At 42.5% G+C, this 144,179-nt stretch overlaps 2 long non-coding RNA genes across 2 annotated transcripts; one reads left to right on the forward strand and one right to left on the reverse strand.

Moving 5' to 3' along the window:
• Nucleotides 1–7,715: 7,715 nt before the first annotated feature.
• LOC142243107 (uncharacterized) lies at nt 7,716–87,078 on the reverse strand. The gene is made up of 3 exons (XR_012724301.1): nt 86,877–87,078; nt 86,753–86,800; nt 7,716–8,155 (listed from the first exon to the last, which is right to left on the reverse strand). It is a non-coding gene; the product is annotated as an uncharacterized LOC142243107 (long non-coding RNA).
• LOC142243106 (uncharacterized) lies at nt 84,206–118,260 on the forward strand. Its single transcript, XR_012724300.1, has 2 exons — nt 84,206–86,524; nt 116,563–118,260. It is a non-coding gene; the product is annotated as an uncharacterized LOC142243106 (long non-coding RNA).
• Nucleotides 118,261–144,179: the final 25,919 nt, after the last annotated feature.

A 144,179-nucleotide genomic window follows, 5' to 3' on the forward strand; every position in this document is an offset into this window, starting at 1 on the left:
AAAATGAAAAAGATATAAAAAAATTCTAAAAGTTCAACTCACCCCCCTTGTGCTACATTAAGAATAAAACAATAAAAAAATACACCGATTTGCTATCACCACTTTTAGAAATGCCCGATCTATCAGACTATAAAATCAATTAATCTGATAGGTAAAGGGCGTAATGAGAAAAAAATTGCATACTATAAAATTACTTTTTTTTTGGTTGCTGCATTTGTGGCGCCACTGAGGCTTCAGTTGCCACAGGGTACTGCTTCAGTCGCCACAGGTTACTGCATCTCCCTTATGATGTAGTACTCATCCCGGGTAAGGGGAGGTTAATTGCTGGTGTTTCTCACTTTCACACACCACAAACAGTTAGGTGCTTTCCCACTGGGGGGATGGCCTGGGGTAGATAGGGGGTGGCTATCATGAAGCATGGGACTTTCCCGGTCACTGGGACAACCACCTGGGGGACGGGCACTACTTGGGGAAAAGGGAATGAGCATCTTCACACATAGCGAGTTGGCCCCGAGCACAGCTTGGGTGAGGGACACACCTGGCACCTCAGTCCAATCTTTTTTTGCCTCACACTTCTGGGAGCACCATGGGACCCGTGGCTTGGAGCGGATAGCTTGGTTGGGTGTTCCACAGCTACGCGGGATTCCAGGGTCTGCGGAGAGTGCGGGAGACGCCCGCAGTCCGTTCTGTATTCCACCTACACTGGGATTAGAAGGACCACAATCAGAAAGGACTCACAGTGGGAACACCGGCGGTGACCTCGAATTGCTCGGGATCTACTAGGGTCCATCACGGCGGTGGACGGCATCTCCCAGGTAAACCAGGACTGTGAGTGGGGAGACCTTGAACCCTCAGAGACAGTGTCTGCCTGTCCTTGCTGGTGCCTGCGCTTCAGCGCCCGCCATTACTACTTCACTCATCATCCTCCCTGGTGTCCGCTCCACCTGTGGGGAGCAGAAACATCTTAGCTACTATTACTATCTGCCCCGGAGGACAGCGACAGCAGTGGCGGCTATTCCCTGGCTGAATACTGCAGGTGGCATCACGAAACAAATCATCCTTCATCATCTCCCCCTCCTTTATTGTACACCTCGGGGCCACGAAGCCGGGCAGGGCCACCCATGTCATCCCCAGACCCAACATCACCAGGCCCGGTGACGAGTAAAGTTAATCCCTTGCCCCGTAGATGCTACAACTTGGCATCACAAACAGGATAACATGCCCAGGCTAATTGGGTACTGTGTGCCTTACAGAACTGTGTTAAACTGTATCCCTGAAAAAGGACAGTCGCCATTACTGGCGCAGAATGGGAAACAAGAATGCGCGCTTTTGTGGGTGGAGCCCAGAAAGAGCACGAAAGAGAGCCCCGCTACCCGAAACCAGAAGGACACCCTGTGATTGCAAGGACATGTCCACTGAGGAGAATCGCATACCTGAGTGACTTCAAAGATAGACTGTACAGCTTGTTTCGACTGTGGCCCCAGGTCCTGGAACTGATTCAAGGCATAGCCACTTTGATCAAAGCGGTGCAAACCAGGCCGGGAGCTCAGCAACCTGCAACCATGGAACTGGCTTCCAGTGCTGACGACCTGCCTTGGTGGCGATGCGGGAGGAACCCACTTTCCCAGGCTCCTGATCGTTACGATGCTGATGGGCAGCCGATCTGCCGACGCTGCAGCAGTGTTGGACACTTTGCCCGGAGATGTCCTTTGAGTGCCCAGAGCCAGGGCGCTGGGACCAGCCCTCTAGCATCACCACCAGCCAAGCAAGAATAACTTTTTCTATGTGAATGTTGATGTTTGTTTTACTTGTTGCACTTGATAATCTTGCAAACCAGTATATGGTTGAAATGTTTGATGCTGCCTCCCATAAAGGGAAAATTGTTAACTTGTTTATTGCATAAGAAAAAAGAAAGTTTGCGGTCTACTAACTTTGTTTTGTCGCAGCCCGGGAGTGCTGCCATTTGCTATAGGGGAATGTGGTGCCCCTGAGGCTTCAGTCACCACAGGGTACTGCATCTCCCTAAGGCCTTGTTCGCACGTAAATGCTGACTATTCTGCAGTGATTTGACAGCACATGTGCGCTTCAAATCGCTGCAGAAACACTGCGCAATGGATGCAGTGTTTCAGCAGAATAAATGCTGATTTCATGCGCTATAACTGCTGCCCCAATATAGACAGAGTGGGAGCTGCATCGAGAACACACAAAAGAATTGACATGCTACATTTTAGAACGCACGGATTACGGTAAAAAATGTAGCATCCAAATCGCTGTGTTCAAAAAAGCATTGTGCGCACGGATTATGCACAATCTACATAAATTGTGCTGAGGATGCAGGACACATGCATTTATGCTGCAGTGCTAAATGCAGCATAAACGCATGCAATTACGCAATGTGCTCACAAGCCTTTAAGATGTAGTACTCATCCTGGGTAAGGAGAGGTTAATCGCGCTTGTTTCTCACATTCACACACCACAAACAGTTAGGTGCTTTCCCACCTGGGGGATGGCCTGGGGTAGATAGGGGGGTGGTCATCACAAAGCATGGGACTTTCTCGGTCACTGGGACAATCACCTGGGGGGCGGGCACCACTTGGGGAAAAGAGAAGGAGCATCTTCACACATAGCGAGTTGGCCCCGAGCACAGCTTGGGGTGAGGGACACACCTGGGCCCTCGTTCCAATCTATTTTTGCCTCACACTTCTGGGAGCGCCATGGGACCCGCAGCTTAGAGCGGATAACTCGGCCCGGGTTCTCTACAGCTACGGGAGATTCCGGGGTCTCTGGAGAGTGCGGAAGACACCCTTAGCCGATTCTGCATTCTACCTATATCGGGATTGGAGGGACCCCAACCAGAAATAACTCACAGTGGGAACACTGGTGGTGACCTCGAATTGCTCGGGATCGACTGGGGCCCATCGCGGCGGTGGCCGTCAACCAGGACTGTGATTGGGGAGACCATAAACCCGCAGAAACTGTTTCTGCCTGTCCGTGCCGGTGCCCTGTGCTTCGGTGCCCGCCATTACTACTGCCCTCATCACCCTCCCCGGGGCCTGCTCCACCTGTGGGGAGGAGAAACATCTTTGCTGCTATTACCATCAACCCCGGAGGACAGCAACAGCAGCGGCGACTCTTCCCTGGCTGCATACCGCAGGTGGTGTCACGAAACAAATCATCCTTCTTCATCCCCCCCTCCTTTATTGTACACCTTGGGGCCACGAAGCCGGGCAGGGCAACCCGTGACATCCCCAGACTCCACATCACCAGGCCCGGCGACGAGTAAAGTTCACCCCTTGCCCCGTGGGTGCTACACAACATTGTATTAAAATGCAATAACAGGCAATCAAAACATTGCATGTACGCAAAAAATGGTATAATTAGAAACGTTGGCTCAAGACACAAAACATAACCTGTCACTGAGCCCCATATCCTGAAAAATGAGAACGCGGAAAATGGCCACAAAGCATAAATTCTTTTCTTTTTTTTTTTTTACAAACTTCTGATTTTTTTTCACCACTTAGATAATAGTAAAATTATACACGTTTGGTATCTGCAAATTCGTACTAACCCAGGGAATTCATAATGCCAGGTCAGTTTTACCATATATTGAGCTAGGAAACCATTTTGACACAATGAGACATTAAGTATCAGCGAATCCAAAACCATTAAGTAACACCAAACAAACTGTTCTGGAAATCACTAATTTCTATAATTTCTAAATCTAGATTTGGGAAGAGATCCCCTAGAGCACTAGCTTTTGTTTTATCAGGGGCATACTCAGACATTCTAAGAAGAACATACAGATAGGTAGGGGCTATACACATTACACATAATTAATTAGCGTAACAATATGCATGCAAATTGGATCTGCCTATGATTTCCGTTTTTCACTTTGATTATTGGAGTAATATGTAATCCAGTCCTCAGTAGGTTGATGATTTTTTTTTTTTCACTGAATATTGATGTTATTTTGTTTTGAATAAATATCAACATTTTTATTACTAACGTTTTTTTAACTTGAATAATTTGTTCATAGACATCCAATGTGTTATTTATCTGTTACCTTAAGGTGTATTTATGTTAAATTCAGGGTTGATTATGAGGCATAAAAGGCCTAGAGACTATGTAATTGCAAGGGGGGGGAGCTACGCCACCTCGCAGAAGTTACCGGCACGCATGAACATTTATTAAATGTATCAGTCAGAATGGTGTACTTTGGTGAAGGGTAATAGGTGGCAAGGTAAGCCAGTTACTGCTTTCCTGACACCTCTAGGTGGGATGGGGTTAAGTAGAAGGAGGGGAGAGCTTATAAATATGGCAGTATGTAGGAGGAGGACAGTAGAGCCCCCAAAGAAAGAGACAAGAAGCCCAAAACGTTAATTGAAAAAGATCCTAAGGGTCGAACCTTGACACCGGACACGCGGGGTCCACTGCTTGCTACAGGACTGGTTGTAACTGAGTCCTCAGAAGAGGGGTTGAGTCCAGACAGTCGGGGTTGGCGTCCGTTTTCCTGGATAAAATACCCAACAAATTCCCCTGCGAGACAGAAGGTCAGTGGGCTCCTAAAGGAAAATAGTGGGTCCTGATCAGAAGTACAGGTGGAGGAGTGTAGTCGGAATAAGTCCTTACAGTAGCGAGAGCTAAATCCCTGTGGGTGGGACGGAGTGGCTAAAGGACTTTTTGAATCTGTCAGTGAAGTATGATGTCAGACAGGAGAATGAGGGCCTAGTAGCATTCAAAGGAGCTTAGGTGCCAGGAAAGCGGTTGGCCGGTAAATTGAATTATGAAATGGAGCTTAGAGGGAACCCCGTCGGGGTCTGAAGCGGTGCCCATGTAATGCGACTTGAAAATATCTATCTGTTGGTTGAAAGTAAAGTTCCACTAGTTAAAAGAAGCACATCGGTGTTGGATTTATTGTCTCACTGAATGAATGAACTGTTGCGAAAGCATCCCTGCAGTGGAGTGGTGACAAGGACACACGGGGTTACTGAACTGCTGCGCTGCGGCCTGGAAGCCCCTGTGAACACGACTACGACTGCCTTCTACATAATGACAGCCTGCTCTCCTGATCTATATGTCTCACACTGGTAATGTGCCTTTCATATAAAATAAACTATGAAGGTAGATTTTCAGAGAGATCTGTGTCTGGCCCAGAGATCTTAACAGGTCATTTACATGTTAAGATAAATGTGGATTTCTCTGAAATAAGACATCAGATCACAAATACCAAGATATCATTTTATTCAACTTCCCATGAACTACATGACCATGTACACGGCGTAGGAGGATTGATCCTCCTGACAGATTCCTTATATTGTAAAGATCAGAAAATAGTTTTATTAAAATAATGAAGGCATAGCCATGTATTCAGCTCATAACCATTTCTAACAAAAAATGGCCCTAAATCATTATCATGATGCATGGAAGCCTTATTAGAGGATGTATGAGAAAGAATGTGTTTTCTTGGTTGTCCTCTGGAAATAGGACAAATAGGGTCCGACTTGTGTTCTATCCTGTTGGCATGACCACTAATATGGCATGTTACTGGCCTGGGCTGGTAATCACTGATTGTGACAGTTATCATAAGTTATGCTTGTTTAAAGAAACTAAAAAGACAAGCCTTGTGGTTTGTGACCCATACACCTGAGCTACTGGTTGATTGTAACACATGGAGGAATGTTGCACAGTTTGGTGTGTGAGTGGAAATGTAATGGATTTAATAGTTAATGTGGGTTGTTGGTAATGGGTTTGATATTGTGGATTGATTGTTTGAGATAGTTGTGCTGTATTTTGTGTTTGAATATACAGTCCCTAATAGACGTTCTGTTATGTAAATAAAAGCTTATAACCGGACTTTAAATTCATTCATTGGTTTCATAAATTACTCTTTTGAAAGCTGAAACCCTCCCAAATTTGGTTTGAAAATAAAGCTGCTGCAAAACTGAAATATTGATCATTTAATGAACACAGAAAGGTCAGATTTTGGCAAGACAAAAGTTTTGTCACCTTGTCATATAATGCACCCAATCCTAGTTTACATCCTCACCTGTGCTCACTAAATGATCGGTTAATTAGTGGGTGTGTATAAAAAAAAACCCAGCACCCCAGACCTTCACTTGAACTGCAACTTGACCTCTGACAACATGCCAAAAATCCAAAAAATCCACCCTGTGACCAAAGCCTTGATTATCAAGAGGCTGAAGACCAGATCCACTGCAGAGATGGCTGGCACCTTTAATGTGTCTCACCATCAAGTACAAAGAATTAAAAAAAGATTTGAAGAGACTGGAGATGTGTTTGACAAGTCCAGGTCCGGCAGACCCCACAAGACAACTGCTCAGGAGGAACGTTTGTTGGTTAGAAAATCCAAAGCCAGCCCCTGGTCCACTGCAGCAGAGCTCCAAAAGGCCTGGTCACCTCAAGCCCCTGTGTCAACTAGAACAGTTTGTAGGATTCTGTCTCAAAATAGCCTCCATGGTCGAATCAGTGCGCAGAAGCCAGCACTAAACAAAAGGCAATTAAAAAACTGTGTGGCATTTGCAAAGTCCCACAGTCTGGTAAATAGATGGACGCTGGAAAAGTGGCAGAAGGTGGATTTCTCTGATGAATCTTCAGTTGAATTACACCACAGCCACCGCAAATACTGCAAGAGACCTACTGGAGCCCGTATGGATCCAGAAAACAGTTAAGTTTGGTGGTGGAAAGATCATGGTCTGGGGTTACATTCAGTATGGGGTTGTGCAAAACATTTGCAAGGTGTTAGGCAATATCAATAGCCTAAAATATCAAAAAGTATTAGCGACATCTTACATTCCCAATCATAAAAGGGGTCAAATTCTGCAGCAGGATGGTGCTCTATCTCATACATCCATCTCTACAACAAAGTTCCTCCTGGCAAAGAAGATCAAGGTGCTCAACTACCGGACAGCCCAGTCATCAGACATGAACATCATTGAGCATGTTTGGGGTAGGATGAAAGAGGAAGCTTGGAAGACAAAACCAAAGACTATAAATGAACTTTGGGAGGCATGTAAGACTGCATTCTATGCTATTCCTGATGACGTCATCAATAAATTGTATGAATAATTGTTGAACCGCATGGATGCAGTCCTACAAGCTCATGGAAGTCACACAAAATATTAAATATGGCTCTAATAGCACCACAACTTCATTCTCCAATGTTATGCGACATATCTTTGTATTAGAAGTTAATTATTTGCTTGAATATCACATTACTTTCTGTGGGTGACAAAACTTCAAAACTTTTGTATTGCCAAAATCTGACCTTACTGTGTTCATTAAATAATCAATATTTCATCTTTGCAGCAACTTTATTTTCTTTCTCTAAACCAAATTTGGGAGAGTTTTTTTCAAAAGAGTAATTTATATAACCAATGGTTGAATTTAAAGTCACGTTATAAGCTTTTATTTACATAACATGGCTAAGTAACAGAACTTCTGTCAGGGACTGTGTATTTACTCATATATATATATATATATATATATATACATACACAGTTGGTACGAAAAGTATTCAGACCCCTTTACATTTTTTACTTTTTGTTTCATTGCAGCCATTTCGTACATTCAAAAAGGTTCATTTTTTTCTCATTAATGTACACTCTGCACTCCATTTTGACAGAAAAAACACAGAAATTAGGAAATTTTTTAAACATTTTTAATCAAGAAAAACTGAAATATCACATGGTCATAAGTATTCAGACCCTTTGCTCACTATTGAATAGAAGCACCTCTTGAGCTAGGACAGCCATTAGTCTTCTTGGGAATGATGCAACAAGTTTTTCACACCTGGATGTGGGGATCCTCTGCCATTCTTCCATGCAGATCCTCTCCAGTTCCGTCAGGTTGGATGGTGAACGTTGGTGGACAGCCATTTTCAGGTGTCTCTCCAAAGATGCTCAATTGGGTTTAGGTCAGTGCTGTGGTTGGGCCAGTCAAGAATGGTCATAGAGCTGTTCTGATGCCACTCCTTTGTTATTTTAGCTGTGTGCTTAGGGTCATTGTCTTGTTGGAAGGTGAACCTTCGGTCAAGTCTGAGGTCCAGAGCACTCTGGAAGGTTTTCTTCCAAGATATTGCTGTACTTGGCTGCATTCATCTTTCCTTCAATTGCAACCAGTCATCCTGTCCCTGCAGCTGAAAAAAAAATTAAATAAAGTACAAATTTGGTATCGCCACATCCATGACTACTAAATCTACAAAACTGTCAAGCTAGTTAACTCCTTCAGTGGGCGCTATACAGTATATTTTAAAAAAAAAAGACGTGTCCAAAAATGATGCATTTTCATCATACTACCCCCCAAAAATAGAAGAGAATGCAATCAAATAGTTAAGCTGAAATAAAATTAAATAAATCACTGAGAATGTAATCTGCAAAAAAGAAAGCACTGCTCAGCTCCGTCAGCAGAGAAATAAAAAGTTATAGCTCTGAGAATGTAGCAATGCAAAAATATATATTTTTTTCATAAAATTATTTTTATACAGTAAAAGCAGCAAAGCATAAAAAACCTACAAAAATGTGGTATCACTGTAATCGTACTAACCCGAAGCAAAAATCTGTCTTATCAATTTTACCACATGGTGAACAGCATAAAAACATCCTGAATGGCTTTATGTTCACTCTGCATCCCGAAAATTGGAATAGAAAGCAATCAAAAATGTTATGTACCCAAAAATGGTACCAAAAATTGTCAGCTCATCCACCCAAAAACAAGCGTTCACATGACTGTCTGTATGCGGAATGTAGAAAAATTATAGCTCTCAAAATGTGTCACGTTTGTCTATTGGCGCGAAGAGATTTATGCCGGTTCTTCTATTTGAGTTTTCTCCTACTGTGGAGGCTGATATTAAATGGACTTTGCTTTCTGTTGACACAGTAAGGGTTAATGGCAAATTTCCCTTGCTGTAGGTTGTTTAGTTAGAGCTCAGCTGTAGTCTTTTGTGGCCATTCCCCTCCTCCTTAAAAAGACCCATCAGCCACCTCTTCCTTGCAGTTGAGAGAATCATTTCTACCAAGGTCTGCCATGGAGAGAGGGAGTCATTCGCAGCTGCAGGTGCAAGGCTTGCTGTTTTTGTGGAGATACCCTTGGCCTTGTATTTTCTTCCCTGCTTTGGTTTGTTCCCCTTTACCATCTGTTGTCTTATACCTCTGTGTTAGGGTGCAGTGTGATTGAGTTTTGGTTCTCCCCCTCTTTGTCCATCTTCTGTGGGGTTACCTCTCTTATTCTGGTCCCCCCTTGGGTGGTGGGAGGGGGTACTAGATCAAGGCTAGTTAAGAACAGAGCCAGGATGGCAGCCCAGACATCTTCACCTTCAGAGCTAATTCTGGGATCAGGGATAGCTAGGGCCACCCTAGCTGGAGGGTCAGTTCAGGAGCCCTTATCCCCGTTACCTCCATTCCTTCCCGTCATTTCCCTATTATCTCCATTCCTTCCTGTCAAATTCCCTGTTACCTCCTCCCTTCCCATGACATTATGGTATTGCTAAAACTTTTTGTTGTAAATAAAAAGGTGTTTTATTGTGTGTGTGATAGTAGCCAAACATAAATTGATATAAATAAATAATTAAATTCAGGTATCGCTGTATTTACACTGACCTGAACCATAAAGCCCTCTAATCATACCACATGAGGAACGGCATAAAAAATAAATAAACCCAATTCTTGAACTGTTGTTGATTTGTCAATCTTCCTCCCAAAGATCACAGTAAGGCTCAGATCACATTTATCTTGTGCACTACATTGAGCACTTGCATCGTGGTTTCCATGTAAATCTTTGAAATATATGATTTAGAACCCCCGACAAAACATTCCCTAGAATGAAGCAGATGGAGTCACTTTGGACTCTCTCTGGCCTGTGATTCAGTAGTGTCCGTCTTTTCAAGTGTTCATACAAGAATGGCTTGGCCATAGTTTTCTGCACTTTGGAAAAAACAGACACCGCCTAACAGAGGCCAGACGGTGTCTAAAGTATCTCTGCCTGTCTCATAGTGAATAGATCCTCCGGGGGTTTCACCTGAATCACTTCGTTCAGAGATGTAGATGGAAACCCATTGAAATAAGTGCTCAGTGTAGAGCTCAGGATAAATGTGATCCAAAATTTTCTGTAAATTGTTTCCAATAAAAGCTTCAACTCAACTGGAAATTTTTCCGCACTTGGAATTTTTTTTGCTGTTTTCCAGTACACTATATGGTAAAATGTACAGTTTCATTTAAAAGTACAACTCGTCCCGCAAAAAGCAAGCCCTCATATGGAAAGATTGATGGAAAAATGAAAATGTTATGGCTCTCGGAAGTAGGGGAGCAAAAAGAAAAAACAATGAAAAATGGAAAATCGGCCAGGGGTGAAGGGGATAAAATTTTGTAACACACCTGTGGTGTCAATATGATCACTGCACCCTTTAGATGAATTCATTGAGAGGTGTAATTTGTAAAATGGGGTCACTTTTGAGGGATTTCTACTTTTCCGTCACCTTAGGGGCTCTGCCAATGTGATATATCACCCGCAAAACATAACAGCAAAATTTGCATTTGAAAATGGTGCTCCTTCCATACTGAGCTTTACACTGTATTTGAAAAGTAGTTCCCAATTACATGTAAATTATGTGGTCTTTTTTTCCTATTAGCCCTTATAATAATTACAAACTTGAGGCTAAAACAACATTTTGTAGTTTTAAAAAACTAATTATTCTTTCTTTACCTAATGGAATAAAATTATGTGATGTCCCTGTGAATGTCAACATGCTTGTTGCTTCCCTAGATGAATTCATTGAGGTGTGAAGTGTGTAAATTGGGGTCACTTATGGGGGGCTCTGCTCTTGTTTTTTTGCATGTCAGGGGCTCTTCCAATGTGACATGGCACCAATATGTTGTTCCTTTTCTTCTGAGATTTGCAGTGTGCCTCAAATGTCTCTTTCTTCAAGAGTTGTAGTTTCCAAACTGAGGCTCTTCAAATGGCATCTGCAATCAATTCCAGCCAAAATGGCACTCCAAAATTCAAATAGCACTCCCTCCCTTCAGAGCCCTGCCAAAACAGTAGTTTTCCAGCACAGATGAGGTATTGGTGTACTCAGGAGAAATTACACAACAAATTTTACTGTCCATCCTTTTACCTTTGGGAAAATGAAAATGTGGGGTTAAAGCAATATTTATTTTCGAAAACATTTTTTTTCACAGCTTAACTTTCTAAAATTCTGTGAATCACCTATGGTTTCAAGGTGTTCACCACATCTCCAGATAAATTTCATAAGCATAATGTAGTTTCCAAAATGGGGTCACTTGTGGGAAGTGTCCACTATTTAGGCACATCAGGGGCTCTGCAAATATGATATGGATTCTTCTATCTATTCCAGCCACTTCTGCGCTTTAAAAGTCACATGGTGCTTCATCCCTTCCGAGCTTTGTCATGCACCCAAACAGTAGTTTTCCACTGCATATGGCGTACTCAGGAGAAATATGCTAACAAATTATATGGTCAATTTACTCCTGTTAACCTTGAGAAAATGTAAAAAATATGGGGCTAAAAGAACATTTTTGTGGGAAAAATTTAAATGTTCATTTTTTTCCTTCGACATTGCTTTAATTCTTCTGAAGCACCTAAAGAGTTAATAAACTTTTTGAATAAGGTTTTGAGTATTTTAAAGGGTTGCAATTTTTAAAATGCTGTCACTTTTGGATATTTTCTATTACATAGACCCCTTAAAGAAAATTGAAAAAATTGCTGATAAACGTTTAACCTTTCTAAATTCTTAAAAAAATTTGTGTTTCAAAAATGATGCTGATGTAAAGTAGACATGTAGCAAATGTTAATTATTAACTATTTTTAGTGTGATATAAATATCTGGTTTAAGGGCATATAAAGTATAAGTTTGAAAATTTCTTCTTTTTGCTAAATTTTCAATTTGTTTTTGTCATACTTATGATATTTTCGTAAATAAATAAGAAATCATTTTGCCGTAAATTTAGAAATAACATGTGTCATGAAAAAACATTCTTAGAATCACTGAGATATGTTGAAGCATTCCAGAGTTCTTACCACATAAATGAACACTGGTTAGAATAAACAAGGTTTCGGGTAAACGGGTTAAAATAGTATAAAAGAAGAATTAAGAAGTGTTAAAAAATGTTTAATTTGGGTTTTTTTTATCACTAATTACTAGTTCAGGTCAGTTTGTGTAGACTTGGTGACTATCATGGGGAGATTTTCACAAACTTCGTCAACTGTTATGCTGGTGGCACCTTCTGTTCAGACTACTGATTCTAACACTCCACCTGATAAGTTCTCTGAGGTCTATAATCGGTGCAAGCTGAAACGGGCATTGACCCACAGGTTGGTAGTTCATAGCAAGAGTCAATCTCTGACGGTCAGCTTGTGAGTAATTTTTCATCATATGTTTTCGGAGAGACAATCACGTCTGCTCTCCTCCTATATATGCTGGTTGGACACCAATCTTTAACTTTTTCACTAGCCTCAAGTGCAATGCCTCAAATCTTTATAATTTCTACCGGATAGACAGGGCTCAATTCGTTCAAGATCTAAGGAGGTTTTAAGCTATAAACTGCCGGAAAATAAAATGGACTGAGATGGTATGAAATGTACAATATCCTCAGAGGAAAAGACTATAAAAAAAGTCAACTTCTGTGAGGTTTGCATTATGAAATTGGATTCCTGATATGCACACAGTATCCAGAATCTGAGGCTCATCATAATGGTATGATTCCACTTGCGTATGACTCGTGCGAGTCTCTCATCGGTATCACCCAGCACGGCGCACAATCTCCTGACAGGAGAGGGTCGGCTGCATGTCTTTTCATGCCGGGTGATCCCGAAGCGAGACTCGCCCAAGTCATATGCAAGTGGCATCATACCCTCAGACAGAGCACACAAGGCGAGTAAAACGGAGCGAGTGGAATGCGATAAAAAATTGCATTCCACCCGGACCCATGTTACCTTATGGGGCAGCTCCCATGAGCCATTTTTTTTCTCAGCCTTAATCGGACAGAGAAAACAATGCTGTGGGTGGAATCTGATTTTTTTTAACTCACGCCCATACAAGTCTATGATTGTGAGAGAAACATCGCATTGCATTCGTATTACACCAGTGTAATGTGAGTACAGTGCGAGAATCGCATCAGCTGATAATGGAGAAGATAGGGAGATTAATCCCTCTCTCTCCTCCGCAGCACCCACCCTGTCCCCCGTGGCTGTACTACGATTGCAGGATCACATGGCAGTGGCATGACACTTGGCTTACACTCCAGCAGAACGGGAACCGAGTGTCATGCGATTCACTCGCTTTAATAACCGTGTGGCCCCAGCCTTACTGCAGAACAAGAACTGTATACAAAATTTACAAAAAATAAAGTCTATAACTGAATCAAAAGTAACGAACCCTAAAAAAAAAAATCAAATTTAGATTATATTATATACCCATTATGGGAGTGCTTTATCAGATGTCAATGGTGTCAGCCATGTAACAAATCTTAAACTGATTTCTTTGTGTTTTTCTTGTCTGTTTCTGGTTTCCTTTTTCTGTGCATCAAAAAAATGTACATACGAGTGCAGGTGTAAGTCTAAAATATCCTTTCTCATTATAAACTATAATTGGCCAGTAAGGCAGTTTTATATAAAAAGGCAAGTAAAGCCTGAATGGCCACTGCAACTTTATTGTAGGAATCAATTGGGCTCACAGTGGATAGATCTCCACAGATTGGTCATTCCTCCTGGCACATCCCAACAATAATCCATCAACATCTTTAGTGAGAAATCACTCCATCATTGGTTAGAAACAGTGCATAGAGCTCATGCTGTTTTCTTTTAAAAAATTGTCAGTCAGCCAAAGCCAGGTCACATCTGGAGTATACCGTAAGTGTCCGACGAATCAAAGCTTAATCCAACAAGACTTCAGGTAGATAACTACTTTAGCAAGTAACCTCTTCCACAACCGTTTCTGTCCCTAGGTTACTAAATCACATAAACTAAACTACACAGTGTTTATAGAGGGCCAGGTGCAAGCGACGTAATCTTATCTGCCATTTGTTTTAGGCAGCTGCAACTGTTGTTATCTGTTAATAAGTTACTATATTCCGTTTTAATGTTTGATTTTTGTATTTTCTTTGACATTTATCTTTCCTGAGAGATATATTAATAATTTGCAAGTTGACATTATTTACTACAGCTAACTGTAGATATGTGCAACCTCTGGAGTGGCATCAAATCTCTGTATAGGAGCATATGTTCTAATCATTTGGACTATTCTCTTTTTATTACAAATCTGTCAGTTACAGCACATTTTACTGGACTTGTGACTGATATAGCCATATGTTTCATTATGCCACAGAAAATGCTGTTCCAAAAATATTCCCTATATGTTACAAGAAATTAGACTTTATGGAAACTTTTTATCTGGTGAAGGTTAAAGGTTTATGGTAAGAAAAATGAATAATAAAGAGAACAAAAATCATACCGCTAAATTGGATCATTTCTTTATTTTGCTGTTTTTTAGTTGAGCAACATGCAGTATGTGAAAAAAAAGTATTGGGGGTTTGGCAATTGCCAAGAAAGTGTTACCTGCCAGACTGCATTGTGCCAACTGAAAAATTTGTTGGAGAAAAGTTAATGCTGTGGGTTGTTTTTCAATGGTTCGCTTAGTCTTAGGGGTACTTTGTACACTACGACATCGCAAGCTGATTGCTGTGATGCCGAGCGCGATAGTCCCCGCCCCCATCGCAGCTGCAATATCTTGTGATAGATGCCGTAGCGAACATTATCACTACGGCAGCTTCACACGCACTTACCTACCGTGCGACGTCGCTCTGGCCGGCGAACCGCCTCCTTCCTAAGGGGGCGGGTCGTGCGGCGTCACAGCGACGTCATACGGCAGGCGGCCAACAAAAGGAAAAGGACGGAGATGAGTGGGACATAAACATCCCACCCACCTCCGTCCTTCCTCATTGCAGCCGGGACGCAGGTAAGGTGATGTTCCTCGCTCCTGCGGCTTCACACACAGTGATGTGTGCTGCCGCAGGAACGAGGAACAACATCGTAACATCGGTTCTTCCGAAATTATGGAAATGACCGACGCTACACCAATGATACAATTTTGACGCTTTTGCGCTTGTTAATCGTATCAAAAACGTTTTACACACTACGATGTCGACAGCGACGCCGGATGTGCGTCACTTTCAATTTGACCCCAACCTACATCGCATCTGCGATGTCGTAGTGTGCAAAGTACCCCTTAGGGTACCGTCACACTTTAGCGACGCTCCAGCGATCCTACCAGCGATCTGACCTGGTCAGGATCGCTGGTGCGTCGCTACATGGTCGCTGATCAGCTGTCAATCAGGCAGATCTCACCAGCGACCAGTGACCAGCCCCCAGCCAGCAGCGATGCGTGGAAGCGATGCTGCGCTTGGTAACTTAAGGTAAATATCGGGTAACCAAGCACTTGGTTACCCGATATTTACCTTGGTTACCAGCGCACACCGCTTAGCGCTGGCTCCCTGCACTCCTAGCCAGAGTACACATCGGGTTAATAAGCAAACCGCTTTTCTTATTTACCCGATGTGTACTCCGGCTACTTGTGCAGGGAGCAGGGAGCCGGCGCTGACAGCCTGAGAGCGGTGGACGCTAGTAATCAAGGTAAATATCGGGTAACCAAGCAAAGGGCTTTGCTTGGTTACCCGATATTTACCTTGGTTACAGCTTACTGCAGGCTGCCAGACGCCGGCTCCCTGCACATTCAGATCGTTGCTCTCTCGCTGTCAAACACAGCAATGTGTGCTTCACAGCAGTATAGCAACGTCCAAAAAATGAACCAGCACTGTCTGTAATGAGCAGCAGTCTCACAGCAGGGGCCAGATCGCTGCTCAGTGTCACACACAGCGAGATCGCTAATGAGGTCACTGGTGCGTCACAACAACGTGACTCACCAGAAATCTTGCTAGCGATCTCGCTATGTGAGAAGTACCCCTAAGTGAAAGGAAATCTTAATGATTCAGCAGCAGTGATAGGCAAGCACTAAAATGCTCAGGTGCTCGGCACTCTAGTCTGGCAGGTCAAATGCTCTGAAAGTGCTCAACTCGAATAATGAGTATAATGGAAGTAAATGATTGAGCAGTTCGGCTTTGTCCACATACAGCCAGCCATATACAGAGAATTTCCGGAGGGCGGGGTTTTTGTTTATTCTTTTACCAGCAATATACGTTTTGCATATTGATGGTCAAGTGCTCACTAGATTCTCATAGTTTTTTTTCAATAAAAGATTGTGAGATGCGGATGAGAATATAGTCGGCACATGACCATCAGTATACAGCTCAAATGATCCAGCGGGTGATTATGTGACCACCGATATGTGATCTGCATACTGGTGGTCACATGGTGACTAGATTCTTACCTGCTTCTGTCTATAAACAATCAGTAAAACTAATTCTCATCTGCTACTCTCACTGTTCTACTGAAAGAAACGGATGTGAATCTTGTCAGGACCAAACCACCAGTATGCAGATCTCAAACGACCGGTCAAGTTACTGCCCATATAATCTGGCAGTTGTGGAGTATCTTGACCGTGTGCATAATGCATGCTGTCTGGATTCACCAGTCAGAACTCATATATAGTGGCTGCAGAAATTTACCTTAAGCCCAGAAAACCCCTTTAACATGCCAGTGCAAAGGCATTCACAATTTAATGTTGCTTAATTTGGAAAGAACTACATGTAATAAAATAAATACATCTGAAAAAACGTAGTAAACTAAACTCTCTAACTGATTGACCACATGAAAAAAATAATATAATTGAAATGACAGTATTTGAACAAAGCACATTTTGTACTCATATCTAAAAAGGAATAGCATTAGAAAAGGTATTAACTAACTGAAGAAATGAGGAATTTTCTTATCAGCAATACAGAAATAGCAAGAGAGGTATTGACTTAGCACTAACAATTTTAACTCTCAAAGAAAATCTTGATACTTTGTTGTCAAAGAGTTGAGTAACATCCATATTTATGAATTTCTCATTGCTTATGTAGTGGTCACTTTTCATGGCTCCATCTATTCTATTCCCTAGTAATACCTCTGATTTCTTCATTCAGTGTAAATAGATCTTCTGGAGAAGGGATAGCTTTGCATTACAAGCATATAGGCTGGGATTACAGCCTTACAGACTTGCTGCTGCACCCTGAAACTAAAAGTCCCTTGTCAGGGCTACATCTATCCTATTCCATATTAATACACAGTTAGTGTAAGGAGAGCTGCTATAGGAGGGACCAGTTTGGATTACAGGCATGTACAAGTGCATGTCAATAAATTAGAGTATTATCAAAAAGTTAATTTATTTCAGTAATTCAATACAAAAAGGGGAAACACATATATTATATAGAGTCATTACAAATCTATTTCAAGTGATCTATTTCAAGTGTTAATTTCTGTTAATGTTGATGATTATGGTTTACAGCCAATAAAAACCCAAAAATCATTATCTCAGAAAATTAGAGTATTATATAGGATCAACTGAAAAAAATTATTTTAAACTCAGAAATGTTGTCCTACTGAAACGTCTGTACAGTAAATGCACTCAATACTTGGTCAGGGATCCTTCTGCATGATATACTGCATAAATGCTGCGTGGCATGGAGGCAATCAGCCTGTGGCACTGCTGAGGTTGCTTTGATAGCCACCTTCAATTTGTCTGCATTGTTGGGTCTGGTGTCTCATCTTCCTCTTGACAATACCTCATAGATTCTTAATGGGGTTTAGGTCAGGCGAGTTTGCTGACAAATCAAGCACAGTGATATTGTGGTTATTAAACCAGGTATTAGTACTTTTGGCAGTGTGGACAGGTGCCAAGTCCTGCTGGAAAATGAAATTTCCATCTCCAAAAAGCTTGTCGTCAGAGTGAAGCATGAAGCGCTCTACAATTTCCTGGTAGACGGCTGCGCTGACTTTGGTCTTGATAAAACACAGTGGACCTACACCAGCAGATGACATGGCTCCCGAAACCATCACTGATTGTGGAAACTTCACACTAGAACTCAAGCAGCTTGGATTGTGGCTTCTCCACTCTTCCTCCAGACTCTGGGACCTTTACATGTATTTCTAAATGAAATGCAAAATTTACTTTCATCTAAAAATAACACCTTGGACCACTGAGCAACAGTCCAGTTCTTTTTCTCCTTGGCTCAGGTAAGATGCTTCTGGCATTGTCTATTGGTCATGAGTGGTTTGACACAAGGAATGCGACATTGTAGACCATGCCCTGGATACGTCTCAGTGTGGTGGCTCTTAATGCACAACTGCAGCAGCAGTCCAATCCTTGTGAAAGACTGCCTTCTGGACATCTGTCAAGTCAGCAGTCTTCCCCATGATTGTGTAGCCTACTGAACCAGACTAAAGCCTGCTTTACATGTTGCAATTAGTTGTACAATCGCATTTGCGATGTGACACGCCCAGGTTGCATACAAGATCTTATGAGATTGCACGTAGGTCGTTCATTTGCTGTCACACGAGCGTTAGTAGTCTATGTTAAATTGATCAATTTTGTGTGCGATCCTTTAGATCATGTGTTCTGTGACGTATGCATTGGGCACCCTTTTTTTTTTTTTTTTTTAATTTATTGACTTGCCAAGCGTGTGTAATGTGTAGGGATGCGTTTTTACTATGTCATCTGCCATTCAGCTCTGCTACATGGCCGCTGACAGCAGACACAGACAGCCATGTAGCAGAGCTGAATGGCAGATGACAGCAGACACAGACAGAGCCGCACAATCAGAATGAACTTGGGTGAACTTCCCCCGACTTCATTGTCATGCTGCGGCTCTGTCTGTGTCGCGCCCTGTTTAGCGGTCACCAGTGAAGGACTCACCGGTGACCGCTAATCCCCTGAGTGACTGAAGTGTCCCCCCCTCTCTCATACTCACCGATCCCCGATCCCCGGCGCTGCACGGCATTCACACTGCTCCAGCTGCGCTCTGAAGCGGACCTTTTTTAAGCTGCGGTGCAGAGCGCACACCTGCGCACATAGCCACAGACACCAAAATCGTATGAGGGATGTCACACGTTACAATTGACTAGGTTCGTGCAACAAAATGCTCAATTCGAGACAAAGATACGATGTGTTCGCGATCAACGGTTTTGCGTTCAATCCTGATTACACGTAGGTGTCACACGCAGATACCTCACAAACGATGCCGGATGTGCGTCACTTACAACTTGACCCCAACGACGGATTGTGAGATATATTGAAGCGTGTGTATCGGGCTTTAGGGACCATTTTAAAAACTTAGGAAGCCTTTGCAGGTGTTTTCTGGTAATTATTTTAATCACTTTTGGGTTTTCATAGGTGTAAGCTATAATCCTCAACATTAACAGAAATAAACACTTGAAATAAATCAATCTGTAATGACTCTATATGATATATGTGTTTCATGTTTTTGTATTGAATTACTGAAATAAATGAACTTTTTGATGATATTCTAATTTATTGAGATTTACTTGTAGGCAGGGATGATAGCCTAACAGTCCTTGATGCCGCAACATGAAACCAACATAAAACCAAAAGTCCTTTGTCAGGGCTACATCTATTATTTTCCCTAAGATAAGTTTGCAGGCATATACAGTTAGGTCCAGAAATATTTGGACAGTGACACAAGTTTTGTTATTTTAGCTGTTTACAAAAACATGTTCAGAAATACAATTATATATATAATATGAGCTGAAAGTGCACACTCCCAGCTGCAATATGAGAGTTTTCACATCCAAATCGGAGAAAGGGTTTAGGAATCATAGCTCTGTAATGCATAGCCTCCTCTTTTTCAAGGGACCAAAAGTAATTGGACAAGGGACTCTAAGGGCTGCAATTAACTCTGAAGGCGTCTCCCTCGTTAACCTGTAATCAATGAAGTAGTTAAAAGGTCTGGGGTTGATTACAGGTGTGTGGTTTTGCATTTGGAAGCTGTTGCTGTGACCAGACAACATGCGGTCTAAGGAACTCTCAATTGAGGTGAAGCAGAACATCCTGAGGCTGAAAAAAAAGAAAAAATCCATCAGACAGATAGCAGACATGCTTGGAGTAGCAAAATCAACAGTCGGGTACATTGTGAGAAAAAAGGAATTGACTGGTGAGCTTGGGAACTCAAAAAGGCCTGGGCGTCCACGGATGACAACAGTGGTGGATGATCGCCGCATACTTTCTTTGGTGAAGAAGAACCCGTTCACAACATCAACTGAAGTCCAGAACACTCTCAGTGAAGTAGGTGTATCTGTCTCTAAGTCAACAGTAAAGAGAAGACTCCATGAAAGTAAATACAAAGGGTTCACATTAGAGATGAGCGAACCGGTCCCGGTTCGGCTCGAGGCCGGTTCGCCGAACGGAGGTCCCGTTCGAGTTCGGCTCGTCGAACGTTCGACGAACCGAACTCGAGCCAATAGGAAACAATGGCAGGCAATCACAAACACAGAAAAACACCTAGAAAACACCCTCAAAGGTGTCCAAAAGGTGACAAACAACTCAAACACATGGGAAAGTGACAAGGACATATACTCATGCGAAAACAAAACAGCTGGACAAGGAAAAAGAGGAGGACACACAGATATATGAGTATATGCAAGGAAACATCGATTCCATTATTGTGCAACTTGAGCCCTGCTCATTTTAGACTTCCAATCTGGATAAATTGCCTGAGCTCGCCACGTACGCCTTGGGGATCTTGTCGTGTCCTGCAGCCAGCGTTCTCTCGGAACCTGTCTTCAGTGCTGTTGGGGGTCTGCTGGCAGATAAGCACACGTGTCTGTCCACTGACAATGTGGACATGGCTCTCACAGGACTTTTCTTCCCCTGGGTCAGCCAGGGGACGGGAAAGGCACGCGTATTTTTGAGAGTGCTTCATGCAAAGCATCTTTTTCTTTTTCAAAAGGGGGCTCAACCGATGCCAGTCAAGTGGGGTGTGTGTGGCCCAGTTAGTGGAAACGAGGGAGACTGTGGTTGGAGTCCCCTCGCTGTGTCTCTAAAAGAACCAAGATGAACAAGTCATGGCTCTCAGAGGACTTTTCTTCCCCTGGGTCAGCCAGGGGACGGGAAAGGCACGCGTATTTTTGAGAGTGCTTCATGCAAAGCATCTTTTTCATCTTGAAAATTGGGTCAACTGATGCCAGTCAAGTGGGGTGTGTGTGGCCCAGTTAGTGGAAACGAGGGAGACTGTGGTTGGAGTCCCCTCGCTGTGTTTCTAAAAGAACCAAGATGAACAAGTCATGGCTCTCAGAGGACTTTTCTTCCCCTGGGTCAGCCAGGGGACGGGAAAGGCACGCGTATTTTTGAGAGTGCTTCATGCAAAGCATCTTTTTCATCTTGAAAATTGGGTCAACTGATGCCAGTCAAGTGGGGTGTGTGTGGCCCAGTTAGTGGAAACGAGGGAGACTGTGGTTGGAGTCCCCTCGCTGTGTTTCTAAAAGAACCAAGATGAACAAGTCATGGCTCTCAGAGGACTTTTCTTCCCCTGGGTCAGCCAGGGGACGGGAAAGGCACGCGTATTTTTGAGAGTGTTTCATGCAAAGCATCTTTTTCATCTTGAAAATTGGGTCAACTGATGCCAGTCAAGTGGGGTGTGTGTGGCCCAGTTAGTGGCAACGAGGGAGACTGTGGTTGGAGTCCCCTCACTGTGTCTCTAAAAGAACCAAGATGAACAAGTCATGGCTCTCAGAGGACTTTTCTTCCCCTGGGTCAGCCAGGGGACGGGAAAGGCACGCGTATTTTTGAGAGTGCTTCATGCAAAGCATCTTTTTCTTTTTCAAAAGGGGGCTCAACCGATGCCAGTCAAGTGGGGTGTGTGTGGCCCAGTTAGTGGAAACGAGGGAGACTGTGGTTGGAGTCCCCTCGCTGTGTCTCTAAAAGAACCAAGATGAACAAGTCATGGCTCTCAGAGGACTTTTCTTCCCCTGGGTCAGCCAGGGGACGGGAAAGGCACGCGTATTTTTGAGAGTGCTTCATGCAAAGCATCTTTTTCTTTTTCAAAAGGGGGCTCAACCGATGCCAGTCAAGTGGGGTGTGTGTGGCCCAGTTAGTGGAAACGAGGGAGACTGTGGTTGGAGTCCCCTCGCTGTGTCTCTAAAAGAACCAAGATGAACAAGTCATGGCTCTCAGAGGACTTTTCTTCCCCTGGGTAAGCCAGGGGACGGTAAAGGCACGCGTATTTTTGAGAGTGCTTCATGCAAAGCATCTTTTTCTTTTTCAAAAGGGGGCTCAACCGATGCCAGTCAAGTGGGGTGTGTGTGGCCCAGTTAGTGGAAACGAGGGAGACTGTGGTTGGAGTCCCCTCGCTGTGTCTCTAAAAGAACCAAGATGAACAAGTCATGGCTCTCAGAGGACTTTTCTTCCCCTGGGTCAGCCAGGGGACGGGAAAGGCACGCGTATTTTTGAGAGTGCTTCATGCAAAGCATCTTTTTCTTTTTCAAAAGGGGGCTCAACCGATGCCAGTCAAGTGGGGTGTGTGTGGCCCAGTTAGTGGAAACGAGGGAGACTGTGGTTGGAGTCCCCTCGCTGTGTCTCTAAAAGAACCAAGATGAACAAGTCATGGCTCTCAGAGGACTTTTCTTCCCCTGGGTCAGCCAGGGGACGGGAAAGGCACGCGTATTTTTGAGAGTGCTTCATGCAAAGCATCTTTTTCTTTTTCAAAAGGGGGCTCAACCGATGCCAGTCAAGTGGGGTGTGTGTGGCCCAGTTAGTGGAAACGAGGGAGACTGTGGTTGGAGTCCCCTCGCTGTGTTTTACATGCTTTTAGAAGGGCATGACATGGCTTGGAGGTTGACTTTCATCATCTGCAAACTGTTGGCTACCAAAATGCTGCCTTTCCAACAACTGTGGTTATAGACAATGAGGAACATACTGATGAAGATGAGACGCAGATACCCGATTGGGATGACAACTTAAATATTCGGTCAGGGCAAGAAGAGGCTCGGTCTGAGGGGGAGGGGAGTGCAAACACAACAATTGATGATGAAGTTCTAGATCCCACCTACTGTCAACCCACAGTCAGACACTCGAGGAGGTCAACAGAGGCGGTGGAGGAGGATGCAACCGACGACAAAGTAACCTTGCGCCTTCCTGGACACAGTCGGAGCACTGGTAGCACGTCTACAACTGCATCCTCAGCCACCACTCTGCCTCTGAGCATTATTCGGGGTGGATCAACAGGTCGCATGGCCTCTAAGCCTTGCCTAGCGTGGTCCTTTTTTGACATAAAAAAAGATCGCCCAAATTATGTGATCTGTAACATTTGGCATGGTTATCTTAGTAGAGGTCAAAACATCAGCAGTTTGACAACTTCTTCCATGAATCGTCACATGAATAAATATCATATGGCCTGGTGGGAAGCTCACCGTGCTGCAATGCGGCCTAGCGGAGCCAACCATCCACCGCCTGCCCCTTCCAGTGCATCCGCGCGCTCGTCATCTTCTAGGACTGTGGGGACAGCTGTCACACCTGTTTTTCCACCCACAACTTCCACCACTGTAACCGCAACAGGCAGTTTGCTTGGTAGGTCGTCAGTTGGTTTGGAAGGGGAAACAAGTGATTGTGTACAGCTCTCTCAAACATCGATAGCACCAACGTTGGATGAAGGCAACATCATGTCTCCGCCTGCACTTTCCTCACAAACCTGCATTTTTCCAGGGACACCCTACTCAACACCGTCTACACACAGCAGCCAGATCTCTGTCCCTCAGATGTGGTCAAATAAAAGGCCACTTCCTGTGACCCATGACAAAGCTAAGAGGTTGACTCTATCCCTCTGTAAGCTGTTGGCTACCGAAATGCTGCCTTTCCGCCTAGTGGACACACAGGATTTTGGAGACCTTATGTCTGTCGCTGTGCCCCAGTACCAGATGCCTAGTCGCCACTACTTCTCTAAGAAAGGTGTGCCCGCGCTACACCAGCATGTCGCACACATCACCGCTTCCTTGAGAAACTCTGTGTGTGAACGGGTGCATTTCACCACCGATACTTGGACCAGTAAGCATGGACAGGGACGTTACATGTCGCTGACTGGCCACTGGGTAACTATGGTGATAGATGGTGAAGGGTCTGCTGCACAAGTCTTGCCGTCCCCACGACTTGTGTGTCAATCCTCTGTCTGTCCAAGTTCCGCCACTGCTTCTGCATCCTCCACCTCATCTGGGTCCTCCACCTCCGCCCCAAGCCTGCCTGGTCAGGCCACTAGCGTTCTCACTGCGCAGAAGGAATCACGCAACCCTCATTACTATGCTGGCAGCAGAGCGCAACGGCATCAGGCGGTCTTTAGCTTGACATGTCTTGGGAATAAGAGTCACACAGCTGAGGAGTTGTGGTCAGCTCTGCGGTCCGAGTTTAATAAATGGTTGTCTCCACTCAACCTGCAGCCTGGTAAGGCCGTGTGCGACAATGCTGCAAACCTGGGTGCGGCCCTTCGCCTGGGCAAGCTGGCACACGTGCCTTGTATGGCTCACGTGTTTAACCTTGTTGTCCAGCAATTTTAACCCACTATCACGGCCTAGATGGGCTTCTGCACAGGGCATGGTCACTCTCTGCTCACTTCTGCCGTTTAAACGCCGCAGCTGACTTGCCTTGCATTGCTCCAGAAGTCTTTCAGCCTGCCGGTTCATCACCTGAAATGCGATGTATCGACACGCTGGAATTCGACTCTCCACATGATACAGAGACAGCACCACCGAGCCCTGGTGCATTACGTCATGACGTATAGCCTAGGCCAATGAGATGCAGAGGTGGGGCAGATTACACTGCTAGAGTGGTCTCAGATCAAGGACCTATGCACCCTTCTGCACAGTTTCGACATGGCGACGAATATGTTTAGCGCTGACAATGCCATTATCAGCATGACGATTCCAGTCATTTACATGCTGGAGCACACGCTAAACACTATTCGGAGTCAGGGGGTGGGACAACAGGAAGGGGAGGAACTACAGGAGGATTCATATGCGCAAGACACAACAACATCACCAAGGTCCAGACGTTCATCATCACCAAGGCGCCAGGCATGGGACCATGGGGGACAGGGATCAACAAGGGCGCATGGTAGCAGGCGAGATGTTGAGAAAGGTGCAGGAGGACATGAAGATATGGAGGACGAACTGTCCATGGACATGGAAGACTCAGCAGATGAGGGGGACCTTGGTCAAATTTCAGTTGAAAGAGGTTGGGGGGAGATGTCAGAGGAAGAAAGAACGGTTAGCACCTCTCTGCCACAAACACAGCGTGGACTTGGTCCGCATGGCTGCGCAAGACACATGAGTGCCTTCTTGTTGCACTACCTCCAACATGACCCTCGTATTGTCAAAATTAGAAGTGATGATGACTACTGGCTTGCCACACTATTAGATCCCCGGTACAAGTCCAAATTTTGTGACATAATTCCAGCCATAGAAAGGGACGCACTTATGCAGGAGTATCAGCAGAAGCTGTTACTCGATCTTAGATCCGCTTTTCCACCAAACAACCGTGCAGGTGCAGGGAGTGAATCTCCCAGTTGTAACTTGACAAACATGGGACGGTCTCGTCATCTTCAACAGTCTACACGTACCAGTAGGACCGTATCTGGTGCTGGTAACAGCAATTTAATGGAATCTTTTCATAATTTTTTTAGACCCTCCTTTGCAAGGCCACCAGAGACAACAAGTCTGACACATAGTCAAAGGCTGGAGAGGATGATACAGGAGTATCTACAAATGAACATCGATGCCATGACTTTGCAAATAGAGCCTTGCTCATTTTGGGCTTCAAATCTAGAAAAATGGCCAGAGCTATCCAGTTACGCCTTGGAGATTTTGTCGTGTACAGCTGCCAGCGTTGTCTCTGACCGTGTTTTCAGTGCTGCTGGGTGTGTGCTGACAGATAAGCGCACGCGTCTGTCCAGTGACAATGTGGACAGACTGACGTTCATCAAAATTAACAAGTCATGGATCCAGAAGGAATTTACAACCCCTGTGTCATCCTGGGGAGAGTAAATGCTTGTGGATTTGGAATGTGCTTGATGCAAATCTAGCTGTGAAGTGTACAACTATGGCACAACTGCTGCCACTGAATGGGTGGGTGTGTGTGGGGCACAATTGTTGGAAAAAAGGGAGGCTCCGCTTGGAGTAACCCTTGCTTACATTGTTTTTAAAAGGAGCCAAGATGACCAAGTCATGGTTCAGCAAAGACTTTATCTACCTACCCCGGTGTCATGCTGGGGACGGTTAATTATGGCGTATTTTTGAATGTGCTTGATGCAAATCAAAACATCCTGTTTGCAACTAGGGCACAAGTGCTGCCACTGATGGGGTGTCTGTGTGCCCAATTTTTGGAAAAAAGGGAGACTCCGCTTGGAGTAACCCTTGCTTGCTGTGTTTTTTAAAAATGATACAAGATGAACAGATCTGAAGGCAAGATGAAGGCAACATCATGTCTCCGCCTGCACTTTCCTCACAAACCTGCATTTTTCCAGGGACACCCTACTCAACACCGTCTACAGACAGCAGCCAGATCTCTGTCCCTCAGATGTGGTCAAATAAAAGGCCACTTCCTGCGACCCATGACAAAGCTAAGTGGTTGACTCTATCCCTCTGTAAGCTGTTGGCTACCGAAATGCTGCCTTTCCGCCTAGTGGACACACAGGATTTTAGAGACCTTATGTCTGTCGCTGTGCCCCAGTACCAGATGCCCAATCACCACTACTTCTCCAAGAAAAGCATGCCCGCGCTACACCAGCATGTCGCACACAACATCACCACTTCCTTGAGAAAATCTGTGTGCGACAGGGTGCATTTCAACACAGATACTTGGACCAGTAAGCATAGACAGGGTCATTACATGTCACTGACTGGGCACTGGCAAACTATGGTGAGAGATGGAGAAGGGTCTGCTGTACAAGTCTTGCCGTCCCCACGAGTTGTTTCAATCCTTCTTCTGTATGTAGAAGTTAATACACTGCTTCTGCCTCTTCAACCTCGTGTGGGTCCTCCACCTTGGCGCAAACCCTGTGTGGTCAGGCCACCCTTACTTGCAACTGCGCACGAGGACTACCACACACCTCCTTACTATGCTGGCAGCAGAGCTCAATGCCATCAGGCGGTCAAAGTTTTACTTTGAAATGTATGGGAAATGTGATTCACACCGCTATTCCAGAGAATAGTAGTCAGGCAGGGTCAAAACATTAATTGAGGAACAGGAACAGAATGGGACGGCCAGGACTTAATCAGAAAACAAGCAGAGGTGAAATGCGGATCGGCCAACAAGGTACATAAACAGCAAGCAGGAAAAGTAGTCAGGTAACAAGCACACAAAATCATAAAACTGAACTGGGGGTAAAATTAACCAGAGGTTCATAGCTATGTCTGGCAGTGGTCTGCAGACAGGATGGGCATAAAAAAGGGTGTGGTGTCTTCCCATTGGTTGTAGCTGAATGATGGTATTTCATCTGTGAGATACCCACCAGCTACATTCAGCCAGAGATTCTGCATCTGTCAAGGTAATGCAGCCCAGTGGGTGAGCATAACCTGCGTCCACCTGCGCCGCTGGCATCGACTACTCTTCCATCATCAGCACTATTCATGAAAGGAACACGTTGTCACCTGGCGACCGGAGTACAAATTGACGGAGCGGACTCCGTTGGTGACTTAACAGCCGTGTGCGGCAATGATGCAAACCTGGCTGCGGGCCATCCTCAGGGCAATGTGACACACGTGCCTTGTATGGCTCACGTGTTGAACCGAATTCTCCAGCAATTTTTAAAACACCATCACGGCCTACATGGCCTTGTGCAGCGGGCACGCTCGCTATGTGCTCACTTCCATCGTGCGCACACAGCAGCTCAACAACTTTCATCACTCCGGAAGTCTTAGGGTCTGGCAGTTAAACGCCGGAAATGCGATGTTCCGACACGCAGGAATTGGAATCTGCACATGTTGCAGCGTGTGTGGCAGCACCGCAGAGCCCTGCTGAAATACGGTATGACATATAGCCTGGGATAACTTGATCAAGAGGTGGTGCAGATCACACTGCTGGAGTGGTGTCAGATCAAGGACCTATGCACCCTGCTACACAGTTCACAAATGTCGACGAAGATGTTTAGCACTGGCAATGTCATTCTCAGCGTGACAATTCTGGTCATCTACATGATGGAGCACACTGTAATTATTATTCGGAGTCAGGTGTTGGGACAAGAGGAAGGGGAGGAAGTACAGGAGGAGTCATATGCGGAAGGGATAACAAGATCTACAAGGTCCAGATGGTCAGCGGCACCTATGCGGCATTCATGGTGAGGGAGAGGGATTAACAAGGGCGCATAGTATCAGCAAAAAGTGTTGATGAAAGTGCAGGAGCCCATGAAGAAATGGAGGACGAACTGGCGATGGGCATGGAAGACTCAGCAGATGAGTGAGAGCTTGCTCACATTTCGGTTGTGCGAGGTTGTGGGGAGAGGGCAGAGGAAGGATGCACGATTCTCACCTCTCTGCCACCAACACACCAAGGACTTGGTCCTCCTGGATGCACAAGACACATGAGCGCCTTCTTGCTGCACTACCTACATGACCCTCGGATTGTATGAATTTGAAGTAATCCTGAATACTGGGTTGCCACACTGTTAGATCCCCGGTACAAGACAAAATTTGGCGAACTAATTCTTGCCATAGAAATGGACGCAAGTATACAGGAGTATCTGCAGAATGTGGTACGCAATCTTAGATCTACTTTTCCACTAAACACCAGTGCTGCACAGAGTGAATCTCAACGCTTTGTCATGGATAGGAGGAAATGGTCTTTTACTTGTCCACATCGGAGGGACCGAGGGATGGCTGCTGTGCTGAGATGGCGTTGAGTACGGTGTCCCTGCACAGTTGCACTTTTGGTCATATCCCAAAATGAGTTGAAAAAGGACAGATGCTGTTGGAAAGGGGAACAGGTGTGTTGGAAAGGGGAAAAAAGTTTTGGTCCGTGGATTTGGTGGTTAAGCAACTGTAACATTTGCTGAAGAAACACCATCTGTTACAGTGGGACTGGCAGATTTGGATAAAGTGGTATATAATCTGTGACCGCTATATAACGAAAATTAATAAGAAAAGAAAGAGAAAGGTATATATCCCCATCAGCAGTCAGTGTCCACCGTGCTCCCAGTTGGAAAAGGAGAGGTTGGCAACTGGAAGGTTTGGTGGAGGATACAGAGCTGTGTGGCTATGAAACTAATAGTTGCCTGAACCGAGTTAGACGCCATTCGGATCTGGAGACTGGGAGTCCTGTTAGCGTCACAGGGTCCACATGCCCACCCAGCCCAGGAACTCCCTGTTAACAACACAGGGGCCATTGAGTACGCTGACCGTGTGCGTAGGGGCACACCTGTGGACAGCAGGCGCATCAGCAGCAGCAGGCCTGTTAATGCCACTGGGCTGCACAAGCAGGACTGGTAGGACAGGAGCTGGTCTTAACCGTTCTGCGTTACCAACTGTGGTGGTGGCCTGCATCGACACCCTATCCCTGCCTACCTCTGGCCTAAAGCCGCAATGGGTTCAACACATGGAGGTGTGCTCTTTCGGAGCATAATAGAAGACTGCGCACCTCCTTGTTGGCTCCAGCCCCTTTTATAACCTGGGTCCGCCCCAAACCAGGGTGAACCACAATGCACCTCCTGGAGACAAAAGTAGAGTGACACGTCATGAGTGGCATAACTAGCGTCCTATTTGGAACCGCAACTTCAATGATGACCTCATGGCTGCCATGACCCAAACACCTCACCAGTCATCGTCTGACCATCAATAATGCGGTGACAAGTCATAGGTGTGGGCCTCTGCAAGCCATTTGGGAGGACACCTGATGCCCTGTGGTCTATATGGGACCCCCACATCAGGGCCAGGGCCAAAGAGTTCATTACCGGACCTAGTCTCTGATGCAGGAAGTGCCTGAGCATGCTCAGTAGCATGAAATACAGTCTCTGAAAAAAGACTATCAGCTTTAGCATGGTGTCTAGGCACAAAACAGGACTTAGACCCGGCACGGAATGCAAGCACCTGTGCAAAGAGGCTTTTCACACTTAGTGTGGGAGCATGCGCTGTATCCCGAAAAGAAGACTTAGCGTCAGGAATAACACAGTCAGGCTGAGCATACTCACTAGGCGAAACACTGTAATTATGCTGCAGCTGGGGTACATCGGCACACGCATGCGCACTAGCTGCCTCTCCACACTTAGACGTGGAGGGGAAATTGCTCTTGGAGATGCTGTCTATGAACAGAAGGAAAAGCTAAAGGAAGCCTGACTTTCTATCCCTCCGAATTATGAAATGCAGCAATGAATTCCATGAGTTTGCTATAACATTAGCGTAGCAAAATGTGCATGAGGGTGTCATGTAGAGGTGCTAGAAATAGCTTGTCACCAGTGGGGCACTAATGGAATACAACAGCCAGTTCTATGATGCCACTAAATGGCAGTATTTTGTGCTATCATTATAGCTTATTAAAAACAGAGCAGGAGGGTGTCATGCAGAGGTGCTGCACATAGATTTGCAGTAGTGTGAATAGACAAAAGTACAATAGCCACGTTTAGGATGCCACTAGGTACACTGAGTGTTTGCTAGTATAATGGCTTAGTTTAAAAAAGTTGGAGTGTGCAATGCAGGCAGACGTGCTGCAAATATGTTTACAATAGTGTGAATAGACAAAAGTACAATAGCCACGTTTAGGATGCCACTAGGTACACTGAGTGTTTGCTAGTATAATGGCTTAGTTTAAAAAAGTTTGAGTGTGCAATGCAGGCAGACGTGCTGCAAATATCTTTACAATAGTGTGAATAGACAAAAGTACAATAGCCACGTTTAGGATGCCACTAGGTACACTGAGTGTTTGCTAGTATAAGGGCTTAGTTTAAAAAAGTTGGAGTGTGCAATGCAGGCAGACGTGCTGCAAATATGTTTACAATAGTGTGAATAGACAAAAGTACAATAGCCACGTTTAGGATGCCACTAGGTACACTGAGTGTTTGCTAGTATAATGGCTTAGTTTAAAAAAGTTGGAGTGTGCAATGCAGGCAGACGTGCTGCAAATATCTTTACAATAGTGTGAATAGACAAAAGTACAATAGCCACGTTTAGGATGCCACTAGGTACACTGAGTGTTTGCTAGTATAATGGCTTAGTTTAAAAAAGTTGGAGTGTGCAATGCAGGCAGACGTGCTGCAAATATGTTTACAATATTGTGAATAGACAAAAGTACAATAGCCACGTTTAGGATGCCACTAGGTACACTGAGTGTTTGCTAGTATAATGGCTTAGTTTAAAAAAGTTTGAGTGTGCAATGCAGGCAGACGTGCTGCAAATATCTTTACAATAGTGTGAATAGACAAAAGTACAATAGCCACGTTTAGGATGCCACTAGGTACACTGAGTGTTTGCTAATATAAGGGCTTAGTTTAAAAAAGTTGGAGTGTGCAATGCAGGCAGACGTGCTGCAAATATGTTTACAATAGTGTGAATAGACAAGAGTACAATAGCCACGTTTAGGATGCCACTAGGTACACTGAGTGTTTGCTAGTATAATGGCTTAGTTTAAAAAAGTTTGAGTGTGCAATGCAGGCAGACGTGCTGCAAATATCTTTACAATAGTGTGAATAGACAAAAGTACAATAGCCACGTTTAGGATGCCACTAGGTACACTGAGTGTTTGCTAGTATAATGGCTTAGTTTAAAAAAGTTGGAGTGTGCAATGCAGGCAGACGTGCTGCAAATATGTTTACAATAGTGTGAATAGACAAAAGTACAATAGCCACGTTTAGGATGCCACTAGGTACACTGAGTGTTTGCTAGTATAATGGCTTAGTTTAAAAAAGTTTGAGTGTGCAATGCAGGCAGACGTGCTGCAAATATCTTTACAATAGTGTGAATAGACAAAAGTACAATAGCCACGTTTAGGATGCCACTAGGTACACTGAGTGTTTGCTAGTATAATGGCTTAGTTTAAAAAAGTTTGAGTGTGCAATGCAGGCAGACGTGCTGCAAATATCTTTACAATAGTGTGAATAGACAAAAGTACAGTAGCCACGTTTAGGATGCCACTAGGTACACTGAGTGTTTGCTAGTATAATGGCTTAGTTTAAAAAAGTTTGAGTGTGCAATGCAGGCAGACGTGCTGCAAATATCGTTACAATAGTGTGAATAGACAAAAGTACAATAGCCACGTTTAGGATGCCACTAGGTACACTGAGTGTTTGCTAGTATAATGGCTTAGTTTAAAAAAGTTTGAGTGTGCAATGCAGGCTGACGTGCTGCAAATATCGTTACAATAGTGTGAATAGACAAAAGTACAATCGCCACGTTTAGGATGCCACTAGGTACACTGAGTGTTTGCTAGTATAATGGCTTAGTTTAAAAAAGTTTGAGTGTGCAATGCAGGCAGACGTGCTGCAAATATCTTTACAATAGTGTGAATAGACAAAAGTACAATAGCCACGTTTAGGATGCCACTAGGTACACTGAGTGTTTGCTAGTATAATGGCTTAGTTTAAAAAAGTTTGAGTGTGCAATGCAGGCAGACGTGCTGCAAATATCGTTACAATAGTGTGAATAGACAAAAGTACAATAGCCACGTTTAGGATGCCACTAGGTACACTGAGTGTTTGCTAGTATAATGGCTTAGTTTAAAAAAGTTTGAGTGTGCAATGCAGGCAGACGTCCTGCAAATATCGTTACAATAGTGTGAATAGACAAAAGTACAATAGCCACGTTTAGGATGCCACTAGGTACACTGAGTGTTTGCTAGTAAAATGGCTTAGTTTAAAAAAGTTGGAGTGTGCAATGCAGGCAGACGTGCTGCAAATATGTTTACAATAGTGTGAATAGACAAAAGTACAATAGCCACGTTTAGGATGCCACTAGGTACACTGAGTGTTTGCTAGTATAATGGCTTAGTTTAAAAAAGTTGGAGTGTGCAATGCAGGCAGACGTGCTGCAAATATTTTTACAATAGTGTGAATAGACAAAAGTACAATAGCCACGTTTAGGATGCCACTAGGTACACTGAGTGTTTGCTAGTATAATGGCTTAGTTTAAAAAAGTTTGAGTGTGCAATGCAGGCAGACGTGCTGCAAATATCTTTACAATAGTGTGAATAGACAAAAGTACAATAGCCACGTTTAGGATGCCACTAGGTACACTGAGTGTTTGCTAGTATAAGGGCTTAGTTTAAAAAAGTTGGAGTGTGCAATGCAGGCAGACGTGCTGCAAATATGTTTACAATAGTGTGAATAGACAAAAGTACAATAGCCACGTTTAGGATGCCACTAGGTACACTGAGTGTTTGCTAGTATAATGGCTTAGTTTAAAAAAGTTTGAGTGTGCAATGCAGGCAGACGTGCTGCAAATATCTTTACAATAGTGTGAATAGACAAAAGTACAATAGCCACGTTTAGGATGCCACTAGGTACACTGAGTGTTTGCTAGTATAATGGCTTAGTTTAAAAAAGTTGGAGTGTGCAATGCAGGCAGACGTGCTGCAAATATGTTTACAATCGTGTGAATAGACAAAAGTACAATAGCCACGTTTAGGATGCCACTAGGTACACTGAGTGTTTGCTAGTATAATGGCTTAGTTTAAAAAAGTTTGAGTGTGCAATGCAGGCAGACGTGCTGCAAATATCTTTACAATAGTGTGAATAGACAAAAGTACAATAGCCACGTTTAGGATGCCACTAGGTACACTGAGTGTTTGCTAGTATAATGGCTTAGTTTAAAAAAGTTGGAGTGTGCAATGCAGGCAGACGTGCTGCAAATATCTTTACAATAGTGTGAATAGACAAAAGTACAGTAGCCACGTTTAGGATGCCACTAGGTACACTGAGTGTTTGCTAGTATAATGGCTTAGTTTAAAAAAGTTTGAGTGTGCAATGCAGGCAGACGTGCTGCAAATATCGTTACAATAGTGTGAATAGACAAAAGTACAATAGCCACGTTTAGGATGCCACTAGGTACACTGAGTGTTTGCTAGTATAATGGCTTAGTTTAAAAAAGTTTGAGTGTGCAATGCAGGCTGACGTGCTGCAAATATCGTTACAATAGTGTGAATAGACAAAAGTACAATAGCCACGTTTAGGATGCTACTAGGTACACTGAGTGTTTGCTAGTATAATGGCTTAGTTTAAAAAAGTTTGAGTGTGCAATGCAGGCAGACGTGCTGCAAATATCTTTACAATAGTGTGAATAGACAAAAGTACAATAGCCACGTTTAGGATGCCACTAGGTACACTGAGTGTTTGCTAGTATAATGGCTTAGTTTAAAAAAGTTTGAGTGTGCAATGCAGGCAGACGTGCTGCAAATATCGTTACAATAGTGTGAATAGACAAAAGTACAATAGCCACGTTTAGGATGCCACTAGGTACACTGAGTGTTTGCTAGTATAATGGCTTAGTTTAAAAAAGTTTGAGTGTGCAATGCAGGCAGACGTGCTGCAAATATCGTTACAATAGTGTGAATAGACAAAAGTACAATAGCCACGTTTAGGATGCCACTAGGTACACTGAGTGTTTGCTAGTATAATGGCTTAGTTTAAAAAAGTTTGAGTGTGCAATGCAGGCAGACGTGCTGCAAATATCTTTACAATAGTGTGAATAGACAAAAGTACAATAGCCACGTTTAGGATGCCACTAGGTACACTGAGTGTTTGCTAGTATAATGGCTTAGTTTAAAAAAGTTGGAGTGTGCAATGCAGGCAGACGTGCTGCAAATATCTTTACAATAGTGTGAATAGACAAAAGTACAATAGCCACGTTTAGGATGCCACTAGGTACACTGAGTGTTTGCTAGTATAATGGCTTAGTTTAAAAAAGTTGGAGTGTGCAATGCAGGCAGACGTGCTGCAAATATGTTTACAATAGTGTGAATAGACAAAAGTACAATAGCCACGTTTAGGATGCCACTAGGTACACTGAGTGTTTGCTAGTATAATGGCTTAGTTTAAAAAAGTTTGAGTGTGCAATGCAGGCAGACGTGCTGCAAATATCTTTACAATAGTGTGAATAGACAAAAGTACAATAGCCACGTTTAGGATGCCACTAGGTACACTGAGTGTTTGCTAGTATAATGGCTTAGTTTAAAAAAGTTTGAGTGTGCAATGCAGGCAGACATGCTGCAAATATCATTACAATAGTGTGAATAGACAAAAGTACAGTAGCCACGTTTAGGATGCCACTAGGTACACTGAGTGTTTGCTAGTATAATGGCTTAGTTTAAAAAAGTTTGAGTGTGCAATGCAGGCAGACGTGCTGCAAATATCGTTACAATAGTGTGAATAGACAAAAGTACAATAGCCACGTTTAGGATGCCACTAGGTACACTGAGTGTTTGCTAGTATAATGGCTTAGTTTAAAAAAGTTTGAGTGTGCAATGCAGGCTGACGTGCTGCAAATATCGTTACAATAGTGTGAATAGACAAAAGTACAATAGCCACGTTTAGGATGCCACTAGGTACACTGAGTGTTTGCTAGTATAATGGCTTAGTTTAAAAAAGTTTGAGTGTGCAATGCAGGCAGACGTGCTGCAAATATCTTTACAATAGTGTGAATAGACAAAAGTACAATAGCCACGTTTAGGATGCCACTAGGTACACTGAGTGTTTGCTAGTATAATGGCTTAGTTTAAAAAAGTTTGAGTGTGCAATGCAGGCAGACGTGCTGCAAATATCGTTACAATAGTGTGAATAGACAAAAGTACAATAGCCACGTTTAGGATGCCACTAGGTACACTGAGTGTTTGCTAGTATAATGGCTTAGTTTAAAAAAGTTTGAGTGTGCAATGCAGGCAGACGTCCTGCAAATATCGTTACAATAGTGTGAATAGACAAAAGTACAATAGCCACGTTTAGGATGCCACTAGGTACACTGAGTGTTTGCTAGTATAATGGCTTAGTTTAAAAAAGTTTGAGTGTGCAATGCAGGCAGACGTGCTGCAAATATCTTTACAATAGTGTGAATAGACAAAAGTACAATAGCCACGTTTAGGATGCCACTAGGTACACTGAGTGTTTGCTAGTATAATGGCTTAGTTTAAAAAAGTTGGAGTGTGCAATGCAGGCAGACGTGCTGCAAATATGTTTACAATAGTGTGAATAGACAAAAGTACAATAGCCACGTTTAGGATGCCACTAGGTACACTGAGTGTTTGCTAGTATAATGGCTTAGTTTAAAAAAGTTTGAGTGTGCAATGCAGGCTGACGTGCTGCAAATATCGTTACAATAGTGTGAATAGACAAAAGTACAATAGCCACGTTTAGGATGCCACTAGGTACACTGAGTGTTTGCTAGTATAATGGCTTAGTTTAAAAAAGTTTGAGTGTGCAATGCAGGCAGACGTGCTGCAAATATCTTTACAATAGTGTGAATAGACAAAAGTACAATAGCCACGTTTAGGATGCCACTAGGTACACTGAGTGTTTGCTAGTATAATGGCTTAGTTTAAAAAAGTTTGAGTGTGCAATGCAGGCAGACGTGCTGCAAATATCGTTACAATAGTGTGAATAGACAAAAGTACAATAGCCACGTTTAGGATGCCACTAGGTACACTTAGTGTTTGCTAGTATAATGGCTTAGTTTAAAAAAGTTTGAGTGTGCAATGCAGGCAGACGTGCTGCAAATATCGTTACAATAGTGTGAATAGACAAAAGTACAATAGCCACGTTTAGGATGCCACTAGGTACACTGAGTGTTTGCTAGTATAATGGCTTAGTTTAAAAAAGTTTGAGTGTGCAATGCAGGCAGACGTGCTGCAAATATCTTTACAATAGTGTGAATAGACAAAAGTACAATAGCCACGTTTAGGATGCCACTAGGTACACTGAGTGTTTGCTAGTATAATGGCTTAGTTTAAAAAAGTTGGAGTGTGCAATGCAGGCAGACGTGCTGCAAATATGTTTACAATAGTGTGAATAGACAAAAGTACAATAGCCACGTTTAGGATGCCACTAGGTACACTGAGTGTTTGCTAGTATAATGGCTTAGTTTAAAAAAGTTTGAGTGTGCAATGCAGGCAGACGTGCTGCAAATATCTTTACAATAGTGTGAATAGACAAAAGTACAATAGCCACGTTTAGGATGCCACTAGGTACACTGAGTGTTTGCTAGTATAATGGCTTAGTTTAAAAAAGTTTGAGTGTGCAATGCAGGCAGACGTGCTGCAAATATCGTTACAATAGTGTGAATAGACAAAAGTACAATAGCCACGTTTAGGATGCCACTAGGTACACTGAATGTTTGCTAGTATAATGGCTTAGTTTAAAAAAGTTGGAGTGTGCAATGCAGGCAGACGTGCTGCAAATATGTTTACAATAGTGTGAATAGACAAAAGTACAATAGCCACGTTTAGGATGCCACTAGGTACACTGAGTGTTTGCTAGTATAATGGCTTAGTTTAAAAAAGTTGGAGTGTGCAATGCAGGCAGACGTGCTGCAAATATGTTTACAATAGTGTGAATAGACAAAAGTACAATAGCCACGTTTAGGATGCCACTAGGTACACTGAGTGTTTGCTAGTATAATGGCTTAGTTTAAAAAAGTTTGAGTGTGCAATGCAGGCAGACGTGCTGCAAATATCGTTACAATAGTGTGAATAGACAAAAGTACAATAGCCACGTTTAGGATGCCACTAGGTACACTGAGTGTTTGCTAGTAAAATGGCTTAGTTTAAAAAAGTTGGAGTGTGCAATGCAGGCAGACGTGCTCTGCAAATGTCTTTGCACTAGTGGGACTATAGCAAAGTCCAATAGCCACGTTTAGGATGCCACTAGGTACACTGACTGTTTGCTAGTATAATGGCTGAGTTAAAAAAAGGTGGAGTGTGCAATGCAGGCAGACGTGCTGCAAATATCTTTACAATAGTGTGAATAGACAAAAGTCCAATAGCCACGTTTAGGATGCCACTAGGTACACTGACTGTTTGCTAGTATAATGGCTTAGTTATAATGAGTTGGAGTGTGCAATGCAGGCAGACGTGCTGCAAATATCTTTACAATAGTGTGAATAGACAAAAGTCCAATAGCCACGTTTAGGATGCCACTAGGTACACTGACTGTTTGCTAGTATAATGGCTTAGTTTAAAAAAGTTGGAGTGTGCAATGCAGGCAGACGTGCTCTGCAAATGTCTTTGCACTAGTGGGACTATAGCAAAGTCCAATAGCCACGTTTAGGATGCCACTAGGTACACTGAGTGTTTGCTAGTAAAATGGCTTAGTTTAAAAAAGTTGGAGTGTGCAATGCAGGCAGACATGCTCTGCAAATGTCTTTGCACTAGTGGGACTATAGCAAAGTCCAATAGCCACGTTTAGGATGCCACTAGGTACACTGACTGCTAGTATAATGGCTTAGTTAAAAAGAGTTGGAGTCTGCAATGCAGGCAGACGTGCTCTGCAAATGTCTTTGCACTAGTGGGACTATAGCAAAGTCCAATAGCCACGTTTAGGATGCCACTAGGTACACTGACTGTTTGCTAGTATAATGGCTTAGTTTAAAAAAGTTGGAGTGTGCAATGCAGGCAGACGTGCTCTGCAAATGTCTTTGCACTAGTGGGACTATAGCAAAGTCCAATAGCCTTGTTTAGGATGCCACTAGGTACACTGAGTGTTTGCTAGTAAAATGGCTTAGTTTAAAAAAGTTGGAGTGTGCAATGCAGGCAGACGTGCTCTGCAAATGTCTTTGCACTAGTGGGACTATAGCAAAGTCCAATAGCCACGTTTAGGATGCCACTAGGTACACTGACTGTTTGCTAGTATAATGGCTTAGTTAAAAAGAGTTGGAGTCTGCAATGCAGGCAGACGTGCTCTGCAAATGTCTTTGCACTAGTGGGACTATAGCAAAGTCCAATAGCCACGTTTAGGATGCCACTAGGTACACTGAGTGTTTGCTAGTAAAATTGACATGCTGGCCCGCCCCACTACACACGCGCGCTTAGGGAAGGAAGACAAGAAAAAAAAAAAAATGGCGATCGCCATTATAGAAACAGCAGTGATCTGAAGGCGCTGTTCACGCACACTATACACTGAAATGTCATAATAGTGTGATTCACAGAGTGACTTACACTATTACAGCAGAAACCAAGCTAGGATTTAGCTGTTTTTTTGCTGCTAGAACCGTTCTCGAACGTTTCTAGAACTATCGAGCTTTTGCAAAAAGCTCGAGTTCTAGTTCGATGTAGAACATGCCCCAAAATCACTCGAGCCTAGAACTGGAGAACCACGAACCACGAACCGCGCTCAACTCTGGTTCACATCTAGATGCAAACCATTCATCAATTCCAAAAATAGACAGGCCAGAGTTAAATTTGCTGAAAAACACCTCATGAAGCCAGCTCAGTTCTGGAAAAGTATTCTATGGACAGATGAGACAAAGATCAACCTGTACCAGAATGATGGGAAGAAAAAAGTTTGGAGAAGAAAGTGAACGGCACATGATCCAAGGCACACCACATCCTCTGTAAAACATGGTGGAGGCAACATGATGGCATGGGCATGCATGGCTTTCAATGGCACTGGGTCACTTGTGTTTATTGATGACATAACAGCAGACAAGAGTAGCCGGATGAATTCTGAAGTGTACCGGGATATACTTTCAGCCCAGATTCAGACAAATGCCGCAAAGTTGATCGGACGGCGCTTCATAGTACAGATGGACAATGACCCCAAGCATACAGCCAAAGCTACCCAGGAGTTCATGAGTGCAAAAAAGTGGAACATTCTGCAATGGCCAAGTCAATCACCAGATCTTAACCCAATTGAGCATGCATTTCACTTGCTCAAATCCAGACTTAAGACGGAAAGACCCACAAACAAGCAAGACCTGAAGGCTGCGGCTGTAAAGGCCTGGAAAAGCATTAAGAAGGAGGAAACCCAGCGTTTGGTGATGTCCATGGGTTCCAGACTTAAGGCAGTAATTGCCTCCAAAGGATTTGCAACAAAATATTGAAACTAAAAATATTTTGTTTGGGTTTGGTTTATTTGTCCAATTACTTTTGACCTCCTAAAATGTGGAGTGTTTGTAAAGAAATGTGTACAATTCCTACAATTTCTATCAGATATTTTTGTTCAAACCTTCAAATTAAACGTTACAATCTGCACTTGAATTTTGTTGTAGAGGTTTCATTTCAAATCCAATGTGGTGGCATGCAGAGCCCAACTCGCGAAAATTGTGTCACTGTCCAAATATTTCTGGACCTAACTGTATAATCTACCTAATTTAATATGCACAATGCGTGTCATAAGGGATGAGGAAGTGGATGTGCTGCTGTTGGTGCATGCCGAGTCAATAGACCAGTTGAAACTGGGCATTCTACCGCAGCACAAGAACATGCTGATCCACGAGGGGGCGGGGTCCACTTGGGGTAGAAGTAGGAGCAAACTCACACAATCTTTAGTCTACCCGGGACATCAGTTCTGGGACACGACACCAACACCATTTTCTTCTCTTCACGGGGCCAGCGGCTTGGAGCGGAGCACTCAGTCCAGGTTCCTCCCGGCAGGAAGGGTAACTCTGAAAAAGGAATTTCTTCTTCTTTCAAACACTGGTGACTTCTCCTAACTTATCCGGGGTTGACGGGCCCATCACAGCGGGTGACCAGTACTATCTGGGCAAGCGGCACAAAGAGTGAGTAAAGACACCTGGAACCGCAGCCACTGACCCGGACTCTTATTACCGTTGCCTCGGTGCCAAACGTCAACGCCATTACTACTCCCCTCATCATTCTCCCAGGGGCCATCTCCACCTGTGGGGAGCGACACCATCTCTGGCTGCTACTACCATCCGCCCTGGAGGACAGCGACAGCAGCGGCGGGTTATCGCTGGCCGCATACCACAGGGGGCATCACGACATTCATCCTTCTACTACCCCCATCATCTTCCCTCCTTATTGGTGTACAACTCGGGGCACGGAGCCGGGCAGGTCACCGCGACATCCCAGATCATCACACCAGCCCGGTGGCAAGTAACTCAGGCACGAGAAACAACCATGCCTGACACCCCCTGCCCCCTGGGTGGTACATTTTGGCGTCACGAACAGGATACCGTGCCCAGGCCAAAAACCTGGGTACTGTGTGCTTTACTGGACAGTGTTTAACATTTTGCTTAAAAAGGACAGTCGCCATTGCTGGCGCAGAGCGGGAAACAAGGGGACATGCCTTAGTGGGCGGAGCCTGAAAAGCGCACGAAAGAGAGCCCCACTGCCAGCAACTAGCAAGAAACCCTGTGCCTGCAAGGATATGTCCATTAAGGAAGAAGACCAGGATGGTCCAGACACCGCACCCGTGACCCCTGAGCTACCAGATTCAAAGCTTTAGAAGCAAACTGTGGAAAAAAGAGGCGCAAATATTGCCTTATCCGGTAAACTAGTGTGGGGTAAATGCTGGAAAGACACTCACCTTGTCAGGTTGTGCCAGTCACAACCCCTTGATGAGCATAGAAGTAACGTGGAAGGCAGCGGTCCCGCGGTGATGAGATGAATGTAAATGTAGAAGAAAAACGGGTTTAAATACCGCGCCAAAACCACGGGAATGTGAAGAGTAAAAGTAAATCCCTTTTATTTCCACAGGTCTACGCGTTTCAGGGACATATCCATCCCCTTCTTCAGGACAATGTACAGGAAATATTATAGCACACATGGAGCCACAGGCTCCTATATATATGTATCTAAAATAGCCACATTTACACTTGCTACATCATCCTCCTTGTGACACGTAAGCAGGTAATCAATAAAGTTGTACAAACAGAAAGAAAAGGCAAAAAAAAGGGAGAGAAGAAGAAAGAAAAAAAGAAAAGAAAAAACGGAAAAAAAGGGAATGAGGTGCACACTGACTGTGCTTTTTGTGAATCAGGGAAAAAAAGGGGAAAAAAATGAGAAACTATATGAGTGTATATGTGAGGAAAAATAAAAATAATTGTGTTTATATTTGTATTTAATATTTATTTTGATATATTTATTTGTTTATCTATTTATTCATATACTTCTATTATTTATATTTCATGTGACCATGATTTTCTTAAAATATGATACATTTAAATAAAATCTAATCTTTTTTCACCCGTATTCTTTTTCCCTTCACTAATTCACAAATTGCTTTCCTATTCATCTTCTTCCGAGAAAAATCATGCTCACATGAAATATAAATAATAGAAGTATATGAATAAATAAATAAACAAATAAATATATAAAAATAAATATAAAATACAAATATAAACAATTATAATATTCAATTTTTTATTTTTTATTAGGTTTATTCCTTTTCTTAAAACAATAAACAACATCAATCCTTTTTTATTTTGATTTTTCCTCACATATACACTCATATAATTTCTCATTTGTTTCCCCTTTTTTTTCCCTGATTCACAAAAAGCACAGTCAGTGTGCACCTCATTCCCTTTTTTTCCGTTTTTCTTCTCTTTTTTCTTTGTTCTTCTCTCCCTTTTTTTGCCTTTTCTTTTTCTTTGTACAACTTTATTGATTACCTCACGTGCTTACGTGTCACAAGGAGGATGATGTAGCAAGTGTAGACGTGGCTATTTTAGATACATATATATAGGAGCCTGTGGCTCCATGTGTGCTATAATATTTCCTGTACATTGTCCTGAAGAAGGGGACGGATATATCCCTGAAACGCGTAGACCTGTGGAAATAAAAGGGATTTACTTTTACTCTTCGCATTCCTATGGTTTTGGCGCGGTATTTAAACCCGTTTTTCTTCTACATTTACATTCAGATTCAAAGCTTTGCACTCCTAGAGAGCAGTGGGCACCGCAGTGCTCAGAAGAATCAACCCTGTTAAGTGTCGAAAGGGAAGGACTCTGGGATCTGTCAAAAAGATGCCCTTCGACCGATGCTTCCTCGATGACACTTGGAGCCACGCGATGGAGGAAAGACTGAGGTTATTGTGATCCAGCCTCTACAGAGTGTTTAACCGGAGGGATGCTCCAGGATTGCTCCTGTGAAGAAACCCGTTTCTGATACCATGTACATCCTCATACCGGTTTGCCGTTGTTATGGCAAGCAGGATACTATGTCGAAGGATGTCCCTTGAGTGCCCAGAGCCAGGGGGTTGGGACCAGCCCTCTGGCACCACCAGCAGCCAAGCAAGAATAACTGTTTTTCTTTTTTCTTTTCCATATGCAAATGTTGATATTAATTGCATAATGATACTGCTGACCAGTAACTGTTGAAAATGTTTGAAACTTTTTATTGATGGTGCCTCCCATAAAGGGAAGAATGTTATGTTATTTGTTTAATGCATACAAAAATATTGGGGTGTACTAATCTTGTTTAGTTGCAGCCCGGGAGTGCTGCCATTTACTGTGGGGGGAATGTGGTGCCCCTGAGGCTTCAGTCGCCACAGAGTACTGTACCTCATTTAAGGTGCGGTATTCGCCTCGGGTAAGGAGGGGGTTAATCACTGGTGTTCCACATTCACACCTTACATAAAGCTTAGGAGCCTTCTAACAGGGGGGATGGCTTACGTAGGCAGGGGCATGGCCATCACGAGACATGGGACTTCCCAGGTCACTGAAGCCAGCCACCTGGGGGGTGGGGTTCACTTGGGGTAGAAGTAGGAGCAAACTCACACAATCTTGTCAGTCTACCCGGAACATCAGTTCTGGGGCACGACACCAGCACCATTTTCTTCTCTTCACGGGGTCTGCGGCTTGGAGCGGAGCGCTCAGCCCAGGTTCCTCCCTGCAGGAAGGGCAACTCTGAAAAAGGAATCTCTTCTTCTTTCACACACCGGTGACTTCTCCTAACTTATCCGGAGTCAACAGGGCCCATCACAGTGGGTGACCAGCACTATCTGGGCAAGCGGCACAAAGAGGGAGTAAAGACACTTGGAACTGCAGCCACTGACTCAGACTCTTATTACCGGCAGCAGCACCCCGCGCCTCATCGCCAAAGGCCAACGCCACCACTACTTCCCTCATCATCCTCCCTGGGGCCCTCTCCACCTGTGGGGAGCGACACCATCTCTGGCTGCTACTACCATCCGCCCTGAAGGACAGCGACAGCAGCGATGGCTAATCCCTGGCCGCATACCACAGGTGGCATCACGACATTCATCCTACTATTACCCCATCATCTTTCCTCCTTATTGATTTACATCTCGGGACACGAAGCTGGGCAGGCCACTGCGACATCCCAGATCATCACACCAGACCAGTGACGAGTAACTCAGGTACGAGAAACCCCCATGCCTGATGCCCCCTGCCCCCTGGGTGCTACACCACCTTATGTAAATATGCACCATTTTATACCAAATAAATGAGGCACAATTTCCCCTTTGACCTATAATCAAAAGTTTAAGCAGTTTTTGCATCAATATATGATATATGTACTTATACTTGGAGCTTTATTCTGAAACTGTTTTTCAGTTTGAAGCAATAACATGAATTCTGTGAAATAATATTACAGCTTATTGTTCATTATACAAACATAGATTTTACTCTCTTAAAGGGAATTTGTCAGATCAAAACTCAAAACCTCAAATATGGGCATGCAGGTCTTGAACTAGAGTTCCATCGACACCTTGACATATCTCTCATCTGTTGCTGCATTCCCGAGCAAGTAGTGTTTTTATTCATATTCAAATGAGGCAGTCAGAGCTTGGAGCATGATAGAGCGCTTAACAAGCAATTTTCTCCCAAGCTTGTTTCCTCACCCGTTTCAATCTTAAATGATAGCTCACTGTCTGATTTCCTTGCCTGGCACCTGACATTACAACTATCGATCAATCTAAAAATGCTGGTGCTAAGAGGAGACAGTGGCTTGTAAATTGCCCCGTCGCACACAAAGCACATAATTACTCATTGCATTTAAATGAAAACGCTAATTATTCCAGAATTCAGCAACAGATAAAACATATAATGATATCAATGAAGTAATTCAAAGACTTGCATGCCCATATATGTGTTTTGAGTGAGGATGATCTTGCTTAGGGATTCCTTTTAAGGGTACTTTATATGCTGCGATATCGGTACCGATATCTCTAGCGAGCGTACCCTCCCCCATCGGTTGTGCATTACAGGCAAATCGCTGCCCGTGGCGCACAACATCGCTTACACCCGTCACACAGACTTACCTTCCCTGCGACGTCGCTCTCGCTGGCGATCCGCCTCCTTTCTAAGGGGGCGGTTCGTGCGGCGTCACAGCGATGTCACACGGCAGCCATCCAATAGCAGAGGAGGGGCGGAGATAAGCAGCTGGAACATGCCGCCCACCTTCTTCCTTCCTCATTGCCGGTGGACACAGGTAAGGAGATAGTCGTCGTTCCTGCAGTGTCACACATAGCGATGTGTGCTGCCACAGGAACGACAAACAACATTGTACCTGCAGCAGCAATGATATTTAGAAAAGGAGCGACGTGTCAACGAGCAACGATTTTTCACATTTTTGCGCTCATTGATCGGCGCTCCTTGGTGTCACACGCTGTCATGTAGCTAACGGCGCCGGATGTGCGTCACTACCAACGTGACCCCAACGATATATCGTTAGCGATGTCGCAGCGTGTAAAGCACCCTTTAAGCTTTGGTTACATATGTCTCTAGGTGTTCTCATCTTAGGCTGTAATATCTCATGCTAACATATCTCTTTATACAGTAGTATTTAGTTGATTTGTCCCAGCTTTGTTACACTTTGTGACAGCTGCTCTGCATAAAATAAATGACTATTATTATAGTAACATTTTAAATCGTGACCTTGTTAAATTTAATTCTATTATCTTGCAATAGACAAGAATGTAAATGAAATAGCACTATGGAATGCAGTGTTTTCATGCGAAAGAAATACACACGAATGACGTGTAATCCAAGTGGCTGCAGACAGCACGGGTCACTGCAGTTGGAGTGCTGTTCAATAACGTTCCAGAAAATTTTCACTACAAATCCAGCCACTTCATATTGAGAGTTACACATTAATTCTTTTACTTTGTGCGTTTTAATGTGATGGGTTCAGACAGCAGTCTCTTTTACTAGATATGCCTCAGCGTAGTCAAAACTTTAATGACAGTCCTGAGATGTAAATGGGATGGAATTGTCAGCATAATTGGCTAAAAGCATGCAAAATCCTTTGCTTTCAGCTTAATACAACAGTTGAGAAAACATACCAACATTAACAGAAAGGAACAGAAGGAAAAAAGGACACTGATATATGTCAACTGTTCTTACTGTAATGATTTCCTAAATTAAATACAACTGTTCAAACCTCCCGTCCTAGTTTGTATTCATTTGGCATATGGGATGACAAGAATAGAATGACTTCTGTATGGTATCCCATATGATCAAATGCATAAACTGTGATCTTATTCTAATTATAAACTGGAAATCTTGACATTTGTCAAGATGCAGGTAATATCTCAAGAATATATTCAATTCACTTGAGGAATAAAGTCATTTTGCCTCATGCATCATTATTACCATCAGTACATTTAAACATGATTTAAGGCAAGCATTAATGGCATATTGAGGACCCTTTTAACACATGAATAAATATGAATGTTTATGTACTATTTTTTTAAGAATAAACAAGAGTTCTCTCATACTGCTGTAAACATAAAAATACATTTTTATATCCAACTAGAGCCAAAAACATAGGTTGGTTGACAAATAACCTATGATTCAGAGGTGAATGATTAGCCATTTGTTATAAAAGCAAAAAACAGTAATAATAAAATGTATATGTTTTTTTCTTGTCATGCACTATAATTAACTGGAAAAATATTGATAGACTGTTTTTATGTTTTTTTCTTCAGAAAAATATGACCTCTTTTTTTTTGCATAAATTGTCAGGATTGTATACACAGTGAACACAAAGACCTTATTCATCACACAGTTTTCTCCAGAATTATGGAACAAGTATTGAACAATGTCTTGGTACATTTGTCCATTCATCCTTCCTTCAGTGATGTGAAGATTGCCAATACCGTATGCTGAAATCAGCCCACACTATCATGTTCACACCTCCAAACTTCACTGTATGTATGGTGTTTTTGGGGTGATATTGTCAAGGGAGCAATTTGGGTTGAAGACTGCTAATGGAGTCTTCATTTGGGATATCTAGAGACAGTGCCGTGACTCGGATTCGAACCGAGGTTGCTGCGCCTCCAGTTTGGCGCACTCAACGTGGAGCCCCTTCAAGGACGCATTGCCGACCTGCAAATACCGATCGTTTGGATGTCACGGACTGAGACCTACCTCCGCTGCAACCAGGCTGATCCCTACAACCCTCGGTGAATGTTACATATTTTGTATTCACTACAGTTGTAGTTGTTCTTGGAGAGGAGGGAGTGATGGGCTGTGTGTTTCGTTATCGGTGTTAAAAGGTTCCTGATTGTGACTCAGGGGTGATGTCAGCTGGGGCTCAGAGCACGATCCCAGCCCTGAGGTGTGGATCGAGTGTCACACGGGATCCAGAGGACAGTTGTTAGGGCAGGAAAGACGGTGGTGGATGGATATAGCTAGTTAGACTGACCCGGTCTGTAATTAAAGACGCGGGGGGTTCCCGTGACTGAAGATAGGGATTAGGACATTAAATTTGATACAGTTGACCAAGTCCGGAGGTTGGGACATTCTTGTATATGCATGTACATTTTTGTACGTCCTCCTCCTTTCATGAGACAGATCCTCAGTGAAAGAAGATAGGGATTAGGACAATAAAAAATATTGGTGCAGCTGATCAAGTCCGGAGGGAATACATTTTGTACCCCTCCTCAAAGCGCGGGATACCCTTATTACTATAATTTTTGACCAATCTTTGGAAGATCAGTGACCCATTTTTTTGGGAAGATCTGTGACTAAAGTTTTGGGCTAGTTTTTGACCAAGCTCTGGAAGATCAGTGCTCTAATTTTTAGCGAGATCTGGGATCAATTTTTTGAAAGATCAGTGGGCTAATTTTTAGAAAGATCTGTGACCAGGTTTGAGAGAGATTTAGCTGAGGGGTTGCCAGCTAGTGTGGGGTGTGGCCTTAAGTTCCGGCCGGGCTTTAACGCACACCGCATAGTCATATATTAGTGTAATCCAGACACCACCAAGATAGCAAAAATGTTTAGAATGGAGAAGACAAGGTTAAAAAACCTGAGGATTCACAGAATGGATTTAGTAAACATTCCTTAGGGAGGGGCACGTGCTGGAGACAGTTCAGCTGTGTAACATGCCCCGGAGATTTTCAGAGTATTACTTGTTGATTGATGCTGAATTGTTTAACAGAATAACGCAGATATTGCTATCATACGGATATATTGAGGTCAAAGAAGAGGATGAGCGAGGAGATGTTGTGTTTTCCTATAGGTCACCCAAGTCTGCGGATGGTTTTAGGGGCACTCAGGAAGGTTGTTTTGTTGCTACTTCGCATCCTAATTCTGGACAAGGTTCGGAATTATTCACAGATGCTGCAGTCACTAGACAGAATCCCTTAACTCTTTCCACACCCATACCCCTGGTCCCTCCCATACCTGCAATGCCATCTCTCCCCTCACCGGCCAGTCTGGCGTCACACTCCCCAGTTACCAATCCCCTTGGATCCCCCTCCTTCCCCTAGGACACATGGTGAACCCTATTCCAAACGATCCCAGACCCATCTGGAGTTGTTTAACCCACGATATGTTCAGTTGCTTGCTACGCCCGGAGGGGCTCAGATTTTGTTTAGGATAGGGACGGGGGATTTGTTGACACAGGAGACAGGGGTGTTTGTTAAACCGGCTAATTCAAAATTGCATCATGCTGGGGGCGTGGCCCGGCAAATGGTTTTGCAGGGTGGTCAGATAATCCAGGAAGAATCGGATGAATATGTCAGACAGCATGGTTGTGTTGAACCTGGTCATATTGGTGTAACTCGAGGAGGTGCCCTTCCAGCAGCCTATAATGTTCATGCTGTAGGCCCCCGGTTTGATCCCATGCATCCCCGGGATTCTGAAAATGTTCTCAGGGACTGTGTAAACCGTTCAATTGTTTATGTCTCTGATCTGGATGTTACCTTGCTGACCCGAAGAAGTGTTTCACTGCCCTTGATATCTGCTGGTTTATTTGGTTTTCCTGTGGAGAGGGCTGCAAGGGTGATTGTTGAAAGCATCATGTCTACAATCAGAGGCTGTAATCTGCATCTGGAGGAGGTCAGGTTAGTGTTAGATGGAGAACTTGCTGTCTATCATGCAGTAGCAACAGCTCAACGGGAGGACTCGGTTCCCTTCCCAACAGCACCTCATGTGTCAGTCAAGACTGACACAGAAAGCCATACGGAGTACTCAGCAGACTCCGAACACGACGAGGAACAGCCCACACCCAAATATGTCCCCCTCAACCCCACCCAGTCAGCGGCATTAATCCACCGCCTGCCAGATCCCGAAATTAACCCTATGCAATTTTATAGGGAAATACTACAGGTCCACCAGTTGTATTCAGCTGCCCGGAAGGACCTTGTTAATCTCACCAAAGTAAAAGCAGGAGACAGTTTTTGGCCCTTAATGGAACCCCATCTCCCAATGTCCCCAGGCACTGATGACACCATTTTCCAAAGTGGAGAACAGTATTATGCCGCTTTAAAAAGATGGGCTCAAGATCAATTTGTGTATACAACCGTGCCGGTGCAGCCCCCACCGCAGCCCATGCCCCGACAGGGCCCAAACCCTGTATACATAGCTCCCAATCAACAAAACCAGCAGAGCCAGCAACAGAATTGTTGGTGTTGTGGCCAGCCCGGTCACTTCCAGAGAAGGTGCCGTACCCTACAATCCCAGAGGTGTGGCCAGGTACCCTCAAAACCATAACCAAAACATGCAGCAAATAAATCTATAATAAAGGTGTTCCCTGTAGATTCAGTAATGATCTACCTGAAGCCAGGTGTGCTTTTTCCCAGAGTATCACAGTATCCCTTTAAATCAGTCCCAGGAGATTTCCCAAGATACTGCCCACAGTCCGGCTGCAGCAAGGAGTCTGCCCCAACCTTCCCTAATGACACAGGGGGGAGCCCCGGACTGCTTGTTTTTGTTGCAATGATTTCCAGTCCCAAGCCATCTATTTTAATGATGCTCTCGCTCTCCTGCAGGGATGTGTGGGAAGGTATACAGTATGCTGCTAGTTATCACAAGTTGTAAAAGAAGGGAAAAAAAAAGGTAGTTTCAGGAGGTTTACAAAGCTGTTTCTGTCTTATGTACTAACAAGTGCTTTTTCCCGCTGGTGGAGTGGATTTTGTTTAATCCTTAGAGTTCAAAATTTCATAGGAGATTATCAATAGTATTATGCTGCTATTTAAATAATTAAATTAATTTTGCAGGGAAAAGTATATTTCTTAAAATATACAAATTAGGTTTTTTGATTTTTTTTGTTTTTATGGTTATGTTTTTGTTTTGTATTTTTGCATACAAACTGCCAATATTAATTAGTTTCCTTTTCTTTTGTAGATACAGAATATCTATGAACCCTGTTGTAAGGTTTCAAAATGTCACAGTAGAGTATAAGTTATATTTATCGGTTGGTTAATCATATTGTTTACTGGTATAGACCTATACATTTTGCCAAAGTAGTATATAAAAACAAAAAATAAAAAGAGAGGAAAAAGATATCTATTACATTTTTCCAGCAGCAGACATATTGGATAGGCTTTAAAGTTGGCCTTTCTTTTGCAACAGTTATGTCATGTTTATTGGATTATTAGGAATGTAGGAATATATGTCTGTTATAGGAATGATCTCACCTATATTTCTTTTAGTTTTGTTTTTATAGATGAAACCAGATGGTGGTCGATTCTGCACTGGATATGCTACGGTTTGCACAACATGAGGTAGTCTAAATTTAGGCCACTCCCTCCCCTCCTATCGGTACAGGTGAAAGTGACGCATTAATGCCTCTCTAAATGGGTGGAGCAGTATTAGGTAAGAGTCAAAATGTATATGTAGGATGTAGATCTTTCCTGTTGTCAAATAAGCTAGGTATGCCAAAAAGAAAGTCTAGATCTGAGTTGATGGAATCGGATGGAGATCCCCGCACAGGTGCAGCTGACCAAGAAGCAGTGAGCGGGCCTAGAGTTGAGGAGTCCTTTGCCATGCATAAAGACCATGCCTCGGTGACATCTGTCACGTCAGTGACTTCTGTCACTCCTTGTGTTCTTAAATCCCTACAGGATCAAGTGAACCAATAAGGAGTGGAGTGCAAGACGCAGGGAGCTGGCTGACTGAGGAAGGTCTGTGGATGAAGGGCGGTAAGCTTTCTCTGCCATGAGATCTCTTCTTAATGATGGCCCAAGTAACATGTACTAACATCTGTGAAAGTTGGATATCAGTGTGCGCTTTGGTGACGCCAGGGTTCAGTACCCAGGTAGACAAACTCACCCGGTCTTGTGAAGCACGTTCTTAAAACAATGAGGAAAAACTGTAAAGAGTCCGTAGAAACACCCTGCACCTGCTCTACCCATTCTTAAAGACTGCAAACTGATTATAGATGTTTATCATGAGCACGTTGTATGCAAGTCTGTGCGTGTTGTGTAGATTTCTTTCCAGGTCTGGTCAAAGGCTTCCCAGTGTAGAAAACGACATCATTGCTGAAAATCCACATAATGCAAGTGGTATGTAAAAAAAAAACAACTAATAAGTTGTAAATCAATGCGTGTTTTGTTTCTCTTTAGTGTGTGTTTTGTTTCTCTTTAGTAATAAACAGGTTCCAATGTAAAAAAATTTTTTTGGTCTAGCCTAAAGCATGTATAATTTTCATATGAGCAATAAAAAAGGAAAAAAACATCAGGCACTCACCAGTTGCTGCTTGTGCAAGTTTTGTTGTTTTATTCGTGCAGGTTACAAGTGCATGGAGTGGAGGGGAGGGAGTGGACGCTACACACGTCCAAAGACTTTTTCGTGCAGGTTACAAGTGCATGGAGTGGAGGGGAGGAAGTGGACGCTACACACGTCCAAAGACGACGGCGGCCGTTTCGCACCTGTCTGGTGCTTCAGCTGGTCTGAACTGAGCTGACATCACATCCATTATATCCACATAATACAGGTGGTTGATGTCAGCAGTGATTAAAACAGGTTTAAAATCAAACTGCAGTATTACTACTGAATGGAGTGCAAAATAAGCATGTACAAACATATAAAGACATACAATAATTTTACATATAGCTGGAATCTAGAAAAATTATCCCAAGAATACGCTCAACTCATTTTTATCATTTAGTCCTAATGGACCCAAAGCATTAAACTTCATAATATATTCTGCCTCCTTTCTGAGCAGAAGTTTGTGCGTATCCCCACCTCTGGCTGGAGTTTTAACTAGATCAATGCCTATAAATGACAATACATTGGGGTCAGAATTATGGACTTCTTTTATATGATTGATTAATCTTGTAGCGCCTATTCCGCTAGAGATGGAATTTCTATGCTCTCTAAATCTTATAAACAAATTTCGAATAGTTTTGCCAATATAAAAATATTGACAAGGGCAGAATATTACATACACCACCATTTTGGACCTGCAGGTAATCAGACTTTTGACATAATGTGAATGGCCACCTATTTTAAATGTTCTGCCAACTATATGAAATTGGCAAAAAGAGCAATTGCCGCATCTAAAATTACCTGTAGGGCCAGCATGGTGTAGCCAGGTCAAGGGCGGTAAATAGCGTTTTTTAATCAGAATATCTCCAATATTCCTGCACCTCCTGTGTGTCACTAGGGGCTTATTAATGGCCATGTCTCTCAGCTCATCAATCCCTTCGATTATATACCAATTTTTATTTATCACTGATTTTATTGTTCGGTCCATAGGTCCGAATTTAAAATTAAACACAAAACGATCTAGTTGTTTTTTGGGGGGGAGATTGTTACAATTCCTGACAAGAGATCTTTTTTCAAGCTCTATTTTCTCCTCTGCTTGGGCCTGCATGGAGTTAATTAAATTCAGGGGATAACCCCTTTCCAAAAAGCGTTGTTTTAGATCTTTTGTCTGAACTTGCAAAGCATCTGTATTATTGGTGATCCTATTCAGCCTTAAAAACTGGCTGAAAGGAACCGATTTCAGTACATGCTCAGGATGGGCACTTTTATAATGCAATAGTGTGTTCACTGTAGTCGGTTTCCTGTAGAGCTCCCTTGAAATTAACCCTTCATGGGCTGTTAATTTGACATCAAGGAACTCAATACATTTATCTCCGAAAAAATGTGTGAACAGCATATTGCAATTATTTTCCGAATTTAAATACGCTACAAAGGAATTAAACTGTTCCCTATCTCCATCCCAAATTATCAGGACATCGTCCACAAATCGCATGTACTTTTTTATATGTTTGATATATGGATTGATGGGACTGTAAATTAAACGATCTTCAAGGTGCGCCAGAAACAAATTCGCAAAAGTACATGCCACCGGAGTCCCCATTGCTACCCCACTATTTTGTTGGTACCAAGTGTGCCCAAATTTGAAAGTGTTATGTTTTAAGACCAAATTCAAAGCCTCTTCAATAAAATTAATTAAATGGGCATCTTCACCAAGCTCTCTCAACATATCTGTAATGCTGTCTATTCCAAGGTTCTGTGGAATCCTTGTGAATAGGCTTTCCACATCTAAGGAAGCCCAATTAAATGTTTCTTGCCACTCGAATTGTTCAAGCTGCTCAATCAAATCCCTTGTATCCCTTACAAAAGATGGAATTGTTTTTAGTAATGGATGCAACAGCCAGTCAAGATATGCTGAAAGTGGTTCGGTGAGAGATCCCACTCCCGAGACTATTGGTCTGCCTGGTGGTCTCTGTTCACACTTGTGTACCTTTGGTAGCCAATACCAGTGCGGTTTTGTTGGGAAATCAGGAAAGAGTTTTTCAGCTCTATTTTTTGTTATAAGGCCAGTTGTTATCTGCCTATTCAAAAAACTGCGTAATTTTTCTTTAATTTTACCTGTAGGGTCACCAGTTAGTTTCTGATAAACTGTGCAATTATCTAGATGTTTTTTTGATTCTGCTAAATAATAATCGGTGGTCATAAGCACAGTGGCACCTCCTTTATCCGCTTTTCGTATCGTTACATTCTTGAAGGATTTAATTTTTTCTAGTGCTGCTCTTTCTGAACTAGATAGATTATTCTTCATATTAGGGTATTTTAACGCTTTTATATCCCTCAATACTACTTCCTGAAATAAATCGATACTATTACCAGGGGATATAGGTGGGATAAAAGTAGATTTTAAACCTCCAGTAAATTTAGTGCTATTGTCTAGATTGCTCTCTATAGCTGAAACGTTTGCCACATTAATTTTATCATCTGTTATACTCAACAGATGCAAAGCGTCCTCAGCTACCTTCCCAATTTCTGAACCCATCAGAGAAAAACCAAGGGGACCTATATTACATTGCCTTTCATCAGCTTGTTTTTGAGTCGATTTATTATCTGCGTTAAAAAAATGTTTTTTTAAATGCAATTTTCTGCAAGCTTTGTATAAGTCCACTTCAAATTCCACCATATTAAATGGTTCTGGAATGCAGAAATTTAGTCCTTTTTCCAGGACCGCCAACATATCATCATCCAGTGTCTCATTAGTCAGGTTGTAAACTTTTTTCTTTTTATTAGGCTCCGAACTGATTGTCAGTCCCTCCAGGAAACAGCTTTCCTTTTCCCTATCAGGGGCACATTTATTTCTCCTCCGGCCTCTCCTTGTCCGCCTTCTAAAGGGTTAATGGGAAAGTTCATATTAGATCTATCTTCACTTAATCTCCTTTTTCCCGGGGGTGGTTCCTCCTGACCGCTGGAATCAGAATCTGTTGTCCATGCGGCTCTTTTATTTGATGCAGTTTTAGGTTTTTTCCTTGATTTTCCTTTCTTATAGGTAGAGAAACTGTCATTATTTTTATTCCATCTGAAAACAGTTCCAGAATCATAGTCTGCTTTGTCTCTCAAAAACTTCTCTTTTTTGCGTTCTTTTACTATTGTTTGATATGGTATTAATTTTTTGTCTAGGTTCTGTAGAAATTTGTTCCACTGATCCTGTGATAAACGCATCTCTAGCTCTTTTCTTAATCTTATCAGTTCAGTTGTTATTTTAGCATGCTCTTGCTCGTTTTTTTTCACATCAATGGCACCGCAGAGCATGTGCACCTTTTTCGGCCCAGTATAGGATGTTCTGAAAGTTTTTTGGTGTTGGGGCAGTGCCCTGAACTTTTCTCCTTTTTCGCATGAATAATTTTCATATGATTGACTGATTAGAGAAATAAACAAGTGTATTTTCTAATTCCAGATCCTAAATCAGGGTTAGTAGTATATGGTTTTCGGTCAGGAGACTGATTAATCCTAAAAGGACACCGAAATTTTGATAAAGCTCAATGGCAGGACAACATGGATTCACGCCTCGCATTGCAGAAGGGTCGATCCACCGGAGCTGCACTGAGCGTCCTGCTTATATTTATCCTTTACAAAAAACCTGTACAGTCCCAAACCATCATTGCCGAAACAGTTAGAAGAGAGGACTTGGAGAACCTTGAGACATGGGAAAGTCCAACTACAAAGGGTGAGGACTCGCCTAGGGGTCCTTGGTCTCAAATCGGTGAAGAAATCCCATTCCCCTCTCCACCCATGTCTCAACGTTCAGTCAAGCAGGATTTCCCAACAGATCTTTCTTCCTCTTTTCCTAAGGGAACACAGTACCCTTAGTATTTGGAAATGGCAGAAGTGAGTCAAGGGGGGACTGTTGAGGGTACGAATTGAGTAGTCAAAAATACTTAATTCAGCCATTTCATAGACCCAAAAATGTGGTTTGGTTAATGTAATCTAACCATTTACAAATGTTTTTTGTCTCCTACTAACTCATATGAATATATTCAGTGATTTTCCTTAATATAAAATGCTAGCTATGGATTTTCTCATCTCGGGAGAAGTTTTGGAGGAGCCTATTTTATCAGGCTGATGTCTCTCCGGCCTAGTCTGCTGAGCACTGGCAGTGACACGTGAGTTAACGTCACTGCCAGTGAAACCAATCAGAAACCAATGGACCAGACACAACCGAAGCAGAAAGCGGCCGGTATTCTACCCATTATTTCAGAAGGTTTTTTCCAAGTCTGCACCATAAACTGTATGCATGAAGCCTCATCATGTTTTGTTTTGTTTTTTTTTTATCAAGAGCAGATCATCCAGGTTCACAAAGTGGCCCTAAGTAGACTAGCACTGACCAAGTATCTTCCTTTTTGTTTCATATCCGGAAAGAAGAACCATGGACAATTTGTAGCAAATGTCCTTTTGTTTTTTTGTTTTTTAATTATGTGCTAATTTTTAAATAAGGTCTAGATTTAATTTTTCTTAATCAGGATAATGTGCCTTAATGAAAGTAATAACGCCAATTATAATAGCCCCTATAAATCATAAAGTTATTTTTAATGAATAAAATAAGTATTTAAGGGGGGAGTTGAAGTCTGTAGTGTTAAATCAACCAACAATCCCATAGAAAGTCCCAGGGGCAGTAAGTCCCAAATAATAAAATATATCTAAATAAGAAAAATTTTAAAATATAAAGTTAATAATATTCACAGATATTTTAGTAAGGAGGGACTGTGGAGTTATAGCTTGTTTGTTCAAACGTAATAAGAATATCTGTGTATATAAATAATCAAAATGTAAATGTAGTTGCATAATTATCTGTCTGTCTATGTAGCCATCGCATGGACCCATAGTATAATTCAAAGTTGTGTAATCATGAAGGAGTTAACCAAAGATGATGAGCCAAAATGTGAAGCTGTAAAAGTGTTATCAGTAATGATCACATAGAAGGAATGTACGGGAGGCAGGCAATGTGATGTGAGAAATTGGGGAGTGAAAAGCACTCCTTGTTAGCTTCAAGGTTATTCATGCTTACTTATTGTATAATTGGATCTATCGAATTAAACCAGTTCAGTTGATGACGCTGGCTGAAAAGAGAGCATGTCTGTGTTCTTTGTCTTATATACATTGATATGTATTGGCACTGATATACAGCTGATACGGCACCGTCTCTGGATATCCCAAATGAAGACTCCATTAGCAGTCTTCAACCCAAATTCCTCCCTTGACAATATGCAGAGCCTTTTGGACTTCAAACCTGATGTGTATTATGATGTCATCCAAAGAGTTCAGTTTTGGTCTATTCTGATTCTCCTAGTATTTCACAGGCATGCATACAGGCCATGGATGTTCAGTGCATTACTTGCATTTTTAAAAACAATTGTACCTGCTGATATGAGGCCTTTTTTAGATCTCCAAGGTGCATCTCTGCTTTTGGACAACTCTGCTGATAATTATTTTCACTCCTCTGTCCGAAATGTTGCAGGGAGCACCTGGATATGGCCAGTTTATGGTGAAATAATGTTCTCTTCACTTCTGGATTATGGCTCCAACAATTCTCACATGAACCTTCAGTAGTTTAGAAATTATTCTGTATTCAGTGCCATCAGTATGTTTTGCTACAATAAGGCCGCAAAGATCTTCAGACAGCTCACTGGTTTTACCCATCATGAGATGTTTCTTGTGTGGCACTTTGGTAATGAGATACCTTTTTATAAGTCATCAGTTGAACCACCTGATATTATTTTTCACGAAGTGGCAGGATTATTTTCTAATTACTGATTGATTTCAGCTGGTGTCATGGCTTCCCATGGGGTTTTTTTTTGCACCACTCTCTCTTCATATGTTTAATACTTTTTTTCTGTGTAATTACACATCACTAAATTTATGGATGTTTATGGTTTAATTTCTTTGCCTATGTGGATTGGATGGATTGTTACCAACATTTAGTGAGAAATTCATGTCAATAGATTCTTTAGAAATATATTTACTTAGTTCCAAAAAAATTATTTGTGTGGATACCAACATGAATGCCACTTAGAGCACTAGGAGATTCATTTTGTTTGGTTGATACTATTTATTTAAATTGCATAAGGTAAGAAAATTGTAGCCATTAAAAAGCACCTGCCACCAGGTTTTTACCACCTAGTCTCCAAGCAACATATTGTATGTTCATATGTCTCCAAGCAGCGATTTATCACTTACTGGGCTACTTGCTGTAGTTTTGGTAAAATCCCTGTTTTAGCAGCAGAAGATGATCACTATACAACTAGTAATCCTGCTGCCATGTAGTCATCCATATTCATGAGCTTTGTATAACCCCACCCACACCGCTGATTAGCAGCTTTCTGCCAATGCACAGTGTACACAGAAAGAGTTAAATCAGTGGTTTGGATGGCATTATATATAGCTCAGCATTCAGAGAATTGAACATGGACGCATGTGATGGAGCATTGTACTCCATGAAAATCATGTTTTTCTTGAACGATATCGACTTCTTCCTCTTCCACTGCTTGAAGACGTTGTCTTCCAGAAACTGGCAGTAGGTCTGGGAGTTGAGCTTCACTCCATCCTCAACCCGAAAAGGTCCCACAAGTTCATCTTTGATGATACCAGCCCATACCAATACCCCACCTCCACCTTGCTGGCGTCTGAGTCGGAGTGGAGCTCTCTGCCCTTTACTGATCTAGCCTCTGGCCCATCCATCTGGCCCATCAAGAGTCACTGTCATTTCATCAGTACATAAAACTTTTGAAAAATCAGTCTTAAGATATTTCTTGGCCCAGTCTTGACGTTTTATTTTATGTTTCTTGTTCAAAGGTGGTCGTTGTTCAGCCTTCCTTACCTTGGCCATGTCCCTGAGTATGGCACACCTTGTGCTTTTTGATACTCCAATAACGTTGCAGCTCTGAAATATGGCCAAACTGGGGGAAAATGGCATCTTGACAGTTTCACGCTTGATTTGCCTCAATTCATGGGCAGTTATTTGGCCCCTTTTTTGCCCAACTTGCTTCCTTTGACCCTGTTGGCTATTTGCCATGAAACGCTTAATTGTTCGGTGATCACACTTCAAATGTTTGTCAATTTCAAGACTGCTGTATCCCTCTGCAAGACATCTCCCAATTTTGGACTTTTCAGAGCCCGTCAAATCTCTTTTCTGACCCATTTTGCCAAAGGAAAGGAGGTTGTCTAATAATTAAGCACACCTTATATAGGGTGCTGATGTCATTACACCACACCCCTCCTCATTACAGAGATGCACATCACCTGATTTACTTAATTGGTAGTTGGTGCTCAAGCCTATACAGCTTGGAGTAGGACAACATGTATAAAAAGTATCATGTGATCAAAATACTAATTTGCCTAATAATTCTGCACACAGTGTATATATAAACACAGTATAAGCAATACAATTGTCATTATGACACAGTAAGATTATGTTAGGTGTTAAACTTTTGTTATTTAATGTTGACTAAATAATGTGGATTTTTCATACATATTCTATGGTTTACTAAAGGCAGAGGAGATAGATAATTTTAATTAATCTACAGTTCAGATTCCTGCTAACCTACAGTTAATTGAAATCTTAGATCTTTTTATTGGGTCATTAGAAAGTGAGAAATTTCTTTTTAGAGAAATTTGAGCGCTATGAAATTCGTTACTTGGATACCTTATATTATAAGAGAAAGCACTGACAATCATATCAGATAACAGTATCTCTTCCCCTGCAAAATGCATACAATTTCACTACTTTTTCAGGAAATAGTTTATATAAAGCTTGTACTTACAGTCTGACTTTTCAGTAATATTCATGAGCTTTGTATAACCCCACCGACACCGCTGATTGGCAGCTTTCTGCCAATGCACAGTGTACCCAGAAAGAGTTAAATTAGTGGTTTGGATGGCATTATATATAGCTCAGCATTCAGAGAACTGATAGATCTGCAGCACACAAATAAATTGATTTCATCAAAACTTCAGCAAAAACCTCAGTAAATGATAAATTGCAAAAACAAGCATCTCTGCATCATGCTGCTCTCAGATGGGGTAGCAAAAACCTGGTGACAAATTCCTTTTATATGGTATGTCCAGTCCATTGAAGTGTTTTATCAAAAAGATACCATTAAAATACCAAACTAAGTAATTTTTAATCCACCACTTCTCCCATGCCAACACTATCACTGGTCAAAACAGTGACCATGATATAGGTATCATTTGTCATCACATCAACTAAAAACCCATATGAACAATCAACGACAGATTATCTGAAAACTGGTGGTAAAGTGAGTGTAAGGCCCTGTGCGCACTGGAAAACAAAATTTTCTTAAGAAAATTTCGCAGGGTCTGAAAGATTACCGCACCCGCAGTATAAAACCGCGGCAAACCGAACCCAAAAACCGCATGCTGTTTGCTGCGATTTGCTGTGGTTTTACCGCGGTATTGCCGCGGTATTTTTACCGTGGTTTTGCCGCCGGTTGGTACATGTGTACAGGTTAATCATGAAAGTTGTCTCATAGACGCTGCCATGATTAAAGCCTGGACTTAGAGGCAGATATGGGCTGCCATTAACTCATTATTACCCTGATTGCCACCGCATCACGGCAATCTGGAAGAGCTGGGGACACTCCGGGACTGCCGCATAATGAATGTGACAGTCCTGGGGCAGCGGCGGGCTGATATTCTCGGCTGCGGGAGGGGGGGCATTAACCCTGCCCCTCACCCTCCCCAGCCTGAAAATACCGGGCCGCCGCTGTGTGTTTACCCGGCTGGACTGTAAAAATACGGCGGAGCCCACGTTTTTTTATTTTTATATGTCCATTTGATTACTTGGCTCCGCTTCCTCTTCCTGTTATAATGACATCACTTCCCTGCAAACCGCAGGCAGTGATGAACATTATGTCCCGAAACCGCGAAATACCGCAGGGAATAACGCAGGAAAATGCAATGAACTGCACAGAATTTGCTCCCTGCGTTATTCCCTGCTGGTTTTCCCGATTACATTGCACTCAATGGAGTGAAATGCCGCAGCGACGTGCGTAAAAGAAGTGACATGCAACTGTTTTTGCTGCGGGAATCCTGCAGCAAAACATGCAGCTGTCAAAATCCGCATAGTGCGCACAGCATTTTTTTCCCCATAGGTTTTGCTGGTGAATCACTGCAGAGATGTTATGAACATAACATGCAGCGAAACATGCAGCAAAACCGCAGGAAATCCGTGGCAAAAAACGGTTTGTGCGCACTATTTTTGTATAGTGTTACAAGCTTGTGGAAAAACATTTTAATGATGTGGACACTATGAAATCCACCAGGAACTGACTGTAAATTTTTGTGGACGCTGATTTCTATCATATTGTGTTTTCTCCTGTATTACTGAATCTCAGTTTAAAACTATTTTAATATATTTTAACTGTTTATTCATTCATGTGATTTTTATAATGCTTTTGTTTGCAACAAACAGTAAGTAAAAATCAAAAGTATATAAAATAATCTAATGTAAAGCCTTATAATGTTAAATATGTAACATTGTCATAGACTTTTCATATTTAATGCCAAGAATACCATAGTTTACTATTCAATCTTGTAAATACTATTATAATAATGGAAATCTAATGGAAATATGACATCTATTAAAAGTTAATAGGATTTTATAAGACATCTGTCAGGGCTCTGTTAGAAAGGGAAGCTATAATGCTGGTGTGAACAGAGCCTTAAAGGGATTTCTTCACTACCATTGAGAATGGAAGTCAATGGAAAGCCCAATACATCAGCATATTCTGGCTAATGAGGCCCCAGTAGAAGAAGATTTAACAGTCCTGCTGTAGTCTATTGATAATGACTGCGGGTAACTTCCATCAGAAAGTATTTATTATTAAGCAGCATATTTAATCCTCTTATCCTTAGATAGCAGAAACATCTTTATACAAAGCTATTATGCTAACACTGTTAAACTGTCTTTGTTTTGTATGAATTATTACACGTTTATGTGGAAATAAATAACATCTAGGATAATGTTGTAGGATTACCTTGTTCTATTTAATGAATCGTAACCTACATAATCATCTGCAAGTAAAAAGTATTATTGGACAACATTGGACAGCAGCACACTGTGTGTGTGTGTGTGTGTGTGTGTATATATATATATATATATATTTTATATATATATATATATATTTTTTTTTATATATATATATATATATATATATATATACTAGCTGTACTACCCAGCTTCGCCCAGGTCAATAACTGCTGTTAACAAAATAGAATGTATTAACAAAAATGTATTCTGCACACAAAAACCACAAAACAAATAGATAAAAATGTAATTATTAAAAGGCAAAAACTAAGCTAATAGAAGCATTTCACAACATATATTTCAACACCGCGCAAACGGCTGCATGACTCATCCGAAAATCGCATCGGAATGCTCAGACTGTCTGTCGGCTCTCCTGACCTGTGTGTCAGCGTTTTCTTCTATGCAGCTGTCACACTCAGGTCAGGAGAGCCGACGACCAGTTTGAGAATTGCAATGCGATTCTCGATGAGTCATACCCCTGTGCAATTGTGCTCTTAGTTGTATACTCCACAAATCTTGCCTTTATGGAAAGTTGGAAAGAAGAAAAACATTTTTGAAAGCAAGCCATAAAAAGACCTGTTTGCAGTTTGCAAAAAGCCATATAGGGACAGGGCTAGCATGTGAAAGAAGGAGCTCTGATTAGATGAGACCAAAGTAGAACTTTTTGGGTTATATGCAAAATGCTATGTGTGGCAGAAAACTAACATTGCATAATACCCTGAAAACAACATCACCACCGTCAGACATGATGCTGGCAGCATCATGCTCTGGGCATGCTTTTCTTCTTCAAGAACATGGAAGCTAGTCAAATTTGATGGGAATATGGATGGAGTTAACTACAAGGCAAACCTGAAAAAATTTGTTAGAGGCTGGAAAAACCTTGATACTGGGCTGTAGGTTCACCTTCCAGCAGTAAAACGCCTCTAAACATTCTACTAGAGCTACAATACAGTTATTTAGATCACATAATATTCATGTATTTGAATGGTCAAGACCGAAATCCCATTGAGAATCTGTAGCAAGACTTGAAAATTACTGTTCACAGATTCTCTCCATCTAAACTCACTGAGCTGTTTTGAAAAGAAAGAACCAAAAATTTCAACCTCTAGATGTGCAAAGCCGGTAGAGACACACAAGACTTGCAGCAGTAATTGCAGTGAAAAGTGGTCCTACAGAGTATTGACTCAGGGGTTCAGAATACAAATGCACAACACAATTATCAGATTTATATATTTTTTAAAATATTTAGAAAACCATGTATCATTTCCTTTACACTTCCAAATACTTGCTAGTTAGTGTTGGTATGGATTCATATATATATATATATATATATATATATATATATATATATATATATATATATATATACATATATATATATAAATATATATATATATATATATACACACACACACTGTGTGCAGAATTATTAGACAAGTTGTATTTTTGAAGATTTTGTTTTATTATTGATCAACAACTATGTGTTCTCAGTCCACTCAAAAGACTCATAAATAACAAAGCTTAATATTTTTGGAAGTTGGAGTATTTTTTTTTTTAGATTTGGCTCTTAGGAGGATATCTGTTTGTGCAGGTAACTATTACTGTCAAGGGAGGAGAAAAAGGAGATAAGGCAAAAAAGTGATGCAAAAGTATAACAATTTTATTGATAATTTAAAGTGCAGTACAAGAGGATAAAAGACAAAAAATTAGAAAGGTAACCATGGTGTGGGTGAGGAAAAAAGGGGATTTTTCCTGAATAAAATGGGGGTTAAAGTGGTTGCCAAGGCGGAACCAGGCCCAGAAAAGGTAATAAATGGACATGTGTGGGTAAAATCAGCCCACACATGTGCCAATGACTGGTATAAATATCACCAGGAAAGGTGGAAATACAGCGGCTCAGACATAAGAGGGCACATATATAAAACATGTATGTATAAAGGCGTGAATGCCTGTGAAAAGGCTACAAAAAGAGCCGGTGCCCTCTCAGAAAAACATGTAGAGCATGTCAGGGTGAAAACCATAGACAGATAGCACAAAGTCTGCTAGATCGCTATAAGGCAGTACTGCTCAAGTGAAAAGTAAGCCAAAATGCAGAAAAAACAAATAACAAAAAATACAGGAGCCGCTGCGTTACCTGGTGATAAGTGGGGCTGGTTCCGGAGGCAAAGGGGCCTCCAACAGCCGTTTCGCAGAAGCTTTTTCTAGGAGGTATGTGGATGCACAGAGGGGACCATGCTATATAGGGATTGAAAAAGGTGCAATGAATCATGTATTGATTGTGGTGGTTTTCAATGCGCATGCGCCGGCAAGTGAGCTTGGGCGAATAGCAAGGAGCAGGGACACCGCTGTGTACGGCGCGCGTGCAGGGCCAAGGGACGCGTCACCATGACACCATGCGCGCGCACCAGACAGGCCCGGCTTCTGCGAAACGGCTGTTGGAGGCCCCTTTGCCTCCGGAACCAGACCCACTCATCACCAGGTAACGCAGCGGCTCCTGTATACTGCATTGCAGGGTTTTTTCCATTTACAGTCGCACTTTTTTCTGCTTTTTGGCTTACTTTTCACTTGAGCAGTGAATAACAATAACAATAACATTGTTATACTTTTGCATCACTTTTTTGCCTTACCTCCTTTTTCTCCTCCCTTGACATGTTTATTGGAGTTGGCATTTTTCCCGAGGGATACCATCCTGTTATCCACTCGGTGTATTAGCTATGGCCAAATTATTGTATTTAAGGTAACTATTACTGTGCAGAATTATTAGGCAATTTAATAGAAAACAAATATATTCCCATCTCACTTTTTTATTTTCACCAGGTAAACCAATATAACTGCACAAAATTTAGAAATAAACATTTCTGACATGCAAAAACAAAACCCCGGAAAAATAGTGACCAATATAGCCACCTTTCTTTATGATGACACTCAACAGCCAAACATCCATAGATTCTGTCAGTTACTTGATCTGTTTACGATCAACATTTTGTACAGCAGCCACCACAGCCTCCCAGACACTGTTCCGAGAGGTGTACTGTTTTCCCTCCCTGTAGATCTATATTTTATGAGGAACCACAGGTTCTCTATGGGGTTCAGATCAGGTGAACAAGGGGGCCATGTCATTATTTTTTCATCTTTTAGACCTCTACTGGCCAGCCACGTTGAGGAATAGTTAGATGCATGTGATGGAGCATTGTACTCCATGAAAATCATGTTTTTCTTGAATGATATCAACTTCTTCCTGTACCAATGCTTGGAGAAGTTGTCGTCCAGAAGCTGGTAGTAGGTCTGGGAGTTGAGCTTTACTCCATCCTCAACCCTAAAGGGTCCCACAAGTTCATTTTTGATGATACCAGCCCATACCAGTACCCCACCTCCACCTTGCTGGCGTCTGAGTCGGAGTGCAGCTCTGTGCCCTTTACTGATCCAGCCTCTGGCCCATCCATCTGGCCCATCAAGAGTCACTCTCATTTTATCAGTCCATAAAACCTTTGAAAAATCAGTCTTAAGATATTTCTTGGCCCAGCCCTGACGTTTTATCTTATGTTTCTTGTTCAAAGGTCGTTTTTCAGCCTTCCTTACTTTGGCCATGTCCCTGCCTTGTGCTTTTGGATACTCCAGTAACATTGCAGCTCTGAAATATGTCTAAACTGGTGGCAAATGGCATCTTGGTAGTTTCACGCTTGATTTTCCTCAATTCATAGGCAGTTATTTTGGAGCCTTTTTCCTCCAACATGCTTCTTGCGACCCTGTTGGCTATTTGCCATGAAACGCTTGATTGTTCAGTGATCGCGCTTCAAAAGTTTGTCAATTTCAAGACTGCTGCATCCCTCTGCAAGACATCTCACAAGTTTGGACTTTTCAGAGCCTGTAAAATCACTCTTCTGACCAATTTTGAAAAAGGAAAGGAAGTTGCCTAATAATTAAGCACACCTTATATAGGGTGATGATGTCATTACACCACACCCCTCCTCATTACAGAGATGCACATCACCTGATTTACTTAATTGGTAGTTGGCTCTCAAGCCTATACAGCGTGGGGTAGTACAACATGTATAAAAAGTATCATGTGATCAAAATAGTCATTTGCCTAATAATTCTGCACACAGTGTATATATAAACACAATATAACCAATACAATTGTCATTATGACACAGTAAGATTATGTTAGGTGTTAAACTTTTGTTTTTTGATCTTGACTAAATAATGTAGATTTTTCATATACTATGGATTACTAAAGACAGAGTAGATAGATAATTTTAATTAATCTACTGTTCAGATTCCTGCTAACCTACAGTTAATTGAAATCTTAGATCTTTTTATCAGGTCATTAGAAAGTGAACATTTTCTTTTTAGAGATTGAAGGTGGAATTGGAGCTCTATGAAATTAAATGTTTCGTTACTTGGATACCTAATATTATAAGAGAAAGCATTGACAATAATATCAGATAACAGTATCTCTTCTCCTGCAAAATGCATACAATTTCACAACTTTTTCAGGAAATAGTTTATATAAAGCTTGTACTTACATTCTGACTTTTCAGTGATTTGTAATGTCAATATGCTTTTAAAAGGCCATGGAGCCATGAAGGCATTATACTAGTCTTATGTTACATAAAAAGTATGTGTTCAACTTTAACAATAGTTTTACAGTTTAGGGAAAAATGTAAATGTATCCAAAGTGACTAAGTTCTCAATTGGGGCATCCTAATCTGTAATAGCTATTAATATGGCTGAGAGGACTACAAGTCAAATGTAAGGTGTCAATTAGTAGAAATAAAAAGAAATGTAAAAAAAAAGTTTTGCAGTAATGCAGACAAGAATTTGGACATATTAAGCCAATATTACCCATCACCTATTTCTTAGTAATATTGACTTCTAAATGGCTTCATGATGATGACTTACATAATTTGCCAAAAGAGATAAGTGGACCCTTGGAAGTTCAGCTTTGTCGGGTTCAGTCAGATTTTAGTGCAAAGTTCAGTTCGGGACCTGGGTTTGACCCAAACTTAACCCTGGACGCCACATAAGTCAATGTAGACACAAATTTTAGTTCTGTAAATGAGTGCAAAATGGTTGTAGTAAGAGCCAGGGGGCTGGAAAAATAAGCAAAATTGGGGCAATTGCACTGCAAACAAATGTGGATAGGAAAAAAATAAAAAAAAATTACGTGGGCTCCTGCATGTTTTTGATAACCAGCACAGGTAAAACAGGCAACTGTGGGCTACAGAAAAAAAATAGAGGAGATCCACACCATTTTTTTTAAATTATTTAAATAGATCATTTAAAAAATAGCATGGGGTCCACTCTAATTTTAATAGCCAGCCAAGGTAGACAGCTGGGAGCTGGTATTATTAGGCTGGGAAGGCCCATGCTTATTTGGTCCCTAACAGCCTAAACAAAACAGTCCCCAGCTGTCCTATAAGTGGCGCATCCATTAGTTGTGCCAATACTGACACTTTGCCCAGCTTTTTCCAATTGCCCTGGTGCGGTGGCAATCGAGGTAATACTTTTGGGGTTGATGTCAGCTGTGAATGGACTTTACATGTGTTTCATAGCCATTGAGTCAAGTGAACCAGGTGCTTACTATAGATGAGCCACCCTCTAGAGGCTCAAGTTCGGTTTGGTTCGTCAAACGGAGGCCGCGTTCGAGTTCGGTTCGGCGAACCGTTCGACGAACCTCTCGAACCCCATTGAAAACAATGGGAGGCAATCACAAACACATAAAAACACTTAGAAAACACCTTCAAAGGTGTCCAAAAGGTGACAAACAACTCCCAAGACAACACAAGCACATGGGAAAGTGACTAGGACATATACTCATGCCAAAACAAAACAGCTGGACGAGAAAAAAGAGGAGAAGACACAGATATAGGCATGGCATGCCCTTCTAAAATCATGTAAAACACAGCAATGGGACTCCAAGCGGAGTCTCCCTTTTTTACAAAAATTGGGCCCCACAGACACCCTTTCAGTGGCATCACTTTTGCCCCAGTTGCAAACTTGACAGGTAGATTTGCATCAAGCACATTCAATAATACGCCAGCCTTAATTGTCCCCGGGATGACACCGTTGTAGGTAGCAAAGTCTTTGCTGATCCATGATTTGTTCATCTTGGATCGTTTTTAAAAACACAGCAAGGGGACTCCAAGCGGAGTCTCCCATTTTTCCAAAAATTGGGCCCACAGACACCCCTTCTGTGGCATCACTTGTGCCCCAGTTGCAAACTTGACAGGTAGATTTGCGTCAAGCACATTCCAAAATACGGCAGCCTTTACTCTCCCCAGGATGACACAGGGGTAATAAAGTCCTTGCAGATCCATGACTTGTTCATCTTGATGAACGTTAGTCTGTCCACATTGTCACTGGACAGACATGTGCGCTTATCTGTCAGCATACACCCAGCAGCACTGAAGACATGTTCAGAGACAACGCTGGCTGCGGGACATGAGAAGATCTCCAAGGCGTAAGTGGCGAGCTCAGACCATTTTTCAAGATTTGAAGCCCAAAATGAGCAAGGCTCCAGTTGCAAAGTCATGGCATCGATGTTTATGTGGAGATACTTCTGTATCATCCCCTCCAACCGTTGACTATGTGCCAGAGTTCTTGTCTCTTGTGGCCTTGCATTGGATGGTCTAAAAAAATTATGAAACAATTACATAAAATTGCTGTTACCAGCACCAGATAGAGTGTTGCTGGTACGGTTTGACTGATAATAAAAAGACAGTCCCATACTTGGCAAGTGACAACTGGGAGATTCACTCCATGCACCACTGAGGTTTGGTGGAAAAGTCGAGCTAAGATTGAGTAACAGCTTCTGCTGATACTCCTGCATACGTGCATCCCTTTCTATGGCTGGAATTATTTAGCCAAATTTTGACTTGTACCGGGGATCTAATAGTGTGGCAACCCAGTAGTCATAATCACTTCTAATTTTGACAATCCGAGGGTCATGTTGTAGGTAGTGCAGCAAGAAGGCGCTCATGTGTCTTGCGCATCCATGCGGACCAAGTCCACGCTGTGTTTGTGGCGGCAAGGTGATAACTGTGCTTCCTTCCTCTGACATCTCCCCCCAATCTCGTTCAACCGAAATTTCACCAAGGTCTCCCTCATCTGCTGAGTCTTCCATGTCCATCAAGAGTTCGTCCTCCATTTCTTCATGGTCTCTTGCACCTTCCTCAACATTTTGGCTGCTACCATGCGCCCTTGTTAAGCCCTCTCTCCGATCGTCCCATGCCTGCCGCCTTGGTGATGATGAACGTCTGGACCTTGTAGATGTTGGTATCTTTTGCGCATATCAATCCTCCTGTAGTTCCTCCTCTTCCTCTTGTCCCACCCACTGACTACAAATAGTGTTTAGCGTGTGCTCTAGCATGTAAATGACTGGAATTGTCATGTAAGCCATACAAGGCACGTGTGTCACCTTGGCCCGGCGAAGGGCCGCACCCAGGTTTGCAGCATTGTCGCACACAGCCTTCCCTGCCTGCAGGTTGAGTGGAGACAACCATTTACGAAATTCGCTCGCAAGAGCTGACCACAACTCCTCCACTGTGTGACTCTTATTTCCAAGACATTTCAACGTAAAGACCGCCTGATGCCGTTGAGCTCTGCTGCCAGCATAGTAAGGAGGTGTGCGGGATTCCTTGTGCGCAGTTACAACGCGGGTGGCCTGACCAGGCAGGCTTGAGGCGGAGGTGGAGGACCCAGATGAGGTTGAGGAGGCAGTGGAGGAACTTCTACATAAAGAGGATTGATGCACAAGTCGTGGTGACAGCAAGGCTTGTTCAGCAGACCCTTCTCCATCTCTCACCATAGTTACCCAGTGTCCAGTCAGCGACATGTAACGCCCCTGTCCATGCTTACTGGTCCAAGTATCGGTGGTGAAATGCACCCGGTCACACACAGAGTTTCTCAAGGAAGCGGTGATGTTGTGTGCGACATGTTGGTGTAGCGCAGGCACACCATTCTTGGAGAAGTAGTGGCGAGTGGGCATCTGGTACTGGGGCACTGCGACAGACATAAGGTCTTGAAAATCCTCTGTGTCTACCAGGCGGAAAGGCAGCTTTCGGTAGCCAAGAGCTTACAGAGGGATAAAGTAAACCTCTTAGCTTTGTCATGGCTTGGAGGAAATGGCCTTTTATTTGTCCACATCTTAGGGACAGAGATCTGGCTGCTGTGTGGAGACGGTGGTGAGTAGGGTGTTCCTGGAAAAATGCAGGTCTGTGAGGAAAGTGCAGGCGGAGACATGATGTTGCCTTCATCCAAAGTTGGTGCTCTCGATGTCTGAGAGAGCTTTACACCAGCACTTGTTTCCCCTTCCAAACCAACTGACGACCTACCAAGCAAACTTCCTGTTGCGGTTAAAGTGGTGGAAGGTCTGCGTGGAAAAGCAGTTGTGACAGCTGTCCGCACAGTCATAGAAGATGAATAGTGCGTGGAGGAACTTGAAGGGGCAGACGGTGTTTGGCCCGCTCCGTTAGGCCGCATTGCAGTACGGTGAGCTTCCCACTGGGACTTGAAGAAGTTGTCAAACTGGTGAGTTTTTGGCCTCTACTTATAGATTGCCAACAAATTTTACAGATCACATGATTTCGGAGATCCTTTGCAAGGTCAAAAAAGGACCAGGCTAGGCAAGGCTTAGAGGCCATGCGACCTGCTGAGTCACCCCGATTTGTGCTCAGAAGCAGAGTTGTGGCTGAGGATGCAGTTGTAGACGTGCTTCCAGTACTCCGACTCTGTCCAGGAAGGCGCAAGGTAACTTCGACGTCAGTTGCATCCTCCTCCACCGCCTCTGGTGACCACGAGTGCCTGACTTTGGGTTGACAGTAAGTGGGATCTAGAACTTCATCATCAAGCATTGTGTTTGCACTGCCCTCACCCTCATACCTAACCTCGTCCTGTCCTGACTGAATAGTTAAGTTGTCATCCCAATCAGGTATCTGCGTCTCATCGTCATCAGTATGTTCCTCATTGTCTCCACCAACAGGTGTTACAGTTTGGGAATGAGGGTGTACATTATGCTCAGAAACTTGGTCAACAGGGCTAGAATATGAGTCATAAAGCTTCTGGGCATCACTGCAGACCATTTCCTGGTCTGTACTCACTGTAGCTTGGGAGCAGACCTCTGATGCCCAGCCTATAGTGTGACTGGACAGCTCTGCAGACTCAGCCATCTCTTTTACACCATACTCTGCATGGCGGGTGGAGACTTGAGAGCTGGGAGAAAGCAAGTGCGATTGGGGTGACAACTCAGAGGATTGTTGTTTTTTGGATGTTGAAGTTGAGGTGGAGGAGAGGACACTTGTTGGAGCACTTGCGATCCATTCAAGCATGTTCTTTTTTTGTGCATCATCTACCTTTGTTAAAGTTGTTCGGTTCCGTAAAAAAGGGAGCACATCCGATTGTCAACGGAAAGTAGTAGACATCTTACTTTTGCTGGAAGATGGCCTATCTTCAGCAGATGTTAATGTAGCTTACCCACCTTCCCCACGGACACAAACTTTTTTCCTTTTCCAACACGCCTGTTCCCCTTTCCACCAGCATCTGTCCTTTTGCCACTCATTTTGTTAGCGACAAGATTGGCCACTTAAAATGGGGATGCACAAATTGAGAGGTGGTGTAGATTGCAGAGGTGGTCTAGCTTGATTGACAGCTGAAGAACCAACACTGACTATCACAGAAAATGTTTGTATGCCTCTAACAGTGGCAGCACAGTTTGCAATTAGAATTGGGTATCAAAAAAGGACAGGTGTGTACAATGCAGAGGTGGTCTAGCTTGATAGACAGCTGAAGAACCAACACTGACTATTACAGACAATTTTTGTATGCCCCTAACAAATAAAATAGCATGGCAAAAGTGGGCAGGTGGGTACAGTGCCCGGGTTCTGTGGGTATCAGGACAGGAAAGGAATACTAAGTTACTATTCCAGACACTTTTAGGATGGCAGGAAAAGTGTCAGCTCTTTGGGCAAATAAAATAGCGTGGCAAAAGTGGGCAGGTGGGTACAGTGCCCGGGTTCTGTGGGTACCAGGACAGGAAAGGAATGCTAAGTTACTATTCCAGACACTTCTAGGATGGCAGAAAAAGTGTCAGCTCTTTGGGCAAATAAAATAGCGTGGCAAAAGTGTGCAGGTGGGTAGAGTGCCCGGGTTCTGTGGGTACCAGGACAGGAAAAGAATACTAAGTTACTATTCCAGACACTTTTAGGATGGCAGAAAAAGTGTCAGGTCTTTGGGCAAATAAAATGGCGTGGCAAAAGTGGGCAGGTGGGTACAGTGCCCGGGTTCTGCGGGTACCAGGACAAGAAAGGAAGCCTCACTTTCTATCCCTCCTAATGATGAAATGCAGCAAGGAATTGCCTGAGCTGAGGTACACAGAAGCTGTTATCTAAAGCTGTACACAGTGTTTGCACGGACCTGCCTAGCAGCTATGGCTATGAACGCCTGGAAATCAGCCCTGAAAAGGGGTGAAATAACCATCAGTCCCTAATCCCTAGAACGCTGTGTAGCTTGCACTATGTCTATAGTGCACACAGCAGGATAGGCGGCAGCAGCGTGAGTGGTGACTGTCACCCACACGCACAAAGGAGATAATGGCGACAACAGGGAAAATGGCCGTATTTTATAAGGCAAGGACATGTGACATTCACAGCCTATGACACATGCCCTTGCTTGTCTGGCAAAAATGCACTTAGCTGTGTGTGTGTCTGTGATTGGCTGACATCCTGGCCCGTCCCCACTGCACGCGCGCTTAAGAAAAAAAAAAGAAATGGCGATCGCCATTTTCTCAGCAGTGCACCACAGATCTAAACCGCGTCCCCCCCACACACTATATGCTGAAATTTGATAATAGCGTGAATTACAGTGACTCACACTATTACAGTGAATATCCAGCTAGTAACTAGCTAGGCTTTTTGCTGATCGAACCGATATCGAACGTAACACGTAACTCGAGCTATTGAGCTTTAAGCAAAAAGCTCGCGTTCTCGAGCACCCCCAAAAATCACTCGAACATGAAATCGGCGAACCTCGAACATCGCTCAACTCTAGTGCTTACTTACTGATGAAACCTCCACACCTGGTGACCCTTATGCACCTCTTCTACCTATGCCTCAAAAGAGAAAGAAAACAAAAAAAAAAACAAATGTTTGTGTATTTTTTTTTCTCTTGAATATTTGAATTTAAAAAAAAAGGGAAGGAGAAGCAATAGAAAAGGTGAAGAAATAAAGAAGGGAAAGGGAGGGAAAGAGAAATAATTGAGAGAAAGGGAGAAAAGGACGTTTTTAAGGTTTTTTTAGCATTAATAAAATAGTTCATGAATTTTTTCACTCCCAATTAACCCCATAACGACCGCAGGCAGTAATATTACATACTAGCGGTCATAGTGTCACTGCCCGCGGTCTGCCGCCGGCAGCATGTCGCGATCGGCGCACATCTCAGCTGAGTTTCACAGCTGAGATGTGTGCCTGCTAGGCACGAGCAGAATAGTTATCTGCTCGTGCCGTTTAACCCCTTAAATGGCGCTGTCAATATGTGACAGCGCTATTATAACGGGCATCGGCGGTAAACTTTTACTTACCGCCCGATACCGGAAGTCACGTGACGTTATCACGTGACTTCCGGTGGTTGTCATTGTAGCACAGGGTCATGTGATGACTCCTGTAGCTGGCATGAATTACTTTTGGTTTCACTCGGGCAGAGCGGTCGGATTGTTGAACCATATAGCCCTCTAGGGGGACTAGTAAAATAAAAAAAAAATGTAAAAAGTTTAAAAAAAAACAAAAACCTAAAAGTTCAAATCACCCCCCTTTCGCCCCATTGAAAATTAAAGGGTTAAATAAATAAAAAATATACACACATTTGGTATCGCCGCGTTCAGAAATGCCCGATCTATCAAAATATAAAATCAATTAATCTGATCAGTAAACGGCGTAGCGGTAAAAATAATTCCAAATGCCAAAATTACGTTTTTTTGTCGCCACAACTTTTGCGCAAAATGCAATAACAGGCGATCAAAATGTAGCATCTGCGCAAAAATGGTACCATTAAAAACATCAGCGCGAGATGCAAAAAGTAAGCCATCACTGAGCCATAGATCCCAAAAAAGGAGAACCCTACAGGTCACGGAATATGGCGTAAAATGTGCGCCACTTTTTTCGGACAAACTTCCGATTTTTTTTAACACCTTATATAAAAGTAAACCTATACATGTTTGGTGTATACGAACTCACACTGACCTGAGGCATCACACCCAAACATCAGTTTTACCATATAGTGAACACAGTGAATAAAATATCTAAAAAAAAAAATAGTGATATCGCACTTTTTTTGCACTTTTTCTGCACTTGGAATTTTTTGCCGTTTTTCAGTACACTATATGGTAAAACTTATGGCTTCATTTAAAAGTACAGCTTGTTCCGCAAAAAATGAGCCCTCACATGACAATATTAACTAAAAATTTAAAAAGTTACGTCTGTCGGAAAAAGAATGGCGAAAAAAAACAGAAAGCGAAAAATCGGCTGGTCATGAAGGGGTTAAATTATCCCCTCTTATTGATCTTAAAATATGGGAAAATGTATTTATTTTGTTTGCTTTAACCTTAGGATCATTGAATCCTCCTAAGGCGGTGAGCACACGCTGCTTTTTTTTGCTGCGTTTTTTGGTGCACTTTGTTGTCCCAAACTGCATGTCTTTCCTTCCCCCAGCAAAGTCTATGAGAATTCAGAAATTTTGTGCGTACGTTGCTTTTTTATTCTTGCAGTTTTGGGTGCACAAAAAAACGCAGCATGTCAATTCTTTGTCTGTTTTTATCCGGCATTTCTTAGCCTTTTCAGCCACTGGTTTCACTAAAAAACTCATGGGACAAAAATGCTCAAAAAACCCACGTTTTTTGTTGCGCTTTCTGGCACAAGGTGCGTTTTTCTGCCACAAGGTATAGTTTTGTTTGTGAAAAAATTTTCTGCAGTGTGCGCACATACCTTAAAAGTCTTTTGTGTATATGGCGTGTTCAATTATCTCCACCCCCTGGTGTCACTCCACCCTTGCTAATCCTCAGTCTATTTAATCCTGGTGCTTGCAGGAGATGGTTTGTTCATTTATATGCATACAAATTTATGTATTTTAATTTATTTTTACCTGATGAAGGCCATGCATGGCCAAAACGCATTGTAATTACTATCCATTTTTACCAGAATCAATAAAACTTTTTATCTCGGACACACTATCACTCTGTTTCTTGGGAGCGCTGTACGGAATTATATTCTCTTGCTTCATTAAAGAGAAATTCATGGCTTCTACTACTAAAATGTTCTTTAGTTCCCTCATTTATTACAAAAATTATAATTTTTTGTGTTTTGAGTTACATAAATTTCCCCCAACAGAACCCTGCACAAGATTGGGTCCCTTTGCAAGGCAGGACACAAAAAGGCAAATACATTTTTCAAAGAAAAATTCCCTGTCTTCCAAGACCAATTTTTTTTAATTTTTTTTTTTAATCATGATTTTTAATGGATATAATGAATTTATTGCCATTGACTGGGTGGAATTTTTCTATGGACCCTGCATAGAATTGGGCCCCAGTTCACGACTGGATACAAACGATGGGCATTTATTTCAAAGAAAAATTCTTGAACTTTCATGACTATAACGTTCTTTACCATCTTCCTAATTTTTGGTAAAAATCAGTATTTTTTTGTGCATTGACTGGGATAATTACCTTGTCAGGACCATATACTGTACATAATTAGAGTCCTGCACAGGGCTGAGCTCAAAAGTCCAATTTAGTTTTTTAAACACTATCATTAGCCTTATTTTTGTAAAATTTGAATTTTTGACTGGTGTGAATTTCCCCGATAGTACCTTGCACAGGTCGGACCCTGCCAAGGACTTGGAACATAAAAACCTGATCTTTCTTCAGTAACTCAAAGGATTGGAGAAGGTAATCAAACCAGGAATCAAAACCGAAGTCTGTTTCTAGTGATCTGGATGCCACAGTAGACACTGAAAGCAATATACAAAGCTTATATGACAGACAGCCACACACAAATTTGTTGGTCATACTGAAGTCTTGGCTACTACATGGGTCATTTTAAAATGCACATTCAAGCCAGATTTGGCATGAACCACAGGCTTCGGAAACCTGATTCCTAGAGAACCCCTGTGAAACATATTTCAGTCATTCTCCTGGACTTACAGACAGAATGGCCTGTCTGATCACAAGAAATGAAGGGATAATTTTTGTCCGATTTTTCATTTTAAAAAACATTCAATCTCTGTTAGCCCAGTGTGTTAATAATAAGGCTGTTGGTTACTGCTTTCTACCATTAGTTCATATGGTGACTTCACAAGGCTGTATTTGTATTTAAAAGCTTGAAACAGCGTTGGATTGATACAGTCCTAGTAGACCTCAAAGTCTTACACATGTCTTTTCAGGGCAATTAGAAACTTTGCAATATTTTCATTCATGGCAAATTAAAGTTTCATTGTTTTGAATCTGCCATTCACTGTGCCCCAGGGATACAGTGAGTGACAGTTCAGTCACTCAAGAGTTGTCAGGGGCGTGCTAGGTTGTTAGTTCTGTGAACTGGATAACCCAGCTGCCCAATCAGTGACTGGGGCATACTGACTATCCTCATGCTATTCATGATTGCCCCACAGCCCAATCAAACCGGGCTTGCTGGGCTTCCTCCAGGTGTCATCCATTCAGGGTGATTGTCTAGCTATTTAGTAGGCTGACTTTAGTCAGATCGTTTCCAGTCACAGGTTTCCTCAGTGATGTATTTCTTGCGCTTGCTTCTGTTGTTCTGATCTCTTGCTGTCTGAACTCAGACCTTGCCCTTGACTATTCGTTTGTATAGCCTTTTGTGTCTCATTCTATTACTTTTTTCTACTTCTGACCTTGGACTGTGAGCTGTTTTTTTTTATTTCAACCTGCTAAATTTGATGTACACTTGTTACTTGTTATTTGATCCTAGCCTGCATAACATTCATAATTTTTAAGGTTGAAAGTAAACTTAAAGGAGTATTCCCTTCTTCAAAAAGCTATCCCAATATGTAGTAGCTCTAAAAATAATAATATTAGCAATCCCCTCCAATTAGAACTGTAGTATAGTTCTCCTGATTAACTATGATACTGATTAACTATTACCACATTGCAGTAGCTTACATATTCACGGTTACGACCATTCATATAGGGACAGTTAGTTAGTTGCTAGTGGTCATAACCATGGATATCTAAGCTACTGCACTGTCCCTGCACTTGAAGTAAGGGACATAGCTAATCAGGAGAACTATACTACATTTCTAATTGGAGGTATTTTCTAAAATTATTATGAATACACCTAGTACATATTAGGATAGGATCATGGAGATGGAAATATCCCTTTAGTTCCATTGGGTTCAACCTATAGCCTAACATGTTGATCCAGAGGAAGGCAAAATCCCCATGGGGTGGACACTAATAGCTTTATATTAGGGAAAAATTAATTCCCAACTCCACATATGGCAATCAGACTAGTTCCCTTTATCAACACCCCATCACAGACTCTAGTGTAATTAACCTGTAATATTATATTTTTCCAGAAAGACATCCAGGCTCTTCTTGAATATTAGTGGTGAATCAGGCATTACAACATCATGTGGCAGAGAGTTCCAAAATTTCACTTCTCTTACAGTAAAGATTCTGTGTCAATGATTCTGATTAAATCTTCTTTCCACTAGACATAGTGGATTCCCCCTTGTCCCGTCACAGGCCTAGGTGTAAAAAGGTCATTAGAGAGCTCTGAAGTGTCCCTTCATATATTTGTACATTGTAATACAGTCGCCCCTAAGCCTTTATTTTCTAAACTGAATAACCCTAAGTTTAATAACTTATCTTGGTATTGCAGTTCACCCATTCCCTTAATAACCTTGGTTGCTTTTCTCTGCACCCGCTCAATTTCAGCTATGTCCCTCTTATACACCAAAGCCCAAAATTGTACACGGTATTTTAAGTGTGGTGGCACTAGTGACATATATAGTGACAAAAGTATGTTCTCCTCATGAGCATCCAAGCTTATTTTAATGCATCCCATTATTTTAGTAGCCTTGGCAGCAGCTGCCTGACACTGGTCACCAAAATTTAGTTGGCTTCCACCCATACACCCAAGTCTTCAAATACAGAAATTCTACTCTGCATGTCCTCTACAAGATCATTAATATATATGTGAAAAAAGTAGGCCTAATACTGACCCCTGTGGTACAACACTGTTAACTGTGACCCAATCTAAGGCTTCTGCCACACTCACGTGAAATTCACGCACGTGCCGAGAGACACGTATTTTCCCTGCGTGTTGCGTGCAGGTAAGTACGTGTCTCTGGTACGTGCGTGACACGTGTGTTCTACGTGTGCTATCCGCGATAGCACACGTAGAATCGGTAATTATTATACTCACTTGGTCCTTCCTGATGTCCGCGCTGCTGTTCGTGGTGCTGATCTTCGGTCTCCAGCCCTCCCGTCTCCCCGCTGCTGCTGCTGCCAGACAGTGAAGTGAATATTCAATGAGAATAATGAGCGGCGGTCGGCAGCAAGAGGCAGCAGCGGCAGAGACAGGAGGGCTGGAGAAGGTGAGTTAATGTTTTGGGTTTTTTTCACAGACATGTGTGTTTTCTCCGGCGCGTGTCACACGGGACCACATCCACACTACACCCGTGTGGTACGGGTGCGGGCCGTGTGACACCCGTGCTGCCGGAGAAAACACTGACATGTCAGCGCTTTGAAAATCGCACACACGTACAAACGCACACGGACACACGTTCCGTGTGGTTTTACATGTGTGTGCCTGCTACCATAGGGTAGCATTGCTGTACATGTCTCCGTGCCGCCGGTACGTGTAAAAAATGCCAAACACGTACCGGAGGCACGGATGTGTGGCGCTAGCCTAAGGCTGTTCCACTAATAACCATTCTTTATGTCCTATCCCTGAACAAATAGATTTTCTTGAGAAAAATGCAACAAAACTAGCAAATTTGAATTTCAAAAGTTTTAGTCATATCTAATGTTTACCAATTGGGTACTTCATTTATATTACCGTAAAGTAGAATAAAAATTTTGAATTCAATTTTTTTCCATTAAGATATTCCTTTGTACCCAAATTTTACATTCTCACAAGAAGCAATTACCAAAACGTATCTCCAAAAGGAGGTACATATATATCACAATAATACATCTCCAAATCATTAATGGAACCAGGCTAATGAGTGAAACAAAACCAAAAAATATATAGACAAAAGGACACAAATAAATGTTCAATTACAACTTATTAATTAGAAAATGTATTTATAATCGTAAAAGGCAAGGAAAGAAGTAATGAAAATGTGCCAATTAAGCACCACAAAGCTCACCAAGGTACATGTAAGCAGATCAAGTACAATATGAACCATAGACTGCAGAAAGTATTTGGCCCCAGGCGAGTATTATCAATACATTTCTATAGGTGAAATAAGAATGTTATTTCTTTTTTTATTTTTTTTTTAAATTGTGAAAAGTTTATTCAGAGGGTCATTTATTATTCAACCCCTCAAAGCACAAGAATTCTGTTTGGTTCCCCTAAAGTATTAAGAAGTATCTCAGGCACAAAGAACAATGATCTTCACATGTTTGGATCAATTATCTCTTTTTCCAGCCTTTTCTGACTAATTAAGACCCTCCCCAAACTTGTGAACAGCACTCATACTTGGTCAACATGGGAAAGACAAAGGAGCATTCCAAGGCCATCAGAGACAAGATCATGGAGGGTCACAAGGCTGGCAAGGGGTACAAAACTCTTTCCAAGGAGTTGGGCCTACCTGTCTCCACTGTTGGGAGCATCATCCGGAAGTGGAAGGCTTATGGAACTACTGTTAGCCTTCCACGGCCTGGACAGCCTTTGAAAGTTTCCACCCGTGCCGAGGCCAGGCTTGTCCGAAGAGTCAAGGCTAACCCAAGGACAACAAGGAAGGAGCTCCGGGAAAATCTCATGGCAGTGGAGACATTGGTTTCAGTCAATACCATAAGTAACGTACTCCACCGCAATGGTCTCCATTCCAGACGAGCCCGTAAGGTACCTTTACTTTCAAAGCGTCATGTCAAGGCTCGTCTACAGTTTGCTCATGATCACTTCGACGACTCTGAGACAGACTGGTTCAAGGTTCTCTGGTCTGATGAGACCAAGATCAAGATCTTTGGTGCCAACCACACACGTGACGTTTGGAGACTGGATGGCATTGCAACCGACCCTAAGAATACCATCCCTACAGTCAAGCATGGTGGTGGCAGCATCATGCTGTGGGGCTGTTTCTCAGCCCAGGGGCCTGGCCATCTGGTCTGCATCCATGGGAAGATGGATAGCACGGCCTACCTGGAGATTTTGGCCAAGAACCTCCGCTCCTCCATCAAGGATCTTAAGATGGGCCATCACTTCATCTTCCAACAAGACAACGACCCAAAGCACACAGCCAAGAAAACCAAGGCCTGGTTCAAGAAGGAAAAAATCAAGGTGTTGCAGTGGCCTAGTCAGTCTCCTGACCTTAACCCAATTGAAAACTTGTGGAAGGAGCTCAAGATTAAAGTCCACATGAGACACCCAAAGAACCTAGATAACTTGGAGAAGATTTGCATGGAGGAGTGGGCCAAGATAACTCCAGAGACCTGTGCCGGACTGATCAGGTCTTATAAAAGACGATTATTAGCTGTAATTGCAAACAAGGGTTATTCCACAAAATATTAAACCTAGGGTTTGAATAATAATTGACCCACACTTTTATGTTGAAAATTTATTAAAATTTAACTGAGCAACATAACTTGTTGGTTTGTAAGATTTATGCATCTGTTAATAAATCCTGCTCTTGTTTGAAGTTTGCAGGCTCTAACTTATTTGCATCTTATCAAACCTGCTAAATCTGCAGGGGGTTGAATACTACTTGTAGGCACTTTATATATATATATATATCACATGGGTTAGATAAGGAATAGGCCCCCCAATTAACTCAAATGAGCCAAAAAAATCTGCTATTATATAACTGACATGGCACAAGATACAGGCATCACAGAACATAAACCCAGAAATCCCACAATGGGGGTAAAATACCTGTCACCATATGACCACTATGACCACTGCTAAGCCACACGACACGTGTTTCGGCTGTAGCCTTCGTCAGGGAGGTGTGGTTGACCAGGTATTTTACCCCCATTCCCCATTGTGGAATTTCTGGGTTTATGTTCAGACAATTTTGCACTCTAAAATTCAAAGGGCGCTCTTTCCCTTCAAAGTCATGCTGTGCACCGAAACAGTAGATTAGCACTTTGAGGGGCACAGTTTTTAGAATGGGGTCACTTTTTGGTATTTTCTGTCACCTCGGCCTCTCAAAGTCAATTCAAATGTGATGTGGTCCCTAAAAAAGTTGCTTTGCAAATTGTGTTGGAAAAATGAGAAATTGTTGATGAACTTTGAACCCTTCTAACTTCCTAACAAAAAAGTTATGTTTCAAAAATTGTGCTGATGTAACAAGTGGGAAATGTTATTTTTTAACTATTTTGTGTTATATATAGTGGGGATCAAAATTAGAGAACAACACACAATTTCCTAAATGTTAAGCTCATTGTTTAGTCCTATATGATTATATCCTAACATGAGTAAACCAGCAGTATTTTAAGCTTATTTCATAAATTGAATTTTTTCAAAAGCACATACTAAAAATGTAAATGAGATAAATGAAAAAGAACACTGATCAAAATTAGAGAACACTTTCAGATACCTGCAGGTTAATCTGGCACCTGGTGCTAATTTCCTTAATTATCTGACAAAACCTATTTTTCTGGCAGGCTAACTTTCCAGTTTGCACTGACTTTGCAAAAATAGTGTGCCATTTCAAAGTGGCTGAAACCCTCCAGCAGCAGGTTGTCCAGATGAAAACCAGAGGGGTGACCCTATCAGTCATAGCAAGAGAAGTTGGTCATTCCAATTCTGTGATTTAGAGAATATTGCATCTTTAGAACATCACAAACTCTTTCAAGTTCCCCAAGAAGGCTGGTCCCCCTCAAAAGACAAAGGCAAGAGAGGACAGGATAATGCGGAGAATCTCCATAGGCAATTGTTTCAATACCATAGCTGGAATTGCTTGGCAGTTCAGCGCTGAACAGGGTAAGGATCTGTCTCGTTATACGGTGTCACAACGTTTAAGAGCATTTGAACTAAAAGCCCACTCTGCAGTGACCAAACCTCTCATTAACAGAAAGAATTAAAAGGAGCCTGTTGTGTGGACAGAGGATAAGTGGTCCACATTTCATTTTAAAGATGAAAGCAAGTTTAATTTATCTGGGTTTGATGCTATACATTATGCTCGGTGACAAACTGGAAAAGACTGAACCCAAAGTGTGTTAAGAAGTCAGGGAAAGATGGTGGAGGAAGTGTCATGATTTGGGAAATGTTTTCTGCAGCAGGAGTTGGCCCTCTCATACAGCTACATGGCAGAGTGAATGCAAGTGTGTATCAGAACCTTCTTCAACAACACATAGTTAATTACTTGCGTTCATTACTCAAGCAGCCAGCAATTTTTATGCAGGACAATGCCCCCTGTCACACAGCAAAATGGTTAAAGCAGGTCCTTAAAACAGAAAACATTGAAACAATGAATTGGCCACCCCAGAGTCCTGATATAAACCCAATAGAAAACCTCAGGAAAATCTTTGGTGACAGTTATGGCCAAGAAACCCACAACAGTCAAAGAACTGTGGAAGAGACTGGAAGAAGAGTGGACCAAAATCACATCAGAGCAGTGTGTTCTGTGGCTACAGAGCAGTGTGTCCTGTTCTTAAGTCATTCAAAGCAAAGGTCTGTACACTTCCTACTGATTGGTGACTGTTGTTACCTTCAGAAAATGTAGTTTTAATCTTTCTCTGTGCTACGGTCATTGTTGTTCTCTAATTATGATCATCATGTTTTGAGCAAAATAAGGGGTTTATGGTGATAAACATTGGATCTTTTGTAAAACACTGTTCTAGTGGCATGGTGTTCCCCTTACAAAAAAAACCCTTCAAATGTTCATCAATGTAGATTACATTATTTCTGAAAAATGTAAGTAATCAAACATTGTTCTCTAATTTTTATCTCTAGTGTATATCTTTCTGGTTTAAGGGTATAAAAATTCAAAGTTTAAAATTGCGAAATTTTCAAATTTTTTTGCACTTTGACGATGTTTTCACAAATAAACGAAAAAGGTAGCATCTTAATTTTACCCATATCCTGAAGTGCAATATGGTGTTCCAGAGCCTATCAAAGTTAAACTGGTTGAAAAAGAAACAATTGGCCTGGTCACGAAGGCAAAAACAGGCTCTGGTGCAAAAAGGTTATGAAAGATTTTGTTTCAATCATATTAAACACCAGAATTTTAATTTACTGCTTTATCCAAAATGGTTCATACAAGGGATTCAGACCGATATGTGGCCTCTTGCAAGAAGGTGGGTGTTCTAGGCTGGTATTCTGTCCTTTTTAATTGATGATGAGAACATTTACCAGGATATACTGTAGACTCCACAGGTGTCCCAATGTTATATAACAAGAACGTGAAAAAATATACTAAAGGTGATGGCAGCTGAACAAGATTTCTTATAAGTGGTAGCTAAGAGTTTGATGGTGTCAAGATGTCACCTAAGGAAGACCAATATTTGTATCTTTCCTAGCAGGGCCTCCATTCTTTGTGCCCAACACCAGATGCATTGGTGGATCTTAGTCTTTTTATTAGAAACAGCACATTGTAGACAAATCGTGCAATGCAGACTAAAACTTTCATTATTAACAAAGCTAAAATTTGATGTAGAAATGGAGTTCAAAGTCAGACAGTGCTTGGCGACCCCTTCAGGATCAGACCTAGATTTAAAGCACAGCATCTTGCATTAGCTCCACTACGCCAGTTCTCAGTCATAAGACTTGTATGAGACATTAGGGCTTTTGTCTAAGTCTCGGTATAAATCCATTTCCAACAGATCTGTTTCATAATATGAACAGTGTTCATTCTCCTAATAATATTATACAGCAATTACTCCCTGAATTTACAGTAGCTTGAGAAATGGATACCGAGCAAAACATTTCGGCTTTCAGTTTATTGAAAAAAGGGATTCAGTAACACCTTGTGTGTTTTACTTCCAGATTTTCAATATTCACATGCAGTAGTAATAATAATCTGAAGACAGCCTTATGCGTTCAGTTTAAAAACCAACTTCACAGTTATCATCACACAGCAACAAAAGCTTTTTTGTTACAAAAAAAAAAAAGAAAAAAAGAAGATGCCTAATCTTACGTCAGCATGTCTGAGATTTCAGACAGTCAGCTAGCTTCATGTGGCCAGAGTTCCTGTGAGCAAAACTGCACGCGTTGCACTAGGAGTGACTTTCAGGTGTTCAGACAGACAAGTCTGGCTAGCTGTTACAATGTTATTTTAAATTTTGGAATGCTCGTTCTTTTCCGCAGTGCTTTTTTTCTCCGAAAATTGCCCTTTTTTTGGATGGAGGACATTGAATGATAACACTACAAGTCAGCTGACTGCTGTGTCACAGAGCTGCTGCTTTCTACATTTCCACAACTGCACGAGCTCTTTCTACTGCAGTTTTCTGGTCGCAGTGCGGCAATACAGACGCATAGGACGGGATACGGAATTTTTTTTCTTCTTGGGGAGTTACTCTTATGTCTATTTCGGATACAAGAATGATTAGTCTTTTTTGGATAGGAGCCGGAAAGTATCTCGGATATAGACGGTACATGAAACTTGCAACGTTTTTCAATTAAACAAGCACTGTTCAAAGGCTGGGATCCAAAATGCCTCTAAAGAACGAAGAAACATCTGCTTTCTCACCTGGCATGATAGTTTTTTGTGCCACGCTAGCCTACCTGCAAGGGAGAGGAACCTTAAGACAAAGGATCCGATGCTTGTTGATGTCTATGTCTGGGCCTTTGCAGCCATTGCATAGGGGAAGCTTCCTAATACATCCTGGGTTACCTGTAAGCCTGGTAAAACACTACGAGGCAATTCATCTTTCACATGAGGAACAAACTGGCTAAAAAGAGTAGCCAGACTTGCTGACCTAAATCAATCCCAGTCCTTTGGATACAGGGCAGCAGCCGTCTAGCAGTGACACAACCAGCCATCATGTGGAGAATTTCTAGGATTGCAATGTCTGTTGGATTGAGCATCACTACTTTTGCTTCTTGTTTTATTGCTTTTCTTTTGGATTTACCTGCAGCAGCTGCAAGCTCATTGTATTTTCTTCGTTTGCAGCAATGAGTTGTCTGGTCTAGGCGCATGTTCGTGTGGATTAGTCTGTCTGTGTGCCGTCCTTATCTGCTCCTACTGGAAATCAGGGCACTAAGTCAGCCTGCTTTAACAGTTGTTTTGCGTGATGCTATGCAGCTAGGATGCCTCGCTGACAACAAAGGAGAAAGCACAAAGCATCACTTTATCTTCTGGGTTGTTACAGGAGAAGAACTCCTTTTCTGTATGATGCTTCATCCTTTTTCTTCATTTCCTTTTGTTTCTAATTCATCTAATCGGAGAACCTAGCAGAAATCGTCATGGATGTGTGTGGGTTTTTTTTGTCTTTTTTAATGGTTTGGAAAAATACAGCCTGTGAAGACTGCAGCACATTTTAGGTTATTGCCAATTTGAAATACTTGGTTTGCTGAAGCTGAGCCCTAAGGGACAAGCTCAGTAGCTGAAAAAGAGATCGTAGATAAAGAAATAAAAATGACAAGCGTAATGGAGGCTCTGGAAAAGACACTGTCAGGGAATCAGTTCATGGGTAGCAGTTTCTTCAGTATCAATCTGAATAATTCATAGATTGAAATTACCCTGCTTTCACCTTTCTATTTAAAGCGACATGATCTGAATCTCTAATAAATTTTCAGGATAAAGTAAAATGGCAATTTGAATGTGAAGTGCTTTTGAACCCAGATGCTGAATCCTGAATCTTTCGATATCTTTCACAATTATGCGGTGAGAACTCCCCTTCATCACGAAACTGCTTTACCAAAGAAAATTACTGTGATTACAAAAGCTACAATAGAATGCCATCAAATGATGATCTCTAATTTGCCTAATTTTCGAAGACTGACAGTCGTTCTTGAATGGCTATGGCAACACCTATTCTGGTAACCCTGGATCAATACTCTTTAAACAAAATATCTTTTCCTTTTTAGCTTTTTTCTCTATTCACAATATACTGAAATATATATGTATATATTGGAATTGATTACAACATAGCATAAGTCTGGCTTTATCTACCTCTGTTTACACGCTGCATATTCTAAAACAGCGATGTATCACTCCATAATTGTATCACTCCATAATTGTATCACTTCACGCTGTTAGTGCTGTACAGGTGAATGTCGATTCTATTATACCGGCCCACACAATGGCCACTGTATGCTCTGTACGTATGGTTAAACTGTCTTTTCAATGTCAGCTCATTTGTCTCTTTGTGGAGTAACTTTCAGTTTGTGGCTATAGACATTCTGCATTTGAAGCACCTGCTGCTGGAAGATACATTTGAAACCTGTCAAGTCATTCAACGCTACAACTTCAATATATTCCTTTCACAAAAGAACTAAACACAAAGCCTTTGGAGCATCTCATATCTTAGATGTAAGTATGCAAAGATTAATAATATTAGATGGCACTGTAAGATATAGGGAATCTGTCTGCTCCACATGTTCACACTTAGCAACGCATAGGACATGCATCTTGTAATCTATGTTACATGCTTTGAATTACCTAGAAATAATGAACAAGTGTCATAATGTGTCCGTTATTCAGTTTTCTTTTGTGTGAAAATATATTAACATGAAAAAGTAGCAAATTAAATGTTCTTACCTTTTAGCGTCCTTTTCTTATTGATGAGAAAGGTAAGAAAGCTCCATCCTATAATAAAATCTAGGATCATTTTATCTGAACGCTTACAGTCTTAATTTCCTTTGTACTGAAAAGCACCACCTACCTATGTTAAATTTGCTTCATGTCCTCTTTATATATATCATGGTTAATGCTGATGGGAAATCTTTTGATATTCAGTGCAGAATAGTTGTATGAAATAGAGAACTAAGTGCCATCATGAATGCAATATCCTTATCTAGGCTGGAAAGCAGGGGCCTGCAGACAGACAAGGGGTTAACTGAGTCTGCTGATTCAGTGCGATAGTAATGTCTGAGCGTGAAAACATTTTTCTAAAATAATTGTCAAAAATTTGCCAAAATGTTCACATGGTCCTGGAGATTTATGCGCTTGAATCCTACAGAAAATTATTGTATTGTAAGTTGGGATACAAATAGTAACGTAATGTCGGAAAAGCTATTTGTGTTGACCTAGATATGCTTTGCGTTTCTTTCATCCCCCTGGAAAATGTCACACTCAGACAGTCATTCATTTTGATACAGTCAGACTGCTCTCCTTCCCAAGGGCTATATTCCTAATGTTGTGTATTCGGGTTCACATAGCATAAACGGTGACTCAGCCATGTTTCTTTCAGAAGATGAATTTATTCTGCTTAGATTATTTCATGTAGCTTACCCGTAATTATGGCACTATGTTTTATATGGAAGGGAAAATAAATGCTCTTTGTACTACACAGATGTATCATTTGTACAGTGTAAAAGGCATCTTGAATTGTGTTTCAGCGTATGTGATCAGAATGGTACAATGTAGCCAGCTGTATTCTGGAAAGGATTATTTTTCCAGGCCACTACATAACTGTTATGTATGTTGTCAGGCAATTGTGTAAACCCCCCCTTCCAACCTTGCTCTAACGTTCTGTCTGGCCATGAAAAATGGATTAAACTCACAGCAAAATGCACACTTCATATAGAAATCTCATGTAAGCCTCAGGTTATTCTAGGTGAGAGAACTGTTTCCTTAAGGTGAAAGGCAACTATTGTACATGAAGTATAGAAGTGTCGTACATAAGCTGGTAAATTGCAGCTCAAGTACATAGATTAAAAAGTGCAGCCACTTTGGGCATTGATCATACCAATGAGCATTGTTACTTATGTGGAAAATATACCCTTACCCTATACATTTCAAGGCTTTTGAACTGGGGGTGAGAATTATAATTTTGTGAACCCCGGACATGACTCATGTTAAAAATGCTTCCATGTGGTTTTTGACAATGAAACATTAAACTATATGGAATATATGAGCCATGCAGTTGAAGTTCGATTCTGCCGTCTTAGTTATTTTAGCCAGCGTCTGGGCCATGGCTACCGCTAGGTAGCGCACGATACTTCAGGACACAATCTTCTGTATTTCCAGATTAAGCGTAACTTAACAGTAACTTTATTCTCATAGCATTGACTACTTAAGAGTATGATAATATTCTATAGCTTTAACTATATTGTTAAACTACATTATATTGCAAAGGGTCTACTTGTGTTGCAAAGGTAGGAAAACAAATTCTTTACATTAATGTGTAGAGTAATTATAATTTTTATTTGTATGGCGCAAATATATTCTGCAGCATTTTATACTTACATTTATAAAAGGTCATCTTTACAGTCACATATGTCTACATGGAGGTCAAACAGATCATTAAAACCTATTTTTTAAGCAATCATTCAGGTATATAGAGCTATACAAACTATTTTAGTTTCTCTGGACGATTACTAGATAAAGAACATATGCAGCTTGATTGACAGGATATGAAAATATTGTATGCTAATCATTTTACTGTTTTAATAATCCTATATTACATGCAGAGGGTCTAAGACATATAACGCTGTATGAAGATATTAATTTATTGTATACGTAAAATAATACAATATTGATGCTTGATTAAAAAGATTTAGGCTTTAAAACTCGAGCTTAGGAAATTTCCAAGTTGTTTGATTATGTGCTTCATTAACACCTTAGAAATGTAAAAAAGTTTTCATCCTAATTATTATTTTTTTTTTTTAACAAAGAACTGATTTAAAAAGCTGTCAGGAGAAGAAATAGTTCTAATAGTACTGTATCTGTTGAGGAATTTTATCATGTATGTGGCGGTGGATTTTATTGGAATTATCAACAGGTGCAGACTATGTTTAGCAGACAGCAGATGGAGCTCTGTTAATTTTTAGAGTTTGGTAATGTGTGCAGTTCCTCTACGCTAAACTATTATGAACTCTCAATTTTGCTTGTGTTAGTTCATTCTTGTACCTTCTGTGTTGATGATTATGAAGATAGTGGTCTTCACAACATTATTATTGCCTTTGAAGACAGGTGTACGTGTACCAGCTTCAGAAAGGCAGTTATTCTAGAAAAATCTGTGCTCCAAAAGTCAAATGGCTTTCCTCCCCTGCCGTGTAGCCCAACAGTACTGTACGGTCACATGTGGTATATTTCCACGCTCAGGAGAAATTGTGTAACACATTATAGAATCCTAGAATGGTAGAGATGGAAGGGACCTCCTAGGTCATCTGGTCCAACCCCCTGCTCACAGCAGGATTCACTATATCATCCCACACAGATGTCTGTCCGGTCTCTTTTTTTTCCACTGAAAGGGAACTCACCACCTCTTGTGGCAGCCTGTTCCACTCATTGATTACCCTCACTGTCAAAAAGTTTTTTCTAATATCTATTGTGTCTCCTCTCAATTAGTTTCATCCCATTGCTTCTAGTCTTTCCTTGTACCAATGAGTACAGTGCTGATCCCTCTACAGTGTGACAGCCCTTGAGATATTTGTAAACAGCTATTACGTCTCATCTCACTCTTCTTTTTTGCAAATTAAACATTCCCAAATCCTGTAACAATTCCTCATAGGACATGGTTTGTAGACCAGTCACCATTCTGGTTTCTCTTCTCTGAACTTGCTCCAGTTTGCTGATGTCTTTTTTAAAATGTGGTTCCCAGAACTGAACACAATATTTTAGATGAGGTCTGAACAAAGAAAAGTAAAGGGTAATAATTACATCACGTGATCTAGACTGTATGTTTCTGTTAAAACATTCTGAAATTGTATGTCTTTTTGCTGCTGCATCACACTGTTGACTCATGTTCAGTCTGTGATCTATTAGTATACCCTTGTCTTTTTCACATGGGCTGTTGTTTAGCTCTCCTTCTCCCATACTATAGATGTTTTCTTTATTTTTTTCCCAAATGTAAGACTTTGCATTTCTCCCTGTTAAAAAAAACATCGTTAATTATTGCCCTTTATTCCAATTTGTTTAGATCTTTTTGAATTCTCTTTCTCTCTTCTATAGCATTAGCTAACCATCCTAGCTTTGTGTCATGAGCAAATGTAATCAGTTTACCCTCAATTCCTTCATCTAAATCATTGATAGAGATGTTGAACAACACAGGTTCCAGGATAAAGCCCTGTGGTAACACACTTGAGATATTCTTCCAACTAGTTATGCAGTCATTTATGACCACTCTTTGGGTCCGATTACTGAGCCAGTTATGAATCCACCTAATAATTGTCTTGTCCATTCCATACCTGGTAATTTTTTTCAAAATGGATAGTATGAAGTACTTTGTCAAATGCTTTGCTGAAGTCAAGATATACTATATCTACTGCATTTTCTTGATCCATCCAGTCAGTAATTCTGTCATAGAAAAAAAATAATTTAGTCTAACATAACTCATTAATTACAAACCCATGCAGGCTCTGGTTAATCACTTCCTTCTTCTCCAGGTACTTGCATACTTGTTTAATAATTTGTTCAAAGCTCTTTCCTGGTATAGAGGTCATGCTCATAGGCCTATAATTCCCTGGGTCCACCTTCTTCCCCTTTTTGAAGTTGGGGACAACACTTGCTCTTCTCCAGTCTTATGGGACTTTTTCTGTTTTCAAAGAATTTTCAAAGATTATGAAGAGTGGTTCAGAAATTTCCTTCAGTACTATGTAAATCATCTGAATCTGGAGATTTTAATTCATTTATGTTAGTTAAGTGTTCCCTCACCATCTCTCTGTTTATAGATAGCCTGAATTCTTCTATTCCTTCATTAGTATAGTAAAGATCAGTTGAATCAATTAAATTTACTTTCTGAGAGAAAAGAGATGCAAAATACGAATTTTAAAGTTCGGTCTTCTGTACATAATTTTTGTACTACTTCACCATTTTCATCCAGTAAAAATCCTATAGCATCCTTTACATTTCTCTTTCTTGTGACATAGCCCCCAAATCCTTTTTTATTGCTTTTGACCTCTCTTGCAAGCCTTAATTCATTATCACCTTTAGCTAATCTGATGCATACCTTGCAGGTTCTGTAGACTGCATTATATTCTTCTTTGCATATGCCTCCCTCTTTCCATTTGATAAACATTTTTTTCTTCCCATTTTAGTAACTGTTTAAGTTCTGTGTTTGTCCATCCTGGTCTCCTTAAATGCTTTCTATTCTTCCCTCTTTTAGGGATTAACGATTGTGCTTTAAGAATCTCATGCTTCAAAATTTCCAATACTTCCTGGACATTTTGGTCCTTAAGGACATCCAGCCACTGAATTTCTCCGATATATTATGTGGCATTTTTTACCTATTCTCCTTGTGAAAATTGGAAATCTGGAATTAAACAACATTTTAGTGGTAAAAATGTAATTATTTTTTCATCACTACCAAATAGTATAAAATTCTGTGACACACCTGTGGTGTTGATATGCTCACTGCATCACTAGATGAATTAATCCAGGGAGGTACTTTGTAAAATGGGGTCAATTATGGGGGGGTCGGCTTTTCTGCCATGTCAGGGGTTCTGCCAATGTGACGTGGCATCCCCAACCCATTCCAACTAAAACTGAACTCCAATATGGCTTTCCTTTTCTTCTGAGCTTTGCACTGTGCCTCAAAAGTACTTTTTGACCACATATGGGGTATTGGCAATCTCAGGAGAAATTGTGTAAGAAATTGGGTGGTCCATTTTCTCTTATTACCCTTTTTACAAATTGAAACTTTTTAGCTGAAGTAAGATTTTAGTGAAGAAATGGAATTTTTTTATTTTCACAACCCAATGTTATACAATTTCGTGACTCACCTGAAGGTTAAAATTGCTCACTACTTAACAAGATGAATTTTTTGAGAGGTGTAGTTTTCAGAATGGGTTCACACGTAGGTGAGGGGGGTTCTGTTGTTTTGCCATGTCATAGGATCTTCAAATATGACATGGTGTCTGCAATCTGTTCCAGCCAAATTAGCGCTCCTTCCCATCCGATCTCTGCTATGCTCCCATTACACAAGGAGCATCAGTGTACGCAGGAGAAATTGCACAACAAAATATATGGTGCAATTTCTCTTGTCATCTTTGTGAAAATAAAAAATTGGGCCAAAAAAACCCAACATTTTTATTGGGAAAATGTTTTTTTTTTTATTTTCACAGCTCAATGTTTTAAAATTCTATGAAGCACCTGGGGGTTTCGGATGCTTACTATGCATCTACAGTACATAATCCTTGAGAGGTATCGTATTCAAAATGGGGTGACTTGTTTCTATTGTTTAGGCACCTCAGGAGCCCTCCAAACAGGACATGGCATCCGCTAACAATTTTAGACAATTTTGTGTTCCAAAAGTGAAATGGTGCTCCTTCCCTTCCCACACTGCTGAGTGAGAACCCATATTTCCACCACATATGGAGTGGCGTATTGGCATACTCAGGAGAAATTGCTGATAGTTACAAAGTTACATAGGTTAAAAAAAGATCTAGGTCTATCAAGTTCAACCTTTCTCCACCAATTATATAATTTTGTCACTAACTCATCTATAACCGACAATGTTATGAGTACTTAGGAAATCATCCAGCCCTTTTTTAAAAGTTGCTATAGTGTCAGCCATTACTACCTCTTGTGAAGATGCATTCCACAGTCTTACAGCTCTAACTATAAAGAGCCCTTGCCCATTTAGCTACTGGAATCGCCTTTCTTCCACCTGCAGTGAGTGCCCCCTGGTCTTTAGTATTGTCTTGGAAAAAATAAGTCATGTGCCAGTCATTCATTGTCCACACATGAATTTATACATATAAATGAGATCTCCTTCGAAACGTCTTGTTTCTAAGCTAAACAAGCCCAACTTTTCCAATCTCTCATCATATGGGAGGCCTTCTATTACTTTCAATAATTTCGTTTCCCGTGTTTACATAGTTACATAGGTTGAAAAAATGCCGAGGTCCAACATGTTCAACCTTCCTCCACCAATTATACATTTCATCACTAAATCATTTATAACCAACAATGTTGTGTGTACTGAGGAAATCATCCAGCCTTCACGACCGGCCTATTTTGCGCTTTCCGTTTTTTTTTCACCATTCTTTTTCTGAGAGATGAAACTTTTTTATTTTTCAGACAATCTGGTCATGTGAGTGCTCGTTTTTTCCAGAACGAGCTGTACTGTACCATGTGTTTTACAATATAGTGTACTGGAAAACGGCAAAATTCTAAATGTGGAAAAATTGCAAAAAAAAAAAGTGCAATTGCAGTATTGTTTTTGAGATATTTTATTCACTGTGTTTACTATAGGATAAAACTGATGTATCAGTGTCATGCCTGAGGTCGGTGCGAGTTCTTAAACACCAAACATGACTAGCTTTACTTTTATCTAAGGGGTTAAAAAAATCAGAAGTTTGACTGAAAAAAGTGGCGTACGTTTTGCGCCATTTTCTACTACCCATAGCGTTCTCATTTTTCAGACTTGTGGCTCAGTGATGGCTTATTTTTTGCGTCTCGAGCTGACGTTTTTAACATTACCATTTTTGCGCAGATGCTAAATTTTGATCGCCTGTTATTGCATTTTGCACAAAATTTGTGGCGACCAAAAAAATGTAATTTTGCCATTTGGAGGTTTTGTTGCCGCTACGCCTTTATCAATCAGATTACTTGATTTTATATTTTGATCGGGCATTTCTGAATTCAGTGCTACCAAATGTGTTTATTTTTTTTATTTTTTTAAGCCTTTAATTTTCAATGGGGCAAAAGGGAGGTGATTTGAACTTTTAGGTTTTTTTTTTTTTAATTTTTCAAAACTTTTTTTTACTTTTTTTAATAGTCCCCCTAGGGGGCAATAAGGATCAGCTGTCTGATCGCTGGTTCCTTTCTCACGATCAAAGCAGCATCGCAAATCATCAGCAAAGACTGGCACTTTTCTCTGAATCCCATCCACAAGGTTATTAATAAAGAGATTAAAAAAGAATCAGTCCTAGCACAGATCCCTGCGGCACCCCACTGCTGACTATAGCCCATTTAGAGAATATACCATTTATGACTACTCTTTGTTTGCTATATTTTAGCTAATTCCTTACCCATCTGCTTATAGTTTCCCCTAGTCCTTGCTTCTGGAGCTTCATTATAAGGCTGTCATGTGGTACAGTATTAAATGCCTTTGCAAAGTCTAAATAAATCACATCAGCTGCATTACCAATATCCAGATTTGTACTTACCTCCTCATAGAAACCCAACATGTTGGTGAGGTTCTACTTCTCCTTCTACTTCTCCTTCTGGAGCTTCATTATAAGGCTATGTGCCCACGGGAGCTTGTTTGTGCGGATTTTGCCACGGGACAACCTGCGGATTTTTCTGGATTTTCCAGATAAATCCGCAGGTTTTCGCATGTACAGTCACTCCCCATGTTGTCCTATGGGACATGGGGAGTGCTGTGTCCACGCTGCAGAAAGTGTGGCTGCCGAACATGCTGCGGATGTCCGCATCCGCAAGTATAATTGCATGTCAATTATTCATACGGAATTACCTGCGGATGTCCCGGCCCTCCGCTATGGAGATAGAGGCCGGGACGTCCGCAGGTAAGCCGCATGAATGTCCGCATGTTTCCCGCAGCTATTCCGCTGTAATCTCGCAGCTAAAAATAGCTGTGGACGCCGGCGGGCAGCTGCGGGAAACATGCGCTCGTACCTGCGGATACATCCGCAGGTACGAGCGCCCGTGGGCACATAGCCTTAGGCTGTCATGTGGTACAGTATTAAATGGCTTTGCAAAGTCTAAATAAATCACATCAGCTGCATTACCAATATCCAGATTTGCACTTACCTCCGAGTCCTCATAGAAACCCAACATGTTAGTGAGGCTCTACTTCTCCTTAATACATCCATGCTGGTTGTCAGTTATTATATTATTCTATCCAATACATTTGGCATGTCATCTCTTAAAATGCACTCAACATTGCACACCACAGATGTCAGACTTTTCTGACAGTAGTGGCCTGAATCCACTTTCTTACCATTTTTAAATATCAGTACCACATCAGCCATCGACCAATCCCGAGGCACCAACCGTGTTACAAGAAAGTCTAAGAAGATGAGATACAGCGTTCTGTCAATTACTATGCTCAATTTCCTCAATGTCCATGGATCAATGCCATCTTGTCTGGGGAATTGGTGAATGATTAATTTGCTCAGACACCATCATACTTCTTCTTGTGTTAAATGAGTTGGATTAGTTGGGCCGATGAACAAGCCAGGTAAAGCGCTTGGAAATGGGGCTAAAAAACAATGCGCCATTTTCAGGGGTGGCTGCGGGCTGCGATTTTTAGCGTGGGGGTCCCAGAACGCTTGGCCCTTACCATGCTGGGAATCCCAGTCCCCAGCTGCCTGGTTTTACCTGACTAGCAATCAATATATGGCGGGAGCCCACACATTTTTTTTAATTATTTTTTTAAATAATTAAAAGAAAAAAAAAAAATGGGCTTCCCTGTGTTTTGATTGCCAGCCAAGGTAAAGCCTGGCAAATGGGGGTAGCAGCCCATAGCCATCCGCTTTATCTGCGCTAAGAAGCAAAAATACCACAAAGCGCTGTCATTTTTTTAATTATTTATTTATTTTTACACTACTATATGTGTGAGGGACCCAACAACCAATCTCAGACGCTGTCACGCAGAATGGGCGTCTGTGATTGGCTGTTGGAGTAACCTGGAATCTGTCCATATATTCTAGATGCTAGAATGTAGGGGCTGGTTTTAAGTTACTCCAGCATCCAATCACAGATGCCCACTTTGTGACAGCTTCTGTGATTGTCTGTTATTTTAACAGTAAAATAAAACCACAACACGGAGAAAAAAATATTTTATTAGAAATAAAACAAGACATTTAGGACTCCATCTTTATTACCCAAAAAAATCCTTCTGACGTAATCCAAAGGCGGGCGAGCATCTTCAACTGTGCTACATCTGTGCGAGAAGACAAACACAGGTCTGCTAACACAGACTCAGCTGAGAGATGTCAGAGACCTCACCTGAGAGCACAGCTGAGGCTTGCATATGACTCCTGCGAGTCTCGCATCGGTATCCCCTGGCACGGTGCACACTCTCCTGACCGGAGCACCTCAGCTGCATGGAAATGCATGCAGCCAACCCGCTTCTGTAAGGAGAGTGTGTGCCGTGCTGAGTGACATCGATGCTATACTCGCACATTGACAGTCAACGTTTATTCGAGTCCATGGCTCATGGACTCGGGTGAACCCTGACGTCACCGCGTACATGGCCAAGCCGCAGGACGCAGGTAAAAGATGTTCCTCGCTCCTGCGGCTTCACACACAGCGATGCGTGATGCCGCTGGAACGAGGAACAATATCGTAACATCGGTCATTTCAAAATTATGGAAATGACCGATGCTACACCGGTGATACGATTACGATGATTTTGCGCTCGTTAATCGTATCAAAAAGGCTTTACACACTACGATATCGCCTGCGAAGCCGGATGTGCGTCACTTTCAATTTGACCCCACCGACATCGCACCTGCGATGTCGTAGTGAGCAAAGTGCCCCTTAGAATGCTGTGAACAATTTTGGGCTACAGTATAAAATGACAAGCAAAAGGGTAACAATGTTTTGAACTTTTGACTTTCAGGTTCCATATCTCACCATCCACTACAGCTTTGAAAGTGAAACTACCTTCATTTTAAAGACAATCATATTGGATATATAATACATATATTTGACTTACAACTATTTAGCATATCAGTAGTATCATATCAGATTCTTGTCATGTTACTGCATTGTTACTGTTTTGCTCCTAAAATATAAATTTTAATTTCTATTATTTTGTTAGTATTTTGTGAATTACCTTTAACTTTCAACACTGCCTGAATCCTTTTGGGCATGCTCTCAATCAGATTCAAGTGTCTCTTTACTCAAATCTGATCCCAGGTTTCTTCTACACGTTCCCAATGTTGGTGTATACTGGTCGACTCACTTTTGGGTATGTATACAACTTTTTCTTTAACTCTACCCACAGGTGTTAGATTAAGTTGTGGTCTGAGGACTGTGGGAGACAATAAAGCACCTCTTCTTCATTGTCATTGAACAATGTAGAGGTTTCTTCACCTTTTTTCAGGCTACCATTCCAAACTTGTGTAATGTCATTTCCACAGTACTTGCATGGACATCTGTGATCTCACTATTATGATGCATATGAGCTGCCTCCACTGCCGTGTTTGTCACGCCAGAACGATAGACCTTGTGATGAGGTGACTTGTTCACTCTAATATTTTGCCTGAACGTCCACCTCTTGGCTTCTGAATGGATAGGAGGACTTCATTTTGTATTCTTCCAACAATCATGACACTCCCATGATGCAGTTTGGCAATTTTTCTGGCCAGAGACCACTATCAATTAACTGCATGATGCAGTTTCTCTTTTCTTGGGAAATCTTCATGGCTGGTTTTTGATTCTAACCAATGACCTTTCATTTGTGAATCAACATAATATACACACTGAGCTGTTAGTGAATGTGAGAACAGGTATGTAATTTGTAGTATACAGGGAGAAAAACTTTTTCAAACACCAGGAGCAAAACAGTAACAATGCAGTAACTTGACAAGAATCTGCTAAACTAATCATATGCTAAGTAGTTACAAGTCAAATTTATATATGAGATAGCCAAGATGGTAGCCTAAAAAATGTAGATAGTATCACGCTCCAGGGCTTATTTTAAACAACAGAGAGCATGATCAGTTTGAGACATGTAATTAGCACAGAATAGTAGAACTTTGTTTTCTTACAAACATATTAGCAGCTGCAGCTCTCACAGCTTCGCTGTATTGCAGCACGAAGTTGAGGCACAGAAAAGACACTTGCAGATGTGTCAGTTATAATCATACACAGCTCTGCGGTGAGATCAGGAGAGCAGAGAGCGGCCTTCACACATTACACTGGTAACTCCCCCTTTAATTTAAAGTACACTCTGAAGGCAGATTCTCATGCAGATCAGTGTCTTGTCCATAGCCTGGCACTGCTCATCTACAAAAAATTTAGGATTTCTTCAGAATAAAACAACGGATCATAGATATAATGGGAATTAAGGGAATAGGTGAACTGCAATACAAAGACAAAAGTAAATAGAAACAGCCGGGCACTACAGCCACAGGTAGGTACTCATGGGTTGTAGCTTTACTTAGTAACGGACTTTCAGCAGTCCCCAGTGGTGCTCAGCCGGCATAGGAGAAGAGGTCCAATAAATCCATAGAGGCAGAGGAGGCGGCACTTCACGATGGAGTTTTGCGTTTTTTAATGTGCAGTTGTAAGCGGACTTGGACCCGTGGAAGCACACTGCCTTAGTGCGAAACGGCCGTCGTCAGACGTACATGCACTCCCCACTTATGCTGTAACCCGCTTACAACTGCACATTAAAAAATGCAAAACACCATCGTGAAGTGCTGCCTTCTCTGCCTTTATGCAATACAAAGACACATTATCAAATTTATGGTTATTCAATTTGGAGAAGCAAATGCTTAGGGGTTGTCTTATTACAAGGTAAAAAATATATGGAGGGACAGTGCAAAAATTTGTATAATGGTTTATTTACTCCTAGGCCTGCAATGGTGATGAAGGGGCATCTTCTATGAATAGAAGAAAGGAAATTTAATTACAGCTGACAGTTCTTTACTATAAGAGCAGTGAGATTATGGAAGTCAATGATGTAGAGGTTGATTCACTAAAAAAGTTCAGGGAGGAGCTGGATGTCTTTCTTGAACATATATTTCAGTACTAGATTCTGCGATGGGGCGTTGAACCAAGGAACTAGTCTAATTGCCAAACATGGAGTTGTGGAGGAATTTTTTCACTCAATATGAGGCAAGTAGCATCTGCCTTATCAGGTTTGTGCCTTCCTCTGGATAAACATGTTAGGTTATAGCTTGAACTTGATGACTTATGTCTACCTTCAAACTTAAAGACTATGGAAACTTTGGGCACAATGGATGTATCTGTACCTGACATAGATGTATGGATCAAAGAAATCCAGAAAGGATACAGACACTACAAAAAAATGGGAACCTAAGAAAGGATCTTATAATGTCCGTTTGTTCAACTACTCTAAGATGTAAATGCTGCATTCAATCCAAGGCTACAAGGGATTCACTTCATAATGAGTGTCAGACTAAAGCTTTCTGACAGTGATGTGTGCTCCCATGAAACTACCTATAGCCAGAAACAACAGTTATATAGTCAATTTTAATATATGTCTGTATTCCAGACTGTTCAAGGTGCACAGTCACTTACCAAGTGAAAAATAAGACTTACATTTTGAATAACTTAAAACACAATGCAACAATGACAAAAAATGTTTCAGTGGAAGCCTGTCATGCATGTGACAATGGTAATGAATTCATAGGATACAAAATGGAAGACTCTCTAAATCATCATGGGATAAAGCATGAAAAGAAAGTCCCATACATGCCAGAGCAAAATGCTGTAGCTGGTAGGAAGAACAGAACCCTGACTGAAATGATCAGATATATGCCAACAGATAATTAACTATCAGAAATATTGTATACTGGGGTAAATCCAGTATGAAAACATTTATTTAAAAAACTATGAACTATGGCATGGTGAGAAACCAAGTGTAAAATAGGTGACTGAATGCCGAAACGCGTTGTCTCTGTTGATCTACCACCTATATAGTCAGTACCTCATTGCCCGTGTATTTTGACAATTTTTAAAGGTTTAATAAAAGTTATTTTTTTTACCTTATCCGGAGAAACTTGAGCTGGACTTTTTCCTCTTCCATTTTCTGCTAAAATAGTTTTTAGTTGCAGAGAATTTGTCTATATTCTAGAAGAGAAACACCAAACTCCAAATTAGAGCAGAACAATTATTTGCTGGATACAATGACAATTATAAAGGGTTCAGACAAAATCATAAACCTTAGAAATAACAGAAGTACGTTTACCAACAATGTTAATTTATCTGAATTTCTGAAAGATAATGTGATGACACTCGAAATAAGAATAGAAGGAAAAAATAACAGAGAGCAGATTACTTTTGAACAAATGGCTGAAGTCAGTTTAAGCCCAACCATGGCGAGTGAGCAGAGCTACCCAGATATATTAGCACGGCATTCAACAAAAGAAAACAAAGCAAAACCACCTGTGTGTTCTTCACAGATGGCAAGTACAATCAGTTTATGAACCAACATCTTAGGAAGACATAGCCCAGCTTTCAGAAGGGTAAGCAAATAAATAAAGGCTGCAGACAAAGAAATTAAATCTATTCATGACAAGCATGGATGTCTGGCACACGAAATGATGGAAGTAACCCAAGTTCCATTTTTAACAAAATGTTAAAGAACTTCTGCACTTAGGAGGGCTTTGCGATGTCGGTGGGGTCAAATTGAAAATGACGCACTTCCGGCATCGCATGCGACATCGTAGTGTGTAAAGCCTAGATGATACGATTAACGAGCGCAAAAGCGTCGTAATCGTATCATCGGTGCATCGTCGGCGTAATCCATGATTACGCTGACGCGACAGTCCGATGTTGTTCCTCGCTCCTGCGGCAGCACACATCGCTGTGTATGAAGTCGCAGGAGCGAGGAACATCTCCTACCGGCGTCACTGCAGCTTCCGTAGGATATGCGGAAGGAAGGAGATAGGCGGGATGTTTACATCCCACTCATCTCCGCCCCTCCGCTCCGATTGGCCGCCTGGCATTTGACGTTGCTATGACGCCGCACGACCCGCCCCCTTAACAAGGAGGCGGGACGCCGGCCAAAGCGACGGTCGCAGGACAGGTGAGTCCATGTGAAGCTGCCGTAGCGATAATGTTCGCTACGGCAGTTATCACAAGGAAATCGCTGCTGCGACGGGGGCGGGTACTATCGCGCTCGGCGTCGCAGCGTGCAAAGTACCCCTTACAGTACTACCCAACTGAGGGCATGACTGCAGACATTTTTTACATGGGCAATAATGAGGATGGGCCTCTCAAACCAAGCCTTAGTTTGGTAATAGCAACAGCTTCAGACATACAGTTAGGTCCAGAAATATTTGGACAGTGACACAATTTTCGCGAGTTGGGCTCTGCATGCCACCACATTGGATTTGAAATGAAACCTCTACAACAGAATTCAAGTGCAGATTGTAACGTTTAATTTGAAGGTTTGAACAAAAATATCTATTAGAAATTGTAGGAATTGTACACATTTCTTTACAAACACTCCACATTTTAGGAGGTCAAAAGTAATTGGACAAATAAACCAAACCCAAAAAAAAATTTTTTATTTTCAATATTTTGTTGCGAATCCTTTGGAGGCAATCACTGCCTTAAGTCTGGAACCCATGGAAATCACCAAACGCTGGGTTTCCTCCTTCTTAATGCTTTGCCAGGCCTTTACAGCCGCAGCCTTCAGGTCTTGCTTGTTTGTGGGTCTTTCCGTCTTAAGTCTAGATTTGAGCAAGTGAAATGCATGCTCAATTGGGTTAAGATCTGGTGATTGACTTGGCCATTGCAGAAGGTTCCACTTTTTTGCACTCATGAACTCCTGGGTAGCTTTGACTGTATGCTTGGGGTCATTGTCCATCTGTACTATGAAGCGCCGTTCGATCAACTTTGCGGCATTTGGCTGAATCTGGGCTGAAAGTATATCCCGGTACACTTCAGAATTCATCCGGCTACTCTTGTCTGCTGTTATGTCATCAATAAACACAAGTGACCCAGTGCCATTGAAAGCCATGCATGCCCATGCCATCAAGTTGCCTCCACCATGTTTTACAGAGGATGTGGTGTGCCTTGGATCATGTTCCGTTCCCTTTCTTCTCCAAACTTTTTGCTTCCCATCATTCTGGTACAGGTTGATCTTGGTCTCATCTGTCCATAGAATACTTTTCCAGAACTGAGCTGGCTTCATGAGGTGTTTTTCAGCAAATTTAACTCTGGCCTGTCTATTTTTGGAATTGATGAATGGTTTGCATCTAGATGTGAACCCTTTGTATTTACTTTCATGGAGTCTTCTCTTTACTGTTGACTTAGAGACAGATACACCTACTTCACTGAGAGTGTTCTGGACTTCAGTTGATGTTGTGGACGGGTTCTTCTTCACCAAAGAAAGTATGCGGCAATCATCCACCACTGTTGTCATCCGTGGACGCCCAGGCATTTTTGAGTTTCCAAGCTCACCAGTCAATTCCTTTTTTCTCAGAATGTACCCGACTGTTGATTTTGCTACTCCAAGCATGTCTGCTATCTCTCTGATGGATTTTTTCTTTTTTTTCAGCCTCAGGATGTTCTGCTTCACCTCAATTGAGAGTTCCTTAGACCGCATGTTGTCTGGTCACAGCAACAGCTTCCAAATGCAAAACCACACACCTGTAATCAACCCCAGACCTTTTAACTACTTCATTGATTACAGGTTAACGAGGGAGACACCTTCAGAGTTAATTGCAGCCCTTAGAGTCCCTTGTCCAATTACTTTTGGTCCCTTGAAAAAGAGGAGGCTATACATTACAGAGCTATGATTCCTAAACCCTTTCTCCGATTTGGATGTGAAAACTCTCATATTACAGCTGGGAGTGTGCACTTTCAGCCCATATTATATATATAATTGTATTTCTGAACATGTTTTTGTAAACAGCTAAAATAACAAAACTTGTGTCACTGTCCAAATATTTCTGGACATAACTGTATGGTGGAGGGACTGTGATGAGCAGATAGCAGAAGGTGCTGAAATAATTGTTAGAGTTTTCGGTTCCTTTAGACCGGGGGTCTCAAACTCGGCTGGGTGTATGGGCCGCACAGAGGAAAAAAATAATTTGGGGGACCGCATTCTTTGCAGGACAAAGTGACATTTTTATTGGTACCATATTTTTTTTTTTTTTACACACCTTTGGATCACTGGCTTTGAACATTTTTCACTTGTTTATTATAACAAATGTGCACATTCTTTGTTTAAATATTAAAAAAAATTGATGGTAAAAAAAAGTCATGCCTTATTTTGAGTTGTTTTTTTTTAATTCTATCATTTTCTTGTAACTAATAGTCTTACAATTAGCACCATATAGTAATTTTGGCCAACATCTTTTAGTAATCTTCCCCATCTTGTTGTAATGTGTCCATCCTTGTCCCCTTGTAGTATTGTGCCCCATCCTAGTCCCTATCCTAAAGTAATGTGCTCATCCTTGTCCCCATCCTATAGTAATGTCCCCAGCCTTGTCCTCATCTTATCGTAATGTGCCCATCCTGTAGTAATGTGTCCATCCTTGTCCCCATCCTATAGTAATGTCCCCAACCTATAGTAATGTCCCCAACCTATAGTAATGTCCCCATCTTATAGTAATGTTCCCCTTCCTTGTCCCCTTGTAGCAATCTCCATATCCTATAGTACTGTCTCATCCTATAGTTGTCCCATTCTATAGTAATGTATCCATCGTATTGTAATGTCCCCATCCTATAGTAATGTGCCCACCTGTCCCCATCCTATAGTAATGTCCCCAGCCTTGTCCCCATCCAATAGTAATGTGCCTATCCTTGTCCCCATCCTATAGTAATGTCCCTATCCTATAGTAATGTCCCCAGCCTTATCCCTAACCTATAGTAATGTTTCCCATCCTTGTCCCCATCCTATAGTGATGTCCCCATCCTATAGTAATGTCCCCAGCCTTCTCCCCATCCTATAGTAATGTCCCCAGCCTTGTCCCCATCCTATAGTAATGTCCTCAGCCTTGGCCCCATTCTATAGTAATGTCCCCAGCCTTGTCCCCATTCTATAGTAATGTCCCCATCCAATAGTATTGTGCCCATCCTTGTAATGTCCCCATCCTTTAGTAATGTCCCCATCCTATAGTCATGTGCCCACCTTGTCCCTATCCTATAGTAATGTGCCCACCTTGTCCCTATTCTATTGTAATTTACCCACCTTGTACCCATCCTATAGTAATGTGGCGGCAGTTGAAAGGGGACAGTGGCTATAACTTACCGATCGCTCTCCTCAGCTTTCACAGACGGAGTGAAGCTGAGGGGAGCGGTCTCCGGCCCCAGATCTACAGTGATTGGAGAGATCAGTCACAAGACCGGTCTCTCCAATCAGAGCTGTTGGCGGGTGAAACATAGGTCACTCAGCTCCAGCCAATAATCAGTGCTATAGCTGCACTGATCATGGCTGGATTTCAATGTTTCAGCCATTTTCAATGGCTGACATTACAGTGGCTGTGATTGGCTGAGCGGCGTTCGTCAGCCAGTCACAGCCATCGTAGGTCCGGTGGGGAGACACCACCCCTCCTGAGGTCAGGCATAGGTCCCCTCTAGAGATGAGCGAACCGGTCGCGGTTCAGCTCGAGGTCGGTTCGCCGAACGGAGCTCCCGTTCGAGTTCGGTTCGTCGAACGTTCGACGAACCGAACTCGAACTGCATAGGAAACAATGGCAGGCATTCACAAACACATAAAAACACCTAGAAAACACCCTCAAAGGTGTCAAAAAGGTGACAAACAACTCACAACACAACACAAACACATGGGAAAGTGACAAGGACATATACTCATGCGAAAACAAAAGAGCTGGACAAGGAAAAAGAGGAGGAAACACAGATATAGGCATGGCACGCCCTTCTAAAATCATGTAAAACACCGCAAGCTGACTCCAAGCAGAGTCTCCCTTTTTTCCAAAAATTGGGCCGCACAGACACCCACCCCCTTCAGTGGAGGCACTTGTGCCCCAGTTGTACTCTTCACAGGTACATTTGCATCAAGCACATTCAAAAATACGCCATCCTTAACCGTCCCCAGGATGACACCGGGGTAGGTAGCAAAGTCTTTCCTGATCCCAGCTCTGTTCATCTTGGCTTCTTTTAAAAACAATGTAAGCAAGGGTTACTCCAAGCGGAGTTTCCCTTTTTTCCAAAAATTGTGCCCCACACACACCCACCCATTCAGTGGCAGCACTTGTGCCCTAGTTGTACACTTCACAGCTAGATTTGCATCAAGCACATTCAAAAATACGCCATACTTAACCGTCCCCAGGATGACACCGGGGTAGGTAGCAAAGTCTTTCCTGATCCAAGCTCTGTTCATCTTGGCTTCTTTTAAAAACAATGTAAGCAAGGGTTACTCCAAGCGGAGTCTCCCTTTTTTCCAAAAATTGTGCCCCACGCACACCCACCCATTCAGTGGCAGCACTTGTGCCCTAGTTGTACACTTCACAGCTAGATTTGCATCAAGCACATTCAAAAATACGCCATCCTTAACCCTCCCCAGGATGACACCGGGGTAGGTAGCAAAGTCTTTCCTGAACCATGACTTGTTCATCTTGGCTTCTTTTAAAAACAATGTAAGCAAGGGTTACTCCAAGCGGAGTCTCCCTTTTTTCCTAAAATTGTGCCCCACACACACCCACCCATTCAGTGGCAGCACTTGTGCCCTAGTTGTACACTTCACAGCTAAATTTGCATCAAGCACATTCCAAATCCACAAGCATTTACTCTCCCCAGGATGACACAAGGGTAGTAAATTCCTGGTGGATCCATGACTTGTTCATTTTGATGAACGTTAGTCTGTCCACATTGTCACTGGACAGACGCGTGCGCTTATCTGTCAGCACACACCCAGCAGCACTGAAGACACGTTCAGAGACAACGCTGGCAGCAGGACACGACAAAATCTCCAAGGCGTAACTGGAGAGCTCTGGCCATTTTTCTAGATTTGAAGCCCAAAATGAGCAAGGCTCCATTTGCAAAGTCATGGCATCGATGTTCATTTGGAGATACTCCTGTATCATCCTCTCCAGCCGTTGACTATGTGTCAGACTTGTTGTCTCTGGTGGCCTTGCAAAGGAGGGTCTAAAAAAATTATGAAAAGATTCCATAAAATTGCTATTACCAGCACCAGATACAGTCCTACTGGTACGGGTAGACTGTTGAAGATGACGAGACCGTCCCATGTTTGTCAAGTTACAACTGGGAGATTCACTCCCTGCACCTGCACGGTTGTTTGGTGGAAAAGCCGAGCTAAGATCGAGTAACAGCTTCTGCTGATACTCCTGCATACGTGCGTCCCTTTCTATGGCTGGAATTATGTCACAAAATTTGGACTTGTATCGGGGATCTAATAGTGTGGCAATCCAGTAGTCATCATCACTTCTAATTTTGACAATACGAGGGTCATGTTGGAGGTAGTGCAACAAGAAGGCACTCATGTGTCTTGCGCAGCTATGCGGACCAAGTCCACGCTGTGTTTGTGGCATAGAGGTGCTAACCGTTCTTTCTTCCTCTGACATCTCCCCCCAACCTCTTTCAACTGAAATTTGACCAAGGTCTCCCTCATCCGCTGAGTCTTCCATGTCCACAGACAGTTCGTCCTCCATTTCTTCATGTTCTCCTGCACCTTCCTCAACATTTCGCCTGCTACTATGCGCCCTTGTTGATCCCTGTCCCCCATGGTCCCATGCCTGCTGCGTTGGTGATGATGAACGTCTGGACCTTGGTGATGTTGTTGTCCCTTGTGCATATGAATCCTCCTGTAGTTCCTCCCCTTCCTGTTGTCCCACCCCCTGACTCCGAATAGTGTTTAGCGTGTGCTCCAGCATGTAAATGACTGGAATTGTCATGCTGATAATGGCATTGTCAGTGCTAAACATATTCGTCGCCATGTCGAAACTGTGCAGAAAGGTGCATAGGTCCTTGATCTGAGACCACTCCATCAGGGTGATCTGCCCCACCTCTGCATCTCGTTGGCCCAGGCTATACGTCATGACGTATTGCACCAGGGCTCGGCGGTGCTGCCACAGTCGCTGTAACATGTGGAGAGTCGAATTCCAGCGTGTCGGTACATCGCATTTCAGGCGATGAACCGGCAGGCCGAAAGACTTCTGGAGCGATGCAAGTCGCTCAGCTGCGGCGCTTGAACGGCGGAAGTGAGCAGACAGTTTTCGTGCCCTGTTCAGAAGGCCATCTAGGCCGGGATAGTGTGTTAAAAATTGCTGGACAACAAGGTTCAACACGTGAGCCATACAAGGTACGTGTGTCACCTTGCCCAGGCGAAGGGCCGCACCCAGGTTTGCAGCATTGTCGCACACGGCCTTACCAGGCTGCAGGTTGAGTGGAGACAACCATTTATTAAACTCGGACCGCAGAGCTGACCACAACTCCTCAGCTGTGTGACTCTTATTCCCAAGACATATCAAGCTAAAGACCGCCTGATGACGTTGCGCTCTGCTGCCAGCATAGTAATGAGGGGTGCATGATTCCTTCTGCGCAGTGAGAACGCTGGTGGCCTGACCAGGCAGGCTTGGGGCGGAGGTGGATGACACAGATGAGGTGGAGGAGGCAGAAGCAGTGGCGGAACTTGGACAGACAGAGGATTGACACACAAGTCGTGGGGACGGCAAGACTTGTGCAGCAGACCCTTCACCATCTATCACCATAGTTACCCAGTGCCCAGTCAGCGACATGTAACGTCCCTGTCCATGCTTACTGGTCCAAGTATCGGTGGTGAAATGCACCCGTTCACACACAGAGTTTCTCAAGGAAGCGGTGATGTTGTGTGCGACATGCTGGTGTAGCGCGGGCACACCTTTCTTAGAGAAGTAGTGGCGACTAGGCATCTGGTACTGGGGCACAGCGACAGACATAAGGTCTCTAAAATCCTGTGTGTCCACTAGGCGGAAAGGCAGCATTTCGGTAGCCAAGAGCTTACAGAGGGATAGAGTCAACCTCTTAGCTTTGTCACAGGAAATGGCCTTTTATTTGACCACATCTGAGGGACAGAGATCTGGCTGCTGTGTGTAGACGGTGTTGAGTAGGATGTCCCTGGAAAAATGCAGTTTTGTGAGGAAAGTGCAGGCGGAGACATGATGTTGCCTTCATCCAACATTGGTGCTATCGATGTCTGAGATAGCTGTACACACTCACTTGTTTCCCCTTCCAAACCAACTGACGACCTACCAAGCAAACTGCCTGTTGCGGTTACAGTGGTGGAAGTTGTGCGTGGAAAACCAGGTGTGACAGCTGTCCCCACAGTCCTAGAAGATGAAGAGCGCGCGGATGCACTGGAAGGGGCAGGCCGTGGATGGTTCGCTCCGCTAGGCTGCATTGCAGCACGGTGAGCTTCCCACCGGGACCTATGATATTTATTCATGTGACTAATCATGGAAGAAGTTGTCAAACTGCTGAGGTTTTGACCTCTACTAACAGAATCACGACAAATTTTACACATCACATAATTTGGGCGATCTTTTTCTATGTCAAAAAAGGACCAGGCTAGGCAAGGCTTAGAGGGCATGCGACCTGCTGAGCCCCCCCGACTAGTGCTCAGAGGCAGAGTGGTGGCTGAGGATGCAGTTGTAGACGTGCTACCAGTGCTCCGACTCTGTCCAGGAAGGCGCAAGGCAACTTCGTCGTCGGTTGCATCCTCCTCCACCACCTCTGTTGACCTCCTCGAGTGCCTGACTGGGGGTTGACAGTAGGTGGGATCTACAACTTCATCATCAATTGTTGTGTTTGCACTCCCCTCCCCCTCAGACCGAGCCTCTTCTTGCCCTGACCGAATATTTAAGTTGTCATCCCAATCTGGTATCTGCGTCTCATCGTCATCAGTATGTTCCTCATTGTCTATAACCACAGGTGTTACAGTTTGTGACAAAGGGTCAACATTATGCTCAGAAACGTGGTCCTCACGGCCTGAATCAGAGTCACAAAGGTTCTGGGCATCACTGCAGACCATTTCCTGGTCTGTACTCACTGTAGCTTGGGAGCAGACCTCTGATTCCCAGGCTATAGTGTGACTGAACAGCTCTGCAGACTCAGCCATCTCAGTTCCACCATACTGTGCAGGGCTGATGGAGACTTCAGAGCTGGGAGAAAGCAAGTTTGATTGGGATGACAACTCAGAGGACTGGAGTTTTTTGGATGCGGTACTTGAAGTGGCTGAGAGGGCACTTGTTGGACCACTTTAGATCCATTCAAGCATTTTCTTTTTTTGGCCATCATCTACCTTTGTTCCAATTGTTCGTGTCTGTAAAAAAGGGAGCACATCGGATTGTCCACGGTAAGTAGTAGACATCTTACTTTTGCTGGTAGATGGTCTATCTTCAGCAGATGATAATGGAGCTTTGCCACCTTCCCCACGGACAAACCCTTTTTTTCCTTTTCCACCACGACTCTTCCCCTTTCCACCAGCATCTGTCATTTTGCCACTCATGTTGATTGCGACAAGATTGTGCACTGAAAATGTGGTAGTAAAAATTGAGAGGTGGTGTAGATTGCAGCGGTGGTCTAGCTTTATTAACAGCAGAATAATAAAGAATAAATATCCCTGATAATGCAACTACGGCCCTTAAACTGGCAGCATAAATTGCTAGTATAATGGCTTAGTTATAATGAGTTTGAGGGTGCAATGCAGCCAGACGTGCTGCAAATATCTGTGCGCTACTGGGACTATACAGAAGTCCAACAGCCACGTTTAGGATGCCACTAGGTTCACTCAGTGTTTGCTAGTATAATGGCTTAGTTATAATGAGTCTGAGTGTGCAATGCAGGCAGACGTGCTGCAAATATCTGTGCGCTACTGGGACTATACAGAAGTCCAACAGCCACGTTTAGGATGCCACTAGGTTCACTCAGTGTTTGCCAGTATAATGGCTTAGTTATAATGATTTGGAGTGTGCAATGCAGGCAGACGTGCTGCAAATATCTGTGCGCTACTGGGACTATACAGAAGTCCAACAGCCACGTTTAGGATGCCACTAGGTTCGCTCAGTGTTTGCTAGTATAATGGCTTAGTTATAATGAGTTTGAATGTGCAATGCAGGCAGACGTGCTGCAAATATCTTTGCACTACTGGGACTATACAGAAGTCCAACAGCCACGTTTAGGATGACACTAGGTTCACTCAGTGTTTGCTAGTATAATGGCTTAGTTATAATGATTTTGAGTGTGCAATGCAGGCAGACGTGCTGCAAATATCTTTGCACTAGTGGGACAATACAGAAGTCCAACAGCCACTTTTAGAATGCCACTAAGTTCACTCAGTGTTTGCTAGTATAATGGCTTAGTAACAATGAGTTTGAGTGTGCAATGCAGGCAGACGTGCTGCAAATATCTGTGCACTACTGGGACTATACAGAAGTCCAACAGCCACGTTTAGGATGCCACTAGGTTCACTCAGTGTTTGCTAGTATAATGGCTTAGTTATAATGAGTTGGAGTGTGCAATGCAGGCAGACGTGCTGCAAATATCTGTGCACTACTGGGACTATACAGAAGTCCAACAGCCACGTTTAGGATGCCACTAGGTTCACTTAGTGTTTGCTAGTATAATGGCTTAGTTATAATGAGTTGGAGTGTGCAATGCAGGCATACGTGCTGCAAATATCTTTGCACTACTGGGACTATACAGAAGTCCAACAGCCACGTTTAGGATGCCACTAGGTTCACTCAGTGTTTGCTAGTATAATGGCTTAGTTATAATGAGTTTGAGTGTGCAGTGCAGGCAGACGTGCTGCAAATATCTGTGCACTACTGGGACTATACAGAAGTCCAACAGCCACGTTTAGGATGCCACTAGGTTCACTCAGTGTTTGCTAGTATAATGGCTTAGTAACAATGAGTTTGAGTGTGCAAAGGGCAGGAGGGTACAGTGGCAGGGTTGTGGGTCTCTGGGTAGAGGAAAGGAAGCCTGCCTTTCTATCCCTTCTAATGGGGAAATGCAGCGAGGAAATCCCTGACCTTAGCTACACAGACGCTGTCATCTTCTGTAGCTTTTAAACTCTGTTTTTAGGACCTGTCACCTATGGCTCTGACCCTGCCGGTATGAGCCCTTAAAAGGACTGATAGAAAGTGCTATCCCTAAGCTGTCCAGCGCTGTGTATGGAGCGTATACAGCAGTATCGGCGATAGGAGCTGCGCCAGTGATGTCTGACACCAAGGACGCAGAAGGCAGATAATGGCGTGCTGGAGGAAAATGTCCGGTTTTTTAATGCAGGGACATGTGACATGGACATCCTATCACACATGCCGTTGCTTCTCTGGCTAAAAGTCCACTTAGCTGTGTGTGTGTCTGGGATTGGCTGACATGCTGGCCCTCCCCACTACACGCGCGCGCTTAGGGAAGGAAGACAAGGAAAAAAAAAAAAATGGCGATCGCCATTATCTATACAGCAGTGATCTGAATGCGCTGTTCCCGCACACTATACACTGAAATTTCATAATTTCATAATAGTGTGAGTCACAGAGTGACTTAGACTATTACAGCGGAAAGCCAGCTAGGAATTAGCTGGTTTTTTTTGCTGCTAGAACCGTTCTCGAACGTATCTAGAACTATCGAGCTTTTAGCAAAAAGCTCGAGTTCTAGTTCGATCTAGAACAGCCCCCAAAATCACTCGAGCCGCGAACTGGAGAACCACGAACCACGCTCAACTCTAGTCCCCTCCTCCCCGAATCTAAGGTATTTGCTTTGCAAAGCGATCACAGCCACTGGGGCCCTGGGGCCGCGATTTTGCCATGACGTACTGGGTATGTCATGGGTCCTTAAGTACCAGGGAGCCATGACGTACCCAGTACGCCATAGGTCGCTAAGGGGTTAATGTGCCATCCTTCACATACACACACACAGAAAAAAAAAACACCATTCTTCTCACCTGTCCCGCGTTCCCTCGACTGCCTCATCTCTGATTCTTGCTGTCTGCCGGCCCGTGCCCCGATGACTATCACGGCAAGTGCAGGGGCCGCAGCCACTGTCAGCGATTTATGGCAGATGATTGTTTTGCCGGCGCTGCGAGCGCAGAGTCAAGCTCTCTATGCTGAACATTTCCAATGCAGCCGTAGCCATCCACTAATCAGAGGTAAGCAGCTGAGGTCAGGTAGTTTCCATTGGAGGAATTGTTGTGCACAGAGCGCTGGACTCTGAGCGCAGCGCCGGCAAAACATTCATCTGACATAAAGCGCAGACAGTGGCTGCGGCCCCTGCACCAGCCGCGGTAGTCAACAGGGGCAGGGGCCTGCGGGCTGCACAGAGCAGCCTGAGGGGCCGCATGCGGCCCGCGGGCCGCGTGTTTGAGACCTCTGCTTTAGACTATACTCAATGACATCTATATTTGGTTTGTGTCAGTTCTTCCCTGTATCTATCCATATTGATGATGATAAAGATAATGATTGCTGTATGTCCGAAGTAAACATCCAAGCTTCCACTGAAAACTAAAATCTGCAACAGATTTTACTTACTGCAGTGCTAAAAGGGAAATCCACAACTAAATGTGCAGATTTGGCTGCAGATTTGCAGAGTAATTTTCTAATGTGTGAGACACTTTAAAAGATTTTGTCTCACAAACACCTATCATCACATATAGGAGATGCCAGAATTTTGAGGGTATTTTAGTCCATAATCGGATCACCACAAAAAAGAACTGGCTGCAGGAAAATCGCCCAGTGGGTGTGCATAAGTGTGGAAACTGTTCATACTGTGCGTTTCATTTAACAATCAATCCAATTAAAATCTGAGACAAAATACATCATGTTACAGATTTCATCTCCTGTAAAACAAAGTACGTTATCTATGTGATCTTTTGCCCCTGTAGATTTTTCTACATCGGCAAAACAATAAGACCACTTTATGTCCGTTTTAAAGAACACTTCAGTTCGATCAGTTCAGGGAAAAAAGCGCACCACGTTTAATAAACCATATAAAAGAAACACATTTTTGAAATCCGGAAGTTCTTTCCTTTGCAGGAGTGGAGGAGGTCGTGTATCCCCCACAAAGTGGAGACCTCCATAAAATCCTGCTGAGAAAAGAAGCCAGGTGGATTATTGAGACTAAAGCACAAGGTGCATTAGCATTTAATGATAAAAATGAATTGACAATTTTTTTGTAATAATGCAGCCAATTTAGATAAGAACTAATATAATTCTTTGCTTCTGTATATAATATGTATTCTGTATCTTTCAGCTTCTGTATGTAGTATGTATTTTGTGTGTATTTTAAATCCTTGTTTGTTTAACCTTACACACATGGTGACGTTAGTATTCACTCACCTGAAAAGGCAGTGATGGAGCGTTCTTCCCCTTGCGTCAGGACCCGATGGAGCGCCTACGTGCGCAAAACGGTCACAGTCATCTTGGTGTGCCCTGCGTCTTAGACGTATCCCGCATCCCCCTCCTATATGTGTTTATAATCTTTGAATGAAATAAAAGATTTCTACTAAGGGTGAGTGCCACCATTTGTTTTCTCCCTCTGTGGATTTGGACTGTTGTGCTGACTGCCAGGTGGAGCACCTCCCTGTATTTTGAATGCTGGTGTCACTGCAGCTCTGTCTGTGCCTGTGTGGAGACTATTAAGTGAAGCTAGCTCTGTGTTTGGAATTGGTGCTGGACCTGCATCTCCCTTTTGGATTTTTGAACTGATGTGTCCATATGATGCCTCACATTGGTACGAGTTCGTAGATACCAAAAATGTATACTTTTACTTTTATCTAAGGGGTGAAAAAAATTCAGAAGTTTGTCCCAAAAAAGTATAGCGCTTTTGGCGCCATTTTCTGAGACCAGTAGCGTTCTCATTTTTTGGGATTTGGCCCTCCTTTAAAGGGAGTCTATCAGCCGGTTTTTGCTATGTAATCTGAGGACAGCATGCTGTAGGGATTAAAAAAACAAAAAATCAACTATACCTCTTGTGACGCCCCAGGGGCTATGAGGTACTCGGTCCTGGGTGTGCGGTGCGCAGGAGGGGAAGAGTCGTGGTTGCAAACGATTCCGTGACCCTGGGGGTCGGTCCGATAAAAAGGGGGTAAAAAATGGAAGAAAAATAAAAGAAAAGAAAATAAAAGAGTTTTTTGACTATGCAACTTGTGGTGTGCGGCCAGGTTATTGAAGCCGCCGCTACAGGGTCCTGTTGGGGCTGGTGGAGTAGTGCAGCTTAGGTGTTTTGGGCCCTCCGCAAGCAGGGCTAGGCCCCAGCAGTGGATGATGAGGGGGCAATGGTAGGGGACAATCAGTGTACGGGTACGGAGGCGAGAAAGAAACAGTCCACACCGGTATTGCAGTTTCAACTTGCCTTTTACTTGTGGCTGGTACCTGACCCCGCTGGTGCCGGTTACAGGTGTTCCTGCTCCCCTTGTTCTCCGTGCCAGCTGTGACCTGGGTTAGCTGTCCTCCATGCAAACTTGTTTGTGTTGGGCTCTTGTGGCCTAAAGTTACTGGGGAACCCCTCCGTTTCAGCCGTGGTCCAATTGAAGGCTGTCTGGACTATTTTAGGGGTTCAATCCCCGATTCCCCTCTTTGCTGCTGACGTTTCAGACTCTTTGAGTTGGTGATGGACCCTGGCGATCCCCTCACCTGGCAGAATTAACAGTTGACCATAAAGTGTCCCGCTGTCCTAGGGTCTGCACCCCGCCTTGTGCTGAGTCCTGTGAGCCTTGGTTCAGGACTTCCACAGGCACCCCCGCGGTCCCTAGAGTATTATACTTACACAGATAACTGACGGTTCCTTGAATCCTGGTTCCTTACTCCACAGTCCCTCACTCCTGTTACAGCGTTCCATTGTTACTTAAGATCTTTTCCCTTCTTTTTGTACTTTCACTCTCAACCCTCTACTTCCACCTCTCCTCTCCTTGACTTCTCTCCTTGACTTCTTCCTCCACACACATTCCCGCCAACTTCCCAACTGACCACACGCCCCTCCCCTTGCTGGGTCTCTCCCTACAGATTGGGTGGCAACTATCCAATCAGTGCCCTTCCCTTTTACCTGTTGCTAGGCAGTCTACCAGTCTGGAAATAGGGTTATGTATATGGCTAAAGGGTGCTGGTGTGTTAACTGGCACGGATATTCCGGGGTTTGGGTTTCCATAGGTTACATTTTGTGGCACCTGATACCTCAGTGGTGCCTAACGCTCTTATCAGGTTGTATGCTGTTTAGTGTTGGGCGGACTCGCAGATATCCAGGATTGACGAGTCTAACCATTTTTAATATAAAAGTAAAATTAAAAAATCATTCCTGCCCAAAATTGATCCTGGATACATGACTGGATGCCGATCCCCATATAAGTTTATGGGGACCAAAATCCAGCACTTAAAAATGGTGGTAGAAGGGATAAGGGGATTAGAGCAAGCACACTATACTTACTAAGTCTCCGGCACGGCTGTAACTGCTTCTGGGTTACTCACTCTTCTTCCGGGGCCACTCATGAGCCTCATACATATTCACTGCTTCCACCGCCCACCGGCAGTCCTTGTGTTTGTGATTAGTTGCAGTCAGACAGCACCCCCAGCTTGTGTGACAGCGTGTCGTACTGCTTGCAATCACAAACCCTGTAGTTAACTATGCAATCACAGTGAGCTTCTGGGCCTGCAAACGTAATTGCGGGCCACTACTTACTCTAGGTCGGTATTTCTGGGTTGCAACCCTCAGCTGTCTGATTTATCTTGGCTTGTTATCAAAAGTAGAGGGGATCCCACGCCATTTTTTTTAAAATAATTTAAGAACCACATTCCTGATGAAGAGGTTGGAATACCTTGAAACGCATAGAAAATAAACTGCAAGAACCATCTTGTGTATCTTGAATCCTTTTACCGGTTATTTCCAGCAGCGCAGATGGAAGTCACGCATATGTCCTACAACTCTTCTGCTTTCATCCCTCATGTAACATGCAGTTGCTGATATACTGTAAAGTTGTTGTGTGACACACAAGTAAATCTGGTGAGCACACTTCCCTTATCTATACACAGTTGTATTATGGTATCACCCTATTGTGCTTTTCTTGCTCCTTAGTTTTCTCTGTATTCATCTGAAATGGAAGGCATACAGAAGTACAGTAGAATGCTTAGGCTATGGTGACCACAAAGATGCACGTTTTTGGTCCCAAAGAAATGCACCCGTGGCATGCATTTTTTTGGCGCTTTTTACTGCGTTTTTTACCGCGTTTTTGCCCAGTGCGTTTTTTAAGCCAAATCTATTGACTAGAAGGGCTCAAAAATGCTGGCAAAAACGCAGAAAGAATTGACATGCTGCATCTTCGTGGTCACCAAAAAGACGCAGCCACAAAAAAGATGCAACGTGCGGACAGAAAAACTGAAATCTTATAGACTTTGCTGGGGAAGGAAATGTATGTAGCTTTGGGACCAAAACTGCACACAAAAAGCGCGCAAAAAACGCGACACAAAGCACAGTGTTTACACAAGGCCTTATGCATTTTTATGTAAACCTTTTTATGTCTTCTCTGTAAAAATGGAGTCAAAATATAACTATGTATCATAAAGGTACTGTAAATGTGAGGCGTACTGAAGAAACTAATGACAAAAGGATAATTAAGGATAATAAAAATATAAATTATAATCTGATTAGCCACTTACGTTATATGGGATACATTTTAAATGTCTATGCTACATTCTGACCTTAAAATAACAATTTGTTTTTAAAATATATAGTTTTATCAATTTCGTAATGTCAGTAAATAATGATGTCCTAGCATATCTAACATACAGAAAATAAAAAAGTTTACTTGGTATACTATAATACCATTCTGGTTTTTTTTCTAGGTTCAACTCTCAGAAGATTTCAGAGAAAATAACTGCAAGAATAAAAAGAAAACTGACTTATTTCTAAACAAAGTAGAAGAATGGAAAGCAACTTAAACTCATCGATCTCTGGATAATCTAATTTTATTTAGTCTAGCTGCATTCCCTTGCCCTTAGGCTTTTGTTGGGTTATTTATGATTTTCTGTAAGTATGGCAATTGAAGCTTGCATAGTTTCTGTAACAGGAAAATGTAATATTACAAACCCAAAATTGGGTGATGCTGCACTCCAAAGAGTTAAAATCGGTCTCTTGCCGTCTGTCCCCATCACAAGGAAGCATCCAACAGGCAAAAACCTGTGATATTTACCACAAAGTATCTGTTGTGCACCAGATTTCCACCAGGGTCTTTGCCTTCTTGACAACAATGCTTTCAGGCTAACCATTGTACACCAAAGATTGTATGGCGCACAGTGACATGGCAATATTTTTTCGATGGAAGTTGTAAACGTAATGGCCCCAGGGAGGGAAAATAGCTAATTGGGCACAATTTGGCCATTTTCCCATAGGGGTGATACACATACAGTGAAAGAAATAATTATTTGATCCCTTGCTGATTCAGGTTTGCCCACTGACATAAGCTAAGTATCTGTTTTTTTCAAATATTCCTATAGCAGTAATGCAATTACAAAGTTCCCTTATCCAGTGTTAGGATTTTAGAGTGCAGCTGTATGTATTTTTGCCCACTGAGAAAGACATGAACAGTCTATAATTTTAAGGGGAGGTTAATTTTAACAGTGAGAGATAAAATATCAAAAATAAAATCCAGAAAATTACATTGTACAAATTATATAAATGTATTTGCATTTTGCAGATAGAAATAAGTACCGGATTTTTCGGACTATAAGACGCCCTTTTTTTCCTCCAAATTTGGGAGGAAAGTGTGGGGTGCGTCTTATAGTCCGAATGTTAAAGCAGGTACCTGCGGGTTAGGGAGCTGTGGGGAGACAGCGGCTGTGGAGTGGGATCACAGGAGGCAGGGAGGGTCACTGCTGCAGGAAGCCGGTGGCTGGAGAAACCACGTGTGCCCGCTGTTTAAAGTAAAGGAATATTCATTAGCTGCTCCCCGCCCACCTCTCTCTGCTCTGTTCAGTCAGTGACTAGAAGCAGGTGTGAGGAGCAGCAAATCAATACTTGTTTAATGTAAACAGCGGACACAAGTGGGTGACCCAGCCGCCGGCTTCCTGCAGCGGCTGGGGAGACGTGTATCCGCTGTTTAGGAGACAGGAGCAGCGTGCCACTGCAGTCATGTCTGGCCCGGAGGAAATGCAGATCACTGCAGTGTCCGGGCCAGAGCACAGCATACCATCACAGCACAGCCTGCAGTCTCTGTGCTGAGTGCTCACATTGCTTTGGTCCTGCCTTTGCACTAGAAACAGTCTCCCGTAGCTCACAAGGACCTGCAGTGATGTAATGAAGAGGGGTGGGCTAGAGCAGCACAGAACAGCACAGTGCCCCGCCTCTTAATTACATCACTGCAGGTCCTTGTTCAGCTATGGGAGATTGTTTCTAGTGCAGAGGCAGGACCAAACTGAAGCATGGTGAGCATCACATCTGTAAAGGTAAAGCAATAAATAAATATAGTCTATAAAGGCATTACTGTACACCTGGATGGGGTTGGATCATATATATATATATATATATATATATATATATATATATACATACATACAAACACACACAGGTTGGAGGATCCCAAATATAACGATGGGGAAAATACATATTCCACGATGGGGGCTGTATATACCTGGAAGGGACCCAGAATGTAGGATGTGAGTACAGAATTTGGGGATATTATTGCCTCCATAACAGTGTCAGCAGCAGACCCACCCCCCACATAACAGTGTGTCATGACCACATTTTTTTAACTTTAATTTTTCTTTCTATTTTTTCCTCCTCTAAAACAAGGGTGCATCTTATAGTCCAGTGCATCTTATAGTCCAAAAAATACGGTATTTGATCCCCTATCAACCATTAAGATGTCCTACAGACTAGTTAAAGACTAGTTAGACACTCCTAATCAACTCATTACCTGCATTAAAGACAGCTGTCTTAAATTGTCACCTGTATGAAAGACTCCTGTCCACAGACTCTAACTTCTGCAACATGGGCAAGACCAAAGAGCTTTCTAAGGATGTCAGGAACAAGATCATAGACTTTAACAAGGCTGGAATGGGCTACAAAACCATAAGTAAAGACGCTGGATGAGAAGTGTCATGATGTACAGTTAGGTCCAGAAATATTTGGACAGTGACACAATTTTCGCGAGTTGGGCTCTGCATGCCACCACATTGGATTTGAAATGAAATCTCGACAACAGAATTCAAGTGCAGATTGTAACGTTTAATTTGAAGGTTTGATCAAAAATATCTGATAGAAATTGTAGGAATTGTACACATTTCTTTACAAACACTCCACATTTTAGGAGGTCAAAAGTAATTGGACAAATAAACCAAACCCAAACAAAATATTTTTATTTTCAATATTTTGTTGCGAATCCTTTGGAGGCAATCACTGCCTTAAGTCTGGAACCCATGAACATCACCAAACGCTGGGTTTCCTCCTTCTTAATGCTTTGCCAGGCCTTTACAGCCGCAGCCTTCAGGTCTTGCTTGTTTGTGGGTCTTTCCGTCTTAAGTCTGGATTTGCGCAAGTGAAATGCATGCTCAATTGGGTTAAGATCTGGTGATTGACTTGGCCATTGCAGAAGGTTCCACTTTTTTGCACTCATGAACTCCTGGGTAGCTTTGACTGTATGCTTGGGGTCATTGTCCATCTGTACTATGAAGCGCCATCCGATCAACTTTGCGGCATTTGGCTGAATCTGGGCTGAAAGTATATCCCGGTACACTTCAGAATTCATCCGGCTACTCTTGTCTGCTGTTATGTCATCAATAAACACAAGTGACCCAGTGCCATTGAAAGCCATGCATGCCCATGCCATCACGTTGCCTCCACCATGTTTTACAGAGGATGTGGTGTGCCTTGGATCATGTGCCGTTCCCTTTCTTCTCTAAACTTTTTTCTTCCCATCATTCTGGTACAGGTTGATCTTTGTCTCATCTGTCCATAGAATACTTTTCCAGAACTGAGCTGGCTTCATGAGGTGTTTTTCAGCAAATTTAACTCTGGCCTGTCTATTTTTGGAATTGATGAATGGTTTGCATCTAGATGTGAACCCTTTGTATTTACTTTCATGGAGTCTTCTCTTTACTGTTGACTTAGAGACAGATACACCTACTTCACTGAGAGTGTTCTGGACTTCAGTTGATGTTGTGAACGGGTTCTTCTTCACCAAAGAAAGTATGCGGCGATCATCCACCACTGTTGTCATCCGTGGACGCCCAGGCCTTTTTGAGTTCCCAAGCTCACCAGTCAATTCCTTTTTTCTCAGAATGTACCCGACTGTTGATTTTGCTACTCCAAGCATGTCTGCTATCTCTCTGATGGATTTTTTCTTTTTTTTTCAGCCTCAGGATGTTCTGCTTCACCTCAATTGAGAGTTCCTTAGACCGCATGTTGTCTGGTCACAGCAACAGCTTCCAAATGCAAAACCACACACCTGTAATCAACCCCAGACCTTTTAACTACTTCATTGATTACAGGTTAACGAGGGAGACGCCTTCAGAGTTAATTGCAGCCCTTAGAGTCCCTTGTCCAATTACTTTTGGTCCCTTGAAAAAGAGGAGGCTATGCATTACAGAGCTATGATTCCTAAACCCTTTCTCCGATTTGGATGTGAAAACTCTCATATTGCAGCTGGGAGTGTGCACTTTCAGCCCATATTATATATATAATTGTATTTCTGAACATGTTTTTGTCAACAGCTAAAATAACAAAACTTGTGTCACTGTCCAAATATTTCTGGACCTAACTGTATGTAGTTTTCTCCATCCCATATTTTTGTACAAGATGCCATGTGATGTATTTTACCTTCTCACTGTATTTGCTGTAATACTATGTCAGGATGTGATGTCACTTTCCTTTGGTTGTACTTACTGAACACTTTGAAATGTCTTGGGATGTAAGTGACCATACCTTCCCCCCAGCCTGTATCATATTGCAATCAGGCTTCAGCAGTAGCTATTGTCATTGAATTGGTGGGGGTTGCATATATATGTTGTTCTTCTCAGCATGGGACTGCTCCAATCTACAACTTGGTAAACAGATCAGAGCCAGCAGTCTAAAGTCCATTCATGCATCAAATGGCCAGGGGGAGGTGTGCCCACCTAAGGGGCTGATCCCAGGAGAGAAGAACATGTTAGTTCAGTTAGTTGGATCTCGGCTGGAGACGTACTAGGATCTATAGCTGAGGCTGGATCCTGGGGTCTGTGTGTGTGGACTGTTACAGACTGGAGACCTGCGGCCACGTGGGATTGTGCTTTGTTGAGTGAAGGGTGAGGACCTGTGCTAAGGCCAGCTCCTTATCGCCCGTACATGGACGATTGGACTTTGAGGACTTTTGCATTCTCCTTGGCGCCCCCGGACCTATTTCCTTTGTGTGGACTCTAAAGAACCATTTTAATATTGCATGTTTTATGCTCCCTGCCTCATTAAATCTTCTTGGATTGTTCCTTGGCCTGGTGTCCCTTACTGCTCTGTCGCATACCCCGTCACAAACTGGTGGCAGTGGTGGGATCAGAGCAGAAAGAATAGAGGACAACGGCCCATTAACATCTGGAATCAGAACCTCAGAGTACAAGAACTGGACTGTGGTGAGCCTACAAACAATGGCCCGTGAATTAGGAGTCGGTTACAAAGGACTCTCTAAGGAGCAACTAATTGAGGCATTGGAAAACGCTTGCCTGCAAGATGGCACCAAGGAACAATTTCCACAGCAAAGGGAGGAAAGACGGGAGCTGGAGGTAAATACCCAAAAAAGTCAATGGATTGTGTGGTATGAGGAGGAGATGGCACTGCTTGGAGATGAGGCCACCATAGAAGATACGAGGGAGGCTATTCACGGAGCTAAGGAGAGGGTATTGCTGGAGAGGAGATTTGCTGTGGAAGCAGCTAGAGGCTCCAGGCAAACTTTAACCACAGCACCAACTATGAGGGAATTCTCCAGAGTGTCCCGCAAGGACTTTAAGCCATTTAATGAAGCTGCAGGTGACATTGAGGGCTTCTTTCAGGACTTTGAGCATCAGTGCCGAATAATGGAAGTCCCAGAAAGAGAGCGAGTCAGACACCTGGTGGGCCTCTTGGAGGGTGGAGCTGCCGACGCCTATAGAGCTATGGACCCTCAGTGGAATTGTGAGTATGGGGAGATAAAACAGACCATTCTGGAACATTATGCCGTGACCCCAAATACTTATAGGACTAAGTTCCGTACATTAGCCTGTGATGGAGAAGTGTCTTTCAAGATGTTTGCCCACAGACTGAAACAAGTAAGCCATCGCTGGCTGGAGGGAGAGGGGGCCTTAACTTGGGAGACGTTCATCCAGGTCATCCTAAAAGAACAGTTTTATGCCAAGTGCCCTACTGAGATTCGGGAATGGGTGCGTGAGAGGAGACCAGAGACAATGGAACAAGCTGCTGCTCTAGCTGATGAGGTGCTCACTATCAAGCCTCAGTGGAAGAAGCTGCTAGCAGAGGGAGCAAAAATGACCAGCACCCCAACACCAGCGGTTCCTTGTCCTTCAGTGTCCAATGTTCCTCGACCTAGATCACCACCTCATGTGGATACCCGTGTGTACGTGCCTCCAGTTGTTTCTACCACATTTTTTGAAATACGATGAGGAGAGACAGTAGAAGAGCGGAGATATTATAGCTGTGGGCATCCCGGACATCTGCGGGCCACATGCCCATCTATCCAGTGGAGTCATCCTCCAAATCGACAACCACCTCCTGCACCTGCACCTCCCTATCAGTCACCAAGGTCTCCTACCTACTTCTCCAGAAGGCAAACTGGACGGAGTGAGACGCAGCGCAGATGTTATCAATGTGGGCAGCCTGGTCATCTGCAAGCTCACTGTCCAGGTGTTCAGAGGCAGAACAGCTGCAGACCCCCTTTGCCTGTCCATTATCTACAGACATCTTCAGCAGGAGAAGAGCTGGATTCAGGCCCTGATGATTTGCCAAGGGACTCTGATATCTTGACTTCCCTACCAGGAGTCTATGGAGTGCGAGCCACAGCCACGCGTCCTTATGATCTTCAGCATAAACATCTACAGGAGGTCGTGCTGGATGGCCAAAAAGTTGTTGGCTTTCGTGACACTGGGGCTTTTCTCACCATCGCAGATCCCCGAGTAATTCAACCAGAAGCAATTCAAAAGGGACCAGGGATTGCCATTGAATTGGCTGGAGGTACTCAAAGATACATTCCAAGAGCGAGTGTGACCCTGGATTATGGCTTTGGGGCAAAACAATGCATAATCGGTGTGATGAGCGGCCTTCCTGCAGACATACTCCTAGGCAATGATGTGGGAGATATACAATGCCAATTTGTGGGTGCAGGAAGCAGAGTTTAAGTGAAGGAGGATATAAACTGGACCCGAACATTCAACCCTACATCTTCATCATACACTAAAGAACCTGGAGCCTTGAGTCCTGTCAGCCATGCCTGCGTGTACTTAACCAGCGACCTGTAGAGGTCCCTAGTACGTACACAAGTTGGGAGGGGAAGGAATTGTCATGATGTATGTAGTTTTCTCCATCCCATATTTTTGTACAAGATGCCATGTGATGTATTTTACCTTCTCACTGTATTTGCTGTAATACTATGTCAGGATGTGATGTCACTTTCCTTTGGTTGTACTTACTGAACACTTTGAAATGTCTTGGGATGTAAGTGACCATACCTCCCCCCCAGCCTGTATCATATTGCAATCAGGCTTCAGCAGTAGCTATTGTCATTGATTTGGTTGGGGTTGCATATATATATATTGTTCTTCTCAGCATGGGACTGCTCCAATCTACAACTTGGTAAACAAAACAGAGCCAGCAGTCTAAAGTCCATTCATGCATCAAATGGCCAGGGGGAAGTGTGCCCACCTAAGGGGCTGATCCCAGGAGAGAAGAACATGTTAGTTCAGTTAGTTGGATCTCGGCTGGAGACGTACTAGGATCTATAGCTGAGGCTGGATCCTGGGTTCTGTGTGTGTGGACTGTTACAGACTGGAGACCCGCGGCCGCGTGGGATTGTGCTTTGTTGAGTGAAGGGTGAGGACCTGTTCTAAGGCCAGCTCCTTATCACCCGTACATGGACGATTGGACTTTGAGGACTTTTGCATTCTCCTTGGCGCCCCCGGACCTATTTCCTTTGTGTGGACTCTAAAGAACCATTTTAATATCGCATGTTTTATGCTCCCTGCCTCATTAAATCTTCTTGGATTGTTCCTTGGTCTGGTGTCCCTTACTGCTCTGTCACATACTGTCACGCTCCCCGGGTCCTCGGATCCCCTCCCCGGGTCCCCTGCTCCGATCCCCGGGTCCTCAGCTCCGATCCCCGGCTCACCTGCCACGCTCCCCGCTCTCCAGCCTCCGGTGCCCGCACTTCCCAGGCCCCCTGGTCTCCGCTCCCGGCGCCCGACGGCTTCCCAGTTCCTGGCCGGCTCCCCTGCGTCCTCCCTTCAGCTTCCTGCCCTGGCTTCTGGCACCCGGGCTGCGCGCACGCGCATTAGGGCGCGCGCGCGGTCACTGAACCTTTCTTAAAGGGCCAGTGTCAATTAACAGGAAATCATGCACTCAGGTACAGGGTATATAGGGGGTTAATGTCCAAGGGAGCGGGGCCTGTTCTTCGTGTTTTTCCAAGCTAGGAGTCAGGTCTCCTTGTGTTCTATGAGATACTTACCTCTCTGTCTTCTAGAGCCGACCCTGCATCGCCATCCGGTCCTGCGGTACCTCGAACCCCGAACGCTGCCCATCTGCCATCCTGACAGTCCGTACCATCTCGGATCCCTGCGGTGACCCGTCATCTTGTTCCAACGGTTCCGGACCCTGCCTGACACCATCACGGCTTCCAAACCTGAGCTCCGTCACCCGGACCACCATCCGTGACCTCGTGGTCCCAGGGACTTCTCCATTTGCTCTCAGTGCACGGACTGTCCTGCTACCTACAGTGCTCCGGCTACCGGACTCCTTTCCCTCATCCGGGAGTTCGGCCCAGTGGATCCACCTCCAGGGTCTACCCGTCCATCTGGCCCTAACACATACCCCGTCACAAGAAGGAGACAACTGTTGGTGAAATAGTAAAAAAATGGAAGAAATACAAAATGAGTGTCCATCGACATTGATCTGGGTCTCTATGCAAAATCTCATCTCGTGGGGTATCCAGGATCATGAGGAAAGTAAGAGATCAGTCTAAAACTACACGAGGGAACTTGTTAATGATCTCAAGGCAGCTGGGACAACTTTCACCAAGAAAACCATTGGTAACAGATTACACCGTAATGGATTAAAATCCTGCAGTGTACGCAAAGTTCCACTGCTCAAGAAGGCACATGTGAGGGCCCGTCTGAAGTTTGCCAATGAACAGCTGAATGATTCTGAGAGTGATTGGGTGAAGGTGCTGTGGTCAGATGAAACAAAAATTGAGCTGTTTGGCCTTAACTGAACTCACCATGTTTGGAGGAAGAAAAATGCTGCCTATGAGCCAAAGAACACCATCCCCACTGTCAAGCATGAAAATGGAAACATTATGTTTTGGGGGTATTTCTCTCCTACAGGCACAGGACTACTTCACCGCATCAATGGGACAATGGATGGACCAATGTACCTTAAAATCCTGAGTGACAACCTCCTTCCCTCCACCAGGACATTAAAAATGGGTCGTAGCTGAGTCTTCCAGCATGACAATGACCACAAACGTAAAGCTAAGGCAACAAAGGAGTGGCTCAAAAAGAAGCAGATAAGGTCATGGAGTGGCCTAGCCAGTCTCCAGACCTTACTCTCACAGAAAACTTACGGAGGGAGCTGAAGCTCCGTGTTATCAAGCGACAGCCTCAAAAACGTAATGATTTAGAGATGATCTACAAAGAGAATTAGACCAAAATTCCTTCTGACGTGTGCAAACCTTATCATCAATTACAAAACATCTGACTGCTGTACTTGCCAACAAGAGTTTTGCCACCAAGTATTAAGTCTTGTTTGCCAGAGGGATCAAATACTTATTTCTTGTTGCAAAATGAAAATAGATTTTTATAATTTATACAATGGGATTTTGTGGATTTTATTTTTCATAACTTAGCTCTCACTCTTAAAATTAACCTAACCTTAAAATTATAGACTGTTCATGTTTTTGTCAGTGGGCAAACTTACAAAATCAGTAAGGGATCAAATAATTATTTCCTTCACCGTAAAAAACATACTTTACAAACATCAATTTACCTGCTGCCAGGTAGTCCAGCAGATTCATGAGCTCTACAGAACTGCTAGTTTTGCAGCAGAGAAAACATTGATTTTATCAAAATGACATCAAACAGCTCAGTAAATAACACATCGCTGGAATCAGGGTCTCTGTCTCTACATTATGCTGCTGTCAGAAGAGGTAGCAAAAACCTGGTGACAGATTCCCTTTAATTATTTTGTGTGATGTAACTATCTGGCATATGGGCATAAAAATTTAAACCTTAAAAATTGCGAAATGTTCAATTTTTTTTCAAATTTTTATTTTCACAAATAAGCGCAAATCATATAAACCAAAATTTACCAATAACATGAAGTGCAATGTGTCACAAAAAATATTCTCAGAATCACTGAGAAATGTTGAAACGTTCCAAAGTCATTATCTCATAAAGTGACACTGGTCTGAAGTGTAAAATTTGGCCTGGTCAGGAAGGTGAAAACCTGCTCGGGGGTGAAGGGGTTAAACATAGATGAAACTTGAATGGAAAACTATAGTTCAAAGAATGTCATCCGCGTTTCATCCATAGACTTTTATGCCGATTTTGATCCTCAATACAGATGAAAATATGAAATGTTCTAAGTCTCAAGAATGGGAGATACGGATTTTGAAAATGGATGAATCAGTGCAACTTTATGGACATTCGAACAACACTTGGATGTGTTACAAGGATGTGTGGACACAGCCGAATACATGGATATCTGACGCACTACATGGATACACTTTACACTCCCAAAGTAATAACTCCAGACCCCTAAACTGTATTGATGAATGAATCTCCCAAAATTAAAATTAGACAGTTTGCTTGAACTTGTCCAGGAAACTAGATTTGCATTTAATTGAATTTTATTTTCTGTAAGTACAATTAATATTAATACTCTTTAAGTTCTGTTCAGACCCCAGAGCATAATAAACATTTGTTTAAAAAAAATTACACTCATTTAGTCCCCACGTATCCCACCATGCAGTTTTTTCTGGGTCCAATCATCTTTTTAATTCTGGTCACTGTGTCCTCTTAAGTGTCTCCTGGTGCCTGGAATCTTTGGCGTCTCCTGTGCTGACTTGACTGCAATGTTATAACAATGCGTAATGTGCATCACAATGCAGGGGCCAACAATGATGGCCCAGTGAAGACCGGCCAAAGAAAATGTCGGAGGTCTAGGTGTAGGTGAGTATTGTGTTTATTTTTTTTATCCCCCTACAAGTCCATTTGAATCCAGGAAAACGGTGGCAGGATACCTATTTGTTGGATTTGAAAAAATCAAATCGCATAAGAATTTGCATACTGGCAAATATAAATTTTTGGTGAAACTCAAGCCAAATTTCATTTGTATCAAAGCAATTAACTCATCTGTACTAAACTCCAAAGTTATCACCTCAAACACCTCTCCATTGGTAACAACAACCACTGGTTTATTACTATTGCTTATCTTTATGATGCATTGTCCTACCCATCCCATGTATAAACTCTTGGTGCAACATTTTTTCAATGGTGTGCTCGTTTTTCAATGATTCATTTGAAAACTTGCCTGATATCTCTGTGACCAAAAACTTGCAAATAATTTTCCGGTCAGCCATTAAAGGTATCACTTTGAGAATACTTTACTTGTTTTTGCATAAAAATATTTTCAGGCTAAAAGCCCAATAACTAAATCAACCATGCCCACTAAATGATTGGCTATATTAAAACTGATCTTACCGACCTCGCTCGCGGCTGTAACACTGCTTCTGGGTTTGCACATTAACTCTTATACATATTCACTGCTTCCCCCGCCCACCATCAGTCCCGTCTGTGATTAGTTACAGACAGACCATGCCCACACCCATGTGACAGCATCTTTGGTTGGAATCACACACGCTGTCTGCGTCCCTATAGTGGTGTAAAAATAAATAAATTAAAAAATTAGTGTAGGGGCCTTTCATATTGTGATACACAATTCAGATAAAGCATTTGGCTACATGCTGCAGCCATGTGCTTATCTTGTCTGTGTGTGTCAAAATAAGAAGAACCCTATGCGGCTTTTTAAAAAAATTATTTAAATAAAAATTACAAAAAACAGCGTGCGGTCCCTCCCAAGTTTTATACCCATCCATGATAAAGCCAACAGCTGGGGGCTGGTATTCTCAGGCTGGGGAGGCCCATCATTATTGGGGCCCCAGGCTAGAAATAGCAGCCCAGACTTGTCGCATCCATTAGATATGGAGGACATACAAACTCTCTGCAGATGTTGTCCTTGGTGAGACACCAGGATGCCAGTACTTCAGGACTGCAGTGCTAATCACTGAGCCATCGTGCTGCCCGCATTATTCACATCTTTATGTAGCTGAGATCTGAGAAACTTGCAAGGTTTTTCTAAGCATTCCACCCCTCACTATCCCCAGTCTTAGAAACTGTCATATGCATGACTACTATGTGATCCTTCATATTCACAGATTGCTCACCCCCCCCCCACAAGCTCTAGTATCTTTCACCCTATGACCAGCCTGTGCAGATCCTGACAGAGTTAATTTCAATCAAAAGGAAGGATATAGAAGATGGAGAGATGAGGTCCAGCAGAAACACCAGTATCTAATAAGGTCTAGTGTTAATTTTGCATTTTATGTTCACACCTACTGCTAAGGCCTCATTTACTCTTGAATTTTTCCACATACAAGTAGTATCAGTTTTTATTTTTTCACGGATAACACTGATACCTATGACATTCAGTGGGGCAGTTCAATTGTCAGATTTTTTTTTTCCTCGGATCAAGTGTTCTTTGTAAAATCGTGGAGACCTGTCCCATATTGATCCAAGTATTAGAGCAAAATCAGCAAGTCTATGGGTCTGTGAAAAAATCTGACAGCATTCAGATTCCATCCGTGGGATGTCTTTTTACTGACTGATAGAGAGGAAAAGAGGAAGAAACTTTTTTCTCTCGTCAGTGACCAAACTCTGATGAAAATCTCATGAGACTCTCATACAGGTAAAATATATTTTTGTACCGTGTTAAGCAATAGATAGAAAAAAATGTGTAGAAGAACTGAGAATCCTCAGTGGTTGATACCTTTAATGGCTAACTGGAAAGATGGTAAATGGTAATAAATAGCAAGCTTTCGAGACTACTCAGATCTCTTCATCAGGCATGGTATGACACAAAATCTGAAGTCACATATTTATACACAACAGGACATAGAATAATGCATGTCCTGCTGTGTATAAATATGTGACTCTTCAGATTTTGTGTTATACTGAGCCTGATGAAGAGACCTGAGTAGTCTCAAAAGCTTGCAATTATTACCATTTTTTCAGTTAGCCATTAAAAGGTATCAACCACTGAGGATTCTCAGTGCTTTTAAACATTTTTTTCTATGAGACTGTCATGAAACGTGGTCCGTTTTCACGTACAGCAAAAAAACTGACATCTGAACAAGGCCTTAATCAACATTTATCAATAATTGTAACATTAAGAATAAAATGAAAAGTACCGCATTCGTGCTCCAGTAATCTATTTTCAATGGTGATCTTCTACTGCATATGGTATGTACAGTGGCATGCAAAGTTTGGGCACCCCTGGTTAAAATTACTATATTTTAAAATTAACAAAAAAGGACAATGGGCTGATGCAAAAGTTTGAGCACCCTGCATGGTTAATACCTAGTAGCACCCCCTTTGGTAAGCATCACAGCTTGTAAAAGCTATCTGTAACCAGCCAGGAGTCTTTCAATTCTTGTTTGAGGGATTTTCATCCATTTTTCCTTGCAAACGTTTTCCAGTTGTGTCAGATTCCTGGGTCGTCTTGCATGCACTGCTATATTGAGGTCTAGACACAGATTTTCAATAATGTTTCCAATCAAGGGACTGTGAGGGCCACTGTAAAACATTCAGCTTGCACCTTTTGAGGTAATCTATTGTGGATTTTGACTTGTGTTCAGGATCATTATCCATTTGTAAAAACCATCCTCTTTTCAACTTCAGCTTTTTTACAAATGGTGTTATGTTTGCATCAACAATTTGTTGAAATTTCATTAAATCCATTCTTCCCTCTACCCATTATATGTTCCTTGTGCCATTGGCTGCAGCACAACCCCAAAGCATGATTGATCCACCCCCATGCTTAATGGTTGGTGACATATTCTTTTCCTTAAATTCTGTGCTTTTTTTTTCTCCACACATACTTCTGATCATTGTGGCCAAAGATTTGTATTTTAACCTTATCAGTCCACAGGACTTGTTTCCAAAATGCATCATGCTTCTTTAGATGTTCTTTTGCATACCTATAATGCTGAATTTTGGGGTGAGGAGAGGTTTTCTTCTGATGACTCTTCCATGAAGGCCAGATTTGTACCACAACTACAGAGTCTGCAAGATCTTCCTGAAGGTCTTTTGCAGTAAAGTGAGGGTTCTAATTTGTCTCTCTAGCAATCCTTCATGCAGCTCTCACAGAAATTTTGCTTTATCTTCCAGACCTTATCTTAACCTTCACTATTCCTGCTAATTGCCATTTCCTAATTAAAATTTTGAACTGAATAAATGGAAACTTGAAAACTCATTACTATCTTCTTATAGCAGGGGTGGGGAACCTTTTTTCTGTCGGGGGCCATTTGGAAATTTCTACCAACCTTCGGGGGCCGCACAAAATTATCAATGTTTAAATGACCCTGCTATATTGGGTGAAGCAATTAATTAACTGGGGGCATGGGGCTGGGGGCACAGACGCCATAAGTGGTTTTGGGGGCACAGACACCACAAGCGGTTCTGGGGGTACAGACACCACAAGCGGTTCTGGGGCCACAGACACCACAAGCGGTTCTGGGGGCACAGACACCACAAGTGGGGCTGGGGGCACAGACACCACAAGCGGGGCTGGGGGCACAGACACCACACAAGGGGCTGGGGGCACAGACACCACACGAGGGGCTGGGGGCACAGACACCACACGAGGGGCTGGGGGCACAGACACCACACGAGGGGCTGGGGGCACAGACACCACACGAGGGGCTGGGGCACAGACATCACTGGAGGGAGCACAGACATCACGGGGAGGATGCTCACAGAACTGGGGGATGGGCTGCACACAGGACTGGGGGATGGGCTGCACACAGGACTGGGGGATGGGCTGCACACAGGACTGGGGGATGGGCTGCACACAGGACTGGGGGATGGGCTGCACACAGGACTGGGGGATGGGCTGCACACAGGACTGGGGGGGGCTTCACACAGGACTGGGGGAGGTGTGCACACAGGATTGGGGGAGTGCACACAGGACTGGGTGATGGGCTGCACATAGGACTGGGGGAGCTGCACATAGGATTGTGTGGGGGTGCACACAGGACATTCGGGGGCTGCACACAGGAATGGGGGAGGGGTGCACCTAGGACATTGGGGGGAACACTGCGCTGAGAGTTTCATGCAACTCTGGGGGAGAAGGTTTACAGAACTGGGGTGGGGAGGCACAAAGCATTGGGCAGGGCACATAGCAGCAGAGGGTCGGCGCTGGACTCACAGCAGCATTGCATTCACATCACCGGAGTGCAGGAGCCGGACACACAGCATCAGAAGGAGAAGGCGGGCACTGATCTCCGGAGGGCAGGGGGCGGACACACAACGCTGGAAGCTATGAGGCTGCTGTGGACCCGCCCACAATTGGCACTGGCTGACGGGAGAGCACATTGCAGCACAAACAGCAATGTGTGGATTTAAAGGGCCGGCGGCAGCAAGACCGCAGTGACAGCACGAGCACTGCCTCCCCCGGGAATCTGCCCGGGGCCCACATAAAAGGTCATGACGGGCTGCATGCGGCCCGCGGGCCGGAGGTTCCCCACCCCTGTCTTATAGCCTTCCCCTGCTTTGTGGACCTCCACCATTTTCACATTTTCATTTTCAGAGTGCTAGACAGCTGCTTTAAAGAACCCATAGCTGCTGTTTTTTAGCATAAGCTTAGAGGAGGCTGGGTTTTGATAAAGCTGTAAAATTTGCATCACCTTGCCTTTCCTAACAATCATAGAGCACAAGCCATAACCCTATCAGGTTAATTAAAAGCAACCTGTCAAGTCCAATATGCACCCAGAACCACGAGCAGTTCTGAGTGTATATTACTAATCCCTTCCTAACAGTCTCTGTATACACTAGCATAGATAAAGAGATCTTTAGAAAAAGTATTTCTAAAAATCTTTTACCGTATGCTAATAAACGCAGGGACTAGCCCCCTGGGCGTTAGTTCCCCAGTCAGTCTCCCCCATTAACATGTTAGTACGTCCCTGTGGGTGTTCTAAGATGCTACTGAATGTGCAGCGTCACAGAATGATCTCACTCACCTCTCTGCCGCCATCGCGTCCGATGGGGAATTTTGCCTCAGTGCGCATTACCCCGAATGTGGGTTATGCAGACTATGAAGCTGGGTATATGCGTCTTGGCTTCAAACTGACCAAACTCCGGGGTCATGCGCACTGAGCCGAAATCCCCCATCGGGCGGCGATGGCAGCGGAGAGGTGAGTGTGATCATCCTGTGACGCTGCATATTCATTAGCATGATAGCACACCCACAGGGGTATACTAACATGCTAATGGGAACGACTGGCTGGAGAACTAACGCCTAAGGGTACCGTCTCACTAAACGACGTACCAGCGATTCCGACCACTATATGACCTGGTCAGGATCATTGGTGCGTCGCTAGATGGTCGCTGGTGAGCTGTCAATCAGGCAGATTTCACCAGTGACCAGCCACCAGCGACTTGTGGAAACGATGCTGCGCTTGGTAACCAAGGTAAATATCGGGTAACTAAGCAAAATGCTTTGCTTGGTTACCCGATATTTATCCTGGTTACCAGCGCACACCGCTTAGCACTGGCTTCCTGCACTCGTAGCCAGGGTACACATCGGGTTGCTAAGCAAAGCATATGTGTGTACTCTGGCTACGTGTGCAGGGAGCCAGCACTGGTAGCCTGAGAGTGGCGTACACTGGTAACCAAGGTAAATATCGGGTAACCAAGCAAAGCGCTTTGCTTAGTTAACCGATGTGTACCTTGGTTACCAGCGTCCGCAGCTTTCAGACGCCGGCTCCTTCTCCCTGCACATTCAGATCGTTGCTCTTTCGCTGTCAAACACAGCGATGTGTGCTTCACAGCAGGAGAGCAACGAGCAAAAAATGAACCAGCACTGTGTGTAATGATCAGCGATTTCACAGCAGGGGCCAGGTCGCTCCTTAGTGTCACACACAGCGAGATCGCTGATGAGGTCACTGTTACGTCACAAACCTGTGACTCAGCATCAGCGATCTCACTATGTGAGAAGTACCCCTAATACTTTTTCTAAAGATCTCTTTATCTATTCTAGTGTATACAGGGATGGTTAGGCAGGGATTAGCAATATGCACCCAGAACTGCTCGTGGTTCTGGGTGCATATTGCACCTGACAGGTTCACTTCAAGGTCTGAATCATTTTTTTCCCTAAAATACAAAGCAAATATGTAATCTTTACCTTTATGTCTTTTGAAGATCTTTTTATTTTCAACTTGCTTAACTGTTTACAATACCAGTAGTTTTGACCAAGGGTGCCCAAACTTTTACATGCCACTCTAGATTGCAAATATCATTATTATTATTATTATTATTATTATTATTATTATTATTATTTTAGGTGTTTTATTGAATTTTTAACATGCTTTTTATTTAGAACTATTCATTTTGTGACTACTCCCAGTGACATTACGAGTATAATTGCTCACCGAAATTATCCAAAAGTAAAACGTCATTCGTACAATATTTATATCATGCAAATCCATCCATTTCAATAAACTAGTGTGTTTTACTAGTTATATTTGCATACACATGAAATGTTCTTTTTTTATGCACAGTGAACGAATGAATGAAGTGAAAGGTCTCATAAAGCAAAACACTTTAAAATGCTTAGTATGTGATTTTAGTCATAATCACAAGCCTCTAAAGTCAGAGCAATTTTCTATAGATTAAAATTCATGTACAAAAGTACCACTGTTTCTTGACTTCATAAGTCAAAGCATATTTTTTAGATATAGTTATATCCTCTTGTTTGAAACCATCACCCCCTCTAGAGTACAATGTGCAGCCCCTCAGGCCCTCGCATGTCAGCACAGTGCAGTCACTAAGCTGACTGTAAATGCTTTTAGTGTTTCAGCCTGGTAATGGACTGATTGTCAGTAAATAGATTTCTATAATTGTACGCTGTGCCTCTGCTTACAACATAAAGCACTTAAGGTTTCATCTCGGACATTATTGATATGAAACAAAAGGCCTTGATACAATTACAAGTCATTGTGACTCAATTATTCATTGCTGATTACCTAAATTACTTTTTTTTATTTTATTTGTGGGATCTTCATACAGTATTGCAAACTAATATTTAACCTCTTAGAGATGCAGCGTTTTGACTTTAATAACGTGGGGGGTTTCTTCATGCTTGCATCATTGCATTTTAAGAAACATCTATAACATTGCTTTTTTCCAGTTCATATAGGCACATAGACGCTTTTTATAGAGTGACGTAAGTACGTACATTATGATATATATGACATTTTTTTTTATAGTGTTCACCATGTAATGAAAAGTTTGGACACACCTGCTCACGCAGGAGGTTTCCTTGTTTTTATTGCGCACAATTTAGATTCAGACAGAATGAAGCAAAACCTCAAAGGATCAGACATGGAAGCAAACTCGTGCAACAAACCCAATATTTGTTAAACTTTAGATTCCTCAAAGTACTCTGGTTTTACTCTGAAGAGAGCTTTGTACACCGTTGGCATACTCTCAAACCGCTTCATCAGGTAGTAATGCAGACTTTTATTTGTGGATCAACTGAATTCAGAAATTGAATGCGCCCCACAGGTATGTTTTGCAGGGGCAGTGTTGATGCACAGTACTAAGCTGTATTTCAAAATTGTTCTAAGCCAGAATTTGACAAGAAGTACTCAACTAAGTAAACACAAACAACAGTCCATAAATACTTTAAATGAAGGTTAGACAATTCTGAAAAATGATAGAACTCTGAAGGTATCTTCAAATGTACTTATGTAAATCATCAAATGCTATGATGAAATTCGCACTCGTCATGAGGATTGCTACAAGATACAAAGACCAAGAATTATCCAGTGCTGCAGCGGATAGTTATCTAAGTTACTAGCTAAAGAAACCACAAATTAACAGCTCCACAGATAACAGCCTTCATAAATAGTGCATAGGCATCAAATAGCAGACAACTCTCAACATCAACTGACCAAAGGAAACTGCAAGAAGCAGGCCTTCATGGTAAAATTTCTGCCCTATTTGGAAATGTAAAGACGAATAAGAGACTAGGGATGAGCAACCAGGACTGTAAAGTACATCCAGTTCCTGTTCGCTTTTGTCTGCAAATAAAGCTTGTTAAAAGCTTGTTGCTTTTAGGCTGTGGAAATGTCCGGAGCTATTGCAGCCATGCCATGTATTTGGCATAGCTGTGATTGGATGATGCACCATTGTGAGCCAGGCTGTATAAAGGCCGGATCACAGGCCGCTCAGCCATTTTGCTCTTTAATTTTTCTGGACAAGCCTTCCCAAATGCGGCCACCAACGCCTGATTATTCCAGCCTAGATCTGAGGAGAGAGTGCGGAACTGAACCACATATTAGCTGACAGTCTGTGCATCTTGAAGTAACAGCAGGAGGGAGGACGCAGCTGCGGCGACACAACCTGGTTCATTGAAAACCTTCCTAAACACCTCCAGAAAGTCCAGGACAGCGGAGGTGACCAGATCTCTTTTCTCTCACAGGGTATTTATCCAAGCAAGAGCTTCTCCGCTGAGATGTGACATCAGGAATGCCACATTGGCCCGCTCTGAAGAGAACTGATATGGCAAAAGTTCAAAGTGTAGGGAGCACTGAGTGATGAACCCTGTGCATTGCTTGGGATCACCGTCAAAACATGGTGGAGCAGACAAACAGGGCCAGGATTCTACCAGTGCCAGAGCTGCAGGCTAGATGGGTGCTGAAGAACCAGCTGGATACAGGTCATTCAGATGAGTGTTGACGATGTGCAGAAAGGACAGAATTTGTTCCTGGATCTGCAACATCTCCTGGTACAGCACAGACAGCAAAGGGGTGGGAGAGTCTCCATGGCCTGCGCAAACTGCAATGCTCATGGCTGGTATTGGGGCAGCAAGCAGGGCTAGTGGACCCACAAGACCACAGGGGGGGACCCAGGCTTGCCTTTTAGTGGGAGAGACTTAACTACTGTGAGGAGGATGCCAGGTACCACTCCCAGGGTAGTGGTCAGGACTGTGACAGCTGACCCCCAGGGCATGTGAGGAACCCAGGTATAGACACAGCTGCAGGCAGGTACAGGCATTATGGCTGGGGCAGACAGGCTGGCGGGTATGGACAGGTATGGTGGGCATGGCAGGGACAGATAGGTATGGGAAGACAGGTACAGAATGACGGCCACAGGGATAATGGGACAGGAGCGAGTAACCTGACAACTAGCTAGCAGAAAACTGGCATACTAACTAAGGTCATTGTGCAGGCATCTTCCCTAATGGGAGGACACTTTACATTCATTGTGCCTCTCAACCATAGGCTGAGAGGCATTTCCTGGAAATTGCGCACCTGCCCTTTAAAAGGAACGGATGGTCTAACACGGTCTAACATGCTTTCTACCAGATGTCGTTATTGAACCTCGGCTTACCATCGACGATCAGGACCCCGTGATCACGTCATTGGGGTCCCGATTGGGTGGGAGAAGGACCACACTCCCTCTCACAGGTCCCCAGATGTTGCAACTGCTATTGATTGCAGCATTCAGGGGATTAAACAGCAATGGGCGTCACAGGCACTGTCCATGGTTGTGACAGCCAGTGCTCGGCTATCATGCCGAACTCCCTGCAGCAATTATGTGTGCACAGCTCCTTTGCCTGCACAATTGCCATTTTATTACTTAAAGTCATAGGTCTGAACTCCTATCTGACCATGATGTAAATTTAAGTCAAAGGTCGTGAAGAGGTTAAACATATAACAATAAAGTTGCACTAAAAACAGAAGCAGTGCCACTCTTAATCATGGGCTGTGACTGTCATTGCACATCAGTCCCATCTATGTGTTCAATAAATAAAAAAAAACAGGACAACCGTCTTAACTTTCTCTTGTCCATCTGCTGTTACTGATCAGTGGCTGCTCTATGCTAATTACTGAATGCAGGCCATGACCCCTTAATCCCGTCGGTGAGTCCAGCTGTTAGAATGCAACTAAGACATTAAAATATCGTTAGAAATTCCAAAGCTTCCTATATACTTTTTAAAAATATTAAAATTTTTCACTATATATTTACTTACTTTTCTTTGATTATACAATATAGTTATAGTATTTCCAAAAAAGCACAACATGGACAAGCACCTTCATGGGGACAGTTATGCCAAACGTTTTAGTTTTAGAAATAGAGTAACTAATTTTCTTGGACAATTCTGTGACACAATAGTATTTTCCGTCAATGTTGTGGTTCATGTGTTTGTATGCTATACATAAAATTTATTCTGATCAACACAGAAATTAGATAATAATTTACAGAATAATCTACAAAATATTAAAATCTGTGCACAAAAGGACTTTCCACTGCAATGATATTGATGACCTATCCGTAGCAAGGGTCATCAATAGATCGAGTTGATCTATAATACCCAAGAGCAGATTCTAAGCATTGCTATTGATGAGCTATCCTAAGGATAGCTGATTAGTATCATTGTATCAAACCAGCCAATGTTGTGTTGCCCATTTTTTCATGTATATTATTGCAGTGTAATTGAAAACTGTGATTTGAAACTTTAATTAATATGGCACAATCCTTTGTTAGAATAACCTTGCAATAGCTAATACCTGTATATTATTTATGTAAACTAGGTTTTGAGAAAAAAATAAAATAAAGGAAATCTAAAAATCATGATCTTAAAGACATGTAACCAATTTACATAAACAAATCCCACCCAAACATACAGAAAAAAATTATGTATTTTCCAAAAAATGTTATAATCAATTGAGCAAGGAGGGTTCATTTTTTCCTGTTTAATTTAGCCCAACTTGCTTCTTTTAGAATAGATGAAAAGCTGAGAGCTGAAAGTTTTTAGTAATGGTTAGTAGTGAGTCATTATATTCTAGTAAATATTTAAGTAAGTCCAGTTAAAGGGGTATTCCAGGGAGATTAAAAAAAAATATTCTACTGTCCCTGCTCTCATAACCTAAAAGGATGAGATGCACAGTGCAGTTCTATTATCTTTATACTACCTGTAATTCAGTGTGACAGGAGCTACTCCTTCTGCCCTCCCTCCCCTCTGGGACATTACATAACACATTAAGGAGCCTGCTCCCTGCTCTTAGTAACAGCCAGCCTCATGGGCAAGTGCAGCTCCACAAAAGGAGTAAATCCAGATGAACGTCTTTGTGAACTAATAATTAATGACAAAATTGCCAGACACTTTGATTCAAGCTCCTACAAGTGTTGAAAATTGTAGGGAATTATATAAAAACAGGAAAATATGTATTGAACAGTATTCAGACAATAGACACCATTGTCAGAAGAGTGTCCTCTAATTAGGAGATAAAGTATTACTTAAAGAAAAAAATAAACATATGAACGAACTGTCTGGATGGAAGCATAATATTTCAAAATTCTAATTTGTAGAGAAATTTATCAGAGCCAAGTAATGGAAGATCAAGAAACTGCAAAAAAGATAATTTGTCCACTGCAGACCCACAAAAAATAAATAAGTTATGGCTTTCAAAAGGTGAGTAGGAAAAAAATGTCTGCATCATAAGTGGCTAAATTGGTTGTAGCACACATAATTGCATGAAACCATATTGAAGACCAACATTACAAGACTATGAAAGACAATTATTGATGTTGATCCTTCACTTGCGTGGCCTGGCAAAAAAAAAATATTTAGTACCATTAAGTCATCATCCAGAGTAAGTAAGCATGTAAGTAAGCAAGTAATGCTGTGGTATGTTAGCATTAATTATCGGCCCAGAACTGATTCCTACTCTGTTTCCCCGAAGATAAGAGAGAAAGATAAGGGGAAAATAAGGGCTTATTTTCAGGGGATGTCTTTTTTTTCTTTTTTTCATAAACAACAAGTATTCTTAAACAAAAAAAAAATATATATCAACATTTAATCAATTATAGTCACGTTTTATTTTGGAAAATCAACATAACTCTCCAAACCGTGTATGTAACACTATCTATCTATTTATCTATCTATCTATCTCTATCTACGAGGGGCTACTGATAAGTCTTTGGCTTAAAAAGAAGGATTTTGGTTGTGCCTCAAACCAGGCATCCATAGCAGCCATGGCATCAGGAATGGAGTGAAATTTGGTACCCTTGAGGTGTTTCTTCAGGTTTGGAAACAGATGATAGTCAGAGGGAGCTAGATCTGGTGAATAAGGTGGGTGGTCAACAACAAGCTGAAAGCCCAGCTCTGCTAGTTTTGCAGCGGTCGCTTGTGCAATTTGACGGAGGCGTTGTCTTGCAGGAACAAGATTCCTTTGGACAGCTTCCCATGCCTTTTAGCCTTCAGAGCTGCATTCAATTGGTCCAAAAGTTCAATGTAATACCTAGCATTGATGGTGGAACCCTTTTGAAAGTAGTCCACTAGCAGCACACCCTCCTTATCCTAGAACACAGATGCCATCACCTTAGTGCCTTATTTTTACACCCTGAACTTCTTTGGACGAGGAGAACCACTGTGTCTCCACTCTTTTGACTGCTCCTTGTTTTCAGGGTCATGCAAATCAATCCAGGTCTCATCCATAGTGACTAGGCAATCCAGGAAGTTCTTATCAGTCCGGAAACGCTGACAAACGGACCGGAAAATTTTCCCTCGCATGCTTCTGACACAAACACATTCACGGGAAATCCCCATGATGTCTGCTATTGCTTAAGCTGAAATTTGTTGAGTCTCCAGTATGACGTTGTGCACAGCATCGATGTTCTCCGGAACAACAACTGCTCTCAGTCGTCCAGGACGTTCCTTATAATTGGTGCTGAAGTGGCCCATTTTAAATTTGACAACCCAGTTCTTAACTGTGGAATATGAAAAGCATTGATCCCCCAATGTCTGCGACATATCACCATGAATATCCTTTGCGGACTTTCCTTGCAGAAACAAGAATTGTATCACTCCTCTGCTCTCAGTTGCTGTGAATTTTATATTTGATGCTGCCATTTTGTTTTTTTGCATGCGTAGAACACTATTGCCATAAGCAAACACAAAATTTTGAAAACATACAGTTAGGTCCAGAAATATTTGGACAGTGACACAATTTTTGTTATTTTAGCTGTTTACAAAAACATGTTCAGAAATACAATTATATATATATAATATGGGCTGAAAGTGCACACTCCCAGCTGCAATATGAGAGTTTTCACATCCAAATCGGAGAAAGGGTTTAGGAATCATAGCTCTGTAATGCATAGCCTCCTCTTTTTAAAGGGACCAAAAGTAATTGGACAAGGGACTCTAAGGGCTGCAATTAACTCTGAAGGCGTCTCCCTCGTTAACCTGTAATCAATGAAGTAGTTAAAAGGTCTGGGGTTGATTACAGGTGTGTGGTTTTGCATTTGGAAGCTGTTGCTGTGACCAGACAACATGCGGTCTAAGGAACTCTCAATTGAGGTGAAGCAGAACATCCTGAGGCTGAAAAAAAAGAAAAAATCCATCAGAGAGATAGCAGACATGCTTGGAGTAGCAAAATCAACTGTCGGGTACATTCTGAGAAAAAAGGAATTGACTGGTGAGCTTGGGAACTCAAAAAGGCCTGGGTGTCCACGGATGACAACAGTGGTGGATGATCGCCGCATACTTTCTTTGGTGAAGAAGAACCCATTCACAACATCAACTGAAGTCCAGAACACTCTCAGTGAAGTAGGTTTATCTGTCTCTAAGTCAACAGTAAAGAGAAGACTCCATGAAAGTAAATACAAAGGGTTCACATCTAGATGTAAACCATTCATCAATTCCAAAAATAGACAGGCCAGAGTTAAATTTGCTGAAAAACACCTCATGAAGCCAGCTCAGTTCTGGAAAAGTATTCTATGGACAGATGAGACAAAGATCAACCTGTACCAGAATGATGGGAAGAAAAAAGTTTGGAGAAGAAAGGGAACGGCACATGATCCAAGGCACACCACATCCTCTGTAAAACATGGTGGAGGCAACGTGATGGCATGGCCATGCATGGCTTTCAATGGCACTGTGTTTATTGATGACATAACAGCAGACAAGAGTAGCCGGATGAATTCTGAATTGTACTGGGATATACTTTCAGCCCAGATTCAGCCAAATGCCGCAAAGTTGATCGGACGGCGCTTCATAGTACAGATGGACAATGACCCCAAGCATACAGCCAAAGCTACCCAGGAGTTCATGAGTGCAAAAAAGTGGAACATTCTGCAATGGCCAAGTCAATCACCAGATCTTAACCCAATTGAGCATGCATTTCACTTGCTCAAATCCAGACTTAAGATGGAAAGACCCACAAACAAGCAAGACCTGAAGGCTGCGGCTGTAAAGGCCTGGCAAAGCATTAAGAAGGAGGAAACCCAGCGTTTGGTGATGTCCATGGGTTCCAGACTTAAGGCAGTGATTGCCTCCAAAGGATTCGCAACAAAATATTGAAAATAAAAATATTTTGTTGGGGTTTGGTTTATTTGTCCAATTACTTTTGACCTCCTAAAATGTGGAGTGTTTGTAAAGAAATGTGTACAATTCCTACAATTTCTATCAGATATTTTTGTTCAAACCTTCAAATTAAACGTTACAATCTGCACTTGAATTCTGTTGTAGAGGTTTCATTTCAAATCCAATGTGGTGGCATGCAGAGCCCAACTCGCGAAAATTGTGTCACTGTCCAAATATTTCTGGACCTAACTGTATATTAGGCACATAACGCTTTCATGTGATGTAACATTCATTACCATAGAAACAAAAAAAAATCACAAAGCCAGAGACTTATCAATAGCCCCTCGTATCTATTGATCTATCTATCCTCTACCTTAGCTATCCATCCATCCATCTATTATCAACCTGTTCACAAACAGTAACTGCACATACATACCTGCCTGTCTCTTCTTCAGCTTCAGAGGTCATTCAGACGATCATTCCGTTTGTCCTGCTCAGTTCCTGAGTTTTTGCGGACCTACTGACAAGACCATCTTTTCAATGTCTTTTGTGTAGGATTGGATGGCATACGAGTCCGCAAATCCCCGGAAGCCACACGGAAGCACTTCCGTCGGATGCCCCTGCAGTCTATGTCCCACTCCCGCACCAGCCCCGCGGCTGCTCGCACTACAGTGTGTCCGCATCTGTGTAAGCAGCCACGGCAATGACTAGTGCTGCCATCAGGAGGTTAGCTAAGTTCATTACCTGTGGTGATGGTCTCCAATGCACTTCTGACGTCAGTGCTCGTCACTGACTTCCATACCCACCACATTCTCACATCAAGTCTCGCGGGCGGCCCGAGACTGTAACTAGGGGTGACGTCACACACCGCTTGTGATACTTCGCTTGTGAATGCGGCGGACAATGGAAGTCAGTGACAATCACTAATGTCAGGAGTGCAGCGGCGTTCATCACCCAGGTTGTGAGAAAACAATATATTTGTCTATGTTCTTTTTTTACTGTGAGATTACAATATACAGTGCCTACAAGTAGTATTCAACCCCCTGCAGATTTAGCAGGTTTACACATTCGGAATTAACTTGGCATTGTGACATTTGGACTGTAGATCAGCCTGTAAGTGTGAAATGCACTGCAGCAAAAAAGAATGTTATTTCTTTTTTTATTTTTTTTTTTTAAATTGTGAAAAGTTTATTCAGAGGGTCATTTATTATTCAACCCCTCAAACCACAAGAATTCTGTTTGGTTCCCCTAAAGTATTAAGAAGTATTTCAGGCACAAAGAACAATGAGCTTCACATGTTTGGATGAATTATCTCTTTTTCCAGCCTTTTCTGACTAATTAAGACCCTCCCCAAACTTGTAAACAGCACTCATACTTGGTCAACATGGGAAAGACAAAGGAGCATTCCAAGGCCATCAGAGACAAGATCGTGGAGGGTCACAAGGCTGGCAAGGGGTACAAAACCCTTTCCAAGGAGTTGGGCCTACCTGTCCCCACTGTTGGGAGCATCATCCGGAAGTGGAAGGCTTATGGAACTACTGTTAGCCTTCCACGGCCAGGACAGCCTTTGAAAGTTTACACCCGTGCCGAAGCCAGGCTTGTCCGAAGAGTCAAGGCTAACCCAAGGACAACAAGGAAGGAGCTCCGGGAAGATCTCATGGCAGTGGGGACATTGGTTTCAGTCAATACCATAAGTAACGTACTCCACCGCAATGGTCTCCATTCCAGACGAGCCCGTAAGGTACCTTTACTTTCAAAGCGTCATGTCAAGGCTCGTTAACAGTTTGCTCATGATCACTTGGAGGACTCTGAGACAGACTGGTTCAAGGTTCTCTAGTCTGATGAGACCAAGATCGAGATCTTTGGTGCCAACCACACACGTGACGTTTGGAGACTGGATGGCACTGCATACGACCCCAAGAATACCATCCCTACAGTCAAGCATGGTGGTGGCAGCATCATGCTGTGGGGCTGTTTCTCAGCCAAGGGGCCTGGCCATCTGGTCCGCATCCATGGGAAGATGGATAGCACGGCCTACCTGGAGATTTTGGCCAAGAACCTCCGCTCCTCCATCAAGGATCTTAAGATGGGTCGTCATATCATCTTCCAAAAAGACAATGACCCAAAGCACACAGCCAAGAAAACCAAGGCCTGGTTCAAGAGGGAAAAAATCAAGGTGTTGCAGTGGCCTAGTCAGTCTCCTGACCTTAACCCAATTGAAAACTTGTGGAAGGAGCTCAAGATTAAAGTCCACATGAGACACCCAAAGAACCTAGATAACTTGGAGAAGATCTGCATGGAGGAGTGGGCCAAGATAACTCCAGAGACCTGTGCCGGCCTGATCAGGTCTTATAAAAGACGATTATTAGCTGTAATTGCAAACAAGGGTTATTCCACAAAATATTAAAACTAGGGGTTGAATAATAATTGACCCACACTTTTATGTTGAAAATGTATTAAAATTTAACTGAGCAACATAACTTGTTGGTTTGTAAGATTTATGCATCTGTTAATAAATCCTGCTCTTGTTTGAAGTTTGCAGGCTCTAACTTATTTGCATCTTATCAAACCTGCTAAATCTGCAGGG

Source organism: Anomaloglossus baeobatrachus, chromosome 6 (genome assembly GCF_048569485.1).
Source record: "Anomaloglossus baeobatrachus isolate aAnoBae1 chromosome 6, aAnoBae1.hap1, whole genome shotgun sequence".
Lineage (NCBI taxonomy): Eukaryota > Metazoa > Chordata > Amphibia > Anura > Aromobatidae > Anomaloglossus > Anomaloglossus baeobatrachus.